Source organism: Marmota monax, unplaced genomic scaffold, assembly GCF_021218885.2.
Source record: "Marmota monax isolate L192 unplaced genomic scaffold, Marmota_monax_Labrador192_F-V1.1 WCK01_AAM20220418_F8-fsc00037, whole genome shotgun sequence".
Lineage (NCBI taxonomy): Eukaryota > Metazoa > Chordata > Mammalia > Rodentia > Sciuridae > Marmota > Marmota monax.
Window position 1 is genome coordinate 8240368 of NW_026693245.1, and position 144179 is coordinate 8384546.

General features: G+C 40.2%; 2 protein-coding genes across 4 annotated transcripts; one reads left to right on the plus strand and one right to left on the minus strand.

The window, feature by feature from the left end:
- Positions 1-17128: 17128 nt before the first annotated feature.
- On the minus strand, positions 17129-85694 carry LOC124100681 (chondroitin sulfate proteoglycan 4-like). Of its 3 annotated transcripts, none has more exons than XM_046456264.2 (10): positions 85428-85694; positions 70574-70737; positions 65625-69185; positions 63858-64091; positions 59609-59785; positions 47447-47645; positions 42219-42350; positions 33781-33953; positions 20746-20932; positions 17129-20115 (listed from the first exon to the last, which is right to left on the minus strand). In XM_046456264.2, the coding sequence occupies exons 1-10, from the start codon at positions 85504-85506 to the stop codon at positions 18062-18064; spliced, it is 6960 nt and encodes a 2319-aa protein (XP_046312220.1). In that variant the 5' UTR covers positions 85507-85694; the 3' UTR covers positions 17129-18061. The 3 variants fall into 3 exon arrangements, with proteins under 3 accessions (XP_046312220.1, XP_046312218.1, XP_046312222.1); XM_046456262.2 differs by having other exon boundaries at positions 63621-64091; XM_046456266.2 differs by lacking the exons at positions 20746-20932; positions 33781-33953 and having other exon boundaries at positions 63621-64091.
- On the plus strand, positions 69366-69665 carry LOC124100683 (acylphosphatase-1-like). The gene has a single exon (XM_046456268.1). It carries the CDS (start codon positions 69366-69368, stop codon positions 69663-69665), a length of 300 nt encoding a protein of 99 aa, XP_046312224.1.
- Positions 85695-144179: the final 58485 nt, after the last annotated feature.

Genomic DNA, 144179 nt, shown 5'->3' on the forward strand with positions numbered 1-144179 from the left:
GGGGACATGAAGTGGGGTCTGGAGCAGAGGTTTCATAGAGAAGTGTCATGGGTGTCAGTTCCTCCTATCAGTTCCTAGAACACCTGATAGAGGGGAAGCAGCTGTGCACAGACTGAAAAGGCAATGTGACCACAACCCCTCCCTGGATATAGAAAGAGAACTGAGATACAGCAGACGAGAGCTGCCTGATCCAGGGGGGACCTTACTTTCTAAAGAAGAATGAAAAGGTATACTCAACTAGAAGCCACCATCCTTGTTTCCATCTCAGAACTCCTGCCTTCTCTCAGCTCTTCTGCCTCTGAGTTGAGCAACAAGGGCCCAAGGATGAGTGCCACATTCCTTTGACTTTTTACAAATGGTGGACTGCCATTGCCAAGACTTGCTCATTAGATCTAGTTTAAGCAAACTGGTTCAGAAGTAGAAACCTGTCAATTTGGGTTAGCAATTACTAGTTGTCTTGAAGGTCAAACTCCTGGAACCTCTGCAGCTTAAGAATTCAGTAGCATATTTCCTGCTTGTTTAAAGCCTCCCGTGGGTTGGGAGGCCTTCATCCATCTTGTGGCTTTAACATGTACTCCATCAGATACACGGATGCCACTGCAGGGCCTGTGAGAGAGTGAGGAGGAACACCAATCTTTACTCACTGGCCTGGAAGATGCATGCACTTTGTTTCTTTCTATTCACGATCCAATGGCAGGACAGTAATGGGATTCCAATCAAGGTGCAAAGGAAGCTAGGAAGTGTCAGGAACACATGGAATAGTTGCAATGGCATGGCACATTCGTGTACTATAAATGCTTTATGAAATTTTAAAACAGGAGAATAGAGCTATAGAATTATCCCTTGAAAGTCAGTCCAGGCACAGGGTTTCAGAGCTACCTCTGTCACTGATTGGTTGTGGAAATCCTCTGCTCCTTCATACTCCAGTGTCCTCAACTACAGAAGACAAAGTGGGGTTGTGTCACCCACAGTGCTCTTTCCAGTTCAAAAAGACATAATTCTCTGAGCCTGTGGCCTGTGAAGACAAACTAATTATCTCTCAGCATTTCCCCCAAGGATTCCACACCTAGAAAGCCCTGATAGACCAAGAAGTGGTGGCTTCCATGTTTCTAGTGTCTGCCCTTTGTTGAATCACTTAGGAGACTCTCACTTCACAGGAGCCTGACCTTCACTGAGCTTAAACTCATTGGAAAATCATAGAGGATCTCAATTCTTCGGGTCAGAACAGCAATAAATCTCTCCTTGTGAAAACAGATGAGACTAGAGAGAGAAACTTCTCATTTCCTAGACTTTACACACATATATGCGGCCTCTCTGTTCACAGAGTATCTGTTATGGGCAAGATTATCTTTTTCAAAGAGTATTATGACTTTTAGGCACTAACATGAGGTTGCACTACCTGACTGTTAAGGTCCCTTCCAACTTGAACAACTATCCCTCTCTTGAGAGTCAGCAGAATTCACTGGAGAAGAGCCTGGTTTGTGGAGCCAGATGGTCCAAGCTCAAATTGCAGCTCCAGCACTGTCAAGGCTCATGTTCCTAGGAAGCAGACTCTGAGTTGAGGTTTAGAGTACAGGAGATTTACTAGGGAATACTCAAGGGATTTCGCTGCTATGGAAAGAAAAAGAAAGACATAAGATGGGACAGAGGGAAAAGCTGAGTTGCAATGTGATCTCTTGCAAAGATCCCTCGGGTACTCTGAGGCTGAGATGGATCTTCAGAATTATCCTAAGATGGAATGATGGGGCTGAACGTTTGCACTTCTAGGTGAATCAATTGTTGGATGTGAGCTGCCCTTGAAAATGAGCATAGCCTGGGCTATGCAGCAATCTGCAGCCAAGGCCATTACCAAGGAGAGCTGACAGCTGAGGTCTGTCTTCCAGCCACACTCCCTACAACAGGAGCTCTTCCTTCTAGAAAGGGAAAAAGATACTTAGCCTCTTTATCTAAATTTGACAGAAGAGAAAACTGAGGTACTACTGAGCAGTATCTACTTCACAGAATGTTTGTGATCAAGAAATGAGTTACCCATAAAGTATTTATTAAGTACTAAATGCCTGTCACTGTTGGGCGTGCTAGTTATTATAGGCCTCTTATAAGTTCCTCGAGAACAGGAATGTTTGGGGATTGATTGGTACTGTGGAGTCTTATGGGAGACCAGAAAAGGAGGATATGCCCTTCAGATGCCTGCCTGGCCGTGGCCCAGCCAGGGTGGGCTTGTTGCCCAGAGGCCAAATTACCCAGCAGAAAGGGCTTCACATCAGTTCACACTCATGTCTAATATCAAAAGCAAATAAATAAATCAATCCCCAGGAAAAAATGTAATTTTATCTAAAAATGTCATTTTTAATGCTTCTGGTGGTGATCAGTTCTGATATTTTCTATTTCTTACAATGAAAGTCACGAGAGCCCTGTCTTCTGAAATTAGCCCACAAATTCTCCATAGTCTTCAAGGCACCAAAAAAAAATGTATAATCTTCTGGAAGAATCTCCAGCCCCTCTGTCTGCAGGGCTAGAAAGTATATTTCTCAGGGAGGGACACAGTCCAAGATGGGCCTAGCTGGCAGTGACTCGGCCGGCCGGCATCTGCACTTGGGATGGGCTATTTGCCTAGAAACAAAATTATGAATCATGAAGAAAGTCTAAGGCTAGAGAATATGGGGCCCAAAGAAACAAAAGGAAGGGTATGTTGAGATGACTGCTCTAATCTTCCCTGTCGAAGAGGATGATCACTGGAGAGTCTAAATAGAGATTTCCTTCCGAAAGCTCAGAGCTAATCGCCTGTACTTTCCTTTACTTTCCCTTTTGCCTCCTCTTTTAAAGAAGGCAATGCCTGTCTCTAAGTGACTTTTTCCTAGGGTAGGAGGTTCCAGTCCTGCTCTGGACTAGCCTCCTTACTGCCTGGATCTCAGACTATGTCGTTATTTTAAAAAGTCACCCCCAGCTTTTCTAGTCCACAGCCTATTTTGTCATCAAGGCATTTCAGATGGAAATTTATTTTCAATGGAAACCTCAACTTATTTTCCTTTCTTCTAACCTATAAACCTGGTTTTTCCCTTGCCTTGGCCCAACTACTGTCTTCCCTTCCCCTTACCAAAACTATTCCTCTCTACCCGCTCCTTGATTAGTTGCCAAGGCTGGTTCCAACTCCCTACATATTTCAGTAGAAGCAGAACAGTTGTTTTCAATTACATTCCAAAGCATAGGAGAGAATTTCTGAAAGCGGCTTCCTAGTTTTCAATTGACCGTGGCAATAGCAGCCTCAGAGAAGAAAACTCTTTCCAGGAAGAATGCAAACCTCACTCTGAAAGCAATTTGAGGCTTCTTTTTCCATTGCACCAAATATATATCTTTGGAGGACTTTCCTGTGCTCCTTAGGAGGAATTGCTTGGCAAAGCTCTCTATCTAGAAGCAGGGCCACCAGGGATCAGGATGAAAGGGAAGCAAAATAGACTTCAGGCTTCCAGAACTAGAAGGTAACCCAAGAAAAGCAGAAAAGATTCAGGTATTTCTCTCGTGTAGTGTTGTGTAAAGTGCAAGCCAGAATGGGATCCTCACGGTGTGCAAACTGAGCTCCCCTTCATCGGAACATGGAAAAGGCAGCTTGGAGTAGGAGAAAATAAGAAGGTGGCAGTGTGATAAGGTGAAAAGAGCATGATGGCCCAAGTCAGGAAAGTGGGTGATGAGGCTGTCTCAGTTTCTAATATCACACTTGTGCTGGACCCCTGCTATGTGTCCCCCAACCACCCTTCCCCGTGCTGCCTGCTCTGGGGGGCTGCTCTCTCTGGGCTGAGTCAAGAGCAAGCCAGCCCTCTGACTTCTGACTGGATTCAGTCAATGAAAGCCACTGGCAGGAGATCAGAAGAAAGGATGAGAGTGAGAGAAGAGTGTTGGCTCCCCACCTCCCTGTCCTCTGCTCTCTAGGTTGTCTACCTCTAGCTACTGAAGGCCATGGATACCACCAGGTAGCTCTGGCCATTCAGCCACTCTTTCCAAGTTCCAGGAACCAGTCCTTTCTTTTGTCTTTTTTTGATTCAAGTTCTCTCCCCGCTGTTGTTAGCAGAAGGGGTAGCCTGAAATACTTACTTTTCCTGAACTGTTCACATCTACTCACATCTCTGTAGACTCGGTAAGTAAATGGATCTCAACTACCCAGTTTGGATGTGCCTTCTGTTTCCTGCTACTATATTCATCTTTATGATATTCTTAGGGTAGGGGCTCTGAATGATTCTTGTAGAGGAAGATGATGTGTGAAATCTCCAACTGTTCATTCTTCAACTTGGAAACCAAGAGAAGGAAACCATTTACCTGGTCCACCCCCTTTCAAACATGGAGGAGATCTTGGCAGCCTCTGCAGAGCGGGTAGTAAGGCGGAGAGGTTGACATGATAAGCCCCCTATCAATGCTTCATTCAACTAGTGTTTTAGTCAGCTTTTTCACTGCTGTGGCTAAAGGATCTGACAAGAACAATTTTAGAAGAGGAAAAGTTTATTTGGAGCCTCACAGTTTCAAAAGTCTCAATCTACAGACAGCAGGCTCCATTCTTTGGGGATTGAGATGAGGGAGAACATCATGGCAAAAGAGTGTGACAGTGGAGAAGCAGCTCACATGATGATCAGGAAGGAGAGAGAGAGTGAGAGAGAGAGAGAGAGAGAGAGAGAGAGAGAGAGAGAGATATCTCCACTTGCCAAATAAAAAATATATACCCAAAGCCATGCCCCCAATGCCCATCTCCCCATACCCTTTAGTTACCACCCAGTTAATCCCATCAGGGGATTAATTCACTGATTCAGTTAAGACTCCCACAACCCAATCATCTCTCCTCTGAGCCTTCTTACATTGTCTCATATATGAGACAATGGGGGACACCTCACATTCAAACTATAACAACTGCTGCAGCTCTATTTTATCTACTTAACAAAATTATAGGTAGATACTCCAAAATTTTAGAGAATGAAGAAGATTACTGAAGAGTGTACTGAGCAGTAGAATCCATATGTGGACTTTAAATAAACATAATCTCGATGTTACTTTATTATCCTAGGAAGAACTGAAGCAAACACTCTGTACAACAGGACATTCTAATGTGCTGACCCACCATGCTCTTCTTTAGAATGACACCATCTTAGAGTTCTGACAAGGTGGGGATAAGGCCATCATACATTTCACAAAGTAATTCCATTCTACTTCTGGTCACAGTAATTGGACTCAAGTCGACAACTGGCCCAGAAAGAATGAATCTGTAGTTGAAGCTGAGAAAATGACTTGCTTTCTCTGAAGAATTTGCACTAAGTAACCCATAATTGTAGTTGGATGATGTTATGTCCTGGAGGGACAGAGTCATGAAGCATGGGACAGAAGAGATGCTCAGGCTACCTAGAGGCTTCAAGCTAGGAGGAAACTGAAACTAAGAACTTTGTGGCAGAAAAGTCTGCCACAGAGAGTGCCTCTCTTATTTTACCCACATAGTCTCTTGTCTCAGTTTCTAATATCACTCAGGTCCCACCGTGCTGGTTATCTTTAATGCTATTGGGTTCCATTGTCCTTTCCTTGTGCCAGACTGAGAATTGAATAAATGAATCAGTGGGGGAAAAGGACAAGTTTTTCTTGAGGAAAATTTTGAGTATGTATATAGATATGCCCACTCTAGGAGATGGAACCTAGGTCCCCTGAAGGCCCTTGAATGTGGGCTGGACTTAGTGACTTGCTTCTAATAAGAGAAAATGGAAAAGAAAGAATAGCAAGTTTATAGCAGAAAAACCACTTTAACCAACTGATCAAGGTTAACATCACCATTGACAAGTCAGGTGGATGCCATTTACTGTCTGATATAATGTGGTAAGGATACTCGCCTCTGTGGTATCTCCTCCCAAAATCCGTAACTCCAGTCTAATAAAGAGAAAACAAAATAGCCAACCAATACTATTTAAAATATACAAAGACTGTAAGAAATCATCACAAATTAGAGCAGACTAAGAAATGGCAACAAAAATAAAGTGGTAGCCTGAATTAGATTCTGGAACAGAAAAAGGACAGTGGTGGAAAAATTGAAGAAATTCACATAGACTATGCAGTTTAAATAGTATTATATCAGTGACAGTTTGTTAGTTTTCATAAATGTGCTGTGATTATATAAAATGTCAACTCAAAGGAAGCTGGATAAGTGTACATAAGGACTCTATACTACCTTTGCAACTTCTTTGTAAGACTAAAATTATTTTTAGAAAAAAAGACAGCTTAGGGGGCTGGGGTTGTGGCTCAGCGGTAGAGTGTTCACCTAGCACAGGTGAGGCCCTGGGTTCGACCCTCAGCACCACATAAAAATAAATAAATTAATTAAAGATATTGTGTCCAACTACAGCTAAAAAATGAAATATATAAAAAAAGACAACTTAGGAGCTCACTGAATCTCCAGAAGCACTGAAGAATCAGTTTTGAACAAAGCCAGGAACTGTTGCTAAGTTTATTCTGCAGAACTGGTCCAACAGAGATTCCATGGCTTCTACTGGGCACTGATGTTGTGTAGGCTTCCCCACCACCAGCTTGCAGCATTCTCTATCATTGCTGCCCCTGGAAACTGGATGTAGCTTCTGCTATTGCCACTTGTCACCAAACTTGGCTACAGATTTGCACATTAGCTTCAGGGAGGTTGGGATGTGAGTGCCTGACATTTCAGTTTCTATCCCTGAATGTGGGCTCTGACTCATACAGAAGAGATTTCCCAGACATTGAGGAGGTGGTTCTGATATTTAGAGGCCAAAAAGGAAAAATTTCCATTCTGGTGAATGAGGCCGAATCTAACTGGGGTAGTCAGACAAAGGCTCCTTAAGGAAGGAGACTATAGATAGATTTGTTTTGTGAAAACAAATTTGAAATAAAAAAGGCAACAGCCTTTGGCACACAACCCTTCAGAAGAGGTAAGATTCTGAGAAACAGAAATGCATCATTCTCATGTAAACATTATGTTGAACAAGCAAGACATGGAGTGTAAACAGAAAATTACTTTTTTCTCCTGCTGTCCCTTTCAGTCAGGGGTAGGGCCACGCTTTCCGTTTTCCATCAAGGGCAGGGGAAATCCTTACGAACTTTCTGGTCACTCTTGGGTAATATTGTTCTAGGATTACTTTAAGTAATAATAATTTCAGGTTAGCCTTAAAATGTCCAGCCTCATGTTGTTCTCAAAATTTCGAACTTGTTTTTGATTTGATGCATCTCCCCCTCATAGAGTTTGGGCCTGAAGTTGTGGAAGGGAAAGATCTCTGTTTCCTTGTGTTTGTCCTTTCTCCTCTGGCTAATGATGGCTTCAGCTCCCTCAGGACTTAAGCATAAGAGAACAGGTTGGGTGTTGAGGGTCACAGCTGAGTCGGGATGACGCATGGCATTTTTGCCAGAAGTAGTGGTTGAGAGGTGACGCCAGCGAGCCATTAAGATGATGACTTTTGAGTTCTCGCGGAGTTCCCGTTGAGTTCCGGTTGAGCTCTCGCAGGGATTCCTGAAGAGTTCGCGTTGGTTGGTGAAGTTCCGGTGGAGGGAGTTCTGGTTGGTGTGTGGTGTGTTCCTGGAGGAGCCGGGTGGGTGGCGTTCGGGAGAGTTCCCGGGGAGTGTGCTGGTGGAGTTCAGAAATAAAGTTTGTTCCTGCTTGAGTGGCTCGTGATTTGTGCCCAGCCAGACTGCGACAACTGGGGAGCAAATACGTTTCAACTTCAACACCACTGCCACAGGTTTAGAATGTGTGATCTCTGTTTTTGCTGATATTTAAGGATGACTTTCTTATAAGCTCTAACACGGTTCTTTGGGGATTTTGGAGACCTCTCATCCACAAATCAAGGCAAATATAACCCTTGTCTGGCTGGTCACTTCCTTTGTGCTCATCCCCTAGAAATCTGGCAGTCCACTAGTTCCTCTCTACTTAGGTCCTAGGGTCTCTATGATCCCCTAGACCACCTCTTGGATGAGACCTAAATGACCCCTATCAGATTGCTCTCTGGATCCACAGGACACACTCATGTGTTCACTCACTAGCCTGACAGACCCTAGAAGAACTGGCCTCCTGTCCATTTTACACCATTGAAACAAGCAGTAGATCTCTCTCTCACACCCTTCAGATGATTCTATTTTCCTGAGATGCAAGGGGCATGCATTAAGCTTTCTACAATGGCCACTTGAAGCTTTCATACTTAAGCTTAAGTTAAAGTTCTTGCATTCTCATCCCTTACCTTGAAGGTAGAGGTGGAATAGTACTAATGGCAGAAACTAATGGCCTTCTCTAAATTTTTTCTTGATCAATTTCCAAATCCTAATTTTTTTCTACCCAATATGTGAATGAGGTGTTTAAGAGTTATCAGCTTGTTTTCCTATCACTTCCTTTGAAAATAGTCTATCATGAAAAAGTTCTTGACTTTGAACTGTGATGTCAATTTTCTTTGTCTTTGCTCATTTCACTTCCTGTGATGTTTGGATATTCCATAGTCAAGGAAAACACACAAACTTGTGTAGTCCCTCCTGGCCCTTCCAACTTGCTAAAACAACCTAACTTTCAAATCTAATGTAGTGTGTGCTGGGATAGGGGAGCAGCAGACACAGCCACCTGGTGTAGAACATTACACAGTGAACTCCCTCAGTATAGTCCTGGTAGATACTTCTGCCCCAGAGACCTATTGAAAATCCAGTGACCCTACCAAGCATGATCTGTGCACTAAACCAAGACAAAATATCTCAGCTCCTCTTCATAAACTCCACAATTTTAGAGTCCAAGTCCATTCTATTTCTGTTCCACAATAAAACCAACCTTCCTAAATAAAAAGTCTTTGATATCTGTCCAGCACACATTCTTTGCTTGAGCTCATGCCCCTGAAATTAGAGACTTGAATATCAAGATTATCAACAAGGAAAATTTCTAAAAAACACTAGCAAACCAAATCCAGCAATATATAAAAAGTATAATACACCATGACCAAGAGACAAAAAACACCTGGCCATTTTATTAGATCCAAAAACTCATCATTGCTTCATTCAAAACAGAACACTCAACAAACTTGGAATGAAAGAGAATTTCCTGAAACTGATAAGGGGTATCTAAGGAAAACCTACAGCTACAAAGAGTGAAAGTCTTGTCTCTTAAGATAAAAATGACGGAAGGAAGTGTACTCTCACTAGTTCTATTCAACATTTTACTGAAGGTTCTAATGGGTAATTAGGCAAGAAAGTATGTTGTTATATTGTGCATGCATATGAGAAGGTAAGAAGTCACTATTATGTAGAACTACAATGCACCATTATATATGATATAATGTGTGTATATATACATGTGTGTGTGTATATATACATGTGTGTGTGTGTATATATATATATATATATATATATATATACACACATACATACACACATTCTATATAATGAAAAGAGAAAATGAAATAAAAGGCTGGAAAGTAAGAAGTAAAAGTATGTTTATTTGCAGAGGACATGACTTGATATATAGAAAATCCTAACCAATCCACTATAAAACAAAAGTAAAGAAGGTTTGAGGTTACAAGATGTATAAGCAAAAATCAGTTCTATTTCTGTACTAACCAAAAATTAATTGAAGAAAACAACAGATTTACAATAGCATCAAAAAAGAATAAAATACTTAGAGAAGTGCTAGACTTGTACATTGAAAATGACAAAAACGTTGTTGAAAGAAATGAAAGATCTAAATATACAGAAAGGCATTCCATGCTCATGGACCAGAAGACTCAATATTGTTAAAATTTATCTACAGATTCAATGCAATTCCTACCAAAGTTTCAGCTACCTTCTTTTCAGAAATTGACAAGCTGTCTAAAGTTCATGTGGAAATTAAAGGAAACCAGAATAGCCAAAACATCTTGAACAAAGCTAAACAATGAGCTCTCCTTCATTTCAAACTTACAGTAATGAAACAGGATGGTCCTGGCATAAGAGCAGACATTTGGGTGAATGGATTAGAATTGAGAGTGCAGGGGGAAAAAAAATTCACATTTCTGAGTTAATTTTTTAAAAATATTTTTTTTAGTGTAAATGGACACAATGCCTTTATTTTTTATTTGTTTGGGTTTTTTAATATGGTGTCAGCGATTGAATGCAGTACCTCACACATGCTAGGCAAGTGTTCTACCATTGAGCCACAACCCAGGCCCCTGAGTTCATTTTTGACAGTTACAAAACAATTAGATGGTAGAAACTATTTTCCTCAACAAATGGCACCAGAATAACTACATATCCACCTGCAACAGAATGAAGTTGTACTTCCACCTCACACCGCATATGAAAATTAACTTGAAATGTATCACATATTTAATTGAAAGAGATAAAAATAAGAAAATGCTTTAAAGAAACATGAACATAAATTTTCATGATTTTAGATTAGATAAAATAACAAAAGTGCATGCAAGAAAAGGAAATAACAGGTAAATTGGACATCATCAAAATTTGAAACTTCTGTGCTTTCAAGAATAGCAAGAAAGTGAAAAGACACAAATAGTGGAAGAAAAAATTTGTATATCACATGTCTGATAAGAGTTAGTATCTAGAACATATAGATGTCTCCTACAACCCCAAAATAGAAAAAGAAATGGTCCAACTTTTTTAAACTATCAAAGGATCTGAACAGTTTCCAAAGATATGCAAATAGCCCGTAAATACATGAGGACACATCATCACCATTAGTCACCAGGAAAATGCAAATCAAAACCACATTCAGATACCACTTCACACCCACTGGAATGGAGAAAATAGAAAAGACAAACAACAGCAAGTATTGGCAGGGATGTGAAGAAATTGAAACCCCTGTAAACTTCTGGTGAGAATGCAAAATGTGGCAGCCATTTGGAAATCAGCCTGGCAGTTGCTTAGGTGATCAAACAGAGAGAGTTACCATATGAATCAGCAATTCCATTCTTAGGCATATATCTAAAAGAAATCAATATGTACATAAATGTTCACAGCAGAATTATTCACAATAGACCAAAAAAGGAAGGGAGATCAAATTTCCATTAACTGATGAATAGATAAATAAAATGTGGCATATCCATATAAGACATTATTTGGCCATAAAAGAAATATTCATGCTACAACCTGGGTAAACCTTGAAAATATTATGCTGAGTGAAAGAATCCAGTTGTAAGTGATCATAAGTTGTATGATACTATGCATATGAAATATCCAGAATAGGCACATCCATCAAGGTAGAAAGTTAGATTAGTAGTTGCTTAAGGCTCTGAGGTCTAGGGTAAACAGAAAGTGACTATTAAGGTGTAGTGTTATTTTAGGAGTGATAGAAATGTTCTATAATTTATTGTGGCAATGGTTTCACAACTCAATGAATATACTAAAAACTGTATTTTAACTGGGTAAATTTCATGGTATATAAATATCTCAGTAAAGCTGATATTAAAAAAAAATGCTGACATAGCCTTTGCTTTGTAGAGACATGTGCCACACTGAAATAAAATGCAGAGAAGACTTTCTAGAATACTACAAAATGCAGCAAATCTTGGTCCTGCTAAAAGTTATGGTAAAAGGGTTGCTCTTTCAGGGACCTGACATGACCAACAGAGAAACTACAGTGAACAGAAAAGAAATGTTCAACCAGAAGGGGTACTGTGGAAGCCAGGTTCCTCAGAGTGACTCCAGAAGACAGCCTTGGGTCAGAGCCTCCCAGGAGCACTAGCCTGCCTCGCTTCAACTGCAGACAGAGGGCAGTGCCTCAGCAGATTTGAGCTGCAGGAGATAAAGAGGCCTATGGGGTGGGGACCTTAAAGGCAAGTGATGCTAAGGGACATACAAGAGCCAGGAGGCAATGGACTCCTGACCACAGGGCCTTTAGGCCCTGGGCACATAACACAGGGAAAATATGAGCTATTGCCTTAGTCCATATATCCTCAAAAGCAAAGAGTAAGGGACAATAAATAGGTTAAGAAGAGTCCACATGCTGGTGTAGCATGCTCAAAAACCTTCAGGTCTTTCTGAGACCTTCATAGACGGCATTTTAGAACTGTTTACATGAGATGAATGAGGAAGCATTTATCCTATCCATAGGATCCACCTGCTATTCCATGGGGGATGAACTCTCCCTCCTCAAGCATTGTGCAAGCACAAGTTCTCGAAGGCAGGCTCTGGAGACAGAGGAGCCCCGGGATGTCACTTGGGTGGCATGCTACACACTCAGTTTTAGCTGCAAACATGCTTGGTAATGGTAGTCAAGCTATAGCTAGAATAAGAAGCAAAGTTGAAGTTGAAACAATGCTTAAAATGTGTCTGATGTAACTATCAACTGAATTCTGTCAGGACTCAACTGGCTACATCTTTTATGGAGTCCAGTGAAAAGGAAAATGTAGGGCCTGTTGTTCAAAAATTGTTGGACTTTCAAGATGGTGACACCAAATCCAAGGAACTTCTGAGAACAGGTCCTTTGTGACACAGGTAGCATGCCCGCAAAGTTGGTCTCATTTGGACACTTAAGTAGCCAACTTACCCATCCCCATATCTTTCCTAATACAACACACACACACACACACACACACACACACACACGAGCACATACCAGGGCTCCAGACCACATCTTCTCAAGAAGTACCAGCACCGAGGAGCATGAGTTCTGCTCTTCTCCAATCTCTGCCTCTGCTCTAACAAAAACACCCACAAACGCAACCTCCAGAGCCCCCCACCCCCCTCCCCCTTGCCCTCCCCCTCCTCGAACTTGTGGGTGCCAGAGATTTCCCTGACCAAGGTCAAATTGAGGCAAAAGACAAAAATTGGGCATATAGGGTTCTTTTTTTCCCCTCCATAAGTTTTTTATTCTAAGACCTGCCTTCACTTTGAAAATGAAATTATGGTGATGGTTGGTAGTCTTTTTTATTTTGTTAAGGATATTTTAAAAATTTTTGGAGTGGTAGTCTTTTGTCAACTCTACAATTAAAAAGAAGCCAGGCATGGTGGTAAGAATTGCAAATTTGAGGACATCCTAAGCAACTTAGTGAACTCCTGTCTCAAAAAAAAACAACAAAACAAAACAACAAATAAACTAAAAAGTTAATCCATGAATGCCTGAGAATTTGCTGGGTTGGGAGGAGAGAAATACAAGCAGGTTAAGTTTCCAAGTCCAGAGCCTGACATATATGCATTAAATCCCTGCCAGATGAAGGGAATGGTGCAGGGCCTTGTACCAGTGGCTCATCATTCTCCTTGAGATAGAGAACTGTCAATCCCTCTAAGCTTCAGTCTGCTGCTTGAAAGTGTTCCTGGAGTTCTTCCCTTCATCCTGTTTCTTACCAAGGACCAAGGAAAAGGCCATCCATGCCAGGTATTTTGAGCATCTGGGAATTTTTCCTTCTTTAAAACACCTCATCTATTCCTAAATCACCCACTGGAAACTCCACTTTGTAATAGTTGGTATAGTGCCTGATGCACTGAGAATGCTTTAAAAATGTTATCATCTCATGAACATCAGGTGATTATATCACAAAACCTCAAGGTGTGGGTGCCAATATAATTATTATCCTCATTTTGGCTGAGGAGAAGAAACCCCAAGGAAATTAAGTAATAATTTGGAATCATGTTGCTAGGAAGTGGAGAGCCAGGATCCCAAACAGACTCAGAATCCATTATTTAACCACTCTGGCCTGTCACCAGTGGCAGACACCAAGGGACAGGTAGTACAAGGTTAGGTGGAGAAAAGTACAGGTTGGGAGACATGCCACAGTGGGCCAGCGTGCACCCTAATTCTTATTGCACCATTGAAAGGGCAGCATACACCTCTGAGCACTTTGGGTGCAATCACAAAACCCTTTTCTAAGTTCTGTTTCTTTTTGTTTTGTTTCTACTATACACTCATCTTCCTGGCATGCCCCATGTGATTCTTGAAAAATCACCAAAAAGCTTCTTACAACACAGCATCTTGCGGTTCAGCGCAGGGGGAGAATCTAGTAGTGTCTCAAGTGCATTTCGTGCCTAATAAATGTTTGTGGATCTCTTGGAAAAGGTGGCCTCTTCCAGGACTCCATTAAACAGCCAATGGTGCTCTAAAGAAAGCATCCAAACCAAAGGACCCATCAGTCAGCGTGCCAAACAGTGGGATCTGTGCCCACTTTCATCTCTCATGCCTGTCCGTATACAGGGCTGGACCTCATTGTTAATTACAATGCCTTTGAAAGATGAAGAAGATGAATAGCCCACTTCCATCCCCAAATTCAGGGATTGTTACCCGATATGTATTATCACTTCCCATTCCTTCCAATGTGTCTATTTCAGCCCCAGAAATCTAAAGAACCAGAGGGTAGGATGTGTCACCCCCATCCCACCTAATTAATGCAAGAATGTGAGGAAATTCATCCAGGTGTTCAAGGAGGAACCTTAAAAGAATTTGCCAAAACCCCCAATATTAAAAATATTAAAATTTTGGAGGTTGGAAAAAAAATAAGAAATCCTCCACTCCAAGCCCACCTCAAACAAAAGTCTCCTAAGCAAAATTAGTCACTCTTCTGATTCTAACTTCTAGTATGCACATATTAATTTACCAGTCATTTGTTAAGCATCAGTGGATTCATTATGACAAAGAATTGAAACTATTCAGTCATAGTTTTGCATATGGGAGAAACCATCTCAGACTGATTTTCAGTTTCCAAACTTGAATTTTTAATACTGCACAAGGCTATGCCAAAACTTTTCATTTTATGCTTTCTTTGAGCCAACACCAAATGGTAGACATTGTTTCCTTTTAATTGAACCCATCTGCAAACCCGTAGAATATTCCAGAGTCTCTGGAAAAAAACTTTCCAAACTCTCTATTAATTGCTTGATTAATCACTGAAGTTTGACATCTGGATCTCACACTGTTACTTGCTCTAGCAAACACTCAGAAACAAGAATGTGAATGACTGTCGTAAAGTGTTTGTGTATGTCTCCTTCCAACATGAGCAACAATGTTATTTGTCTGGAGTTGCAAAAAATCAACGGGAAAAAAGAGGTGAAGAAATCAGACATTTTTGTTTGGCCAGCCTTATACTCCTAGTTCCAAATATCTTATGACTGAAGCAAGAAAGAAAACAACATGCTCACAGAGCCAAGGATGACTGGCTCTTCCACAAAGATAAGCATTCTCCTAATCCAGTCAAGAGGGAGCACAACCCATGTACTGAATGCTAAGATGCTCTTAGGCCTTCCCATAGTGTGTGCAGAAGCCAGCACGCAGCCATTCTGTGCCCTCGGTGGGCCTGGATTAGAACAGGCTCAAGAACAATTCTGAGTTGCACACAGATAAAGTAATCTTGATTTAATACTCTATTTCTTCCTCTTTTCTGAAAAACAAAAAATACTGGGGATACTGAACTTATAATTCAGAAGTTCAAACACACAGGAGAGGAACACTTTTGGAAGAAGAGTAGAGAAGTTTTCTTCAGCATCAGATGTCCATGGCCAGGGACGTGGATCTAAGATGTTGGGGGCTGTCTCTAGGCTCAAACATGCTATGTCTATTCTCTATATTGTGAAATCTGTTTTCACAACAGAAGTTAAAACTGGGTTGGGAAGGAAATACTACTTAGAGAAGCAGAAAAGAAAGATGGTGAAAGAAAGAACTTTCTGTATGAAACAGATCAGAGGCATCAGACCTTCTGGGGACAATTTGACCTCATCCTTTGGAAACATCCTATCTCAATTTTTTTTTCCTCCTGATATGTTCCAGACCAGTTAACATAGGCAAAATCTTTTCCTTGGACAAAGGATATATAGAAATGAATCTGCTGTCAGGTTTTTGCTTGGTTTTTAAGACATCCTCTTTAAAAAAATGTTCATGTGTACCATTAGCCAGAATTTAAAACCTACTGTGGAATTTTTACACTTTATTGTTTTTAAAACAAAATTTTTGCCTAGAGTCTATAATGAGCTTATTAAACCTTCCCTGGGTATGCAACAAACTCTTTAGTATGACTTAAGCCAGCATCTCTTGTCTTGGCATCCTTGACCCTTGGGGCCAGATCATTCTTTGCTGTTTTGTGCATTGTTGGATATTTAGAGCCACTACCCAGTAGATGCAAGAAATTCCCTTTCCCAGCAGTTTTGGAAATCAAAATTGTCCCCAGCCATTGCCAAATGACCCTTGGGAGCATATCTTCACTCACACTCACCCCCATCAAAGCCCACTCCACTCCCAGCCCCACACTTGGAATACCAGCCTCTGGCTTTAAGAAAATTATTAAATGAAAAGGAAATATTAGAATCCAATTTGAAAGATCAAAGTTTTTGTTTCTGAGGTATTTTAGTACCCAATGAGTATTTTAATAGACATAATTCACTGCCAATCTAATTGTGATCCCTTCATCCTTCTCTAATTACACCATGGACTGAGCTAGTGATCCACTGATCTCAGATGTGGTGGACTCTTCTCTCAAGCCCAGCAGAGATGATCAGTCATGAGAATCTCACTTCCTTTTGCTGGTATTTGGACGATTGGTGGAGAGTTGGAAATCATGTTGCTGAATTCTAGGCAATGAGCCACAAAAAGAATAATAAATGATTAGGGAGGAATTCTCCTTATAAGATTAAAATAATAATACAAGTAAAATAGGAGTCTCTCTAAAAGATGGTGAAATGAGATGGACATTATTATCCCAAGTACATGTATGAAGACACGAATGGTGTGACTCTGTGTACAATCAGAGTCATGAAAAATTGTGCTCTATATGTGTACTATGAATTGAAATGCATTCTGCTGTCATGTATAACAAATTAGAATAAATAAATAAATTTAAAGAAAAACAAGAGTCTCTAAGAAAACAGTCATTTTGTCCTTTCTCTCATCCACTGTGATTTGTCTTGAATGTGACTGTATTGCTGGAGTTTTGGCAGCCATCTGACAAGCACAAACAATTGGACAAAAAAGTGAGATGCTAAGGAAGGAAGATTCGAGGAAGGTAGGGCAGAGGGAACAAAAGAGCTTCGGTCCTTGATAACACCCTTGAATTGCTGAGCCAGCCTTGGACCACACACCTCCAGAACGCTAATTGAGATATTGGCATATTATGGTCTACAGGGAAAATTCAAGAACTAAGGATTATTTTTACATTTTTCAAAGGCTGATTAAAAAAAAAGGTGAATGAAAAACAGAGACTGATTGGGGCTCACAAAACCAAAATGTTTATTAAGTTACTCTTTACAGAAAAAAAAATTTGCCAATCCCCAACATAAACCACTTATACTGAAGGTCTTGTGATTGGAAATCCAAAGCAAGTACTCATACAAGTACTAATATCTTCATTTTACAATTACAGAAACTAATATTTGGTCAGTGAGATTAGAGAATTCTAATACAAATTTGTCATTATTTCCATTCATTAAAAAGTAAAGCCAAATTGAAGGTCCACAAAAGCACTTAACAAACTTTTTTCTCTTAGAGCTTCCAATAGTATTTCTACTACTGTTAGGCTTGATTTCACAAGTCAGAAAAGATAAAATCTTTGGTGAAATATAAAGCATGCAGTGAATATCTTCAAAGGAGGATCCACTATCTGGATCATTACCGCATTTTCTGCAATAGGAAAACAAACCTAGGGACCCCATGGAGAAGGCACTGCAGAAAAACACCACATAAACAGACTCACTGGGGTGATAAATTGCCTCTCCTACTGCTGAGATGGTTCTTGCACTTCCTGCTGACTCACTCAGAGCGAATCCTCAATGAAAAATATTCAAAGCTTTAACTCCATGTCCCATTAAGACTGCTGCTTTTCAGTGGGGCCAATACATTCAGTCGCACCTTGATAAAGGGTTTAAATATTGACAAAAGCTTATGAATACTGGGTGAATCATGTCCAGCAGAGGACATACAAAACCTGCCGTGGAAAGCCTATGAGTGCTGTTCAGAAGTTCCAATAAACACCCACTAACCATAAGGTCATGACAGTGAGTGGCTAGCAAGGTCAGGTTGGTTTTCTTCCTTCTTCCTTCCTTCCTTCCTCCCTCCCTTCCTCTTTCTTTCTTTCTTTCTTTTGTGCCTATCCTAGTACCTGTTACATGTAGGTGGTCAATAAGAAACACAGCCCCCAATCTAGACCCAATACTGGTTGTGCTTCAGCGTTGGGTTGGTTTGTCGGCAGAGCTTGATCATGTCGGGATCCAGGTTCATCCACGTCTCCCAAGGAGCACATCTTTCTGTTGGTTCAGCCACTGGAGAGGCCATCTGTTCACATGGAGGAGCCCTGAAAAGACTGGCTGGGGGACTGCTGGAGCTTTTCATGAGGGGTGTCACTGTGACGGTAGGAACTGTTATACTCCTTTCTGGCCTACAACTTGGGGTTGTGGGTTCTAGGTTGGCCTGGGGCTCCATAAGAGGTTTTGCCTTTTCTTTCCTCTGGCCCAGCAGCCAGACACACAAGGCCACCACAGTCACCATTAGCAGAAGGAATACTGCAGCCAAGGGTATAATGACGATCAGCGGGTAACTGCTTTCTCTGAGCTGAGTGGGTGCCCCAGAGCTGGCTTTGGTAGCAGCTAGTGGCCAAATGCTAGTGGTAGGAGAGACCTTGTCATCCAAACTTGGCTCTTCACCACTGAAGGGTCCCCAGGGATCTGCTCTGTTCCATCTAGTCTGGGTCAGCTTCCCCAGAGTTTCCATCTGTGTCAGTGCCACGGGTCCTGAAGAAACCACAGGCTTTTTCTGCAAGAGAACTGAGGTCACGAGGTTATCACCAGTGACTAGTAAAGGAACATCTGATGTAAGAGTCTGCAAAAGCCAGGGGTCAAGTGGCTTGATGGTGAAGGGGAGGTGACCGATTGCTGGCTGCACATGATCTGCCCTGAGTAAGAAAGTGAAGGAATCATTCAGTATATCAGTGCCTGATAGATTGGCATGTGGATTGAGCATCAATAGCCCTTGGTCAATGTCCCTCTGAGTGAATAGAGTTGCATCTTCCATTATGGTGCTGTGAATCACTCTTCGTATAAGTCTTGCGTGGACAGGGGGTTCTGTCACTTCAAATTTGGGATCACTGTTAGTCATGTTAGCAAGCTCAGTAGCATCAAGGTCCTTTCTTCTCAGCTGATGAGTCACCCTGTTGGCAATTTTCAGATTTGATGTAACCCTCAATAACGGCTGCACTCTGATACCCAGGGTTTGTCCTGTCAGGTTGCATTCTGATGTAAACAGTGAAAACCGTAACTGGTCCTCTGAGGCCGTGAGGTTTGTCATGTGGTAGGAGAGTCTTCCTGAATCCAAATCCTCCTGTCCAAAGCCGGTGACCACCTGGTTTCCAATCAGCAGGTGCCCATGTTGGAGAGGCCATGTTATTCGGTAAATGATCTGGGGACTCCTTCCATTTGTCACTGCTGACAGGTGAGCATTGGTGATGGGGACAGTTGTCTGGCCTTGTGGGACAAGAAGGTCTGTGAGGTTCATGAGGGTGATGGAAATGGGAATGACGTCCAGGTGGAAGAGTTTGTAGAGAGGGCGGTGTTCACCATCAGTCACACTGAAGTAAAACACTCCAGAGGATAGGCTTCCATCTTGTGTAAACCACACCTGAGAGTTATCGATGTCAGCTTGGGTGAATTGATGAACAGGTGTGTCTGGAGGGTAAGTCATTGCCAAAAAGCCATTATTGGGGTTACGGATGATCGTATATCTGATCTCATCTGGAGGGCTGTCTAGATCTTCCACTTTTAGGACTTCAGGTCCCACAACCAACCTACTGCCTTGCAGAACTTTCAACCGAAGTCCTTTTGTCTTTAATTCAGGTGCCTGGTCATTCACAGGAGTGATGGTGATGTTAAACATCTCCTCAATAAAGTCAGCCTCCGGCTTGGTGACAGACTTATGCTTTTCATTTGACCAAACAGCAAAGGTGAAACTATCAGCCAGTGTTTCAGAGTCATCGTGAAGGTATGTGATTCTAAGTTTATTAATTAGAGACTGGGAGAAATTAGGTTTTCCTTTGGTAAGGTTTCTTTCTCCAACCATAATGGTTCCATGATAAGGAAGAGATATAATCTGGAACCAAATTTCATAGGAAGAACGCTGAGATTCAGGTAGTTTAAATAAGAGGTTGGAAGCATCTAACTTAGACTGGTCAATTAGAACTTTGTCTCCCTCTTTTACAGCAGCTCCTGTTAAAACATAAAGAACAAAGTGATATCTCATTAGAACATTCAGATGATGGCTGTAAATCACTTTCTCCTACTAGATTATTCTAAACACTTTGTTGTTTCTGTACCTAAATTAACATTTCTACCCAAAGCATGTGAAAAAAAATGAATTTTAAATACAAACCCACAGGTACACAATTAGGAAAACATTTCAGGCAAGTAAGCCCTAAAACTTTAGATTCACTTACTAAATGGTAATTTCCTAACTTATCTACTACTGGACTTTCTCTTGCTATGGAAATAAATGCAGCTTTCAATACCTCTTTCCTTTCAAAAATTTACTTAAATTGTCATTTTCATTTCCTATCAACAGTCTTCAGTCACGGGCATTGTGAAGTCCCCTTTCAGAGGTATAAATAAAATTCTTTAAAGCCAAGTTGCCATCCTTTCCCCAATACAGCCATTAAAGTTATGAGAGGAAATAGAAGAGGCTCAGAGAAAGAGGACATATAACAAAATAACAGATTGTTATAACTGTATTAGTTTTATTTCAAAGGTTGGCATCATAGCATTGACAAAAGTGAAAGATTTCTTTCCAAATTGTTCCTATTTTCATATAGGTAAGGTACTGACCATATCCTGTAGCATTACCTGTGTTTGCGAGCAGGCAACTCTGCCGACCAGGCTCATGAATTTCATATGAAATGCTAATGCGGAACTCCCTGGGGCCTAGAGCTGCTGCTGGTGGGGAGGATGCTATGAATGTGAAAGAGTCTTCTGCAGTCCAGCCTGTGTTCACACGATCCACATGCTGGTATAATATCAGCCCTTCACTGACCTAGACAAACAGTAAGAAAAATTATCCCCTAGCTTCCAGGATGATGCAAGGATTAATATGTAACCTACCTGGAGGACATAATATCTTCTCATGGCTTACTCTATTCAGGCTCAAGTAATTGCACGTATCCATGTAAAGCAGGGACATAGAAAAGGTGGTAACTTGTTTTCCAAATCAAGGGGATTCTAAACTTAAGTGGGTCTCATTAGTGCCCAGGTCAAAACTGCCCAGGATAAACTATCATATAATGTACAGAACTATTGAGTCTACTGCATCAGTCAATATTTGAAGTAGAGAAGTCTGGCTTTCTGAATATGTATTGCTCTGGCTCAGTGCTAGTTTAGTGGATATATATACAGAAGCAGAGTTCTAGGAAGTGAGTGTCTATGGAAGGTAAGCTCCTTGTCCCAGAGTGCCCCAAAACTGTTGGTGAGGAGATTCTTGTTCCTTACACTATTCAAGGATGAGGCAAGGATGGTGTCATTGGGGGATTTTAAATGAGGATGAGAAATCACCATCTCTCCACATTTCCTCAGAAAGGAACAGATTGCTTATGAGAAATTGAATTACTCTGATTAAAAGTAATCCAATTTGGATTGGAAATTGGAAACTCTATTATCCTCTTCAAAGATGGTCATTTCTGGTACTAATAGCAATTCAGCTCCACAGCAGTTTCTGGAAAATGAGTCCTACCATTTCTATTCCCAGCTTCATATTTGTGACAAAAGATTGGTCATAAACCTATTCCTCCTCCCAGAAATAGGAGATTGTGCCATGGATTTTGGACCTGAGGATGTTCCGAAAAGGTTCCTGTTCTGCTTCATAAGGCTAAGAATAATCCAATTTCTTTATTTTTAAAAATATTTTTAGTTGTAGATTGACACAATACTCTTATTTATTTATTTTTATAAGGTGCTGAGGATTGAACCCAGTGCCTCACACATGCTAGGCAAGCACTCTACCACTGAGCTACAATCCCAGCCCAAGAAATCCAATTTCTTATAACTGTAAGTAAACTAGTATTTTAACCAGGAGGAAAGATTTTCTTGGAAACTGGTCACTCTTGTCCATTAGTACTTAGATGTAAGTAACAATTAGCTTTCCTAAACACACACACACACACACACACACTCACACACTCACACACACACACATATGTATGTGTGTGTGTGTATATATATATATATATATATATATATATATATATATATAATTATTGAAATAATAAAATGTACCAAGGAAAATAACTGGAGAAGAGTCCTAGACATGGTTTATATTTCAAGAGTCTAGTGGAGGAGAAGTCTCATCGAAATTCTATTTTTGAAGAAGCATTTCAAGAGTGAGAAATGAAATGTCAAAAACCAGTTGACTCATTTTGCACTGGAGAGTGAGAGAATTGAATCAGAGGGATCTTGAGCATCTGGATTTTTAAGACTGGATAGAAAGTGCTGAAGTGAAGGGGAATAAGAGTGACTGTGGGATTCCCACTTGCCAGTCACACCCTGAAGGAGGACTGCAGGGAAATAGAGTCTTTAATGTTGAGAAGAGGGTTTTAGCCTCTCCAGCTTCAGGAGCCAGATTCTAAGGGCTATGTATGTGAGCATGCAGGTTTGCAGGTGGGTATGTGTGTGTGTGTGTGTCATCAGGAAAGGGCCCAGAAAGGGAGAAGGAGGCCAGGACTTGATGAGACAAAAAGTATGGAGTGAACCTGAGGAGAGAAGGATCTCAGAAAAGGTTGGGGATTTGGTCACCTCAAATGGAAAAATGGCCTTAGGAACAGCTTCCAACAGCTCTACATATTTCCACTGTATTAAAACCGGATGGATAAGCCACTTAGCTGAATACCTGAGCTCTGGGATTAAGAAGGGGAGGGGAGGTTTTATCCTTTGAATTTACATTAGCCCAGATATTTTCCTCTTTTAAGAAGGGTCTTTCTGGAATAACATTAAAACCAATTTAGAATTCCAACTAAGAAACATAGTAGGAAAACAATATGAGAAAAATCACCATTTGACAACTATAACAGCCATAATGTTTTAGGCAAGATCCTAAAATGATTGCTAAAATAGGCTAAAGCATGATGAGAAAGAGGATTTTTAAATGGTTACAAAGTGTCTCCTCAAGACACTGATTTATCACAATAGGGAGAAAAGCACTTGCTCAATGGAGAAACCCAAAAGGCAGTGCTCCACCAAGCAATGAATAGATGTCTTCACTCCCTGACAGAGCCAACATCAAAGCTTGCTGATAGGAAACTCTGAGAAGAACCAACCAGCTCCCATGGCATTCCTGCCCAGAATGCACATGATGAATGTGATCACAAGGAAACATCAGATAAAATATCAGATAAGATCAAACTCAAGGGCATTCTACAGAGAACTGGCCTGTAGTCTTCAAAAAATTTTTAAAAAGGCAAGATCATAAAAGACAATATAATAGAACTGAGAAGTGTTTCTACTTATTAAAGGAGACTAAAGAAACTTGACAAAAATGCTATATTTCATGCTGTGTGTAATTTCTCTTTTGCTATAAAGGACACTTACTAAAACAATTTGGGAAATTTGAATAAGATCTATAAATTATATAATAGTATTATAGCAATGTTAATTTCACAATTGTGAAAATTATACTGTGGTTATACAAGAGAAAACCTTGTTTTTAGAAATTGTACATTGAGGTATTTAGAAGTAAAGAGGCATATCAGCTACAGGCTCTCAAAATTCCAGGAGAGAGAGAGAGAGAGAGAGAGAGAGAGAGAGAGAAATGGATGTGGGGAGAGAGAGAAAAAAATAAAAAATTAATTGTGGTTTAAAGCTAACTTATAGGAAATATGGACAAACTGTATGAGACTTCTTTGTACCTTTTTGCAATTGTCCTATAACTTACTACACAATACAAAGTTAAAGAAATAATTTCTAAAGGAACTCCTGTAGTGTTTTACTATATCAGCTTCAAGAAAGTACCAATAGGGATTCCTATTCTCTGATGACCCACATATGCAAGGGACAGGGACCAACCCACAATGCCTTGGGGACTCTAAAATCAATAAGTGTTTTGTTTTGTTTTGTTCCCTATCCTGAGTTAGTCTATCCCCTTCCTCCCAAAACTACCTCCCACTCCCACAGCCTCAAACTTGGGCTAACAAGGCTGTCATCCTGTGTCACCCAGGAATGGGTAGATGTGGTTCCAAATCTTAGAACTTCTCAGAGTAATGCTTTTATTTGAAGGGACAATATTACAAGATCCATGGATGGCAGAGATGTAAACCTTCTGTATCTCAGATTGTTGATTTCTAAGGAACCACAAAGAACTTTTGTCAGATACTAAAAAGGGATTTGACTCTAAGGACAGGGCCCTACTGACCTTTCTGTGATGCATTAAAGTTTACAGCTGAGAGGCTGCTGAAAGTTTAGAGAAGTTGGGAATGGATGGACCCTTGCCCTCGCCCCATTGCAGGGCTGGTTGGTAGCACAGCTGGGGACAGAGCCACATCTCCCACATCTCCAGGCACTCATGAGAGCTTTCTTATATAGTACTTTACTGAGAGGAACTCTTTGGCTCCAACTGCTTGAATTACTGCTCTTATTCCTCTAAGGAAGAAAAGGACACTTAATATGAAAATGAAAGCAGAAGAGTGTAGTAGATTTTGAGCCTTGGATCAATGAGAGTTAAATTCAAATATAAACGCAGGCAATTTTCAGCTCTGTGGTCTGCATGCCACTCATTTAACCTCTCTGGACCTCCATCTGTGCATTAAAATACAGAATAATGTCTTTTAGATGTGCATTTAATCTAATTGGCTTATAACAATATCAGTGCTCAAAATGGCAGGCCTTGGGCCTTCTAGGTCTTTCTAAAAAGTGTCTTGAGTCCTCACTGACCAGTGAGTTGCTCACTGGAACATGCGGAGATTCTAGTTAAGATGGAAGGCTATACTCATTTTTTGTAGTGAATCCCTGCACAAAGATATTAGGCAATCTGAAAGTCCTAAAACATGTCTAATAAAATAAATATTTTTTCTCATAAAAATGAGAATTTGTAGAATTTGTAGGCTGAAGTTGTTGGCACAAATTCTGGAAGCTTAGTTCTAGCTCCTTTGTAATTAAGTATTTGTTTACCATTCTACTACTGGGCATTTCAATAAATATTTGTTTAATGAAAAAAATAAACTGCTTTTTACAACATTTTACGAAATTTAATTAGAAAGTATATATATTTATAATCATTAAGCAGTGGAAATAAGGCAATCCAGGATATTTCTTACACATGGAAAAATTAACAAAAACACATGAAAATACCTAAGTTTTATTGAACCCTAAATACAAAGTCCAGGCATTCTACAAGGCACTTAACGTAACTCATTTTATTTCTTTTCTTTTGGGTGACACTAGGGATTGAGCCCAGAGATACTCTACCACTGAGCTATATCCCCAGCCCCTTTCTAAATTTTATTTGTTAGAGCCCACTTCACAGATTGGAAAAAAAACATGACTCAGAAAATGTAAATAAACAATAAATGGGACAGCCTAGTTTTGAACCTAGTCCTATGTAACTCCAGAGTTCATGCTTTTCCCACTAAGAGTTGCATTCACAGTCAGTGAGCTTTTAGGCAAAAAAGAACTTCCCAAGATAAGCTCTCCAACTTCAAGGAGACGAGTAATTGGGGAAGTTAGTGGGTAAGGATGACGAAGGCAGACAAATACTACTTTGTGGTCTGGCCTGGCCAGAACAGTCAGTATCAGCCAGAGGTTGTCCAGACTTGTAAAGATTCAAAGAAATAGTTCATTCTATAGACTTTATTTGTTATAAGTGGCAAAATTAAAGAAAGGTAGCATTCCAGTTCTTCTACAAGAGGGCCATTTTTTAAATCATAAGACACAAGGAGGAAAAGGGTGGGATGGAAGGAAAAGGATTTTTTCACTGGGGATCATTCCTGTTTCAAGGCCTTCTAGGTACCTAGCAGATACCTGTGTGCATGAGGCTAAGTTTTTTAAACCTGAATCCAGAGAGCTAAGGTCATGTGATTGTCCTTGGATGAATCCAGTGAGCAACAGAAGCTCAGATACACCATGTGTAATGGAGTCACCGTGTCATGGAATCTGACAATTTCTTTTCTTTTGGGTGATACTGAGGATTGAACCCAGAGATGCTCTACCCCTGAGCTATATCCCCAGCCCCTTCTAACTTTTATTTTTAGACAAGTTCTCACTAAGTTGTGGGAGCAGCCTCAAACTTGTGATCCTTCTGCCTCAGCTTCCTGCGGTGCTGGGCTTCTAGCACCCGGCTTGACAATGTTTTTCTTTTTTCCTAAAGACATTTTATAGGTCCGTGGACAGGACTGAGTGTAGAAGAATGGAATAGTCAAACATGGCCAAAAGACAGGGCTGGAATACTCAAGAGAATATCTTCACTCTGAGGGTCTTTCTAAATATAGCTCCTCAGGATCCTGATAAGAAACCCAGAGCACAGGTCTTTTATACTGATCCTTCCCATAGTGGGGCTTAAATGTCAAACATAGCTTTGAAATTCCAATTGGCAAACAGAGTAACCAAATTATCTCAGGGTCAGTCTAGGGATGGGGAGGGAGCGATAGAGACAGAATCCACCCACTTGGTTCCACAACACAACGGCTTTACCCAAAGTCCGTGTCTCTGGGTAGGATAGTGTCTGGCCAGAAGGAGCAAAGGAAAGAGGACTGATCCCCAAATTTCTATCTTGGGCAGGTTTTCTTTCTTTTATTTTTTTAATGTTGTAGTTGGACAGAATACTTTTATTTTATTTTTATGTGGTGCTGAGGATCAAACCCAGCGCCCTGTTTGTACTAGGTGAGTGCTCTAACCGCTGAGCCACAACCCCAGTCCCTTGGGCAGGTGTTCATAGGGAAAAGAAACTACAGAAAGCCAAACAATTCAAGAAGATAACGCCTCTAAGGTTCTGTGAGGATTAACAAAAAACCCCTAAAAGCTATCCTCCTGAAGGCACCAAGATCCTGTGCTCCTGAAAGGTGAGCTCAGAGGATGACTCCCCTCTGTGTGCTCTTTCTCTTTCCCACCAGGACTGGCCCCTTGTGGCTGCAGAAAACAGCCTGGTCACAAAGTTTCCAGAAGAGATCAGAAGTCCAGGACAGCTCAGGGTGCCAAGGGTTAGAGAGTTCCCAGGTATCAGGTTAAATAACTCAGGCTGGGTTAAGACCCAGGAGTGATTATACCACTGGGAATGGGTAGAAGCCATTTCAGGAAACCTGAGTTCCTAAATGATTCTGTCTTCTCAAAGAAAGAGCCAACAATTCTCACAGACAGAATCATCTCTGGTTATTCAAAGTCTTTGGGCCAAGACCCAGCAGTTATTTCCAGTTCGAACAATGAGCAGGTGACTAGGTAACAGCACAATAATTATTACACATGGAAAAACACTCTCTGTGTAATTCAGTGACTTGTAATGGCAAAAACAAGATTGCTGAAACAACAACTACAACAAAAGAACTGGCAGAAAATGTCCACAATGACTACTGAGTCTAGCGCCATTGAGCTAGGGGTCCCAATTAAGCAGAGGTAGGGGTGAGGTAGATTAATTAATAACAGGAGACACTGATCCCTCCCCGATAAGCAAATTCAGGGACCAAATCTTAATGAGCCATTAAGTTGATTGCATTCACCATTAAGTAGTAATAAATTAATTTCTATCCCATGGGGAAGGTGTTCACCATTTCTTAAAAATTTTAAGTGTTGTCTGGAGCAATAAACCCAGGTTCTGGGAGAAGTAATTTAGACATATTCATAACCCAGAAATGATTGTATAATTTTCTAAATGTGGTTCTGGGAACCTGTATCTGTGTGGCAGCAGTAGGCAGAGACTAAGATGGATGAGCTCCCATCCACAACAGCACAATAACCAAAATGCAATTACTGGCTTTGTGGAAAGAGGCCAGGCATCATAAACGTCAACCCCGGAACACTTTGCTTTTTAATGACTCTAAATTATCTCAACAAGCACTGGAATGAAAATCACTCAATTAGCTTACAGCTCTACTTGGAAGAGCTCAGTGCTTTATAAAATTAGATTCTTATTTTGTCCATATACCCTTTAAAAGGAACAATCATTTCTCTAAATCTGTTTTTTTTTAAAGCTGTCATTTAATTTTAAAATCTGATGATTTACTCTCTTGGAATGCTCATGTTTAATCCTTCAGGAGCAGATTTTCAGCAAAAGTTTCTGTGGTTTATCTTTTTTCCATCTAGACAGATATAATATGGCAAATAGCAGGAAGGTTACTTATATATCTTGGTAGGCTGACACGGTATGGTTTTTAAAAAATGGTGAATTTATTCTGGAATAAGAAAATATTTTTGAGCAATAACATAACAAAATTTTTCCTCCTGATTGTTTTGCCAAAGTATGATATTAAGCACACTAGAGCCAAAATTTCTTTCATAAGTTATTTCTATCCAAAGTCACTGATTAAAATGTTCATTTTCAATTATCCATCATAAGCAAGAAAGAGGGTGTGTTTTATGATAGAGTAGTCCTACTGGAGGGGACACATGGAGAAATGGGAACAATTTCAGGGACAGGTGTGAAAGAGCATGCAACCATCAGTCGCCTAAAACACTCGTGCAATTGTCTCTTGTGATTAGAAAAACTGGCCTAGGAAGCCAAACCTAAATCAAATCCATTTGATAACTTAACACTTTCAGAGCTGAACTTATCATATATTTAACTGGTTCCCAAGCACTCCCTTTTTTTTTTGCCAAAAAGACTGAAGAAGTTATGAAAGTGCATAGTACATTAATGTGTGTTAATAAGTATCTTCATTGAATATTTTGGAGAAAAGTACCCCTACCACCTCCAGGGCTGGGGATGGAACGTAGGGCCTCATACATCCTGGGCCAACTCAAGAAAAAAGCATTTGATCCTCTTCACTACCTCCATAACCTGTCTCCATCAATTCTTTTTTTTTTTGAGGGGGCGGGGTGAGTACCAGGGATTGAACATAGGGGCACTTGCCCACTGAGCCACATCCCCAGAACTATTTTGTATTTTATTTAGAGACAGAGTCTCACTGAGTTTCTTAGTGCCTCACTTTTGCTGAGGCTGGCTTTGAACTCATGATCCTTCTGCCTCATGCTCCAGAGCCACTGGGATTATATGTGTGCACGACAGTGCCCAGCCTACATCCCTTCTTTTATTTCCCAAAATTGTCTGGGTAATAAATCTGAGTCATCATAAAATGGTTGGGAGCTAATCTGGGTCATATTGACAGAAGACACAAAACTGCAGACTTTAGGAAAAGATAACACATTCCATATGCCTGTGAAAACGGAGACAGGATCTGGAAAGGGCAACACCAGGAAGACAAGAAATTTCTTCCTCTTCCCAAGTCACAAATAAAAATGTCCATTTTTGACCACACAAGCCAACCAGAACTGGAATGCCTTCAGATCAGCACTCGTTGTGCTATATTTTCAGGTGATGATCTGCTTTTACTCAGGAATTTAATATTTTAATACTTTCTCATTTTATTTTTAATAATAAGCATGTATTATATTTTTATATTCAGAAAACAATGCACATACTGAAACATCAAAATGAGCCACTACCCTGAAGGAGTCAGAGTTTACATTTTGTTTTCTATCCCTCCAGAATTCTCTCTGCATATTCTCTCCCCTACCTACATTACCTATTTTTTTAGGATGGCTGAAGTGGGAAAAGAGTCAGGGTTTTCCAGTGACATGCAGAGGAAAGTTAACAAAACACATCCTGTTAAAATGACCCACCTTGGCAGCAGCAGCTCTTGGTTGCTCCTATGAAGAGTCCTTCCACCATGTCTTTTTTTCTCTGACCACCACTGTGGTGCTCTCCCAGCCCCAGGCCTTATTCCTCCTCCAGCCTGTGCACCATGCAAAGATAGAGTATACAATCCCTGCACGGGGCCTCTTAGGTATTTCTGAGCCCTCTCCTCTCATCATCCCTTGGGGACATGAATTCAAGAACAACCAGGTACTCTCCCCAAAAGGAAACAATAAATGGGTTATAAGGTGAAGCAAATGTCATTCTCCTCTGACAACCTCATTTCCATTCACTAAATTACTGTAGCACATTAAAGTAAACACACTGGCCAATCCAGCGTCCCAGAAAATTGCCTTCCCTTGGGAAATTAGGCTTTTAGCTACTAGGAGAAAAAAGGGACTTTTCATATTTCCAAGAACAAAAGATAATAACATCAGCCTTAGCTACCATTTAATTAGTGTTTGCAATTCTCATAATTTTCTATTACCATTCATTTTTATTATCAGTTGGACTTTCTCATACCAGAAGCCGGGCTGAGACACCATAGACAGAGTCTCTAGTTTTACCCGCTGCCCCAGCTGATCCATGTGGTCAATCTAGCTATCCACCTTATACAGCTGCTCGCTGGTAACCAAGAGACAGGCTGTTCCTTTAATGCAGCCTGCATGACTACCCCACTGGACCTTATGCCCCACATAGACTGAGAAAATATGCCACGGTAACCACTTTTCAGTCACTCTGTGACCTCTTGGAATTTACATCTGCCTGCTTTAAACCAATTAAAATTCCCTTAGGAAACCTGTTTGGAAGACTCTGAACATAGCAGAAGCATTGGGGTCCTTTTCCTTCTTCGTGAGCTTTTTGCATCTATAGCTTCTGGGTGTGCCATATACTCCCCAGGACCTATAAGTAATAAAATTTCTATTTCCATCTAGTATCTCTCCTAATCATGGGAGAGGTGCTCTCCATTTAAAGACCCTAACACATCTATTACCTGTCTTATTCCACATTTAAACACCAGGAGGAAAGCAGGGCTTTGTTGACAGGAGCTTGACTTAAGAGTTGAGTCCCTGAGTTCAAATCCTGTCTCTGCTGCTTAAAAACTGTGACCTGTGGGCAAGTTGTGTAAACTTCTAGTGGTTTACAATCTGAGTCTCTAAATGGGGAAGCAATACATTAGAAAGCTTAGAACATTTCTTAGTGCATAGTGAATGATCAAAATGGTTTCAATGATCATTACTATTATATTTCCCATTTTACAGATGAGAAAACTGAGGTTTAAAAGAGATGTAATTTGACGTTAAAGGTCAGTCACTCATAGTGCTCAGTCACTAGTTGTCAGCAGTAAACATCTAATAGGTGACAGATTTTGAAATTAGAAGCTCTCTCTACATACCACTTGCCCAAAATGCAGAAAGCATGAGCTGCTGTGCTGTATTTCTATAGGCTGCAAATATATATGATATATTGTTTTAGGGAAAAAGGAATTGTCATATCCAGAGTGTGCCTTGTGTAAAAAGCCTGATACACAGTCTTTGTACCCAACCCTGCATACAACACAACAATCTCTCCTTTGTCTTCTGAGTCAAAACACTGGACCAGGCACTGTGTAGCTGTGTCTGCTCAGAAGAGGAAAGGGCTGTGCAGTCAGAAGCCGGTTTATTAGGGAAGGAAGGTGGAACTCCTCTCTCACCACTCCTGACTTGCAGGGTGGTCAAGTTGTGCTTTGAGCTGGAGCCTGCTCCTGTCTCCACAGGGACAAAGGGCCCTTCATTTCAGGAGCCCCAGCAGGACGGACACTTCAACAGTTCTGTCCAACACCTGTCCTTGCTGTGTTTTTCTGGTTACTTGCCTCTTTGTTCGTAAAGGAGAAGAAATTACAAGGGGAAAAATATGAGACCGTCATGTAATGACATTTTAATCAATCAAAAGTTTGCTTATCCTGAGGCCTTATATCTAGCTTGAGGTATTAATTTCCTGTGTACCAATATGTTGTACTGTTAAAGGTGGTTTATTTTCACAGGAAAATGTACTCTGACTTCCATTATTATAAACAGTTTCGGATTACCAGGCTAGTCTACTGAGGGAGATTGTCTTACTATCCCAGTCATTCAGTGCCCCTTCCCTATAAGATTAAATTTCTACATCCCGTTGACATCAGGTTAGCTCATGTGGCTTTCTTTAGCCAATGAAACGTGAGAACAGCTGACACTTTCGGTCACAAGCTGTAAATCATCACATGGTTCCACCATTACGTTTTTTCTCTCTGCCACAAGTACAGTAATGTTCAAGAGACAGGCTGTTCCTTTAACTCAGGTCCTGGAACAAAAAAAGACAGTACAGCAGACCCACAACCAACCATAATACAAGTAGGAAATATATTTGTATTATTGTAAGTCAATAAGATTTGGAAGTTGTTCGGTATTATAGCAAAATCTAGTGGATTCTGGCTACTATAACTACTAAAGCCTATTTTGACTAAAATACCATATATTAAATCAAAAATAGTATATTTTTGCAATCAGAAGTCATTGAAAATAACGCTTGCAATGATCATAATCAAAATTAAAAAAAAAAAAAGAAATCAGGACCAGAGCCAAGGCATCTCTACATAATTGATATAATTCTTATTAGTATTCAAAATGCAAACTGACCTCGGGCATGGGGCATGTTTTGATGCCTCTGGGCACATTCAGGTCCCCTACACAGTATAATTTTCATCCTAATCCTTTTTTTCCCTCTCACAGAGTGCATCTGTGAACCAGAGAAACCATACTTCCTCTTTTTAGCAGCACATTCAGAGCTTTTGCTAGCCTCATGACCTGTTCCTTTAAATGCATCCCAGACAAAGGCAACTGCAAAGCAAAAGCCAAATTCAATCCTGCCACATTGTGTTGGAGAGAAAAGGCTCAAAGGTTAACAAAAGACCTACACTTTACTCTTGCTGTTTCCTCTAAACTGGATTGTGAATATTTTTATTCTTTAATCATGTAAATCTATAGCCAAATCGACTGTCAGATCCATGTATACACTATTTCAGAATGGGAAAAGAAAGTTGAAGAGCAAACAAGAGGAATGGATATAGTCAAGAATTCTATTTTGGAAACATAGACTTTCAGAGAATGAATTAACATAAAGAAAATATGTCTGGTCAATCCAGTTCCTGGCTGGAATATGAAAGAAAAAAAAAAACAAGAGTTTGAAGGCTTATCCATTTTAATAAGAAGGTAAAGAAGATATGTGGATGCTAGTACTGGTGATAAAGTGCAGTGAAGTTCGAAATAGCTCTGGATGCAGATTACAAACACAACACTCCCATTGGATTAGACAAAGGGGAATGAAGGGAAGGGAGGGGGAATGGGAAGGGGAAAGACAGTGGAATGAATCAGACATAACTTTCCTATGTTCATATATGAATACATGTCCAGTGAAACTCCATTTCGTGTACAAACACAAGAAAGGGAAATTACACTCCATGTATGTATGATATGTCAAAATACATTCTATGTCATATATGACTAAAAAGAAAACACACACATATTTATATGCCCATGTACACATTAAATTATGTAATGTATGTAATATCATATATTCATTATAAATCTACACATACATATATCCTATAGGATTTACTCCAGTAACTACACTTTGAATTTCCTTTTAAGTTAGTCTTTAATGATAAAAGGATCCCCTTTAAAAAAATTTTTTTTTTTAGTTGTAGGTGGACACATGCCTTTATTTTTATTTATTTATTTTTACATGGTGCTGAGGATTGAACCCAGTGCCTTACCCATGCTAGGCGAACTCTCTACCACTGAGCCACAACCCCTGCCCCAAAGGGATTCCTTTTTATTTATTAGACTCAGAGTTTAAGTGAGTAGTGTTTTCTGACAATTATGTCTCTTCTTGAACTCCTTACAAAGTGTCTGGTTTCACAGCTACAATGAGTAATGGCCTGGGCAGAGGGGCATGTCTGCTTGGATTAGTGGAATGAAGACAAATGAGAGGCCCACCCTGCACCCACGCTAAGCCCTGCTCACAGCACAGACTTCAGAACTCACCAGATATTGGGTAAAAACGGAAACCTTCTCTGTGCTGTTGTCAGAGTTCATTCTCAGCAACCTCCCAAGTCTAGGGGAACTTACAACTGTGAAAGTAATAGATCTGTTTCCTGCGTTGTCTACATCATTGGTCACAGCTTTCAGGTCATGAGGTGAAAGAGGCTTTACAGAACCTAAATAAAGATTAAAACGTGAGTGCAAGTATAAAACATAGGAAAGCTGCCGGTTAATGAAGTAGTCTTTACAGACCCCTGACATAGCTTTCAAGAGCACATGATTATAAAAGAAGGACTGAGGAATTCAGCTTGAAATAGAGCTGCCAGGGGCTAGTGATCCTTGAGGCATCTATTCATGGGCATAAGTGGCTACTAGAGACCCAGGAGAAATCAGCTTCTCCCCTCCCCTCCCTCAGCCCAGCCTCCGTGTCCAACTGATCCCTAGAGAAAGAAATCAATGCCAGGGCACGGATGGCCCCTTGGCTCAGCATATGTGAAGGAAAAGCAGATTGTGTGGTGCTGAGAACATAAGAGACAGCACCTCCCCTTGCAGGGTGGAGGGGTCCCAGTCTGATGGAGCTGCAGGTGCTCAATGGAGTGCCCTCCATCTGCTGGTACCGGAAGGAGGAGTTGGCTCCGGATCAAACACCAGACGTGTCCACGCAGGAGCAAAGGACTGGGTGAGCGCCAACTGGGAAGAACTAGTGTCACATGGGTTTTGATGCTATTATACCTCATTGGTAACCATTGGCCAGAGAGGCTTGGGACACTCAGGCTAGAACAGTGTTTTTTCCAATGATCTGTGGTAAAGGATCAACATTTTGCTCCCATTCCAATAATTTTATAAAATACAATAAAAAATGTCACATTGTTATAAAAATTTCTAAACACTTCCTTTTGCTTTTCATTCTTATTTGCTCACAGACTAGAACATCCACGGACCACACTTGGAAAAGCAGAGTCTGAGTGTATTTCCCATTACTTTGCAATGATTTAGAGAACATCCCAACCTTATAGGAGAGGAGGTATAAACCAGATTTACATCATTCTTCTGGCCAGAATCTTACCTCATCTCTTCTGTTTTAGCCCTTGCTAAAGGGTTTTTTAGCATTAGCCCTCTGAGAAGTCCCTTTATAATTTATGAAGTTGAATCGATCTTTCAGTAGTAACCAAGCTTCCTGAATGACATCTTTTTTCTTTTTTTTGGCTTTCTTTATTTAGCCTTTATAATCTTAGAGACAAGGGCCACCAAATGTAGTTTTTAAACCACATTAGGCATTTGCAGGAAGTCAGTTTGAAGTCAGGACAGCTTCCAAACTTGCAAGGATTGTTTTGAGCCCTCAGTTTGGAGGGTCCATTTATTTCTTTCTTCTTTTTTTAAATTTTAAAAAATATTTATTTTTTTTAGTTGTAGTTGGACATAATACCTTTATTTTATTTATTTTTACGTGGTGCTGAGGATCAAACCCAGGGCCTTGCACGTGCTAGGCAACCGCTGTATTGCTGAGCCACGATCCCAGCCCTGGAGGCTCCATTTAAATTACCTCATCCCCTTGAGATAAACACTAGGTCATGGGGTTCGTGGGGATGAGGGTAGGTGAGTCTGTGAAAGCCAGCCTCAGGAACATAGTTCCACCACAAGTTTAGGTCTGCCTTGGCACAAGTTCGGTCGTTACAGAAAGCATCATGTGATGTTTGTAACTGTCTCCCACATCCCTTGTACTTCATGCTGCTGACATTTTTGTAGTCATTGCCACTTCCTGGTTTCTGGAGCCAAGATCAGGCAGGCCAAGAGGAGTCTCTGTGTCCCTGGTCAGTGCTATAAAGCTCTATTAGGGCCCTTCCTCTGTTTCCTGTCAAGGTGGGTCCTTCCTATCAAATGGATTATGTCCCTACATGTGTGGGTTCTGCGCACTCTAATATCCAACTTCTCCATCCTCAGTTTTTCCTTGGAAAAATTTCCCACGATGCCTTCTTCATTACTTTCTTCTTATAAAGGATCCTAGCTCATAATTCCCTTGTTCCTTTACCCCCAGGGTTACCTCTGAAGCAGGGGCAAAGTTAACAATAATCTTTTTTCTGAAAAAAGTTATTTTTCCGTACAAGAAGATATGAAATCAGTATGGCAAAAGGTATTTACACCCCATGTTTATTGCTCTTCAAAATATGTCAAGATATGGAATTAACATAATTGCCCATCACTTGATGAATAGATAAAGAAAATGTGGTACATATACACAACAGAATACTATTCAGCCCTAAGAGAAGAAGGGAAGGATGGGGAGATGGGGACAGAATGGTTAGAGCCAGGTACAAGAATAAGTTCTGGTATATTATTACACAGAAGGGTGATTAAAGAAAATAATTTGATGTTATATAATTAAAAATCCCTAGAAGAGACGATTTTGGATATTTTCATCACAAAAAAATGGTACACATTTTAGATGATAGATAACCAACGTATCCTGCGTTGATCATTACATAATGTGTAAATGTGCCAAGGCATCACACTGCATCCCATAAAAATGTATAATTATTATCTGTTCACTAACAAATAAACTTAAAAAGCATTATTTCACTCATCGTAGCCTTTTGGAGTAGAAGACTCACCGGTGCTGTTTCAAGCCAAGATGGCTTTCTCTCAGCCAGGGTACATCAACCTCTCATTGTCTTCTCCAGCTATCTAACCCAGGAGGACATTGAGGCTTAAGTCAACAACAGTTTGCCCCATGCCAAAACTGCCAGGTAAGCACCTCTTACTGCCCAGCCCAACTCACCCAAAGCCGAGCATTATTTCCCCCACCTGCCTTATTTAATCCGCATAGTTGATATTTCCATCACTGAGTTCCAGGTACATACTTTGGGAAGGATTTCCACATAAATCTTTATCCACAGAATAACAGTCCCACAAGGGGTAGGATCCTAACAGTGCTCTCTGGCACTGCTGTGGCAAGTCCTTACTCCCCTCGTACTTTTTGGAGATTGGAAAAGCAAATCAGCATGTTAACGCCTCTGGGAAACCTCAGAGTAAAGAAATCTGTTTTCTCCTCCTTTTAAACACAGCATTTCTCAAACAACACTTGTATCCCAGTTCTTTGTTTCATTAAAAAAAAACTAACCACCACCAAAACAGCAAGAGTTTCATGATCACTAGACTTAGAGGTTTTACACATTTCTTCCACAAACATCTCAAATACCTAAATGTAAAAAGCCCTACAACAGGGAACAGAGATACACCAGTCTAATCTGTATATCTCTAATCTGAAAATCCAATATCTGAAATGCTCCAAAAAATCTGAGCATCACCATGACCCGACAAGCATAAAATTCCACACCTGATCTCATGTAATGAACTGTGGTCAAAATAGAGGCACATTAAAGATATTGTATAAAATTATCTTCAGCCCATGAATATAAGAGGTATATAAAATATAAATGAATTTCATGTTTAAACTTAGGGCCCATCCTCAAGATAGCTCATTATGTATATGCCAATATACCAAAGTCCTTAAAATCTAAAACACTTCTGGTCCCAAGTATTTCACATAAGTGAGAGTCAACTTGTATCAAGAAACAGCATGGACACAGTTCCTGCCCTTTCTTTTAGATACCATGATAATGGTAAGAAACGTGTAGTTGTTTGTTTCATCATGAAGAAAGGATGATAAGCTTGGGGAGACTAAGCAACTCGTAAATCCACTCACAATTGACTCAGAAGTGAATATAATTTATACACTCAACACTGTGTTGCCTAAATAGTTCTACTTTGAACTCAATGGGTGAAATGATACCCAACTTAGGAAATCCTGTAATTAAGCAGTCAAACTCTCTGAGAGATGGTTCTCTCCACCTTCCAAACACATTCTTCTTTGGTCTTCACTTTGCAGCCTGCTACCCTCCCTGGCCTGCTCATTCTACAGGGGCAGCTCAAGGTGTGCCTTGAGGAAGAAGCTCTCCCAGTCAACGGAAAATTCCCCTTCTGAACCCATGCAGCCCACCCCATCTGTGCCATTCACTAGAACTAACCATGATATACTTTGCATGGGTACTACACTCCTAAGTAGGAGTTCTTATTTCACCAATTAACAAGCCTCTAATTATTTACTTAAGAATGGAGAATCTTTTCTTACAATTCTTGGTTATCTCTAAGTCTTACAATATTCAGTGTTTCAAGATCCACTGACTGAAAAGATTTTATGAATCTGTGCTCTAAACCCTACAGCAACACACAATAAGTCCTTTCTCCTTTTTTCTCTCCCTTAATTCCTACCACAGAGGATAGATCAGCCTGTTGATGAGATATCATTCCCTTTCTATAAAGACCAGGGACTGAAGTCACAGTTTACTAGGAAGACCTTTTGCTGATGGGCTGCTTAACTCTGTATCAATGTAACTTTATATTCTAAATCGTTGTAGCAAAACTCTCAAAGTCAATCCCTCTAACACTCAAGACCGCATTCTTGAAAAAGAGCCATGTACAACTTGGATACACAGAAAAACTAGATTCTAAGGTCAGAGTATATTCCAACATGCCACCACTAAAGATAAACTCAGTGGCAGTATTCAATGTGAAAAAACTGGTTATAAATTTTTTTTTCTGGGAAACAAACTTTTCACAAAGAAACAGAACTTGTTATATATATATATATATATACATACACACACACATATGTACAAAATATATACACATGTATGCATGCACACTATATGTACATATATTGTACATATTGTACAAATGTATATGTACATATATTGTATAGGAATTCCTGCACATTCATATTCAAAATATATATAATAAGTTAGACAAGATGGTACATGCTGTAATCCCAGTGCTCAGGAAGCTGAGGCAGAAGAATCTCAAGTTCAAAGTCAGATTCAACAATTTATCAAAGCCCTAAGCAACTTAGCAAGATCCTGTCTCAAAAAAATAAAAAATAAAAAGGGCTGGGGATGTAACTCAGTGGTTAGGTGCCCTGGGTTCAATCTCTGGTGAAGAAAGGAAGGAAGGAAGGAAGGAAGGAAGGAAGGAAGGAAGGAGGGAGAAAAATGTATATGTATGTATATATATTACACGTGTAATACATATAAATATCTGCATGTATTATCTATAATACACAAATATATATAAAGTGAAATAAACTAAAAATAACACAATGGAAATACACTTTGGGTAGATTTCTTTCTTTACTTCACAGAAAAATAATTTCATTAAGAACTAGTGTCCTTCCTACTTTAAAATAATTGAGTCAAAAACTGATTTTCCAATTTGGCAGGGGAAAGAAGTCACGATTAACCTTAAAGCATTCACCGTGCTACATATTCTAATAATTATTTTGGCTTACCATGCAAATTCCTACAAGTCTCAAGCCAAGGCCATTTTTTAAGACTGAGTGTACAAAGGAGCCAAAACAGAAATAGCCAAAGTCCGACAAGCTAGCAGAAAAAGTCCAAATGGTATGGAACCAATGTAAATTTAGTTTTTTTTCTTGTTAACTAATGCTATGTTGCAATATTTCCCTGACCAAAGAGAGTAAAATATACATTTCTACATAATTGTTGCTTTTTATTAAATTGCTCTGCATGTTTTCCTGGTTTTGCATGTCAACACATCAATAACATTGAGAAAGAGGCAAAACAAACATTTACCACAGTGGCTCCATTCTCAGGGATCTGACACTCAACATAGGGACAGCCCAGGGAACACGGGCCCACACATAAAGGGAATGGAAGCGGGCTGCTTGGTGTGAACATAGACTTTTAAAAAGGTTTTTTCTCTGCCAAATGGAGATGGATCAAAAGTTGTATTTACAAACATTATTTCATTTAAATCCTTAAAATAACCCAAGTAGTAGATTAAAGACACAAACAGTATAAAAACACAAAGCATCAACAAATCCAAATGTCCAAGATATAATTGGAATAGATTTTCTACTCCTATAATAGTTCTAAAAGAAATGATAGTCTTATAAAAAGAATAGATTTTCCCTGATATTTTAGAACATATAGGTGCTGAACACATAGATCAGCAACAACTGACAAATGACATCTTAAATCACATGCTGAGGCAAGACACAGCTTGCTTCCCTTCCCTTAGCATGACAATTGGAAGAGGTGGGTGCTGAGGAGGCCTAAGGGAAGAAGCAGTGGGGTATCTGTCATCATCACCCTATGATGCTGACACAGCATCAGGGACCAACAGTCCTTGAGTGGCTACTAGTGTGGCAGCAAGACTCACCTGGATGCTCACACTAGGGGATTCTGATACAGAAGGGGGTGGGTCACTGTTACTCAAGGATTTTAGGATAGAAAAACACCAAGAAAAGTGAACTGAATGATCCATAAGTCTACCCAATTCTAAGATCTGTGATTCCATAGTTCTCATTTCCAAGTTCTTCCAAGTTGAGATTTTATCAAATAAAAGAGCAGCCAGTGGAAATGTGTGTGAAAATTCATCTTCCTTCCCTCTGACCAGGATTTGGAGCAGGAAATAAGTCACAGTGTGGGGACAGGGGCTGACACAGAAACCAAGAACATGCACAGAGCTAATGTGTTAGGAGGAGCTTGGAGAAAGGAGCAACACACTTTGTGCTTTGAGGATAATATACAAGGAGTGAGTTCTCCAACACACAGAAGCAAGAGCCGGGAAGATGTGAGGCTTGTTGGAAAAGGAAAGAAGACAGCCGCTCAGGGCTGTGCCGAAATATTAAACAGAGAATTATGCAACTGAATGTTTTGCATAATTCTATAAAGAAGAGAAGGGCATTCTGTACATTTTAAATATACTTTTCCTGTCAAACTAATATTCAGTAAAACAGGCACCAGGAACTTTTTCATTTCTAAACTATAATGATTCTGTCTCTCTCTTAATATAACTGTCTTCAATTATTAAACCAGAATCCGTTTATCCTGAATAGATGAAAGGTACTTAATCTTTTACAGCAACTAGATTTACCTTGATTTTTGAACTTTTTAGAAATATATTGCCATGTTTTTCAGATTACTGGGAAATGTAGTATTTTTCAGAATGCCTGTTTTTGAAAACACTAAATGGCAACCTTGAAAAAAATGATCAAAGCATTTTACTTATTCTCAGAGAAAAATTAGAAAATGTTTTAGAATAGAAGAATCTTGGTTAACATATCTTTTGTTGCATTTTGAAAGGGTTTGTTTTTATGGATTCAAATGCTGAAGACAAACTAAAAATTTCAAAATATTTTTCCTAAAAGTATTTGGTTGTATTTTTAAATAATTATAAACTAAAAGACATTTTCCTTTAAGTCTACTACAGAAGTGTGTGAGCTCCCTCCACCCCTTACTGGCTTATAGGCCAAGACAGAGTCTTCCCTTAAGCCCCAAAGCCTGCCAGTTTCCCAGGAGAATGTCATCTATCTTGTGTCATTGTAGGAATTTAAGGACCAGATTCCTGGCTCCACTTAGGACCAAATGATTCTTAAAAAATGATGCCAAACCCCATTCCAGAGACCCTTTCAACTGGTGTGAGGTGAAGCCCAGGCATCACTGTTTTTAAAATCTTAACAGTAGTTAAAACAACTGGCTAGGATGACCATAACTAATAAAATTATTCCTGTCTTTCTTGAATATTTATGTTTCACTGGTAATGCATGTTATTTAAATAAGCCATGTGTACAGTTGCTTTTGGTTTTTATTTTCTTCTTCAACATTCTAGATATTAAAATTTTATTATCTCCTATAGTTCCACCTTGGTGCATTTTATTTTTGGAAATAACAAATTCAACTTTTTTTCTCCTTTTTTTATTGCTGCTGCCATTGGGTAAAACTTTCCTCTACCCTGTGATGAGGGTGTTGGGCCAGAGAGGGCTTCTTAGCTCCTTCTAGGCCAGGCAGGCTGAGACTCCTGGCAAACAGCCATTCAGAGACTGCAGGACCCCAAAGCAAGTGCTCTCTGAAACCACTGACAGTCTCTTCCTGCTGCAAGGGTTGTTATATTCAAAATACGAAAATTCCACTGGAGGTGTGGTTCAGTGATAGCATGCTTGCCTAGCATGTGCAGGACCCTGGGTTCAATCCCTGGTACTGCAAAACCAAAACCAAAACAAAAATACAAAAATCCCAGGAAAATAAAACCAGATGAGCACTGCACAGCTTGGCTCTCCATGCTTCTGTGAGGACACTAATAAGAGTAGGAAAAATATACAGGGACCATAAAGATGGCTGCTTCTATGATGCCTCCCCACTGCCCTTCACCAGCGTACCCTCTTCTGAGGAAGAAGAAAGGGGAAAGACAGAAGGGCTGTGTATGCTTCAGCTAAATTTCTGCAGAGAATTGTTTCTAGAACTTTATAAATGTTGTTATAGCAATCTACAGGTAAAGATGATACTTTATACCACGCTGGTGGAACTTTCTAAACAAATAGCAAAACACTTAAACCAAAACAACACTTGCCCAAGATGAAATCTTACCTGGAAAGATGCTCAGTCCTCTGTTGACTTCTAAGCTAATGACCAAAGCACGAGCAGTGACACTAAAGATTTGCCGAGGTGCAAAGTTCAGACCATCGGTAACCTGAAAACTAAAGCCTCCTGACATTGCTCCTTCAAAAGAAGAAATGACAGTCTGGTCAACTTTGTTGTGCTGCAAAAGCCACCCAGTTTCACCCTCACCCCCCAAGGGATCCTGAAAAAAAAAAACCTGTCAATTTGTAAGTAAGCTAATACAGCCACTGACTTCACCAAATAAAACGCATCATGTATCACCTAACAATGCTTCAGACAAGAGACTGCATAGAGAACAGTGGTGCCATGAGATTAGATCACCAGAGGCGGTGTAGCCATCTTAGTTGTGTAAGGACAATATAAGATGTTTGCACAGGGACAAAACCTCCCGAGCACTCATTTCTCAGCCCATGTCCCCATTGTTAAGTGATGCATGATTGTGTTGCCAAAGACATAGAGTTAAAATGTATCAATGAAGGTCTAAAACGTGGACTCTCCCACCCCATTACACACTGAAACAAAGCAAAGATATTATCTCAGATAAATTTTTTTATTTTAAAAGTAATTCATCACCTGAATTTTATTATTTTGGAATCAATTTATACCAGTAAAGTATAAATTGATTATACTGCAACATCACACCCACACCCCTAAACACACACACACACACACACACCCCTACACAAACACACCCTAGTAATTTCTGAAATATGTATCATACTTAATTGATAATACTGAAAATCAAAACTGGGGTTAATTAAATAACACTTATTGCCCCATTATACTTTAAATTATGTATCTATGTCAAGTTAGCTGTATTCTGCCAAGAGTGGGAAGGGGAGGGAAAGGAAAGACCCAGCCTTGCTTTCGTTAAATTTCTGAAAGGAGAAAATTACACTCTGACACGTCTGTCAAGGGATTAGTGATATGAGTAAAGTTAAAAATTAACTTATGTGCATAAGTGAAATTGAGATGGACTCTCATCGATCCAGATCCCAGGAGTGATTTACTAATCTGACTCACAAAGCACCAGGCAAGATCACCATGGAGAGCCCGATATTCATATCCCTATCACTCTTTGAAAATATTTATCCTGCAGTAAATTTGGAGACCCACAGGTCTTTACATCATGTACTGAGGAGAAATGTATCTTTGTCATCCTTAGGGACATGTGGTAAGGAACAAAGGAGACATGGTCAGACTCTGCAATTAGGTACCAGTGCTGCCTTTATAATGCAATTTAATAAAAGATAGGTGGCTCGTTTGACAGGCTTTCGGGTCTCTGTTATCTAAGCAAATAATGAGAGTTCCTCACCAAAAAAACAAACAAACAAAAAATGGCTGCAGATTGTTAAAAATTTCCCCAAACACTCAAAAGTCACCATGGGCAGGGGGGCAGATTCTGAATTTGCCTAGTTCAGAATCAGAGTCCACAACCAAATGTTGCTTTGCATTTTTTTTTTCTAGAAACAGCACTTTGAAATGAAACACAAAATTAAGGAGAGAATGGGGGTACTTCAAATATTTCATAAATCCAGGAACAAAATGAAGATGGAATCAAAGGATATACATCAAAATAAACATGAAATAACATAGGAGGGGTGCCCTAATAGACTAATTAAGACCAAGGAAAGATAAGGAAGGAAACGTGGAAACAGGGTTGAACTGTGGATCTACTATTGTATGAGCTCAGATTTTTCCAAACAGTACTTCCAGAAGGTCAACCTTAAGTGAATCACTTAGCCTCTCACATCTTGGTTTTGTCAACCTACTTAGGTTGTTATGTGGAATAGGTAATTAGATTAATGGTGGAGCACTTTGCACATATAAAATGCTAAGAGAGACTAATTAAACCTAAGTCTTTGTTTGGGACTGATGATGGACAGATGTGCTAGGAGAGAGCCAGCTGGTTTCAGCAATAGATTCATCTGTAGCTGGGCTCTGGACATTTTGAGAGTTATTAGCTTGCCTCAAAGTCCATTTAGGAAATGTAATGGCTCTCACATCAACTTTGCCTTTAACTCTGCTTCCTGCTTTCTCTACTCTCAAAAGCAAATATTGACCCAGTAAATGACAACTCAATTAGCCCAGAGAGCTAAATTTTGTTTTAATCCTTCATTGCAGATAGTAACTTTAGTTCTTCAGTGGGTTGGAGCTGGCAGAGAGAGCCCAGTTTTAGGGTGAGACCAATTTAATCTTCCTAAACTTCAGTTTCTTCATCCCAAAAATGAATGAGGTCATTACTCTCTACTGCTCAGAGGGCTTCTGAAGGTGCCTGACTCGTGGTAGAGAATCACTGACTGCTTCCCAGTGTAGACTGGAAAACTTTAGAAATTCAACCCCACCCCCCACCCACAAGTCTCTAGAGAAGTTCTTTCCATTCCAAAAATACGGAAATCCTTTCATAAAAAGAAAAAAATATTTCTAAGCCCTTACATAATAATATTTGGACTTTTGGTATCCACTCTCAAAAACATATGTCACTTGAAGAAACCTCCTACCAACTCAGTGCCTCTTTGAATGAATTGTATTTTATTAAACAGCACATCTGTGTAGCAGTATCCCTATAGTACACTCTTTTAAAGTCTTCAGGGAATAGTCCGAGAAGGGCAATAGCTGGGTCAATGGTGGTTCCATTCCCAGCTTTCCCAGGAATCTCCATACTGCTTTCCAAATTGGCCGCACCAATTTGCAGTCCCACCAGCAATGTACAAGTGTACCCTTTTCCCCACATCCTCACCAGCACTTGTTGTTGACTTCATAATGGCTGCCAATTTTACTGGAGTGAGATGGTATCTTAGGGTGGTTTTGATTTGCATTTCTCTGACTGCTAGAGATGGTAAGAATTTTTTCATGTACTTGTTGATTGATTGTATGTCCTCCTCTGAGAAGTGTCTGTTCAGGTCCTTGGCCCATTTGTTGATTGGGTTATTTGTTATCTTATTGTTTAATTTTTTTTAGTTCTTTGTATACTCTGGATGTTAGGGTTCTATCTGAGGTGTGAGGAGCAAAAATTTGTTCCCATGATGTAGGCTCCCTATTTACCTCTCTTATTGTTTCTCTTGCTGAGAAAAAACTCTGCTACATGGATGTTCATAGCAGCACAATTCACAATAGCTAGACTGTGGAACCAACCTAGATGCCCTTCAATAGATGAATGGATAAAAAAAAAATGTGGCATTTATACACAATGGAGTATTACTCTGCACTAAAAAATGACAAAATCATGGAATTTGCAGGGAAATGGATGGCACTAGAGCAGATTATGCTAAGTGAAGCTAGCCAATCCCTAAAAAACAAATGCCAAATGTCATGTTTGATATAAGGAGAGCAACTAAGAACAGAATAGGGAGGAAGAGAATGAGAAGAAGATCACCATTAAACCGGGTCGAGAGGGGGGAGGGAAAGAGAGAGAGAAAGGAAATTGCATGGTATAGGAAGGAGACCCTCATTGTTATACAAAATTACATATAAGAGGAAGTGAGGGGAAAGGGGAAAAAAACAAGAGAGAAAAATGAATTGCAGTAGATGGGGTAGACAGAGAAGATGGGAGGAGAGGGGAGGGGAGGGGAGGGGGGATAGTAGAGGATAGGAAGGGCAGCAGAGTACAACAGACACTAGTATGGCAGTATGTAAAAAAGTGGATATGGAACCGATGTGAATCTGCAATATGTATATGGGGTAAAAATGGGAGTTCATAATGTGCTTGAATCAAATGTATGAAATATGATATGTCAAAAGCTTTGTAATGTTTTGAACAATTAATAATAAAAAAATTAAAATAAATAAAATAAATAAACAGCAAATCTGTACATATTTTAAAAATGGAAATATATATTTGGAAAAACATCATCCAGTCTAGAAGCAATGTTTTGCCATGAATGTGGGTGGATCTGGCATAGTCAATAAATCTAACACCAAAGCATCCCAGGCTTAAGTTTGGAAGCACTAGGTGAGAGCATTCACAGAGTAAATTATTTTCAGATTCTCTTTTTGGGGAGAGGGATAGTGGAGATTGAACTCAGGGGCACTCGACCACTGAGCCTCATCCCCAGTCCTTTTGGTTGTATTTTTTATTTAGAGACAAGGTCTCACTGAGTTGCTTAGTGCTTCACTGTTGCTGAGGCTGGCTTTGAACTCTAGATCCTCCTGCCTCAGCTTCCCAAACCGCTGGGATTACAGGCATGCACCACCATGCTCAGCTTATTTTCAAATTCTTTGGGAATCTTTTGCATTAAATTCAAAAGTAACCAAGATATTATTACATTTGTATTTAGAAGGTGTCTTATCGTTATTTTCTTTACTGCATCTTCAAAGAAGATAATTCAAAATAACCAAATAAATATGACATCTTAGTTTTCTGATTGTGTCCTCCTGGCTCATGCTTCCTCACAAACCACCCCCCCTTGCCCCGCCCTGTCCTCTGTTGCCTCTCTCAGTCCACTGACACAGCAGCCTGGAAACAAAGCCGGGATGCCCTTGCAAAGTGCTTGGGCCACCCTTTCTGCAGACTTCCAGGATCCATTTGGCATATTGATTGATTGATGAATAAGGAGAAGCAGAAAAGGTCTTTAACTATCAGGGCCTTTTGGAAATTAGTTACATTCATTTATTCATTTGTTCCTTGAACAAATGTCTGCTTTGCTTGCTAGTGCATCCTTAACATCCAGAATAGTATTTCTGGTATATAATAAGTGTTCAATATTATTTCATTCTTTCAACAATTTTTTATTTATTGAATACCTACTATGTGTTACTGTTCTAGGAAGTGTGGATTCAAGAGGTCCTGCCCTTACTGTGATTATACCAAGAGGTCCTGCCCTTACCATGATTATAAGGGGAAGACAGGCAACAAATAAATGTCCAAATTAACCCACATTATGCCAGGCAGTGAGGGAAGAGGATGGAGAGTGACAGAGAAGACATGCTATGTTAGTGAGTGGTTAAGAAAAGTCCCTTGGAGAAGGTTATAGATGTAATATGACATTGAAGTAAGCCATGTAGGAGGAGTCAGGGTTACTCTCTCATGTTTGCTATTGTTAGCCTTATTAAATTTGTCACTTTAAAAAAAAGTTGCAGAATTTAGAAAACTCCCAGATCTGTGGTTTTCAGCCAATGACTCTGAAGTCTGACTACAATATTAACCACTGACTGAAACACATTTCAGCTTTACCCTGCTCTGCTCTGTGACTTACCAGAGTGTACAAACACTAGCTGGCCCTTGTTGATTTGATCCTGGGTGAAGTTCTGGATGCTTCTTCCAGGAAAGGACTTGTCAGCCAGATGGCCATTGCTGGGTGGAGTGACCCAGTACATCAGGTCCTGTGGGGAGGAGTCCTCATCTTCTGCCCAGAGTTCACCTCTGGTCACCTCTGTGACAGAATTCACCCATACCTGAAAAAGAAGAGGCCCACAAGCTTTTGAGGATTAATTCTGATCTTATCACATGAGTAAACAGGATAGGCAGGACACTCAGGCCCCTCCCTGTACAAGGATTTAAAAACTATACCCATTCACCAGAGTTTTTAAAGAATGAGTGTTCTTAATTCAAAACAGACATATAAAGCCAGATGACATTCAAGGCATGTAATTTATGAGGTTTTAATAAAAATAGTATTCAAAATTATTCAAAGTTGATTATTTAAAATGCATATGAACTTACATAAAATGTAATAATCATAAAAGCTGATAGTTACTAAGCAGCTTTTGAGTGCCAAGCATATGCTAAATACTGTATGTGTCATCTCAGATAATACAGAACCTACCTCATCAGGCTGGTTTAAAGGTTTCTCTTCATCACTTTAAGAAGCAAATTATTTAGTCTGCTTTTAAATTGTTGAGGGGAAAACAAACTCCCTGAACAATTCAAATTCCCCTTTATTCTACATATTTTATAGGAAAACAAATATCTGGTTCCTTTGTCCTTGTAATGTTTGTTGTACTGAGAGCTCACATCTACAACTATATCTGAATAACTTGCTGTTTTGCACATATATTTAAAACTATTTTCATTTCCCAAACATTTTAATTCAACAAGTCATCAAACATTTATTGAGCATCTACTATGTCCCAGGCAATGTTCTGGGTACATATAAAATGTTTTCTTTTCTTTTTTTATTTATTCTTTTTAGTTATATATGACAGTAGAATGGATTTTGACATATCATACAAACATGGGGCTGCATATAAAATATTGATAAACAAACAGGTCCTGACCTCTTAGAGTCTACATTTCAATGGAGGAGAAAAAGGGACACTGAGAAGAAATAATGGGCATAAGAAAATAAATTATGTATTGTTTTAGAATTTCACAACTTTATGGAAAAAATAAATGAGATAAAAGGTTCAGGAATGGAGAAATGGTAAATAGGAGGCTTCTTGGAGAAAATACTGGAAGGAGGTGAAGGAGGGGGCCTGTCAACATGTGAATACTCAGGAAAGGTCCCTCCAGGCAGGACAAACAGCCTTCTCTCCATTCTAAGAGAAGCAGGAAGAGGTCAATGATGCAGGAGCAGAATGAGCAAGAAGAGGAGTAAAAGGGGATGGATCAGCTTGTCCCTGAGTGCGATGGTAAATCCATCTAGGGCCCTTGGCAAGGAGGGACCTAGTATAGAAAATATGCAAACCTTTGGCTTCTGGGTCAAGAACAGACTGGGCAGGGGAGAAGCAGGGAGACCTGGCAATGGGTGACTACGATAATCCCACAGAGGGATGAAAGACATTGCAGAAGTGGTGGGAAGCAGTCCAGTTCTGGGTGTCCACTGAGGGTAAGGCCAACAGGGTTTGAGGAGCTACAAGTGGGGAGGTGTGGAGGACGGAATGACGCATGGTTAGGGTGGCAACAGCTAGGAGGAGGAGTTCCCAGCCCTGAAGTGAGAAGACTTCAGGTGGAGTGGACTTGGGGAGTAACATCAGGAGTTCAGTTTTGAATGTGCAGAGTTTAAGATGCTTAATTTGGACCCTGGATCACATCTGATGGAATCAGGCTGTTCTGGGTTTCCGCAATCCTGCATTCCATATTTCACTAAGAATAAAAACAAGTAGTTTTATCACTAAAGTGTATTTTTTTCTTACCCACAGAAACACTACGAGCACATTCCTGAGCATTCTTTGCTCTCTGACTAGAACTTAATCTTCTTCTATGCTTTTTACCAACATGTTTAAAACTTCAGTCCTAAGCCATTTAATGGATAAGCTCCCTGGTTAAAGGGAAGCATTTTCCTCGGTAAAGCAAGCAGTTTATGAAATAACTCAGTCCATGCCCACTAATCACCTTGTAACTATTTAAGCAAAATTTGAGACATGGAGATCAGAAAGTATATTAGATCCCCATGTTTTTATACCAGGCATGATGGAGCTAAAAGATAAAAACCCTTACTGATTCTTTCTAATGCTCCATCTACTGATGGCACAGAAAACCTACTTTGTGAATCGTCCCTAACATTTTTGAAAGCTAATAGCTGAGCTTTCAAAAGTATATACAAAGTAGTTGTGTATAAATAAATGTTCGTACTCTCCACATATGCATGCAGGCATACACACGCACACACGTGTGCATACACACTGTAATTTACACGTCCAAATGAGCGTTTCCCTCTTCAAGGTGACTGTGTAGAAAAATAACACATGTCAATAACAAGGGCACTGCTCAGAATATTTTGAAATTATTTTCAGGTGGTTCAAGAACATGTTATTTTGTTTTGTCTAGTGACTGATGGGGTTCCAGTTACTTATCAGCTATGTAAACTTAGCCACATTTATTCATTTCTCTGTGTCTTCTTTTCCTCATCAGCAAAGTAGGAATGATTGGAGCTATTATGTATCCTGAGTGATTTGATCTAAATGATATATTAGAACAACTTTGCCTGGCACATAGTAAGCCTTCAATAAATGTCAGCTTTATGTTGTTACCCATCTTCTACATCAGATTTGACTCTGAGGATAGATTTTAACGGGTTTGTTTTGTTTTGTTTCCAGGGTCTCTCGAATGCTAGCCAAATGCTATACCATTTAGCTATGACCCCAGCCCAGATGTGATTTTTTGAATATCATTTAATATCAATATCAATGTTATTTAAAAGTCCTTCTGATTATGAAGATTACTACCACTGAGGCTGTTCTAGAACACTGTCTGAAGATTTTATTTAATTCTATAGCATCCACAATAAGATGATTAGTTTATCTTTTTAATGACTGTGCTATCAGCAGATGCTCCTATATCTTGCCTTTTAGAATATGACCACTGAAGATTGTCAGCATTAAGCTCTAGGACATCATTTTTTTAACAGCTACCAGAAATGCTAATCAACTGAATGTTCAAATTATAAGGTTTTAGCCTTCATTTTACCCTTTGAAAGGCTATAGTCTGTATAAAATATACAAGGTGGCCTGTTTAACAAAATGCCAAACCCACTCATTCCACTTTTTCACTTTTTACACTTAAAAAAATATTTTTATATGTCTTATTCTCATTTGTTTAGGAACTCAAACTGACTTGGCAATGTACTACCACTTCTTCTCTGTAACTTGAAAACACTGGTTGTTTCCAACACCAGGCGCAGAAGAGCAGGAGGAAGCATGTTTTCCACGGCAGTTCCTCTACAGGGGAAAGCTGCTTTCTCCTCCCCGCTCTGGAATATACCATCTTGCAAAACAAATGGGAAACCTGCCACTCAGAACGAGAGCTAGCACCCTCATGTCCTCACTTATAACATCAAATTCTCTTTAACTAACAGCACCATTGTTTCAGGGAAGGCCTGATTAGTGCCCCATGCTTGGTAACAGAAACTTCAGTTAGGTGGGGAGAAGAACAACAATGAATCCGAACTTGAGCTCAAATTTAAAAACAATCTGAAGCCCATGAAATAATCAACTTGGAAAAAAAATTTTTTTAAACATAGCTCTAAGAGTAGGTTAGTGGGATTTATTAATTTAATCCAAATTATGATCTTAATATTTAAAGACTCAGACCTTTCTTTTGAGTTTCATATGAAGGATGTAAAATGTTCATGAATTCATTATCCCACCATTTGACCCCCTCAGGACTTCAGCTGTCATTTCAAATTTTGCAGCTCCAATTTTTCAACTATGCCTAGTTCTTGAAGCTCTTTTTAGTATTTATCAAAAGCAAGTAGGGCTAGAGAGTGCAGCTCAGTAATAGAACTCATGCCAAGCATGTGCCAGGCCCTGGGGTTTAATCCCCAGCAACGAAAGAAAGAAAGAAAGAAGAAAAAGCAAATGGTTCTAGTTTCAGTGTATAAACAAGAAATCGAAATACATAGTATTTATCATAGGAAGAGAAACTTGAAAAATAGGAAAATGAAGCCCCCTTGTGGACACACATATCTTCTATCAAATATGCTTAAAAAAATCACTGATCACATTTGAATACAAAAGTATTTAGTAAAATATATTTCAGAGTAAAAGGCAAAGGATTCACACAAGATGGCCTAACTTCATTTCCTAAAATTTTCAGTTTGTCAGGACACAGACGATTCCCTGTCTCACTGAATGGCCTTACAGATCAGCAGACAGTCCTGTGGTTTAAGGACATGTTGTTTTTCTACTTCAGGAGAAGTAGAAATGAAACGCTGGAACTGATAAGTTCACACTCGGGTCTGGCTTTGAACTCCCATCAGAGTCTGAGATGCCATCAGGGGCTCTATCCCCCCCATCTCCTACCCTCAGGTAGACTGCAGGTTGACTTTCACACAACCTCCCCCAGGTCCTCATGATAAGCAAGGAGAGCAAATGGCCCTGAAAGATCATATGATGAACTTGAGAAAATGATGGGTCCAAGTCAGGGACAGCACAGTATCTAGAGGCTTTATGGGATCTGTATTTGCAAAATGGCCTTTGCCTCAGATTCTCCCTGCCTCTGTTTAACTCTATTTCTGCTATTTTAGGCAAAGCTTTTAAGATCTCTCTCTCTCTCTCTCTCTCTCTCTCTCTCTCTCTCTCTCAACCAAGGTTTTGCATATGCTAGACAAGTGCTCTACCACTGAGCAACATCTCCAGCCTCTGTCAATCTCTTGAGCTTTAATTCTGACTTCTTAAAATGGGAATAAGAGCAACACTGGCTTTATCTGCTTCCTCTGGTCCTTGGGCTCCTTCACTGTAACTGTGAAGGAAGAAGGAGCGCAGCACTGTGGCTGAGTTCAGCCTCCCATCCTAACTGCTGCTCACTCCCAGAAGCTCTCACTCTTTTGACTTTGGCCAAGTGTCTAACCCTCCCAGTGCTACAGATTCATCATGTTTAAAATAAAAAATAATATACATAGAGATGGTGAGGATTCACATGAAGTGCTAAGAACAATGGCAAGCCCAGGGTATGTACTGAGTCAGTATTAGCTACCAATGTGACTTTGCAGATGGTTTTATTATCACTGACAAATTGCTCTATAATAAGAAATGCCACTGGATAGAAACTTTGCCTGGATAGAAGTAACTAGTAACCGTAGCTTTGGAGAGACTATTGGTTATTGGAAAAATGTACTCTCACAGTTCTACTATTTTGGCAAAAAAAAAAAAAAATGCATATGCTTTATGCATCAGCTTTCAGTCAAATGTTAACAAATCTGACCACTTTAGGGGTATTCAAGGATATCAATTCATGAAAACTCCCCGCAATATAACAAATACACACAGTCTTTCCAGGAAGTTGTCTATGCTTATTTGCCATTATTATTCTATAGTCTGGTGGTTAAGACAGAGATATGAAACTCCAATGTAAAAAAAAACACAATAATTGTAAGGGAAGAAAGTAAAAGGATATCTTACATGTCATCCATTTCCAACACAGCCTTTCAAAATTAGCAAGACCAATTCCTAGCTGCTTCTGGGCTCTTTTCCATCAAGTCAAAATTATGTTGATTATAGCATAATCACAATGCCTATTTTATAAAATTTCAGTGCACAGATAACATTATTTGAAAATCCTCAAGGCAAATTCATTCACATTACATGATATATAATAGAAAAGTGATATGATTATAAGCCCTCATTTATATTCCTTTGTCTTAGAATATTTAAAACTTTATTATTTATTTTTTTCCTTCATTGCCATGATTTTTGGACCATGACAGCAGTCCATAAAGTGAATCAGCCAGGTGTGTAGACAATGTACCTGTCCCTTCCATCCCAACCTCCTTTACTGCTGAAGAGAATACAGCAGCTGGGCAGGGTGATAGGCAGGCAGGACTATGGTGATAGGAAGTTGCAGGGAGACTCCAAAACTAAAGGAAACAATCTGACCCCTGCCTAGAACACAGAGACTCCTTACATTCGGTAAACTACCCTGATGGAGTATTTGAGGAGCCAGGTATGGGTTGTTCAAGGTTCTATCAACTCCATTATAGCCTTAGAGCACCAGTTTCTAGGTGTCCTGGTGAATACAAGGAGTTCAGTGGATTTGATTCAATCCATGAAAGGAGAGGTTATCCCAGAAACAGGAAAAGGGATGGGAAAAAAAAAAAGATTCATCAATATAAAATTATATAGCTTTGCTGGATCAATGGCTCACATGATTTTTGATTAACATCGAAAGTAAGGAATACATTTATGCAGCAACCTAGTACATACATGTGTATTTTTGTGTGTGTGTATGTGTGTTTTATCTATAATTGTAGCAAAAGTTTCACAAAATAATACTTACTTTTAGTAATCATAGTACATTTTGAAGCTACCTGTTCTATTTTGTTCAATGTAATTTGTTTTTAAAATATTGGTCCTGACTCATAGGTTGTAACCTGCACTTGTAAAACACAGTTTAAGAATACTCCCACTATGGATAGCAGAGTGTGGCTGCTCTGCTCAGACCACCTGGACTTAAATTCCACTTTTCTATTAACTGCACAATCTTGGCCAAGTGACTTAGTCTTTCTGTGTCCCAAATCAACTGCAATCTCATTTGATTCAAGAGTCATTGAGAGAATTAAATGAGAATTCATCTCATCATTTATGTGATCCTTTTAGAACTCAGCTTGACTCAAGCAGGGACTTGAAAGATGATGGCTGTTTCCCCATTATCATCCCTGGACACTTGATGGAACAAAATTGTGTGGTTCAGGGAGACACTGGGAGGTCCTTCTGGCCAGAAATCAACTCTCACCAGGGAGCCTAATATCTCTCACTCTCCTTTTCTCTCCATCTGCTCTACTTGCTCCAAGTTTTTCATGCCTTCAGAAATGGCAGGCTCACTACAGACCTGCTACCTTTGTTCTGGGATAATCCTTTTCCAGGAATACTCTCCTCTATAATATACATATAAATGAATCATCTGAACACCCCAATCCCCCACCCCCACTCTTATTTAGAAAATAGTTAATAGCAGGCTTAAGACTGCCTTCCTTTAAGGATTGGAAAAGGGAAGAATAGTAGAATGAATCTGACCGAATTTTCCTATGTGCATGTGTGGATGTGGTATGGTGGGTCCTGGCATCAGGTGTATCCACAGGACACTAATTAAAAAAAAAAAAAGTAAACTGTAATGGATTGAAGAGGGATTGGTGAAGTAGAGAAGGGGGATGTGGGGTAGGGTGCTGGGGACTGATGATGTCAGATGTATCTGGATGTTATATATATAATTAAAAAGAATAAATTTAAAAATTTTTTAAAGATTGCCTTTCTCTAGGATGGTCTGCATGTAAGGTTGGCCTTCAGCTGGCATCTAAGAACTTGTCAGTTAAGCAGTGTTCTACACTGATAGTAAATTTTTCCCGAGGGACAACGTGGGTCAATATGTCTAAACTGTTTGTACAAACAATGTGGTTTATCTCTGGACACTGGCTTTCCTCCTGGAGTCTGGGATTTAGGTACATAGTAGGCAGAGGGCACCTACCTGACCAGCTTTCTGTAAAAATCTTGAGCATTCAGTATCCATTGAGCTTCCCTGGTAGAAAACACTTATGTGTTGTCACAACTTACTGGAGCAATTAAGTGCATCCTGTGTGACTTCACTGGAAAACCACTCAGAGCTCGACCTAGTTTCCTCTGGACTTCACCCCATGTGCCTTTTTCCTTTGCTGATTTTGCTTTATATTTTTCACTGTGATAAATGGTAATCATTAGTATACCAAGTCCTACAAATCAATGAACCTTAGGGAGGTCTTGGGGGCCCCTGAATTACAAGCCTCACAACAAATGTTCCCTCAACAGAGAGACCTTCGCAGATCATCCTCTCTGAAATATCAGTATTCTCTAACCCCAAACCATTCTCTATCTCCTTAAATACTTTGTGTGTGTGTGTGTGTGTGTGTGTGTATATATATATATATATATATATTATATTTTCTATATATATTATATATATACAGCAGATCATCACTCCATTTATAATTATTTAATTGACTTTTCCACTGACTCTAAGCTTCATGAAGGCATTCATCCATTTAATATTTATTGCCCCTATAATGTGCCAGATGCTGTGTCATAATCTGAGGATACAACAGGACAAATATAGGTGAAGTCCCTTCCAAAGGGAGATTAGATTTATGTGAGGAGACAGACAATGGATTGTTTATTTGTTTAATATCAGAGAGTAATGGGCACTAAAAACAAGAAAAAAGTAGGGTCCCAAAACAGAAAACAGCCCAGTGCTATTTTGCCTGTGATGATTAGGAAACATCTCTTTGAGAACATTCCCAGCTAGAAGCCTGGGTTGCCATAGTCCAATCAGATTCCTGGGAGCAGTAACATATCCTTTTCATAGACAAAACCATTACAGAGAAGCCCTTTAACTAAATTCTGTATCATATAGCTGGAAATCAACAAAATCCCAATAGATTCTTTTTGTAATAGTTATAAATCAAACAAAGGAAAAATTTTATTTGACAAATGAACCAAAGCCCTTTGATATAGAATAACTTTCATTGAACAGTGCACCAAGATTACTGACTACAAGTGAAGAAAACAAATTCTTAGGGTTTCTTCATTTTAAGCCAAGCATGTCCTGCTAAAACTATTTCTACGTCTTTAAATAATTAGTTAGCATATCCTACAGTGTACCTGGTCACTTTCAGATGGCAGAAACACTGACTTTAAATCCAAAACTGTTTATGTTTCTCAGCCAAAAAGAGGAGAAATGGTTTAATGGTTTTAAAATGTAAAATGTCCACTTAATCCAGACTAGATTGAATCAAACCAATACAAAATTGCAATGCTACAGTTTCTCCATCTGTCCAAGTCCAGCCAAACAAGACCAGAGCACCTCATGCAAGTTTTACAGTCATATAATCAGAGGATTCAAATTGGGAGGAACTGAGATCACCAAGCAAAACAACTCCTCCCTACAGTTTTGCTAGTAAGTGTTCCTGAAGTTCAAGTGGCCAGTTTACAAACCTTCAACTCCAGTCTCCTAATTTTAATCTGAAAACTTCAAAACACAGAACAAGTTTCTTTTACAGGTAAATAAATGAATAAACTCAGAAAGAACTGGAGTCGAATGGCATATCAGTCAAAACTGGCCTGGATCCAGACTACCAGGGATAAGGTAAGAATGAAGAAAGTGATCCTTGCCCCTGCTACTCCTCATTCTCCCCCCAACCCCTTGAGATAAAACACTTTTGAGTCAAGGTTGGGGGAGGCAGTGTGGGCAGACCACTAGAACAACCCCACAAACTGTATTTCCCTAATTTTAGAGGAGGACAGAAACAAAGTCTAGGGTATGCTTTTTCTCCCTCACATTTTAATATTTCTGAACATCTTAAATTGACAGATGCATTTGGTATGACAAAGATGTGATTAAGTTGATATTGCATCTTATAACTGAGGGGAACTTGGAGCTCAAAGCTGAGCTGGACATGAGGTTTCAATTCCTTTTCATAAGAAGGCCTAAGCATTGACCATCTCCTTCCTTGGTTCTCCCTTTCTTCAGTTGACTCCAGCCCTTCTCCCATAGCTCTCTAGATCCTGACCGCCCTATTGCCTCCTCTAGATCTTTTACTTTCTACAGTTCTGCACCATGCAGCAACACGCCAAACCCTCTACTACTTTTCCTGGGCAAACCCACTCTTGTCAATACAACTGCTGTAGAGATGGTGGCATAAAAACCACTGCAGTAAGAGCAAGAGCAGCTCTGCAGCCTTTTTTCCTTACCGAAAAAAAAAAAAAAAAAACTATCCCTTGATAACATGATGTATTAAAAGAGCCAGAGTGAGACAAAAGTAACAGGGGAATGTGGCAGAGCATTGATGATGAGAGTGTGGGATGTGGACAGATTAGTTTCAAGTCCACTACCCTCCCTTGTGACCACTCTGCGCCTCAATGTTTCCACTTTACAAATAAGGTTAATAATCTCAGCAGTTCCTCTGAAGGGCTATGGAAATGACACTAGTTACTGAAGACCCCCAGTCCTCTGTAAAAACACACGCGATATAAACTTTTATAATTGTTCAATGGTGATTGACAGCTAAGATTCCTCACTCTAGCCAATAGCCCGCATCTCAGATGACTTTGCAGAGAGTGACCTCAGTAGCAATCATAGCCAAAGTTGTGTGGAAAGCATAAGAAAAGTGACTGAAACAGAGGAGCTTAACCAGTTGGCACATACCATTCCTGGGCTACCTGGGTCATGTCTGTGAAGCAAACTCCAAAGCCACAAGTTCCAAAGGCATATTATTAATTTTAATTAACACTATTAATTTTTCACATAAAATGGAGACATAGAAAAATGAATGGATCTTTAAGATCACTAAAAGAGCTCAAAGGTCTATTCCTAGATCTAATTATTTTGAATAGATAAACATTAAAACCTCGGTGATCTTTTACAATGTAAAATTTGTTCATTAGATTAGCCCTTGGTGGGCTCCTGGGTATGCCTGCACTATTGTTTAATTGGCCCTAGGGTGTTTCATAAATTAAGGGCAAAGGTTAATGCTTCATGTTTCACTGCTATTTGTTTTACTTTCTTCCTGTCCCTCCCTGAGACCTAGCTGGCCTCCACACTCACCAAAGACCCTTTTCCTATTTGTGTCAACTTCCATTGATGTTGCATCTGCTGCACCATTCTGTGGCTTGGTGGTCTTTATACCACTTAGAAAATAAGCTTTAAAGCTGAAGGTGTAGCTCAGTGGTAGAGTACTTGCCTGGCATATGTGGGATCGATCACCAGCACCACCCCCTCTCCTCAAAAATCCTTTAAGATATATTGGGTTAGACTAGCATCAACAACAACCACAATTTTGTTAGTTAAAGTGGTTTATTTTTTTAAATACCCCTCTAAAAAAAGCATGATGAAGAAAATAGGATGGAAGAATTCTTGGAATAGAAATCAAAAGAACCTACAAGCTACTGTTCTGAGGACCCTGATTGCTCCCTGGGCTTTAGTTTTCTCCCCTGTAGAACCAGGTAAGTAAGGGATACAATATTTATATGTTTAGATGGATTGACATGTATACAATATTTACATGTTTATATGCACATGTACATATAATAAAATCCTTAGAAGAAGGAATATAAAGAAAGTATAAGTTAAACCTGAGAGAATCTATTAAATGGAATTTTTGAGATGCTTCAGTATAAACTGGCATCAATGAGTTCACCAGCACCTATGCTGCTGGTGTGGCAGGAAATGTGCCGTCCATGCCAGGAGGTTTCTGGCACATCAGCCCCTTTGTGTAGGCAGCAGAAATCACATGGAGATGCTGCCTCAGGGCAATCTCCACAAAAGAACAGAAACAAAATGGCTAACACCCCACCAGATGAGAGATGAGTACCTGAGAGTGCTTGAGAGCTACCCCTGGGGGATTTTCCAGGACAGTGAAAGGAAGCAAAGTTCCCAGATGGAAAAATACTGTCACGTGACTTCTTTTACCCAACTGGTGTGAACTAATTTTTAGAAATAATAGCTACTATTTATTGAGTCTAACTACATGGAAGCACTGTGTGAGAACCTAACATCATCTTATTTAATCCTCTCACTCTTATTTAATCCTCCATCCTAATGAGAACAAACTAGGGAACCAAATAACTTGCTCAAGGTCACATAGCTAGTAGTGGGCAGCCAGGGCTTCCTCCCAGATATGTTGGCTACAAAACCCACTACCCGCCTAGCAGTGGCTGTCCATGGGCAGACACCTTCCTAATCTGCCTCCAAAGGCCAAGCCTCAGGGAGCATCACACCAGGTTCACTGGGATTCTTTATATTTTCCAAATGGCACCCAACAGAATGTCCTGGTAATAACTAATATTTATTTAAAACCATGGGATTATATCAAATATATGTATGTGTGTGTGTATATATGTATATATATATATATGTATTCATATGCCTTCTTATTTAACATTAGAAACAATAAAATAGAAAACCAATTTGGAAGCCCTAAGGTTCTCAAGTTAAGTCAAAAGCATGTAGCACTTACCTGGAGGATCTTATTGGCTGTTATTACTGGAGCTTTGTCATTTACAGATTCAACAGTCACAAAAAGGGTTTTGGGCAAACTCTGTTTTCCAAGCTCTGAGCTATTTGCAAAGATGGTGAAATTATCAAGAAGCTCCTCACTATCATCATGAACATAGTAAATCAGTTTCTTTTCCACCTATAACCAACAAACAACAAAATCACTAACGTGCTCAAATGTGACTTTCAAAATATGAATAAATTGCTATAAAAGAAATTCTGATTTTAAATATCTTGCCAAAGCACAAAAGCATATCCTCATCCCATGAAGTTTAAGTCCATCAATCAGCAAATTGTGCTGGATGATATATTTTCTAAATTAATACTTTATCCTAGAAATAAGTTTAAGGAGAAAAAGAGCAATTGAATAATTCGATATACAAAGAGAATTCTGGATTGGTAATCAGAAACCCTGAATTCAAATGCTATTTCTAATACCCAAGTGTGGTGGGAGGAACATATACAGCCTTCCCACCAATGGAAAAACACAATCAAATACAGACAGTACTTGCATATTTAGAATGACTAATTTCTGAAGTTGCTTATTGTTTCATAAAACAATGAAATTTCTCCCCATTGGTCGGATATTTCCTCTTTGGAGACATATGGGCCAGGGCAACTATTAAGTTCTCTCACATTTCTCATTTCTAAGCCAAGTATGCATTGGTCCTTTAATTATTCTTTGTATGTGAGATTATACCTGCTACCTCCTAATCCTATTCCTTCTCCTTCAGAATAATTTGTGTGTGTGTGTGTGTGTGTGTTCATCTCTTAAGGGGTGCTACCAATGATGAGCTAAAATGCATCTCCTATCATGAAATATATTGGAGTCAAATTATTCTATCAAATTGCAAATATTTACTTTTATCCTATAAGATTACATATTTTTAATTAATTCTGAAGCAGTCATCCAATGACTTCGTTTTTCCTTTTCAATTTATAATAACCAAAATTTTGATCAGAATGCCTCTCATGTATCTAAGATTCAGGTAGGAGACGATAAAAAGCCCAGGATCAAAATTAGAGACCAAGAGAATTTTAAAGCTTCAATGAGTCTGTGACCCAAACAGACAATGGCAGAGAACTTCCAAATCCCAAATGGAGTTGTTAAACATCTGAAAAGGTCTCTGAGGTTGTGTTTGTTTTGATAAAATAAAGCCAAAATTTTTAGCAGTTCAACTTCGCCCATTCCTGTGGCGCATTTCCTTTGAGCAAAGTCTTTTGATCTCTCAGAGGTGTTTCTGACATGGGTTGAAAAGTTCAGGAAGGGTCTCAAGGGAGAGTTGTGGCCACTCATACACAGGTGCTATAGGAATTTCTTTGGAGCTCCCTGAGCCGAGGAATTCCAGATCACAGGCCTGACCATAACATTCCTGGAACATGCTGTTTTAAGTTACTTTAAAACAAACACGGAAGGTGACACTGATCACAAGATGAGAGAAGCCTCAACTTAAGGCAATTCGGGATCCCAGCATTTACATAACAATCATCTCCTCCGAGGTATTCTTCCTAGAGAAATACATCATTTCTTCAGTGGAGTATCACTTCCCCAAATTACATGTCATTTCATAATATTAATCTGAAGTGCAGGACGGGGTGTGTTAGGGATTTGTAAATTCCTAGACTGAAAACTAGAAAAATCTGACCTAAAATTAAAGGATTCAACAAATTTCTAGAAAATATTGAGAGTCTATGGTCCCCTGTCAATGATCCTGTTCAGGGGTATACTGAGTTTTTCCTCTGCTCACACCTTCCTATCCCCTATTGCTCCAGATCTCCTTTCTCACTTCAGGTCAAAAGTCAAATCTCTTCCCCACCAGCACGTGGCTCCCACGGTGCTGGACCACACACTGCTCCTCACCTGGGAGTCCATGCACTTGCTCCTCCCTCTGCCTGAAAGCTCTTTCTGATACATTAGGCTTCTCTGACTCACCTCCTCCAGGTGTCTGCCATGTGCCACCTTCTCAATGGGCCTTCCCTGACCACTGTATTAGAAATTGAACATCAACATGCCCAAACATGCATACTCACGACCCACACATCAGTAAATGCCCCAGCACTTCCCAGCTCCTTTCCTGCTTTATTTTTCTCTAGAGTACTAACTTTCATTCGACATGCCATTTGTCTCACATTTATTTTATTTATTGTCTCTCCCTGCCTCCCACTTCCCCCCCCCCCCAATTGGAACAAAGTTCCATTGGAGTAGGATTGCTGCCTTAGTTCACCACTTTATCCCCAGTTCCTAGTCCTGGCATCCCAGACTCATAACAAACTCAAAAATACTTTCTGAATGAATAAAGGGCAAATTTGAGCAGGAACTCCTTATCTAAGCCATTAACAGCTAGAGTCAGAGATTAGTGTCACTTTAAGTGGAAATGATGATCTCAAACATTGGAGAACTCAGGAGTCACAGAGAAAGATGAAGTGGTCATCTGGAAACACAGACTCTCCTCTGTGAACAAGCTGCATGATGACATAGGTGCCTCAGGGAATGCTTATATCTCAGCACACAGATTTCAACCAACAATCCATAAAAACACACCTCCTATGAAGCACAGTCTATAACTGAATTGACCAAAATGGTACCAAAATATAGTGCTTGGGCTCTCACCTAGAGTACATGAAATGCAAAGTATTAATTCAACTCACCTTAGAGAAGGTGGTTAGTATGCAGGGGGTTGGTCCAGCCTTCGAAAGGGAAGCCATGATTGAGAGATCCCTGAGGAGGTCACTGAAGAATCGCCCTCCCTGATCTGATGTATAAGAGCTTTTACAGCCCTCAGCATTCTCTGATTCCCCCAGGGCTTCCTAATGCCACCTGATAAATCTAGCCCCCCTGACATCCAATTTAGGTTACATCTCCTATGGATAGGGGTGAGGGCTGCTCCACACTCCATCCCCAAGAAACCTCTGCCACTCCTCAGCCTGTGGAAGACTCCTTGTGCTCCCAGATCACCCTTCCCTTCAAGGCCTCCATGCCCTGTGCCACAAGGCTACCTTGTTGCAATGCCAGTCTCTGGTTCATCCTCTGTTATCTCCTCACTCTTCCTCTCCTCAAAGTCTAGGTGAAACATCACTCCTTCCTGAAGGCTTCCTTATGCTCTTCCCTACGTCCTTCACTTAGAATCAAATGTACCAGTTCTGTCCTCCCATCGCACCACTGTGAAGATGCAATGGGAGAGGCAGGAAGAGAAAGCAAATCCGACAATAACACCATTTGAGCTCAAAGCAAAGAAACCTGATAGCAGCCGGGAGTTGACCTTGGTTATTTTATCCTGACTGGATGCCAGATTGACAGTTAGGTCCAGTTCCCTGATTGCAAGGACTGGGAACTTTCAACATGATAGTCTTGGGCTTGGCACAGAGCACAGCACTGAGTATATACTCTGAAAGCATCTGTTGGTTGAACAAAGGAACAATGACTCCAAAATATCTGCCCATGCTTAGAACCTCTGTGTTGCCCTGATATCCTGAGAGGGACAGAAGTATTTTGCTCATCTAGAACTGGGAAGCCAGGGTGATGCAGGAAACTCAGGGCATATAAGCACAAGTTGGAGGAATAGAGATGTTTAACCTAAAGAAGATAAAATTCAAGGGAATTTGATAAATGTTTCTTTCAAATAGTTAAAGAACTTTCATGAAGAGAGTTATGATTTATTCTGTAGGATACTGGAATCAGGATCCAAGAAGTTTCTAAGTGGCAGATTTCAGCTCAGCCCAAAGAACTAAAGTTGGCAAGCTTTTAGAGTAGAAGAACCCATCTCAGGAAGTATTAAGTTCCCCATCATTGAAGATGTTCAAGTACCAGTTGGACCCTTCTCTATGGGGGATACTGTAGAAAAGTCCCTAGCATCTGATGGGAGGTCAGACTAGAGCCCCTCCAAGGTCCCATCATCCTCCAAAGCCCATGTGTATAAATGATAAACAGTCAATTTTTTTTAATCTAACATGACCAAATATATTAGAGTTATTACCTGTTTCCTGGTAAATTTCATTAGCTTTACTCTTGGAAAATCAGAACTTTGAACATAACCATGTTTTGGTGATTCGAGTAGAATAAATTCACAGTCAAGTCCCTCAAAATACTTGCTTGGAATTTTGAGATCATCCTCCAGAAGTGCTTTGGATCCACCTTCTTGAACTGTGAAATTCTGTACCTCCAGAGGAATCCACTTAGGGATGATATCCAACAGAATTTCCACTGCACTCACCACTTGGGAATCATTTATCACATCTAGGGAAAAACGATCCTGCTGTTGGTCGGGCGCTGTCTGCACATAAAGAACCCTGCCATCATCAAGATCCCGGTGTGTGAATCTCAAAGCGGACTTTTCATCTGCACCCAAGCTGCCACCTTCTGGTTCAGATATTTGGAGGTATCCATGCCTTGATGGAGAACTGACTATGAACTCTGCCTCTGGAGGAATATTGGCTTCATTTCCAGCCTTGAGTCAACACACCACACACAAAACAAAACAAAAAAAAACATGTTACTGTGTGTAAGAGTCAAGACTATTGATGACCCTAATCATTTTCTATTCATGTCCACAAATGGTTTAAGTTACATTCAGGGTTCATACACAGTTAAACCTAAATCTGATCTATTACCTATGCCAATATTTTGAATATCAGCCCTGATCACAAAGAAAAGTAATAGTGAACAATCTAGAGTAGCTACAAATGTACTAACAGATCATTACACATAGCAGGAAAAAAAAAAAAACAAAACAGGATTTAGAAGGTTTACGTGAAAGAAATAAATTCTATGAGAAAGAATAAATGACTATGGAAGAAACAGTAGTGGGATCACTAAAATTGCAAGACCTTAGAGAAAAGTTTTTTCTCTACCCCACTTTAACCAGCTCAGCATTTTCCATATATTTTTAATTTATTGATTCAGCAAAATCCATCTCAATACTGTGACTGCAACTTATTTACAGTCACTGAAGTGCACATGCCCCCTTGTGGTGGAACATATATTAACACTCTGAGCTCTTGATAAAAATTTGAGAAAAGCTAGGAGGGGCCCTATATTCCCTTAGTCAGAACATCCTATGTAGAAAACTGATTTTCACTTCAACTCACTTATATTTTGTATTATTGGTTGCATTTAGTAAATTTTTTTACTGTCCTGAAGTCAGCTTCAGAGGAGCCTGCACTTGTGGCCAATTGTCATTAATCACAGCTCATTCTCCCACACACTTTATACAGGACACCTTCAGAAGAACACTTCCTCTAACTCTGATGAACAGGGCGGGTCCCCCTGGAAGTTTCCAAATAGAAGCCTGAAGAAATGGGAAGGTTGTGGCCTGAGCCCCGGTATTCCACTGGTCTTAGCCAGTTTTATCTATTCATCTCCAGAATGAAGCCACATTCAGAACTAAGGAAATAAATTGTGTAATATAATCCTCTGCTGTTTTAGGACTGTTTTAGGACTCCTTTTTATATTTTTTAAATTACTACATCATAATATAGTATGTCAAATTAAACAAAGGTAGTTGGCCATAATATATACAACCCTCCCTTATTCCCAGTTCATACTATACTAAATTTACACAAGCACATGAATACGCGTGTACATAGCTTCAAAATAAGCTTATGTCCCATTTCCAACTAAAGGAAATTGGCAGCATCAAAGTCATGAAACCACTCAGCTTTTCTTCTTTAACGGCTTCTTTGCATTTTTTTAAAGTCACCCACCCACTATGTCTCAATCTGCAAATATAGTGACATGTCATTACTTTCCATAGAATCTGTAAAGTTAATCAATTTCAACTTTCCATGTTGAGGACTCTTGGTGACTTTTGCATTGAAAGATCTAATTGCTCAAGGTTTGAAAAATAACTCAGATTTTATAATTAATTTCCCTTTGTTAACAGGAGATAAATCTACATAAAAATAGCTTTCAGAAGTAAACAGAATATCCACCCCTGTGGTCCTAGGAGAATAAGAATACTTGGTGTTTAGATGATACCCACCTGGAGCCTTCTTCTACTCAGTCGCACTGGTTTTCCTTCTTCAACTACAAGGGTGTTTCTGTGCAGGACCTGGGTGTGAGGCTGCTGACCTTCTGAGAACACCTGAACACAGACACCCACTTCTAAGTGTGTATCTTTCACTTTCACTGTCAGGTTGAACATGTCAAAGTTGCCACTGCCATTATGCCTATAAACCACTTGTCCTCGCTTCAGGTCATGCTGGGAAAATGAGTAAGACACAGAATTGTTGACCAGGACTCTGCCATGTTTTGGGGGCTGCACAATATGGAATTCAACCTCGAGATCTGTTCTGACATCTTGGTTTGTGGTGACACTCAGGTTGGCTGTGGTGAGGCAGCTGTCCTTTCCTCTCTGTACAAGCAGCCCTGTGTTGTTGGCTATCTGGACATAGGGGTCTGACACACTGACCTCAAGAAGGGACGACGTGTAATGGACACCATCAGTTACAAACAGCACGAAGCGGGCAGAGTCTGCTCCCCAGTGCCTGAAGAGCACATGTCCTTCCCTCAGGTCTTCCTGCCTGAACTGGTAGAGTTTCTGAGTGGGGTCATTGGTTCGTACCAAATCTCCATTTGGGATGCCCCGCCGGGTGTAGAGCAACTGCCCATCATCAAAATCTAAGTCAGGGTCATGGTAACAGAGATCTTCCAAGGTCAACAAGCGCTGGCCATTCCGTACGACATGGAAGACCTTATCTACCATGCGCACTGGCCTCTCATCATTCTTTAACTCCACTGAAACAGTGACTTTGATTTCTGTAGACAATCGCTCTGAGTCAAGATCCCTGGCTACTCCCTCTTGGCCTGAACCTTTGGCAGAGGCCACAAGAAAGAATTCGTCATACTGGGTCTCAGAGTCATCATGAATATACATCAGCCGTTCACCCACTATGTCTTGATCAGTGAATGTAGTGATACTGTCATTACTTTCCAGAGAATCTGGAAAGCTAATTAATTTCAGCTTTCCATGTTGAGGACCCTTGGTAACTTTGTATTGGAAGATCTGATTGTCCAAGGTTCGAACAAATAATTCAGATTTTGTGATTAACTTGCCTTCTCCTTCTTTTACAAGCAATCCCTTGTTTGTTAAAATAATGTGTGTCCTATCTGTTTTGAAGTTTATTCTGAAAGTATAGTCATTTGATTCTATGTGTTTTGCAATAATCAAAAACCTAAAAGTATCCTGGGAGTCTTCCCTTGGCCTCTCCTGAGGTTCATAACTTATCTTGGAGTCAGTAATATCTTTTTGGCTGAAGGTTGAGTTTGTTTTGAGAATTTTATCACCGTGTAGCAATTTTCCTTTCTTAGGTGGGGTCAGTAACTTAAAAAGTAGCTCCCTCTTGGCTACTTCCACACCCCATGCTGCAGCCTGCAAATGATCAGAATTCAATATTTGCTGGTTTATGTTACTGACCTCTAGGGGAATATTTTTCAAAAGTGCAATTTTCAGCCATTGTATGGTCACAGGAAATATGAGCTCTTTGCTGACTTTTCCTTCTATGCTAACTTTAAATTTAAAGTGATCGGTAATATTTTCTTGCTGCAGTTCTTGGAATGTACTATGGTACCGGACCCTACCCCGATCAATAGAACGCTGAGAAAAGGTCCTAACTTGTTTCCATTCTCCACTCAACCCTCTACGCTGAATCTGGCCAAACTGAGGTGGGTGAGTGATGTCATAGCGAGCCTCCATCTCATGTCGTTCACCATTAACTTCCACTGACAAGTTACTCCCTGTGATCAGAACGGAGCCCCCTTGTGATACAACCACACCAGTCCTATTGGCCACTTCAAAGTCCCAAGGAACAGCCATGACCCGTAACACGGCTGTATTGCTAACCAGCTCACCATCACTTGCTCTCAGAACAATCCGCGAGTTGCGGTGACCCCTGTGCACATAGAAAATGTTGCCATCTCTTAAATCCTCATGTGTAAAGCTATTAATGGGTCTCTCAGGATCATTGGCATTTTCTAAAAATCCAGCATCTGAATTGAAGCTTCCAAGAACTGAAAAACTAAGACTTGAAGACACTGTGTCAGGGTCTGACACCTGTATTACATTTGGGGTCAGTTGTTTCTTCGAGTTCTCAAACAGGACCAGCAAATTTCCTTCCTGGAGCTTCAGGTATGGGGGATCATTCACTGGAATGACAATAATGTTAAACACTTGTGGAACATGGTTCTGCAGGTATGACGGAATTTCCTTCTTGCTATGGAAAGAGATGGAAAATGTGAAATGATCCGTAGGTTGCTCTGAACCATCATGCACATACCACACTTTTTCTTGCCACAAATCTAACAGAGTAAAAGTCTTCTCCATTTCTGGTTCAGGGGAAACATCTAATTGAATGAATCCATGAACAGGCATTTCTTCTATTTTAAATAGTAATTGAGAATAATTGATGTCCAAACCCTTAAATTCTTCATTTACATCTACATGCCGTGGTTCCAATAGGGCTCGTCCACCTTCTTGGACCTCCAAGTTATTCACAACCAAAAAATGGCTACTTTCATCTTGGAAGTTAGTCGCAGGAACTGCAGTGGAATGGGAAACTTCTGACTGAAGCAGGGTTTCCATCACTGTTGTAGAAGGATTAGCATTATCAACACTCTTGATTTTGCACCCAGCAGAAATATCTTTGGAAATAAGGGCGTCCCTTAATGCTCTCTTTTCTGAGTTGGTTTTCAAGTCTCTTATGCACCCTTTCAAAGAGATTCCTCGAGCAGATTTTCTAGGCACAGAGGCCAGTTCTAACCTCTTCACTTTTTCCCACATTCGAGTATCAAGACCTCCCACCAAGAGGGGGCCTTTGGACACAAATGGTTTGCTTGGCAAAGGCAGCAAAGTCCTCACCCTTTGTGCATCTACCACTAAGTCCATATACCTCTCCCTGAGTTTGAGTTGAATAACATGCCACTTGTTGTCACTAACTAAGCTAAAAGAAGAAAGCTGAATTTTGCTTTCATTTCTTCCTCCATACGCCTTCAGTAGACCCTCATATATTTCCAAGGCGACAAAATCCCCTTCTCTTCCTGACTGAAATAAAAGCAAGGCTTGTTGGGTTCCAGTTTGCAATGCAAATTCCAATAGCCCTTCCCCTTGAACCTTCCATTCTGGAAAGGTGACATAGGATCTAGAGCTAAAGAAATTGATGGCTTCATCCTCTCCTGCAAAAAACTCATCATTGCATCCTAGTGAGACCTCAAAAACCTTCTTAAAACCAGGATAAGATCTAAGGGACATAAGGATCTCTCGCTGGTTAAATATGACATCCTCCATACATCCACGGAAGTTAGGAATATTTCCATCTAGGTAAGGCACATTGAGTCCCCCGTGGCCTCCTATGTAGATTCCGTGGTGAAAATTCAAATTATGCACCCCACCAGACATTTGGCTAGTTGTCTCATAATGTTTGTCAATAACCAAGAAAACATTATCCTTAACATAATACAGTTTCACCGAATGCCAAACCAAGTTGTCCATATGAACTCTTTGCTCAGAAAGGAGCACTTGTTCACCTGCACCCAAATGCATTCTCACCTGAAAGAGAAAGAATCATGATTAATAAATCTCATCTCATTTCTCCAAAGTATTTTATTATGAAAATGGGACTGGCACCCTAAACTTCCGGGAATAGTCATTTGTGTGGCTGGGGGCAGTTGGCTTTGTGGTTGCTGGTGTGATTTGGCCCCTTATGGGGAAGACTAAGAGGGTTTGAGCATGGCAGAAGGAGACACCTTGGTATCAGTGGATTACAAAATTTTGAAGAAGGTGCAAGTGGTGGTTTTCCACAAGTACACTCAGGCTGAGGGTAAAAAGCTAGGATTGGCAGGCTGGGTCCAGAACACTGACTGGAGCACAGTGCAAGGACAATTGCAAGTTCCTATCTTTAAGGTGCATCACATGCAGGAATGGCCTGAGACAACAGGAAGTCCCAAATCACACATTGACAAAGCAAATTTCAACCATGAGAAAATCATCTTGAAATTGGATTACTCTGATTTAGAAATTGTGAAATAATGGCCTGAATTTAAAATTTCCAATAAAAACTTAGTTTTGGTTTTTATTATTAATAGAAATAGAACTATTCTGTGTTCAATATTAGAATTGTTATTTTTGTATCAGATATTTGTTACTGTGTGTTCCATGTGTGATGGAACACAACTTCACACAATTCTAATAAATAAAAACACATTAAAACAAAAGATAAAAAGAAAAGAGAACAGGACTGCTAGGGTTTGAATATGGTTTGTCTCCACCAAAACTCATGGAGTTTAAGTCCCCAATGCAGCAGTAGAGAAAGTTGTTGGGGATTTTAAGAAGTGATTAAGTCATGAAGAGGAATTAATGCTTTTCTTAAGGGAATAAGTCCTCACTCTTGTGGAACTGGATTAGGTTTTGTAAGAACAGATTGTTAGAACAAGTTGCAAATTGGGAGGGGGGGGCGGGTTGTTAAAAAGCAAGCTCAACTCCTCAGCTGGATCTCTTGCTTTCCCTCTCACCATGTATCCCTTTCACCATGAGGCCCTCACCAGAAGCAGAGCAGATGCCAGAACCCGGTCCTTGCACCTCTAGAACCATGAGCCAAAAGTGCAGGGATTTTGATATAGCAACAGGAAATGAACTAAGGGTCCTCACACCAAGAGAAAGAGAGAGAGAGAGAGAGAGAGAGAGAGAGAGAGAAGGAGAGAGAGATATGAAAGCTCTTCCTACACTTGTAGATTTCATATTGAAGTTTGAAAATTTTAGGATCAGAATATTTAGGACATACTGGCAAAACTGAAGAAGATTTCACTCTATACAAATATGTCACTTTGTTCTCGTGAGTTGATAGTAATTGACACATACAGATATATTTTTCTCTTTCTCTTTCACTTTTCTCTCTCTCCAGTAATCTATATTTTAAGGATATATTTTTTAAACCATACCCGTAAGGTTCCTGCTAGAAGTTCTATTACACAATAGTCATTTTTTCCAGCTGCAAGAAAAAGTAACCCCTGTGGCTTGCTGGTTTGAAATTTTAATTCAAGAGATAGCTCAGAGGAAACTTCTAGGATGTTGAGCTCCACATAGCTTTCACCATAAAAAGATGCTATGGGGGGGAAAAAAGCATAAGTTAGTAAATTTATTACACAATGACTATTTTACAGTATGCAATCATCCCTTTCAGGAACTGACGCTGCTAAAGAAAGCTGTCTTGCCCAAGGCCAACCGGGTTTTCTGGGGTGGCCCACAGACCCAACATGGGTGTATAAAGTGTTCATCACTTATTATTCTCTCACCCTAACTCAGGACAGTGCCAAAGGTCATTTCTTCTTCAGAATTCTCAAGAGGAGCAGCCAAGGCTTCCACTGCGAGTAAACTGTAATTCAGCTTCTCCCTCTATCCAAGAAGCTTCCCCTCCACGAAGATTGATTCTAAGAGCTCTGGCTAATAAACTTCCCACATGCTAAGTTCCATCTCAGATTCTTCTTCTCCAGGAACCTGACTTGTGACCATTGGGACTGGAAGTAGCCCGAGAAAGCAGATGCTGGAATGGGATTTGGAGCTAAAGCATCAACCATCCAAATGGTGATTAGGACTCTATCACCAGGGACAGGTGAATCACAGAGAGCCCTGGCAATGATATAATTTCACTGGTGGCAATTATACTGGTATGGTGTAAGAGTGTAAGGGAACACATTAGCCCAGCTATAAAATGTCAAGCTATGAAAAATATAGAGCAAATAATAACTATGAGGACAATGGAAGTGGTTGCTTCCCAACAAATTTGAATAAAACTTTGGGGAAATACAAGGAAAAGCTAAAACAGATTAGTTACCATTACTAGTTAAGTGTGAAATCCAGAAGGTGTCGATGGGAAAATGCAATGTCCTTCTCATCTACAGCAGGAGGGCAGAGAAAGGGGAAACTCAGACCCAGGAATTGACACCAGATACAGTTAAAGTCCCAAATGGGAAGGCTTGTTCTGACAAGGCAAGTAACTAGTTAGGAAGAAATGGGACCCCGACACAAGGAATGGGAACATATGGGTTGCTGCATTCAATCATTTTTAGTCCCTAGGCCCTCTTGTACCCTTGGAGTCTGCAGAAGTGGCTCATTTCCCTATTAGGCCAGCACTCCCCACTTAAAAAGGATGCAGAAGACTCTCTTCACAAAACAACATGTGACCTGCAAAGATAAGACCCCATTTCTCTCCTCCTGGCCACTAGACCAAACACAAAGGTTAATTTGCAATGTAACCTGGGTGGGGACATGTTAGACTTGATGCACAATAGCTGAACTCCTAAAAAAGATGCAAAACCTACTCAAAATAAACTTCTAGTATGGGGGTAGGAGTAGAGGAGGGTGGAATACACATGAGACTGAATGTATCTGACAAGGAACAGGAGTATAAGGTTGATAAGGGAAAGTTTTTAGATTTTGAAGCACTCTTGACAGACATGAGGTACAACATATAACATCCTGGCAAAGTCTCCTTGAAATGATGTGAACTCATGCTAAGATGGCTCCTAGAAGCATGAAAAATGCAGTGGACCATTATAAATGAGATAGACATAGCATTGTCAGGGCATATGGTGGGAGAAGAGATTATAGGGATGAAAGTGGTGCATCCTAGATCAAGCATGAAGAGGACCAGAAGTCATAAGCAAATCACACCAGACGGTTCCCCAGATCTTATGTCATCCACCAGTTTTGTGCCTGTACCCTTCTCTCAGCTCGCATAGCTGCGTAGAAAGATTCCTCACTACCAGCTAACGAAGGAGAAAAACACTTGGCTTTGAACGAGTCAGCTTCATCTTACAGACAAAAGCAAAAAATGGGCTCTAGCTGCACTACAGCTCCTTTCAGAGCAGCCATGAAAAATTCTAGTAAGGAAAATTCCTCCAAATGAATAGAACTGAATGGTACACCTAATTGTCCACTTACTATGGAACGAGAAATGTTCAGAAGTTAGAATATACAGACTCATCAATAGTGGCAACTGAACCAGCCACATGATCAGGAGCCTAAAATGAGAAAGAGTGAAAGATCAGGAACAAGAAGGGCTGAAATAGATATGAGCATGATGCAGGAAGAGTTTTATATTGCATAGTAATGCCCACCAGAAAATGCCTACTACACAATTTGTATTGAACAACCAGGCAGAAAACGTGACTTGGCCTGTCGACATCACCCAGCCATTATGCCACCCCAAAGTAGGTGCAATGGTTGCATAATGAAGTAGCTGTGATGGAGGCAAGAGTGGGGTCTATATATACACCCTGCTTTATGGGCTCCCTCTTGTCAAAGCTTTCCTACCTACTGCTACTGCTGAATATCCAATGTACCTCCACAAAGACTAACACTGAGTTCCCAAGATGTCTCCAGTTCTTGAGGAGATCAATTGTTCACTGGGTGGCAAGTTCACTGCAATCAAACCTTTCTCCTTGGCATGACCAGTGGTTCATTTTGACAAAAACAGACACATATCCTAGGTATATGTTTGCCTTTCTATTCAAAGCATTGAAAGGAGGGGAGCCTTCCACACTTATTCTATAAGACAAGCATTACCCTGATATCACACCATGTAAGGATATAACAAGCAGCAAAAGAAAACTATAAACCAATATCCCAAGAACAATAATGCAAAAAAATCTCAACAAAATACTAGCAAGCCAGATCCAGCAACACATCAAAATGATCATTCACCATGACCCAGGTGGATTTATCCCAGGGCTGCAAGGATTATTCAACATATTCAAACCAACAAATGTAATACATCATATCACAGAATAAAAGATGAGAATCATACAATCACCTCTACAGATGCAGTAAAAGCATTTGATAAAGTTCACATTCCTTCATGATAAAAATCCTGAACAAATTAGGTATAGAGGACCACACCCCATATAATAAATGCTATATATAACAAATCCACAGTCAACATCATACAGAATGGGGAAAACTGGATGTGTTTTCTCTAAGATCTAGAATAAGCTAAGGGCATGCACTCTCACTGCTCTTATTCAATATAGTACTGGAAGTTTTAACCAGAGCAATTAGATAAGAGAGAGAATTAAAGGGCATATGATTGGGAAAAGAGGAATTCAAACAATCTTGTTTGCAAATTATATGATATTATATATTTAAAAATCTACAAAATTTCACCAAAAAAGTATTAGAATTGACAAATGAATTCAGTAATGTTGCAGGATACAAAATCAACATACAAAAAAATTCAGTAGCATTTTTGTAAACCAACAACAAATTTTCTAAGAAAGAAATCATGAAAGCCATCCCACTCAAAATAGCTACACACACACACACACACACACACACACACACACACACACTGTGAATGACTTTAACTAAGGGAGTGAAAGACCCCTGTAATTTTAACCACAAAACACTAATGTGAGAAGTTGAAGAGGAAAGGAACCATCTCCCATGTTCATAGATTGGAATAAACCATATTGTTAAAATGTCCATACTATCCAAAGCTATTTACCAATTCAATACAATCCCCTTCAAAATTCCAATGATATTCTTCACAGAACTAAAAAAAGAAAAAGTCTTGAAATTCATAAGGGAGCAAAAAAAAATCCCAAATAGCCAAAGCAATCTTGAACAAAAAGAAAAAAGCTAGAAGTGCTACCATACCTAATTTCAAAACATACTATGGTCTATAGTAACCCAAAACAGCATAGTATTCACATAAATACCATGACACAGACTCAATGGAACAGAAAGGAGAACCCAGGACTAAATGTAGGCATCTACAACCAACTGATTTTTTAAAAAATCACCAAAAACATACATTGGACAAAGAACAGTCTCTGAGGAAAGGTGCTGGAGAAACTGGATGCCCATACACAGAAGATTGAGATTTGACCCCCTATCTCTCACCCTAGAAAAATCAGCTTATATGGATAAAAGACCTAAATGTAAGTCTGAAACTACTAGAAGAAAACATTGGGGAAACACTTCTTCAAGACATTGATATAGGCAATAAAATTTTGACCCCAAAATCATAGGAAACCAAAACAAAAATAGACTAGTAGGATTATACCAAACCAAAAAGCTTCTGTACAAAGGAAACAATTAACAGAGGGAAGAGACAACCCACAGAATGGGAAAAAAATATTTGCCAACTATTTGGCAATCTGACCAAGAATTACTATCCAGAATACAAGAAACTCAAAAACCTTAGCAACGAAACAACTAGTAACCCAATCAAAAAATGGGCAAATGATCTGAATAGACACTTTCTTCTATTATTCAGAAGAAATACAAATGGTCAATAAATAGATGAAAAATGCTCAAAATCACTAGCCAACAGGGAAATGCAAATCAAAATTACAATGATATACCTCATCTCATCCCGGTTGGAAAGGTTATTATCAAAAACTAACAAATGCTGGTGAGGACTGTTAATGGGGATATAAATTAGTACAACCATTATGAAGAACAGTGTGAAATTCCTCAGAAAAGCTAAAAATAGATCTACTATGTTATCCAACTATCCCACTTCTGGACTTATATAGAAAGGAAATGAAATGGGCACACTAAAGAGATACCTGCACATCCACATTTACTGCAGCATTGTTCACAATAGCTAAGACATGGAATCAGCCTAGGTGCTCATCAACAGATGGATAGATAAAGAAAAATGTGAAATATTATTCAGACAGAAAGAATGGAATCTTATTTTGCAGCAAAATGGGTGGAATTGGAGGACATCGTGTGAAGGAAGACACAGAAAGATAAGTATCACATGTTCTCTCTCATATATAGAAGTTTAAAAAAAAAAGCCAACCTGAATGTAGAATAATGATAACTAGACGCTCAGAAGGAGGCTGAATTTCATCAGTGCATGCAGTAAACATGTATTAAAATATATTGAACCCTATTAATGTGCAATTAACCTAGAATAGTCAACAAAAATTTAAAAGTCAATCTTAAATAAATAAATAAAGCCATTAATGATTAAGATCATTAAAGTTATAATGAAAAGCTAAGATCATTAAAGAAAAAAGCAAGCAATTACAGACCCACCATCTGAGTTTATCCTCTTGGCCTTCCCATAGCAAATCTCCCCACCTCAATGTTTGACATGCTTAGAGGCTGTATTGTTAAGTGTTCAAAACCAGGAAATGTTTTCTAAATCATAAAACCTACTGCTGAGAATGAATAAGTAACATTAATAAACAATATCCCTATATTTTCCCACGTTTCACCTCTCTGGCACTAAATCAATTCCAGTCCCAGCTGGTGGCCAGAAATTTCCATTGCTTCAGGAGAAAAACAAGGAAGTAGATTAAAAACTTCTGGTTTGACAGCCTGAAGTCACTCCACTCACAATACTTCCAAGTTGACCCTAATTTGCAGCCTCTAATATGAATCTCAAAATAACAATAAAGGAGAAATACAAACACAGGTGAAATTGACTCCTGGGAAAAGAAAGGTGATCCCCACCTCCAATGAAGGAAAGAGTGTGGCTTCAGTACCAGTGGAACAAAGCAGGCTGAACAGAAATCAGAGATGGCATCCTGGTACTGTGCTGAAACAAAAGGTGGAATGGCTGGATGGACACTAGAGTTTGTAGCAAGGTAGGTAAAATACTTTTACAGGAAGGTGAACGTTCATATTGACCTGCAGTTTCTCCCAGGAGGGTGGTTCTTTTGTTCATTATATTCACCTTAGAATTGGTTCTCATTCCTTCTTCCAAACTAGATCTCTCTGGGTTTTTGTTTGATTCGAGTTTTACATTTGTTTTGGCTTTTGATTTACTATTCATTGAGCACTTACTATGTGTAGGTATTGTCAGGAACTCAGGTACAGAATTAATCAAACAAAGAGGCTTGCTTTCTATCAGAGAACACTGCTCAGAAAGAAGAGTGCACCTAAGTAAAGTCAGGGAGTTGATAAGAAGAGCTCATCTGGGGCCAGCTAGGGTATCAGGCAGGGAGCAATGGAAATGTCTAGCAGCTCTCCCAGGCAGGCTGAAGTACTCCCTCCCAGGTACAGGCTATTCTGTCCACAAATGAGGCTGAGCAGTTTGTACTAAGGGTTTAAAAATGAACACAAGAGACTGTTAATCCAGCAATTACAGTTGCTTGGTAATTAATTGGGAAATGTAGACAGCAGCAGAAGTACTAGGCCTACCTAGTCAAGGGGGGTGGAATGAGGGGATGTCAGCAGGACAGTGGCTACTGAGAAGACCTAGGTGGGTGAAGCAGATAGGAGAGGAGAGAGAAAAGAGAGAAGAGAGACAGGTGAACAGGAGGAACTGAAGGTCTGGTCCACAGAACACAGTATGAGGAGGGGGCGCTTACACACACACACACATACACACACACACAAATGCAGCATCTGGCTACTCAATTCACAGCCCTTATAATCCCTGTTTTCTTTATTGGCTTTCTTGTTTAATATCCAGCCTCAGTACCACCTCACCCCAAAGTGAATGTAAGATCCTGAGATCGGCAGGATCTCGCCAGTCTTGGTCACCACTTAATTCTCTGTCTAGAACAGTGTTCTGCACATGTCAATAAATATGGCCTTGGAAACTAGGTGAAAGAGTTTGGACTCTGCAAAGAGGTCTAGGAAGGAACCAATAGGTAAATGCCACAATCAGATCGCAAGTTAGGAGATGACTGTGGCTAAAACCAGACTCAAAGGAGTGACGGGTTGCAAGGAAACAGAGCAGAACAGGGTAAGATCAAAAGATATGTAGAAAGTAGGACTGTAGAGGAGGGAAAGGGGGCAATCCAAACTGATTTCCAAATTTCAGGTTTGATATCCACTTACAAGATGGGGAAGCTGGGAAGAGAAGCTTTGGTTCTGTTTTTATTTGATTTTCGATGCATAAACAAGAAATTCTCAATGAAAGTTTGGGAAACTACCTACTCATTCACCAACAAGATTCCTATGGGCAGAGGGCTACTCACAGAGGGCCTTAAGGAGGCTGAATCCTGCTATGCACATAACTGAAAGCATTAAATAGCTTTCAACTGGAGAGAGACAAGTCAGTTGTAGGTTTTAGAAAAATCTGTCTGGTGGTTGCTCAAGGGGAAAAAAAGGAGTGGGAAGAAAACAATTCAGGAAGTTTTTTTTGAAAAATATTTCAGAACAATTTGCTTTCATGGAAAAAGATAATATAATACTTATATTATAAAATTTATATTGTGCCTCTTTATGCATTCTCAATCTTCCAAATATGTTATAGGGATATTACAAGTATAAAAGCTTATTTTTAAAATTAAAAAGAACAAGAACAAAACTTCTCTGCTACACTATTTGCATTATGCAAAGTCTTAAGAGGAGAACTTACTTAGAAAACAGCTCTCACACAAGCAGTTGAGATTCACAATGTCACTTGGAAAAGAAAATCACATTTTGCCCTACAAATCTATTCTTAAGACTTGAAAGAATGTTTTATTATGGTGTCAGGGTTGTATGCTAACCAACTGAAGTTGAGTATTTACTCAAGAGATCATTAACATTATCCTGAACCTCCAAGAAAGCAGAAACCTACATGGAAGAAATAACTTAGCACAAACATTCAGTATGCTCTGGGAGACTCACCCTCCTTTATTCATCAAAAGTTAACTGCAAAAAGAAAATTTCTAAAAGTCCTTGCCCCAAAACTTGGGTCCTTTACATTTAAGTCAGGATAGAAAGTCAATGAACCAAGATATATTTGCTCCATGGCCACAGGGCAAGTAGTTGGCCAGAGGTTCAGTGGGTTGGAGTGAGGGGCAGCTCTGGCACCACAGCCCTTTACTGAAGGAGGGCAGAATGTGGAGGATAGCAGGCCAAGGCCCACTTTGAGGATGCAAATTTTGAGTTTCCAGATAGAACCAGAGCAATCTATAGCCCTGGACTTCGCTACTAAAGAACAACCCACCAGGCTCTCAATTATCCCTTCATTATCCAAATAAAAACCTCCACCCAACTGCTCTGGGTAGGACCTCAGGTTGTAAAGGTAGCAGTCACCCATTCCTTAACCTCTCTCAATGGAGGATTCCCCAGTGCACTGTGAATGGCCATGCAGACTATTCCCAGCACAACTCCAGGGGGCGCTATAACTATAGTCTGATGCTAGCAGCACCCCCTGGGTTTGTCAGGGAAGCAGTCCTGGTGCCCAGCCTGTCTTGCTTGAACTGAGAGCTTCTCCCTTAGAGCAGCAGAGCCAGTGTCCTATCCTGGATGCTCCATGTGCAGTGTTTGTATGTCTCTATGTTGGTTCCCCTGATAGGATGGGAGTTTTTCAGGTTCCAGGTTCAAGCATGGATGTCAGTGCTGGAGCCAGACTCTTTAGGGAGAGAAACTTCTCTGAAGTACTCAGACTGAAGCTGACAAATCTTCCCACCCCTGATTCATTTCTGATGGCAACTGCCATCGTAGGCCCCTGTCAGAGTTACATAGCCCCTATATTATCTTTGACTAGTACAAAAACTCCCTGAGTAAGTTTCCTATTGCTGTTGCTATAACAAATAACTGCAAATTTAGCAATTCAAAAGAATACACATTTATGGGGCTGGGGTTGTGGCTCAGCAGTAGAGCGTTCGCCTAGCCTGCTCAAGGTGATGCATTCAAGCCTCAGCACCACATAAAAATAAATAAATAAATAAAAGTTTTTTTTAAAAGTACATATTTACAATCATACAAGGTCCTAAAGTCTGGGATAGGTCTCACTAAGCTAACAGCACGGTGTCTGCCTGCCTTCTGAAAGCTCTTGAGGAGAATCTGTTGTCTCCTCTTTTCCAGCTCCTAGAAGGCACCTGCATGTCTTGGTTTGCAGCCTCCCATTAGCAATCACACCACTCCAACCTCCAACCTCCACTTTCATTGTCTCCACTCCTCTAATTACATTTAAGTCCCTCCCAGATAATCCTACGAAAATCTCTCCATCTCAGAATCCATATTTCATTTACATACGCAAAGTCCCTTTGCCACATAATACAGCACATTCACACACTTTGGGAATTAGGAAATGAACATCTGTGGCAGGGCAGGGAGGTTTGGGCCTCCCACACTCCCTAGAGGCATTCAGCCAGTCACCAATATTTTGAGGTTACTATTTTTTGTAGGTTACTGGAGTAAGTGCTAGGAATACAGTAGGGCAGGATTGTTGGTAAAGGGCCACAGGAGCAAAGGTTTTGGGGTTTTCTGTTTTGTATGCCCTATACAACGCTGTTTAAAAGAAAATAATTAAACCATATTTAAAATAAAAAATCTGAACATTTTGGCTAGAAAAATCAGGCCACTCTAGGACTCATTCAGCTTCAAGGCACAGCAGCCACACATGTGCTGTGGATGCTCTAACCACAAGTCCCCACCCCTCTGTGTCACCTCTGCCACACCAGCTGCTACATGGCTCACTATGACTCACTAGCTCCTGCAAGAATTTGGATTTGGGCACTCACAGCTTTAGGGCACAGATGATAAAGGAGGTGACAATATACTTACTGCAGAGCCAAAAGAAATCATTAAGACTTCTAGGATGGTTATCATTAAAAAATAAATAAATAAATAACAAACAAACACAAGAACTTGGCCAGGCACAGTGGTGCACATCTGTCATCCCAGTAGCTCAGGAGGCTGAGGTAGAAGGATCAAAAGTTCAAGGCCAGCTTCAGCAACTTAGTGAGATCTTCAGCAACTAGAAGAGACCCTGACTCAAAAAAAAAAAAAAAAAAAATTAAAAAGGGCTGGGGATGTAGCTCAGTTATAAAGCGCCTCTGAGTTCAACAAATAAATAACCAAGAACTTAAGTTTTTTTAATCTTTAATTTACAAACAAATTAGTGTCCCAGCTAGTCTGGCATGTGAAGTGACCATCTGTCTCACCTGCAGTAATGCAAGTCTCCCAAGGGAAGACGGAACTCCACAAAGCAAGGTGACACAAAACCTGCATGCTTGCCTGGTTAACTGGGACTCACAACTATATTATCTCCCTGTGACTAAACCACTCTGCACAAAAATGCTCAGGTTTTCTATGGTCTGGGTGTATTTGTCCCCAAGGTTTCATGGTTTAGAAGCTGTTTCCTCAGAAGTGGGGCCTAAAAACATTCCCTCTAAAATCTGGAACAAGACACGGATGCCCTCTCTCACCACTTCTATTCAATATAGTTCTCGAAATACTGGCCAGAGCAATTAGACAGACAAAATAAATTAAAGGCATAAAAATAGGAAAAGAAGAACTTAAATTATCACTATTTGCGGATGATATGATCCTATACCTAGAAGACACAAAAGGGTCTACAAAGAAACTACTAGAGCTAATAAATGAATTCAGCAAAGTGGCAGGATATAAAATCAACATGCATAAATCAAAGGCATTCCTGTATATCAGCGACAAATCTTCTGAACTGGAAATGAGGAAAACCATCCCATTCACAATATCCTCAAAAAAAATAAAATACCTGGGAATCAACCTAACAAAAGAGGTGAAAGATTTATACAATGAAAACTACAGAACCCTAAAGAGAGAAATAGAAGAAGATCTTAGAAGATGGAAAAATATACCCTGTTCATAGATAGGCAGAACTAACATCATCAAAATGGCGATATTACCAAAAGTCCTCTATAGATTCAATGCAATGCCAATCAAAATCCCAACGGCATTTCTTGTAGAAATAGATAAAGCAATCATGAAATTCATATGGAAAAATAAAAGACCCAGAATAGCAAAAGCAATTCTAAGCAGGAAGTGTGAATCAGGAGGTATAGTGATACCAGATTTCAAACTGTACTACAGAGCAATAGTAACAAAAACAGCATGGTACTGGTAACAAAACAGGCGGGTGGACCAATGGTACAGAATAGAGGACACAGAAACCAATCCACAAAATTACAACTATCTTATATTCGATAAAGGGGCTAAAAGCATGCAATGGAGGAAGGATAGCATCTTCAACAAATGGTGCTGGGAAAACTGGAAATCCACATGCAACAAAATGAAACTGAATCCCTTTCTCTCGCCATGCACAAAAGTTAACTCAAAATGGATCAAGGAGCTTGATATCAAATCAGAGACGCGCCGTCTGATAGAAGAAAAAGTTGGCTCCGATCTACATATTGTGGGGTCGGGCTCCAAATTCCTTAATAGGACACCCATAGCACAAGAGTTAAAAACAAGAATCAACAAATGGGACTTATTCAAACTAAAAAGTTTTTTCTCAGCAAGAGAAACAATAAGAGAGGTAAATAGGGAGCCTACATCCTGGGAACAAATCTTTACTCCTCACACTTCAGATAGAGCCCTAATATCCAGAGTATACAAAGAACTCAAAAAATTAAGCAATAAGAAAACAAATAACCCAATCAACAAATGGGCTAAGGACCTGAACAGATACTTCTCAGAGGAGGATATACAATCAATCAACAAGTATATGAAAAAATGCTCACCATTTCTAGCAGTCAGAGAAATGCAAATCAAAACCACCCTAAGATACCATCTCACTCCAGTAAGATTGGCAGCCATTATGAAGTCAAACAACAAGTGCTGGCAAGGATGTGGGGAAAAGGGTACACTTGTACATTGCTGGTGGGACTGCAAATTGCTGAGGCCAATTTGGAAAGCAGAATGGAGATTCCTGGGAAAGCTGGTAATGGAACCACCATTTGACCCAGCTATTGCCCTTCTCAGACTATTCCCTGAAGACCTTAAAAGAGCGTACTATAGAGATACTGCTACATCGATGTTCATAGCAGCATAATTCACAATAGCTAGACTGTGGAACCAACTTAGATGCCCTTCAATAGATGAATGGATTAAAAAAATGTGGCATTTATACACAATGGAGTATTACTCAGCACTAAAAAAAGACAAAATCATGGAATTTGCAGGGAAATGGATGGCATTAGAGCAGATTATGCTTAGTGAAGCTAGCCAATCCCTAAAAAACAAATGCCAAATGTCTTCTTTGATATAAGGAGAGCAACTAAAAACAGAGCAGGGAGGAAGAGCATGAGAAAAAGATTAACATTAAACAGGGACGAGAGGTGGGAGGGAAAGGGAGAGAGAAGGGAAATTGCATGGAAATGGAAGGAGACCCTCATTGTTATACAAAATTATATATAGGAGGATGTGAGGGGAAAGGGAAAAAAATCAAGGGAGAGAAATGAATTACAGTAGATGGGGTAGAGAGAGAAGATGGGAGGGGAGGGGAGGGGAGATAGTAGAGGATAGGAAAGATAGCAGAATACAACAGTCACTAGTATGGCAATATGTAAAAACATGGATGTGTAACTGATGTGATTCTGCAATCTGTATACGGGGTAAAAATGGGAATTCATAACCCACTTGAATCAAATGTATGAAATATGATATGTCAAGAGCTTTGTAATGTTTTGAACAACCAATTTAAAAAAAAGAGGTAACTTTTAAACCATTCTTTAAAAAAAAAAGTGGGGCCTAAAAAGAGGTCATTAGGTCATTTAAGGCATGACCATCAGAAGAGATAAAGGTAGTCTTTGTGGGACCCCAGTTAGTTGTGGAGAGAGAATTGTTATGAAAGAACAAGACAGGCCCCTCACCAATTTCTCTCTGGTTTCTTCTCTCACCATATAATCTCTTACTCTCGGACATGGTCTCCCATGATGCCAACTGCCATGAAGCCCTCATCAGAGTCAGCACCACAATCTTTGAAATTTCAGCCTCCAAAACTATGAGCTAAACAAATCTATTTTCTTTATAAAGTATCCAGCCTTGTATATTCTGTTATAGCAAAAACAGACTAATACTAGGTGCTTTTAAAATTCCTGCATACAAATCTTAAGATATATTCAAATAACATAAGGGACAGTAATGCAAAAGAATGGGCAGTGCTGGCAGTTTTCTTCCTGGTCAAAATCCTTTTCAGCCTGTTACAAGGCAAAAGTAGTAATATACTAATGAGATCTGATAGGAAAGTAGTCAAAATCAGAAATTACTGAATCCAGCACTCTGTGTATATGTACCTTCAGAAAGTGGCTAGTGACGATGTATTGATTTACAAACAGACATACAGTGGGTTTGTGATACAGATATTTTTACTGAGACATCTATTTGCCAGACAGGTGGCTTCCTGACATAGAGACTTGCCAAGCTGAAGATAGAGCAGTTTGTGTCCTTCAAGGACTGACAGCAGAGCTCATCAAAGCTGTGGAATAAGCAAGAAAACTAAATTCAGACCACACATCTGCCTACTCAAGAAAATATTCTTCCAAGTACCCCAAAGCAGACGTTGGTAAGACTTTGGCATATATTTGTCACGTGATCAGAGCCATAGATGAAGAACATATATGCTAAAGTTTATACTGTGAAATTCTTTATTCAGTAGAGCTCCTAACTATATTCTTTCTCTCTAACTGGATCTCTAACCTATTGGCTCTTCCTCAGTTCAATTGCATGGAAAGGCAGGAATGGAGGCTAATGAGTAAGAAAGAATGGAAATGAGTGTTTATTGAATGTTCTCAGCCTGTCAGTCCGTCTTTCATAGTATTATATTCAAGCCTCTCAAGAAGCTATTATCATCTCAATTTTATAGAGGCAAAATCAAGACCGGGAGAAGTAAAGTAACTTGCCCAAAGTCACCAAAAATATAAGACAACACCAGGATTAAAATCCTAGACCGTATGACTCCAACACCATGGCCTTCCCATCACCCTACACTGCCCACCCACCATCAATCTGTCCCCAGAGGTCACTCATTGCCCTCCAGGATCTCCTACAGGATTTCCTATAACCAAATCTTTCCCATCAAAGCCACAGTCACAGCAGCCCCAAGTCCCTTGGCCTATCTACCCAGGGAACCAGGCAGGAAAGGGTAGAAAAAGGAGAAAAGGAGACCTAGAAAGGAAGAAGCAGAACTGGGGAAAGAATCCTCCCCCAACAAGAAGGGTGAGGAGTCGCTACTTGGGTCATGGCTGGAACACTTCTCTAAAGCTCCTTAGAAAACTATCAAGCAATTGGGGGCAGTATATTTGGCTAAGCCTAAAATACAGTGTAAGTCTTCAGGTTTTAATCCAAATACTACAGAGATACAAGTCTTTTTTTTTTTTTTTTTTGAAGTGTTCTCTTTAAATAAAAAGTCCAGGGTCTTTTGTTGAACTGAATTCGATTTCAAAGATTCGTGGAGGGCAAGAAGGCCCAAGTACAGAGGCACAATCACATTAAAAAAAATCTAAATATGTTCTTATTAGAAGCGCCATAGAAATATAAGGCCGGTCTACCTCATTAGGCCTCCAAAGTTTAAGCTCTACATGGGGGGGGGGGGGGCCTTCTGGGACAATGACCCAGTGAACAAAGAATTTTGGGAAGTTTCAAAGCCCACAAAGCCCCGAGGGTCACGTGCAGCGCAGTCACTCTGGCCAGCGCTGGGGAAGGGCAGAACTAAAAAGGATCAGAAGGGAGGACTGCAGGAGTCGCTCATTCTGCCTGTTCAAGTGCACCCGGAGGCCCACTCTAAAACCCAAATCCTAGGGCTCGACCTCGGGGAGGTGAGGAACAGACCCGGACTGGGATCGCCCTGAACCGGCCCAGCATGAGGGGCGCGGAGCTGAAAGTTCTCCGCGGAGGCGCCGAGGCCACCCAGCGGGGCCCAGCAGTCTCCTCCCCGAGCCGCCCAGCTCAGGAATGCGGCCCGAGAGTCGAAGTCTGGGTGGCTGAGGGACGGACGCGGCCCGGCGCCTCCCGGGGACCCCGAGCACCGCAGCGGGCTCTCTGCCCCGCGCCGCCCCCTGCTCGGCCTCCCTCTCCGCACGGGCTCACGCGCGCAGCGGGCCGGGAAAGGGAAGTGGGGGCGCGTACCTCCGAGCGCCCCGCGCGCCCCGCAGAGCCCCAGGCAGGCGGCAAGCAGGACAAGGCGGCGGGCCCCGAGCCGCCCCATCCCGCCGCAGCGGCCGGCGCTCACTCCCAGGCAGAGGCCAAGCTACCTGCAAGACCCCTCCCCACCGGCTCCTGCGAGCGGAGCCTGGCTTGGGGACCCGCCTCCAACCGCGCGGGGGCTGGACGGGGGCGGAGAGAGCCTCCTGCAACCCGCAGCTGCTGAGCCCCATCAGCGCGCGGGTCCCAACTCCGGGCTCCGCGGGGCGGGCGGGGTCCTCCGGGCGGGGTCCTTCCCCCTCCCCCCCTCCACGATTGGTTAAATCTAACGCGGCTGGGGTAGGCTCCACGGCAAAGAGGGCAGAGAGTAGGTGGCCCCTCGCCCTGCCCGCGGTTCTGCCACGGAGTTAAGTGTGTTTGTGTCAACAGGTGACAGAGGAGGAGGCGCCAGCTGGAGGAGTTAGTGGGAGGGAGAAGGATTCCTGCAGGAGGTGGGATCCTAGCCCAGCTTTGAAGGAGCTGGTTCCCTTGAGCAGGTTGTACTTCAGGAGGGGAGAGGGTGGCTTTTCTGTTTGCTGTTTTCCCCAGGTATGCCTTGTACACAAACGTTTGTAAATGTGTTAGATGAATGAGAATGGGAGAAGAGTAGGCAACCTAATCATTCCTTCTTAAATGTGAAACTTAAAAAAAAAAAAAATACAGTCCCTAAAAATTAGATCACTGAGTTTTTGAACTACGTATGGGAAGAATTAATCAAGTCCTAAGAATCAAAGGGTGGTGGCTGTCACCTCCTGCTTTTGGATGCATGACCACAGATCGTGGAGAAGAAAAGCCTTTACCCATATCCTGGACTTCTGGTAAAAACTGACTTAAGCAGGGCCTAAAGAGGTAGTTTTAGGAAGAGAAACCCAGGACTCTCTAAAACTATCTTCCCCAGCTGCATTTCTTCAGCTCTATTCTCTGCAACTTTGGTCTTAGTCAAAATATCAATTAATATGTTACCAAGACAATCAATGCTAGTGGTACTTAGTTCCTAATAAAATAAGTGTTGACTTCATTTCCCTTCGTTTCTTTTTTCAGTTCTGTAATAAAGTGCTCTTTAAGCACATAATCATATATTCAACTTTTCCCCTCCAGATAATCTGCAAACCACTGTTTTAGTTCTGAGCAGATGTGTTTTTTCTACCCAGCAGCCTTCTATTCTCATGGGAACCTCACCCTTCCTCTTTTGGGAAACTACTTTCCACTCCCAACCCCACCATATGGGGGAAATGGAGACTGGCATCCTCCTTCATGACCTTTCCAGTCACAGTGGTGGGTCAGGGAGTATACAATTGACCCAAGCAGGACCAGTCAGTTCCAACCTGAAGAATTTCAGAGAAGGCTTCTAAGGGAATAGGATCCACTCCTGTCTGGAGAAGGTGCAGGGAAGTTCTAGTATGCAAGCTCTCTGCCTTTTCAAAGAAGTTAACACAATTAGAAGAGAGCAGAAATAGAAGTTTGCAGTATGGGCCTGGGATCTATCATCTCCATTCATCCCAGCGTCCCTGTGTACCCTAATCTTTTCTGGGATTGTTTACATGAGTCAGTCATGTTACCTCTTAACCTAAGCTAATTCAGATTTGGTTCCCTATGTGTCTCCAAAGAACCCTCTCAACTTTAATCCAAGCATGATTTAAATTTTGCTCACTCTGGTTTGTGTTCTGCAGGCCACACATTTGCAAGCCCTGAAACAAAGGAACCGATGTCGAATCTGAAGACTCTAGCGTGCATGTTGTGGACACTGTATCCCTAGTCCAGACCCCTGTGGCACTTACATGTTGTTTACTTTTTCCTGCAAGCAACTTCAGTTCCCTGCAAGGCTTACTTGACCCATATATACCCAATGCATAGCAGAAATAAATACAGGAGCAGCCCCTTACTACCAGTGAAGAGAGTTGATGCATAAATATCTAAGCTTCCTCACCCTGGGATTGGACAACTCCAAAGTGGGTTCTAAACAGTCTCTTAGAGGATGGAGCTCTAATTGCCCACTGCAGTAATCTGCTTATCAATGTGGGTGCATAGCGGAATCACTTCCTTACTCAGTCAACAAACCAGAAAACATTGGGTTTGGAAGGAGCCTCTGGGACCCATCTGGAGGCAGCAGTGTGGTGATTAAGAACCTGGCCTCTGGCTTTGCATTCCAGACATACTCAGTGCCTAAGGTGAGGTTAAGTCCCTTGGCTTCTCTGGGCCTCAATACCATGCTTACCACAAGATTTCTTTTTTCAAAATGGACATAATGATGGCTCTTTCCTCAAAAGTTGTGAGGGTTAGTTAAGATTTTTTTGAATGGAGCCAAAAAGGTAGAGAAATCCTATTCAGATCTTTGATGATTTTGTGTCTAATGTAGGTAAGTACAGCTCCCTCAAATTATGTAACTCCTTTTTCTTCTCTGGGTTTCAAGGACAGTCATAGCAGCTAAAGAGCTTCAAACCAAAGTATAACAGGATTTCAGAGTAACTTTATTAAAGAGTCTACCTAGGGGTCCCTAGACCCCTGGCAAGAGTCCTTAACACTTTCAGGACAGCTGGAATTCTACCCTAGCCTTCCCATGCTCACTCTTGTGTTCTAATTCCTTTGAGTCCTTTCCCCTACCTCCAAAGGTTGTGTACTTTATCAGTGTCATCCTATTGGCCAGCTGATTACTCATTTCTTGACCAAAAGGCAAGAAATGAGTAATCAGCTGGCCAATAAGCAGTTAAAAGGAGAACCAGCACGCAAGACAAATTAGATTTTCCAGGCTCCATGCAAATCTGTTACTCTTAGCTACTGTGGTTTCCCACCATTTATAGCTCAACATAGATCAAACCCAAACTGAGCTTCTGTTTCTTCCTTCTTAAAACATAGTGATCACACCAGATCTCTAGAGTCCTTCCAGTTTTAGCATTTTAAAGTTTATATTTAGAATTAAGCACAGAAGCTGGCCCCACCCCAGGCTGACTCTGTCCTACCAATCGCTGGAGGTACAGTTTGTGATAAGGTCAGCCCAGGGAAAAGAGGCCAGTTCAGCTCATGCTGATTTAGGCATGAGGAATTTCTCCTGGCAAGATCAGGTGTCCACATAAATCTAAAAGCACAGGCAACGTAGAACAAGATTCCTGGAGAGGCCCAGCCTGTCACCAATGTCTCCCAAAGGGGCCTCTATTCACATATCATCTAGGGCTAAGAAAATGGGTTTAGTGTCCTAAAAACCTAGTGCAAATCCTATCTCAGATCCTAGTGCAGATCCTAACAAGTGACACTGGTATATGACCTTGCACATATCACTTAAATGTCCCAATTATTCTCTATGCGTAGAATGAAGAAAATTGTGCTAACTTCATAATGTGGGTTATGTGGTTCAGCAAACTCATGAGGATTAAGTATTGAACATGGTACCTGACTCATGGAAGGAATGTTCTGTGCACTCTTGTACCTGAGAGCCCTGCCAGGCCTGTGGGGATCCTCTGCCAGCCTCTCAGCTTCCCTAGACATCCTTAGACACACACTTCTAAAATTGAAGTTTCTGTACCCTTTTGGTTATCTTTTGGGCTCCATTCAAAAAAAAATCTTAACTAACCCTCCCAACCTTTGAGGAAGGAGCCATCATTATGTCCATTTTGACAAAAAGAAAAGAAATTATGTAGCAGGCATGGTATTGAGGCCCAGAGAAGCTAAGGGACTTAGCTTCTGAAGGATAGAGAAGAGCTGTTTTGTTTTCCTTTCATGGACTTAGCCATACCTACTGAAACTTATCAAGTTATCCACGTTAGAAATCTGTAGCATCCTCCAGCTGCCCACAGTAGTGTTGGTTTTCTGGGGTTAGAACTAGGAGGGAGCTGTTGTTCTGGTCCTAGATGTATAAGTTACACACCCTGCACTAGCCTGTTTTTTGCCCTGTAAAATGAAAGGGGTGGATGAAATGATGCATAAATTCATTTCAGACTCAACATTTTATGATTTTAATTATCATTGTATCAGGATAACTCCCCCATTTAAAAAGTGCCCTTTTAATTAGCACATAGCCAGATTTTAAATGTTTGGATTTCTTTACACAAACCAAGGCAGTGATTGCTAACATACTTGAAGTTTTTAATTAGAAAAATTGTTCAAAGTGTCAAAAAGAAAAGACTAGGAATTATCTCCCTGTGGAGCACCATTTTCTCCTTTTTTAAAAATTACTTCTAATTTATCATGTAAATGCTTCAAAGATTGAATGTGGTCTCTGGCCATTTTCCATGGCATTTAAGATGACTGTAGAATAAATGAGAAATTAAGATGCCCAGTTGTTAAGAAAATCCTTTGTTTATGGTGACTTCAAGGCTTTTTTTAATAATGTCTGGTCAGGAAACCCACCCACATAATGATCACACTCTAGTCATTTTGACTGTCACTAACAACAGCAATTATTCTGTTTAGCTACTGCCCTGAATTACTGTTCACCCCAGAAATGGTGAGAACACAGAACAAAATAAGGATGTTCATTATTCCACAAATTCTCATTGGACTCTTCTAAATGCAAAAGTTACACAAAAGATGTCACAGTGCATACAGAGATCAATTAAATCCTCTGCTTTCAAAGAATTACAATATGTAGAGGAGTATAAGCCAGGTACAGGAGTAATTTTACCAAAGGTGATTTAGAAATCAGGTCATGTCTTTGAGCCCAAAACTCTGTCATGGAACTGTCCAAAACATGTACAATGATGAATGTCACCAACTTGAGCAACCACATAAGATTTACATGACCTCCCACTCTCTGGTCCTACATGATCAGGCCAATGTGGATTCTAGATCTAAAGGAGCATGACTCTGCAGTCAAGAGTGTCAAAGTTGATCCCTTCTCAAAACTTTCAACCAAAAACCAAGGAATGGCATTATTTGGTGGTAGTCACAGGACCAATAAGTGAGGTGGAGATGACCCCTTCATGAGCACCAGCTGAGACCCATGTCCACCCAAGGACCATGAATCAGCAAAGAAAGCCACTGGCTACTGTCTCAGCCTTTAGCAAGAGGAGATTGGCACCACATCTCAGAGAAAAACTGATTGCAAGAGACAGAGCAGCAGACAGGAGCTTCTTGTTGGCTCTAATTCTCAGATGCACCTTACAAATTTGTTTCCTTGAGATTCTTCTGGGTTCTCTCAATAACCACACTTTACTAGAGCTAGTATGCAACTCTAGTGTACAGATTCAGATATGCACAAGGTATCTCTGTCTTTCCAAAACTCAACTTGATTTCTCTAAATCTGCTATGAATACAAATCTACATGCCAGTCAACTGAGGGTTTCTCTCCTGCATCCCCTCTGCCAAGTTATGTTGAAATTCAGTGGAATTTAGGTGGTGTCAAGACATTAGGGGGGACTGGAGAAGGGATGTGCCAGTTCTCTGCTGTAGGACACATGCACCCTTGGGTACCCAATGAGATATCCCTCGCCCATTTGGTCTTTGAGAGTCTGTCCATGCAGACTCTGTAGAGACAGCCTCATCCCTCTCTGAGTGACCCCTCAGGTGCCAGAAACCTTTTCCACTTCTCCCAAACCACTTTAAATGCTAACTCTAACCCTAACCTTTGAATCCCACCCCAACATGGGAACTCTCTGAGCCTGGATACCAACACTCACCACAGAGGCGTCTTCTCTTCTGGGTCTTACTGTCTTCCTGGAGCTCATTAATCTGGATGTGGGGATTTGGAATACTTTCATGAGCTCCGACTTTCTTTAGGGCCTGTCAATGTCATCGCTGAACCCACTTCCCCCAAGTTGTCCTGTCCCCCAACCCAGGAAATCCTTTACTTTTCAATCTGTTGGAAGATGAGAAGGGGAAACACTGAAGAGACCAAGATGAAGGTGTAGACACTCAGCAGAACAAGGCATAGAGTCATCAGATTGATTGTTGAAAAATAATGTTATCCTTCACATAGATCTGAGTTATGGATGGGGATTTGTATTCGCCATGGTAAGAGGTCTGTCTAGAAATGCTAAGAATTCTCCCTATGCTACTCCCAGACTCATTAACAAATGTTTGAGTTGGAGCCAATGTCTTTGAGTCAATGGCTGTGAGCTCAGTGAAAAATGAGATGAACTGTCAGAAGTCAGAAATACCAGTCTTACTCCTCAGGAAATAATACCAATAATTAATAACTGGATAGCATCAAATTAGAAAGCTTCTGCAGAGCAAAGAAAATGATTAAAAGAATGGAGAACCTAGTCAGAATGAAAATTATCAAGAATACAAGTAACAATAAATGTTGGCGAGGATGTGGGAAAAAATATTCATTCATACATTGCTGGTGGGACTGCAAATTGGTGCAACTGCTCTGGAAAGCATTATTTCGGAAAACTTGAAATAGAACCACCATTTGACCCAGTTATCCCACTCCTCAATATATACCCAAAGGACTTAAAATCAGCATATTATAATGACGTAGCCACATCAGTGTTAGCAGCTCAATTCACAATAGCTAACCTATGGAACCAATGTAGGTTCCCTTAACAGATGAATAGATAAACAAAATGTGGTATATATACACAATGGAGTATTACTCAGCCATAAAGAAGAATGAAACTATGGCATGCGCTGATAAATGGATGGAACTAGAGACTATCATGCTAAATGAAATATGCCAATCCCCCAAACCAAAGTCTGAATGTTCTCTCTGATATATGAATGCTAACTCACAGTAGGTGGGGTGGTGTTGGGTGGGGAGGATTGTGGGGGAGGTTCACTGGATTGGATAGGGGAATGGAGGAAGGATCTAAATGGGAAAGAATATAATAAATTGGATGTAACTTTCTTATATTCATATATGAATTAACAACCAGTGTAACTCCATATCATGTGCAACCACAAAAATGGGAAGTTATACTCCATGTATGTCTAATGTGTCAAAATACATTCTACTGTCATGTATAACTAGAAAGAACAAACAAAAAATTTTTTAAAGAGAATAGAGAGGGCTGGGTTGTGGCTCAGCAATAGAGTGCTCGCCTAGCATGTGTAAGGCATTGGGTTTGATCCTCAGCACCAAATAAAAATAAATAAATAAAGTCATTGTGTTCATCTACAACAAAAGGAAAACAATCTAAAAAAATTTTTAAAAAGAGAGAATGGAGAACCTACAGAATAGGAGAAAATCTTTTCCCAGCTACTCTTCTACCAGAAGATTAATAACCAAAATATATTTTTAAAAGATGCAAAAAATACCACCAAACAATAAATAATCCATTCAATAAATAGGCAATTGAACTAAACAGATATTTCTCCAAAGAAGAAATCCAAATGGCCAGCAAATACATGAAAATAATGTACAATATCTTTAGCAAACAGGAAAATGCAAATAAAAATGACACAAACTATTCCAGTTAGAATGGCAAACATCAAGAATACAAATAATAATGAATGTTGGTGAAGAAAAAAAACATTTATACACTATTGGTGGGATTGTAAATTAGCACAACCATTATGGAATTGTATGGGGCTTTCTCAAAAAACTAGGAATGGGAACACCATATGACCCCAAAATACCGCTTCTCAGCATTTATCCAGAAAAATTAAAGTCAGCCTACTACAGCAATTCAAACATACCCATGTTTATAACAGCACAATTCACAATTATGGAACTAGTCTAGCTGCTATCAGTAGATGAATGGATAAGGAAAATGTGGTGTATGTGTACAGTGGAGTTTGAGTCAGTCATAAGGAAGAGCTAACATGTCATTTGCAAGGAAATGAGTGAAACTTGAGAATGAACGTTATGATACACAAAATAAGCCAACTCAGAAAGTCAAAGGTCTAGCGTTTTCTCTCAAAGAAAAAAAGGGAGTAGATTTCTCATGAAAATAGAAGGCAGACCAATAGAGTCGAGGAAGATGTTTTAGTGAGCTTTTTGTCACTGTGACCAAGACAACTTAGAGGAGGAAAAGTTAATTTTGATTCATGGGAGCAGAGGTTCAGTCCCGGGATGACTGATTTCATTGCTCTGGGTGCGAGGTAAGGCAGGACATCACAGACAGAAGGGCAGGGTGGAGAAGCGCTGCTCTCCTCCTGGCCTGCCAGGACCCAGGGAAAGGGGCTGCAGGGAAGAACAGGACTCCCAGGGCATGTCCTCAGTGACCCACCCATCTTCTGTTACCACCCAGCTAGTCCATTCAAAGTTAGATGCACTGATTAGGTCTCAGATCTCACAACCCAATCACTTCACCTTTGAACATTCCTGCAAGAACAGGAGCTTTGGGGCCGGACCTCATGTGCAAACCATAACACAAGGTAACCAGGGGAAGGAGGAGGGAGGAAACGGGGGAAGTACTGGGGAATAAAATTGGCCAAATTATGTTATGTGCATGTATGAATCATGAATCCCACTAGTATGTATAATTATAATGCATCAATAAAAAAATTTAAAAAAAAAGAAATACTAGTTTTTGAAAGAATACCTTGGGAGGCTTTCATTCTCCTGGTAAGTCAATAAAGAAAGGGCAGAAACCTGAGCACATACAGCCCTCCTTTTTCCTATGAGGCCAGAAAGTTCCCAAGACCAAGTTTAAAAACTGCGAGGAGGAAGGACTAATGCATCTGGAGAGCAGTTGGGGTAATAGCCCCATTATTTAAGGATGCACTATTTCACGGAAGCTCTATAAGCCCTGATTGCGTGAGTGGTGGGAGATTCAAATCCCAGCTCCACCACTGGGCAAGGCAAGTTGCTTCACTTTTGTTCCTCAGTTTCATCATCTGAAAAACAGGCATAGTGTAAGTATTTCCCTCCACAGGGGCATTGCAAGGCTAAATAAGATCACCTATAGAATATGCTTAACCCATGACAGTAGCCAGCATTTTGACTGTTAACCTACTGTTGCCTTTAAGCAAAGTAAGATAGTAGTTCCTTGAAGATTATCACTGAAAGACATGCCAAGACCAAGAAGGAAAGGGAATCATTGGGTGTGGAGAGAGACGGGGGTATATTTCACTTAAAAATATTACTTCACCACATTAGTTTGCTTGCAAGGAACAGAACCCCACTGAAAGGGCCTCACCTGGAACTAAAGTCCATACGTGATGAACAGGAGGAGAGCAAGAGCCTCTCTTTTGGTTTTTAAGCTGGACTTCAAGGAGGGTGTCATTTGGAGATGGGATGAGAGGCCTGGGCTGAAGGAGGACATGAAAACCTGGTAGCTTCCAGCTCTTCTTACCTCCTTAGGAGGCGACTTCTCAGGTCCCAGGATAATAAGAGGAGGATGGAGTTCTGAGCAGAGCAGGGCAGCATCTGAGGATATCAGGACATGTAGCTTCCAGAGTTTGTTCAGTTTGTCCCATCAAGTACGCACGTGGGTCCTTCCTCACCAGCAGCACCTTCACTACATGTCTAGTCCCCACATCGTCTGTGAGCTTGTGAGTATCCTAGGGAAAGAGACCATTTTCACTAGGGAGCTTGGCACGCTGGGGACCTGGCTCAGGCCTTGCTTCATCACCTCGTTGGTGACTCCTTGGTAAGAGCTATGCCCTCAGTGGACACCAACAGAAGGAACAGTGAACTTCATCCAGAGCACAAACAGGGTGGGTTGTCTCTGATGGATGGGAGGGCTCCATGGACCAAGTCTCAGCCCCCAAGCAGCTCCTACACCCTTGCCAGGCCCATCCACCTGCCATCCATCTTCCTCAGGGTTAGCTCTTGGGGGATTTCGTATCCCCCACTTTGTTTTTATTCTGCTCTTTTCCCACATCCCTAGTCCCTCTTCACCTTAGTCCATCATAATCTCTTTTAATCTGGAAAGAAATCTACTCTCTCCCATCTACTTCCAGTCATGCTTTTAGTTCCTTGTCTCACAGGGGGATGTGGCAGAACATAGAGAAATGACTGTGACCTGGGGAAAGCCTGTTGGGTGGTCCCTTCCCGGGAACATAATGGCTTGAGAAGTGTTTGTGCAGAGAATCAGGGCAGAAGTCAGTTGGTGATGTGTTAATGAGGAAGTGAGGAAATGCTGGAAGCTGGTGGTATGTTATACATTTGAGGAATTTAACTTCAAAAGCCTTCACATCTCACCTGGGTGTCACATCTTGTTTTGCTGTCAGCAATGAATAGCTTACCACTGATGGAATGTAAAAAGTTTTGATATTGTGTGACTTGAGGCAATTACAGAGGTCAAACCACCATCTGCATTTCAAAAGCTTTGTTCAAATGAGAGGACTGGATAGCTGGTCCCTGTGGTCCCTGCTGGCTCTGCCTTCCATGAGGCCTTCAACATTTGGGCCATCATGGATGAAACTTTACAGAGCACTTTCAGTAACACAGGACACACAAAGATGACTCTTGTCTTAACCATGATGGGAATTCTTGTAAAGTCCCCACAACTGGAGATCCTCTGCTTCCCAGCCCCATCTCCTGATTAGCTTCCCTCAGAACTGAGCCTTCTCAGGCCACAGACTGGGATGTGAAGCCACCCACCAAACAAGGAGGGAGACCACAGAGCCAGCTCTGAGTAGTAAACTGCTCCCCACAAACCCACCCACAAGATTTGTATGGAGTCAGGCCCCACTCAGAAGCCCTGTGCCCAGTTCCAAATCTCCAGGGTAGTTTATGGCCATTTAACGTGAGGAACTTCTCAGAGACTGGAAACCCAGAGACTGACTCCGCCTCCTTCCCCACTGAAGAGCCGAGGCTCAGACATAATACCAACAGGCACCAGGCTTCATTAGAGGAAGAGACACTTCTGCTGAGTTTGCATGTCTGACACAAAGCTCCCTTCTGGTAAGAAGCCACAGGAAACTATTTTGGGCTATCTTAGAACTACAAAATTGATTTCAAATTGTTGAACTCTGCTTTCCAAAGAACGATTTACTGCTGTTCTGCTTCCCCCTTGTGTGATTTACACATGACTCAGTGCTACCTTCTCCCCACAACTGGGTGAGATGTGAACAGAAATGTGTATGAAAAAAACCCTTTGGCCATGTGGCCCCTTGATTCCAGCTCTTGGCATTTTCAATTCAGAAACAAAGAGCCAGGCTGGCTGTTCCACAGAGTCTGCTGGGCCCACTTGCTCATGACCCTGTGACACTGGTGCCATCTGCAGGAAGTAGAAACAGCCAAGTATTATATGCCTTTGTGTGATCCTAGTTCATGGTAGTACTGGTGGTGACTGATCACAGATGAGCAGCCTAAGAGAGGGACCAGGGGAAAGGAAGGACCAGCTATGTGGGGGATAAGAAGTCAGCAGTGTCCTCTATGAATGCTCCACAATGTAGGTGTCCCCAAGGGAAGTCAAGCAAGTTGAAGATGAAGACCGCTAGTGGTGTGAACCATCGGGGGCACAGAGCTAACCTTGATGAGAGCAGCTTAATTAGCTTGGTGGAACACAGAAATTTTACTGCCCAGAATGGATGGGGTGGAAAGAGAATGAGATGTCATGTGCAGATATTGCTCTGAAGGGTCTGGGTTGCATGAGTAGGAGTGAAGTTAAATTATAGAGTGAGGGGATCCCAAGGTCAGGAAAGGGCTTGGGGGGGGGGGCGGTCATCAAAGGGGCAGGAGGGCATGGGGTCCAGATGCACATGGAGGTTTACCTGGACAAGAGAAGGGGGAAGACCATTCAGGCCAACGTCAAGTTTATAGCTAAGAGCACAAAAAACTAATTTTGGTAGCCTCAATTTTCTCTGTGAAATGAGATGTAGGATGTCTGCCAAGTGCAGGGGACATAATCTAGGACTGCAAGGTCTGAATTATCTTTGGTTTGATGTTCCTTCCCTTCCCCTCTGTTACACAAAATTGTTTATAAGTAGATTGACCATTACATCTAGTGTGTCTCAAGCAGTTCTTGGTTATGCCTGTTGTGATTTTTCACAGTACCAGGTCACTCTCATCAGTGTCCCAGCTGGAACAATAATTCATATGATGACCACCTGTATGTGTGTGCATGTATCTGTGTGCATCTGTGTGTGCAGTTATCCTTTGGTATCTCTGGGGGACTTGTTCCAGGACCCCTCCTGGATAACAAAATCTGCAGATGCTCTAGTCCCTCATATAAAATGGCTTTGTATTTGCATATAACTCATATGCTTCTTCCCCTATACTTTATTTTTGTTATATATATATATATATTTCTACTAGTTTTGATTGACACATAATATTTACGAGATACAATGTGATGTTCTGATTCATGTATACATTGGGTAGTGATCAACTCAGGGTAATGAGCATATCTATCACCTTATACTTTTATCATTTCTTTGTGGTGAATACATTCAAATTTCTCTCCTCTAACTTCGAGGCATACAATGTATTGTTGTTAATTATTTTCACACTACTGTGCCATTGGACACAAGAAATGATTTTTCTAACAAATAATAGCATTGTGGGATGGGGGTGTAGCTCAGTGGTACAGTGCTTACCTAACATGTGTGAGGCACTGGGTTCGATCCTCAACACCACATAAGAATAAATAAATAAAATGAAGGTATTTTTAAAAACGGCATTGTACTTCTTGATCGACATCTCCCTCTTCCCTCCATTCTACCCAGTCACTGGTAACCACTATTCTGCTCTCAACTCCCATGACATCAACTTTTTTTAGGATTGTACTTATGAGTGAAATCATGTGGTGTCTCTCCTTCTGTGTTTGACTTAATTCACTTAACATCCTCCAGGTCTACCTATGTTGTCACAGTGACAGGGTTTCATAACTTTTTATGGCTGAATACTATTCCACTGTGTATTCCACAGCATATTTTCTTTATCCATTTCTCTGTTGATGGACACTTAAATTGACTCCAAATCTTGGTGATTTGAGTAGTGCTGTGATAAACACCCTCTTTTATACTTTAAATAATCTCTAGATTACTTATAATATCTAACACAATGTAAACAGTAGGTAAGTAGCATATGGTAATGTTTAGGGAATACTTACAAGAAAAAAAAAAAGAACCTGTACATGTTCAGAGAGATGCAATCTTTTGTTTTTTCCTGAACATTTTTGGTCTGTGGTTGGTTGAATCCATGGACACAGAGCCTGGATATGGAGACATATCAACACACAAAAGTTACACACTTTCTCATCACATCTGCATCAACCTGAGATACCTCCACCACCCTTTGAGAACAGCTTCATGCACCACGTGGGGTGAAGGAATTTTGTTCTAAACAGGCAGGGGTGGAGGAGCATTGTGATAGTCAGGGTAGGAGGAATCTAGGGATTACCCGCGGATGGGAAATATCATAGTCCTAAATTAGCAAACTTCAAAGAGCCATACTGGAGGGTTAATTACGTGCTTTTGTTAGTCAAACATTAGCAACCCTATCATTTCAGTTCTTTTTTCTAAATAGCAGTTTGTGAAACTTCTTGAAGCCTTGAAGAACAAAAAGAAGCTGAATATGTCTGCAATGGAAAAAGCTGACCCTGAACTAGACAGGCACCCATTGTACATATCTCCTTGGGGTCTTCACACTTGCAGCGTCCTTTGCCTAAGATGCTCTGAGGTACCCATGGTTCTCCCCTCTCTGCCTTTGGCCTCTGCTCACAAGAACTTTCACTGGTGTCTACTGGTGCTTTCCATGGTCACCTATAGAAAATAACTTCCCTGTCTTGCTCAGCCGGCTTTATTTTGTCTCCACTGTATTTATCACCACTGATTACATGTGTTCTTATACACATATATTTGGACCTCTAATGTGATCTCCATGTATCTGGACTTGGTGTGGTCACTGCAGTAACCCCAGTGCCTAGAACAGCGTTTGAGCCATAGTTGTTATTATTTGTTGAACGAATGGATGAGCGAATGGACACTGAGAGTATGAATGCAATGTTTGTTTCCATGGAACTTTGGTAAGTCTTCATGATCAACTTGAGGAGATATTCTAAAATAACAACATCACAATATGAGTAGGGGAATTGCCTCCGTTTCTCTCAGGAGAATCCATTAGGAAGCTAAGCTGCACTTAGTTCCCTGAAATAAGGGTATAAAAGAAGTGTTAATATTTAAAGAAAATTGGAGTCAACTTGTACACAAAAAATCACAGCATTTACAAATTATGCTTGGCTTTTTGTTTATTTGGCTGTGATTATATGTAGTTAAGGTGTACAATTTGATTTTTTTATACACAGTGAAGAAATTATGACAGTCAGGTAATTAAACATACCCATCATCCCCATGTAGTTAATTTTCTTTTTTTTTTTAAATCATTATGGTAAGAGTACCTAACATCTATCTCTTATACAAATTATTTTAAATAAATTAATCCATAGACAATATAACATTGACCCTCTGCTATTAAAACAGGAGAAAACACTAATGTTGTTCACTTATGGGAAATCCTCATCTTCCTTCCAGTATAAAGCAATGGGTAGTCAACCTCTCTTTACACACACACACACACACACACACACACACACTTTCAATAGCAATAGCTGTGCACTCCCAAGAGGATGCCCTTTTCTCTGGTTCAGCAAAATTTGATTTAGTTAATTTTGTTCTCCAAGCAGCATTTTGCAGAAACAGCCGAGAACATGAATGCAGGCAGCTTGGCTGTAAAGTTCAGAAAGTGTGAATGTGGTCTCTGTGTGAATTTGAGGTTTCCAATTCTTCAGAAGGCACATGTGAAACTGACACCTCCCCCGCCCCAACCAAGACCCCGACTCTGACATTGAGCGACAGCTGCTTCCTGGTAATGTAGTAAACTCCAAGGGCCCACAAGAAACGCTGGGCATACCCTTCCCCTCCTCAATCCCCAGAACCCTCCTCATTAAATCAATGTGTGGGGAAGTCACCTCTCTCTGCCTGTCACTTCCATACACTGTGCTTTCCTCTGCTTTCCTTATGTCCCACTGAGTATCCCGGTGATTTGAAGGCCTGTGACTTTATTAATTTTAAAGTTATGTCTGACAATCTAGATAGCCCACATGGCTCACAAAGTGTAGATAACTTTGCAAATATTGTTGCCATTTTACCTGTAGCTCATTTATTTATTCAATGATTTTTTTTGGACTCTATGGAATATTGAAGAGTGGATTTGAAAGGGAGATTAGTTATTTATGACTAAGCTCTGCTCAGTGAGTGCTTTTGTTTATTTGTTTCAGGTATCTGGATATTACATGGAAGTTAGAGATTGAAGGTTGACTTATTTACTAGGCTTACACTGCGCCCTCTTTTGGACCATTTCCTCATTTTAAATGTGTAGATCCCTTACCTCAACACCATGGCTCACTGTAGGAGTCCAGATGACAAATCCTTAATGTAAGTTTACAAAATGCCTCACCCTCTGTAGCCTGTACTCTTGGAGGAGACTGTGAAGAGGGGCAGTCAGGATATATAGAGAGAAGGTGGGATGTGCATCTATATCATATCTGACAGTCTTAATTAAAGCCAGCTTGGCAGGGATCCCTGAATCTTGGGTTAAATTAAAAAATCACTCAAGACTCTTGTGTCTTTTTAAAGCTAAACAAGAGTCTTTGGGGAAAGGAATTTCAGCTTTCTAACTAAATGGACTGACGGATACCCAGATCCAACATGTAGTACACAACTGGCTATCAATCAAGGGTGATTTTGCTTCCCCAAGGGACATTTTACGTCTCAAAATACTTTGAGAAGTCAAAGACTACAGTTGTCTTAGTGGCTAGAAGCCAGATGTGCTGCTCAACACTCTGCAACACACAGGACATCACCCTCACCACAAAGATGCGCTAGCCCAAGACGTCAATACTGCTAAAGTTGAGAAATCCTGCAATGCCCCAACACCTTATGTTCGAGAATGCACCTGTACTGCCGAAATTTGATCTGGGCTTCTGGGCACTGATAACTGTACAGGGGCGCCCTCCAGTGGCCAGTGTGAATCATGAGCCTAAATCTCAGCGGGTCTCCAGGTGTCTCAGTTCCCGCTGTCTTTTCCTGAGAGAGCTAGTAGGCATAGCCTATTCTTTAATGCTATGACACAACATTTATGAAAACATGGAGCCTGAGCCTGAGCCCTTTGTGATGAAAGCCCTCTAATCTTCCAGTCCATTTTAACTTTGTGGAATCAACTTTGTGAGGCAAGAGAACAAAAAGGGGGAGAAGGCACACGGCTCCCTCCCCTGAGTCACGAACCCGAGAACCAGGGAATTCTTTGTTTGGGTTAACTAACACAACTGAATTTGAATTTTCTCTGTTGGCTCTTTTGGGCTTCTTTCCATCCATGCCACCAGTGTGACCACCTGTACAGTCATAGGCAGCAGAAAGATATCTTCCCTGCTCTCCTGGGAATATGAATGAGTTTAGCCACATCAACAAAATCCTTCTAGTGTCACCTAAATCCATGCACCTCCTTTCTTGTGACTAAATCTTCATGGCATCCTGTTTAAATGGGATTCTCCATTATCAAAGCAATGAAAGGACATTTCATTTAAGATTTCCTTTCTCGTGCCCGTACTTTTAAAGCTCTTAGATACTTGAACACAAAGCCAAAAACTAGTGGGAAAGTGCAAATGTGAGACCACATTCCAAGTGGCTCCCATGACTGATGCTGTGTGAAGCAACTTGCCTTCTGAGACCCCAGATGGTGTCAGCATGTGTCAATTTTGATCAGACCACTCAGTCTGGTTGAGTGAAAAAAGTTCATTCCAAGCCTCTTAGGAAGTGAATTCTTTGTCACAAGTGGCTAATAAAACAATCATGCAAAAGATATTGGACTATCCAGCCACAGCCCTCATCTGCCCCACCTCTCACCTTAGCCACCTCAACTCTACTGCACTACAGAACATGAGAGGTCTGGTGAATGGCTTAACTCGCCTGTGGGAAGATAAACCCATCTATCTGGAATGCTTCAAAGAGTTTATGTTCTAAGTCAACCTTGAAAAATAATGATCAAAGTGGTCCACTCATCCCTCCAGTAACTTGACTACTGACACTTCAGAAGAAACCAAGAAATTCAGCACTATTTACCACCTTGTAAAGTATAAATCATTGCACCTTCTTAAAACTCCATGTGTAGGAGGGAGGATAAAATAATCTGAGTTTCAAAGCATTTACCTATTTTCTTAAGTCCCCTCCATTGCTCAATCATCTCAGCGGGAATCATTGATTGTAAGAGTGAACCTACCCTTCCCGTGGGAATGTTCTGAGAAATCATCCATCAACCATGCTCCATAGCTTCAGTGCTTGCATCCAAGTTTCATTCTCATGGCAGCAAGTTGCAGGAAACATCTCAACTGCTCCAGGAGTAAAGTCTAATAAGGGGAAATTTGCAGAGTCTTCTTTTAAAATAATAAACCTAGCTGGGCACAGTGGCACACACTTGTAATCCCAGTGGCTCTGGAGGCTGAGGTGGGAGGATCACAAGTTCAAAGCCAGCCTCAGCAACTTAACAAGGCCTTAAGCAACTGATTGAGACCCTGTCTCTAAATAAAAATCCCTGATAACAAAAATAAATAAACAAATAGTCTTAGTGGCTGAGGTATAGCTCAGTGGTACTTACTTGCACAATACTTACTATGCACAAGGCCCTGTGTTCAATCTCCAGCAATAACAACAACAAAAACAATAATAATTCCTGATAGCTTTGATTATTGAAAAAATAATTTCTCCAGCTTCTAATAAACAAAGCTTCTGAAAAGCCTGCCATGCAACTTAGAATTTTGAAATGGAATGTGCCACTTGGGGGCACCATTAAGTTTTAAGAAAAGAGCTTTCTGCTATTTAAGAGTGTCATCTTTGGACCTAGTCCTATGTCCAATAAGCTCTATGAACTAAAACTGAATTTAGATCTCACTTCTAGGAAAAGGAAGGGAAACAGTAATCATGTCTCCTTAAACTCAAGTGGGACTAACCAAGGTTCAGTTGACAAGCTCTCAATTCCCTTGTACAAAGCTGCCTTTACCCAGCCAAATGAAATAAAAAGGGATATTGTGTGAAAAGATGCCCTGTATATTTTCGCAGAAGAGAAAGTTGCTTAAGATCAACATTCCAATGTGAAATGAGAAAAAATAGTGGGAACAAATTGCATAATAGGAATCTCCTGACTTAAAACTGGAAATCTAAGCTGTTTGAGTTCCATGGGGAATTTTCTTTGCTTTACTTGGGTGTTTGAAACTCCTAGAGAAAAGAAAAACTGATAATTATAATGCAAAAATAAATAAATAAAGTTTTAAAAATTATCACATTGTAAAAAAAAAAGAAAAACTGATATGTGACCTCAGCTTCTGAATCAGGCTTTGTTTGTCCAAAACAGATCCTACCTTCAGCGAGGTATAGTAGAAAATGACTGGGAGGGTTGAAATATCCAAGTACTCAGAGCTTCTGCAAAAAGGAGGCACAGGGTACTCTCCAATGAATTTTTAAATTCAATCTAGTATTTAAAGAAGCTAAACCTACATCAATGTTAAGGCAGAATTTGCCAAGTCAGATAGTCAATGGGAAAATAGGCTGCACCTGAGAATTAAAGAAAATAGAAGAGAATATTATTGATCCAAATTTGGAATTTCCTCTCCCCACTTTCTACCTACTCCACTGTGCCCAATCTCTGGGACTCTGGGTGAGTTCTGTGATTCCCTTAGATCCTCCTTTTATTTTTCCAAGTGATAATTTTATTTTTTAGATTTTTCTCTTGCAGTTATATTGTTCTATTTGTTTTCAATGAATAAATCCAGTCTCTTCCATTTGACTCTCAGAAAGCAGGAAACAAATATTATGTTTTTATTATCTCCTGTTGCCCAGCCCAGAGACATATTAGGCACATAATAAACATATGCAAATGTACTTATTTATCTAAAGATAAGTAAAAAAGTCAAAGACAAATCCTCTTCCATTCGCTTGTCTTCAAAAAAAAAAGACAAGATGATTTCTATTAGTGAAAAAGGCTTAAGGATGCCAAAGACTTAAAGAGGTGTGGGCTAATGTTTGCTAAACACATCATGTTCCTGAGGCATTTTAATGGTAAATGACCTTGCAGACAATATACTAATTCATGACCTGAATCTGGTGGCATAGTGAAAGGATATTCAGAAGGGGGAGAAATTGGCATGACTATTTATTGGAATGCTGACTCCATGCAAGTCACATCATATGTATTGCCCTTCAATGCCAGGAAACCTACTTGGAGAGAATGGAGCAACTCCACAAAGGCTTGGAGGAAATGCATGGCAGAGCTGAGAATCAAACCCTTATTACATAATTCCAAAGATGGGGAGATTCTCCTGCTTTAGTAAGTCCCATCTCAGGTCCAAGCCTTGGGGTTGCTCTTTGTGACCACTTTCCTATCTCACTAGGATCTTATCTCATTACTAGCTCACCACCATGAGAGCTGGGGCTGCCATGTTTCACTCCTCTTTGGATTTTCAGCAGTGCCTTACCCAAAAAAGGTACTCAGTATTTGTGGAATGAATCTTCAAGAGGGAGACAAGGGAAATCCAATCACATTTATGGCAGTAGGATTAGAAGAAAATATGGATTTGAATAGCATTGTGGAAAGAATCTTTAGAATTATCAACTATTGTGGAATGGAGAGCGAAGAAGACTTTCATATAAGCCTAAGGTGTTATGTCTAAAAAGTAATAACAGGAAAGGTAGGCTGGGGTGGAGGTGGGGAACAAAGGCTTGGGGCATGATACAGTTGAGCGCTGCAGAGATGTCCAGGTACAGCTGCCCAGAGGCCGTTTGCAACTGTGGGACCAAAGCTCTACAGAGAGGCCACTAGGAGATGAAGATCTGGTAATAGGTCCTGCCCATCCTATAAATTGACTTATAATCCAGAATCCGACAACTTTTCATTCCCTGATGCTGCTACCCTGGTCCAAGACAGCATCACCTTCTCTCCTGATTGCCACGGATGCCTCTTAACTGGCTTGGCTGCCAAAGTCCTCACAAAGGCCTGCACAGCCCCACCTGGTGGTGCTGACCCCAGCTCTGTACCAGCCTTTCATTCCCAGACTCATCTTCCTTGCCCACTCAGCTCCTGGCTGTACCACAAACCTGCCTGGGTCATCCCTCTTCTGAGCCTTTGCCTCACTGCCTGGAACACTCTCCTTCTTCCTGAGCCTCATGGTTCACTCCCTTCCCTTCTGTAAGGCCTTGCTCTGTGTCCTTTTCTCCTTGAGGCCTTCTCCAACCCTTCTCTTTAAAATGACCTTGGTCCCACCCTTCTCTGGATCTCCCTCTCCTGCTCAGTTTTCCTCCTCAGCCCTCATCTCCATCTGACATTCTCTATGTTAGTTTGTTTGCTTAGCTGTGCATGGACTGCCTCCTGCTTCTCAAAGCTCCATGAGGACATTAAAGTATGTGTGTGTGTGTGAGCATGTGCGAACGCACATGCATGGTGTGTGCATGTGCCTGTGTTCGTGCAAGCACTGAGAAAAGTGCCAGGCACACAGTAGGTAGTTAGGCAGTATTTGCTGAGTGAATGCTAAATGACTGAGCCTACGCAGACTATTAACTACAGCTGTGAGATTACCAAGGGCAAGAATATGGGGGGGGGAGGGCACCATGAACAACCTTGAGCTCACAGAGGCCATGTGGACCAGGGCCACACAGATGAGCTGGAGGATAAACACATCTTCTGACTCCTCTGCCAGTCTTTGGCCAAAACCCCAAGCAGCCTCATCTCCCAGCAACCAGGATATAGTGAGAGAGACAGAGAGGCCGAAGCAGAGGACCACATTAACCTTAGGGAGCACATGTCAGATCCTAGGTGGCCTTGGAAAAAGTAGAGGATTATTTTTCAATCTGTAGCAATGGATGCTGCTAAGGATCTGGTGATTCTGCTTGTGGGAGCCAAGATATAGGTTATTATTTTATCATCACTCTGGCCCTATTATACCTTCTGGAGAAATGAAGGCTGATCTCTCCAGATGTGACTTGTAACCAGAACATTAGTTAATTTATGGGAACATTTTAATAGCTTACTAAACTGCTCCCTGGCAGCATCAAAAACCTCATATACTTTCTCCAGGAGCTTTAGCTGCCGCCAGAACTGAATACCACAAGTTAGTTTTGCTTGATGATGTCGTGACTATCCTGTTTCACCTGGCTTTTCCCTGAGACTCTTCTGGTTATTTGCCTGGAAATCTGACTGTACAGTGAAGGTGGCATGTGTCTTGAATTATGAAATGTGGCCAATTGTCCCCTGTCCAAAACCACAATATTGTTTCACAAGACATCAGCCTACCATTGAGTCCCTGGAAAACTTGTTCATTGAAAGAGAGATGTGCAGTGAATTGCCTGTGGCACTCCAAACCCAGCTGTCAGACTCAGTGTTCAGCCAACCAGCAAGATTCCACTGTAAACATCTGCTGATTGGCTCTGCAGTCAGGCAGTAAATTGGAAAACCAAAAAGTAGGGCCAGATAGGTGGGAAATAATTGCCCACTCAGTAGAGAATCTACACTTGAGAAGACCTCCCAAGAGCATCATTAGAAGAATGGCTAAATCCTTGCAATCTTCAACAGCACTTGCATGCACCAGCCTTCATATGTGAGATAGTCAAGCAGCCTGAGGAGCTGAAAGTCAGAGCAGAGCTGGGAAGGGAAAGAGAATTGGAAGAGAAAGGAAACAAATACACAGCCATTTCAAGCTCCCCAAAGGGAGTTGATTCTGGAAAAAGAGTGATAATAAGGAATGCCTGGAAATGCAGTGGAAGGCTATGTGACAACAGGTTACCCCAATCCTGGAGAGCTGGATCCCACTCCCTCAGGCACAGTAAAGACCTTTGCTGATCTTCCCATTGCCTCTGCCTGGGTCTCCCCTCCCTGACTCCACCTGCCTTTGCCCTTCCACCTGGCTAAATTTCATTCCCTACCCAGTCTCAAAGTTTTCTTCCTCAGAGAAACTCTCAAATTTTGTTCCCTGTACCTCCCCTTTTATGATATTCAGCATATTTTTTTTACTTCTCTGGCTTCCCTGCTAGAGTCTAAGATCTATTAGAGCAGAGGTCCCCCTCCCATGTCCAGGGATGTGCCAAGCTCCCTCTATAAAGGAGAGGCCCCATAAGTAAATGTTTGAGTTGATTTGAATGAAGGCTTGGGATTCACTTGAATATACTCAGTATATGCCATAATCAGATGATGCGATTTCAGAAGAGAAAAATAAAATAGGAAAAAAAATCTGCACTCCATTTTGGAAGTGCTGTTAAGCTTTGCAACTTTTATTTGCTTTGGTTAACTTTTGAATGTCGTCCTCATTCAGGGGATTAGGATCCAGAATATATGCCAGGTTGGCTTCCCTTCAAAAGCTACTGAGCAAAACCCCATGATGCACAAAGATTTCTTGCTCTGTAACAAACCACCCCAAAACTCACTGACTAAAGCAATAATGGCACATTCTTTGTCACTGTTTGGCAGGTATCGAGTTAGGTATTGAGTGGGGACTTTGTTGAGCAATTCTCTTCCACAAGGCACTGGCTGGGTCACTGACTCAGCTGACCTCAGCTAGCAGGTAGGCGGGGTTGGCAGTGCCTTAGTGTCCCTCCATGTGGTCTCCCTCTTCCTACACATCACTCCTCCTATGACAGTCTAGCCTAAGCTTCTCTGCATTCATGAAGTCTGGCTGAAAAGAGAAAGAAGGAAAATGAAAGCTGTCTGAATTCCTTTAAGGTAGAACAAGAAATAGCTGTGCCATTGCTACGGATTCTATTATTCCAAGTAAGTTACAAGAGCATTCGAGATTCACAGGAAAGGAAATGGACTCCTGGCTTCATGGATGGAACAGCATGAGCACCCAAGGGGAGAAGGAAGTGGTGGCTGCCATATTTGGAGTCTCCATCCCACCCCAACACCCATTGACATGCGGCTAAGAAATTCTCTACAAGTAAACGTTCCCCTTTCCTACCCCTAAATTTAAGGCCAAATCTAGGTACTGTTTTGGTTTGGGGGAGGGGTTGTTTTATTTTTCTATTTGCCTTTAACTGTCCCTGCTCTAGGTTGAATCTGGAATGTCCCCCAAGGGCCCGTGTTGAAGGCTTCCCCAGCCAGTGGTGTTATGGGGAGGTGGTAGAACTTTTAAGAGGTGAGCCCTAGAGGGAGTTCAGTAAGTCATTAGGGGTATTCCCTCAAAGGGGATCATGGGACCCTAGTGTCTTGATTTCACATCCTGGCCATGAGGTGAGCAGCTTTGCTCTACCACACTCTCCCTGATGTAATGTGCTTTCCACAGCCCAAAAGCAGTGGGGCCAACCAGTCATGGACAAAATGTTCCAAAACTGTGAGTTGAAACAAACCTTTTCTCTTTATAAGTTGAGTATCTCAGGTATTTATTGCAGTAATGGAAAGCTGACTAACATAGTCCTGAAGGAAAAATCAAGCTGATATTCAAAAGGCAAAAGTTTAAACAAAAATAAATAGATCTGTGTCAGATACTAAAGTCAAAGTTCTTGCCTCTGACTTCCAGCTGTTCTGGTCTGGTGTGAGGATTACTAAATTATTGGTATTAATACGTTGTATTTGGGTTCTTAAAAGAGAGAGAGAGAAAAAAATCAAACAAAAAATAAGGCCTAAATCATATTTGAGTCAGGGATTGCATTCTCTACCCAGATTATTTTGTATTTCCAACCTGTTTGCGTTACTCAGTTAACAAGACTCTACATAGACTTCTGGCCCCCAGAGATCATATAACATGGGCACCCTAAACATTAAACCAACGTGTACCTGAACAGATGGAAGTGCAACATGGTCCTGCGTGCGGGTCAGGCCGCTCTCCACCCCTGTAACAAAGGTCTGAGGCAACCAACTTGTAAAGATTAAAGTTTTTACTTTGGCTTACAGTTTTGCGGGCCAAATATAAGTAATATCTAAGCCATGATCATCTGGCTCCATTACTTTTGGGATTGTGGTGTGTGTGGCAGAACAAGTGTATGTAGAGCAAAACTGTTACGGTTTAGATATGAGATGTTCCCCAGAAGCTCATGCGTGAGTCAATACAAAAATTTTCAGAGACGAAATGACTAGATTATGAGTGGTGCATCCTGATCAGTGGATTAAAAATCCACTGATATGGATTAATTGCTAGGTAGTTTCCTGTAGGCAGGTGCAGTATAGGTAGAGGAGGTGTGTCACTGATGTGTACTTCTGGAATTTACATTTTGTCCCTGGTGAGCAGAGCTCTCTCTCTGCTTCTTGGCTGTCACATCCTGAGCTGCTCTCCTGTACCACACCCTTCTGCCATGATGTTCTGTCTCACCTTGGGCCCAGAGCTAGGGAGTCACTGAACATGGACTGAACCTCTGAACCCTGAGCCAAAATAAACTTTCCTCCTCTGACATTATGCTTGTCAGGTATTTTGGTCAGAGTGATGCAACACTGACTAAAACAGAAGCTGTTCACCTTACGTGTAAGAGCAAAAAGAGAAAGAGGGAGGAAGTGGTATCCCACTATTCCCTTCAAGGGTGTACCCCCAATGACTTGAAGACCAGCCTCTAGGTCTCACCTCTTAAAGGGGCCATTACCTCCCAATAGTGTCACACTGGGGACCAAGCCTCTAACATATGACCCTTGAGGGAAATTAAAGATCCAAACCACATCAGTGCTTCTAGATGCCAGTCCCCTGAAGTGCAGAGAATCATACTCCCCAGAATTGTTTCCTGAAAATTACTTCAAATCACAGGTTGGAAAGGCCTGCATCATCCAGAAGATTTCCCAGCAGCTCAGTCCCTTCTGGGTCCATAATCAGCACCTCTCTAGCAACAGACGTACAACTCAGGGTGACTTGGAAAGCTCCTAAGTCCTGGGTTGAAGATTCACCATTGTTGTTTACTAATTGTGTGATCTCAAGTTCATTGTCCTTTTCTTCCTCCATCTGTAAAATGGAGAAAATAATATGGCCTCCTCGTAGAACTGAGGCAAGAAAAATGTAAAAAGTACTTTGTAAACTGTAAAGCTCTTCTACTCCTGATGTTTCGTTCAATTTAAATATCTCTCAGCATGCATGTGCTTTTAGGAGTAGACAGAAGACCTCACGTTTCCTTCTTGTGCACCAGTCACCATGCTAAACTCTAAATATTAACTCATTTATTCCTCACAATAATAATGGAATGTATAGTTATTGTTCCCATTTTATAGATGGGAAAACAGGCATAATGAAGCCAAGTGATTGGTCCATGCATTCCAAATAGAAAATGATAGTACCTGAACTCTAATCCAGGGAGTTTGACTTCAGAGTTCATGGTCCTAGCCACTAATTCAACACTTTTCATTATTTTAGATACTGTACTTGGTCTAGCAAAAGGGCACTCTGATAATTAGAGTGATTGGAATTAACATATGAACAGAGAGAGAAAGGAGCTCTCTCTATATGGAACCAAGTCAGTCATAACTGACAACAACTACTTCCACTGACCACACAGAAAAATCCTTCTGCAGAATGAAGACACCACACCAGGTATATTGGTGAGGGAGGTTACTTATTGTAACAAACATTCCAAATAAGGCTTTTGTTTGTTTGGCTGTGCAACAGTCCAATGCCAATAATACTATTTAAGCAACTCACCTCAAAGCAGCAACTCCAAGAGCCATTTCTATCTTTTTAATATTGAAAAGGTTGAATAGCTTTCTGTTGGGTCATTCCACCTGGCACTCTAGATTTGGTTTAGATATACAGTTGAATAAGAGGTGAAGGAGATGTGGGCAGAGAACCAAAATTGGGACTCTTCATTCTCCTCTTTTTGCACTAAGGATGTCTGACCCCAAGAGAGCAAGAAGTTAATAGCTGGACTTTAATCTCCTTTCTTGACAACAGTTTGCCAGCTCTTTCCTCTTGCTCCCAAATTCAGGACCCCATCTTCTAATTGCCAATGGAGGAGAGTGGTGGGGTAGATAAGTCTAAATCAAACACCTCAATTGATTCTGAATCTGTAGAAGCAAAGACACAAAATGATCTCACTACTTTCACTTCTTTTTAACAAACTGCACTGACCCGGTTTCTGATAAAGTAAATGGTGTACATAAACAACTAAATGTGATAAATCTACAGCAAGAGCCTGGGTAAACCCGCTGAGAAACCCAGAGGCAAATGAGGTTAATGAGAGCCTCTCAGCGATGTTGCAACCACCAATAAGCCCTTCCCTAGGTCCGGGAGGAAATCTGTGGATCAGAAAGCTTCTGGGATGAGCTCCTCAATACCTTCCTGCTCCAACACTAATAGCAAAGCTCTGTCTTCTGCCAGACTCAACAACACCAAAGCTTAGCTCAAATAATACAAACAAATCTAGTATCATCTCAAAGATATCAGTAATATCAAAGTGTTTCCAAGGAAAAATATAAATCAGAGTCAACGCTCACTAATTTAGGGGCTTTCTCAAGTGCCAAACAGCTCTGAGGCCATTTGTTTCTTTTTCTCCCCTATGTTACATCCCCAAAATGGACCAAGGGCTTTTTTTTTCCACCTGTGATTCAGTGTTGATTCATTTCTTTGCTATTTCATGCAATTGTCCTTGCTGTTCTCTTTGGCTGAAGCTTATCTACCATACCCCATCATTTTTTTTTGAGGTTTAGACTTTCCTCATTCATTCCCAAATGGCAGTTATTGCATAAATGGCTTGCTTTATGAGAACAAGTTTGAATTGTTGGCTGTATTAATTAAACTGGACTCAAGGAAAAATGTGACTCACTCTAGCTGACGAATTGTTCAATTGGGTTCCAGGCTCCATTCCCTTCCTTCCTCCATTCCTTTAGGATTTTGTGTTGGATGATGGCATCACTAATCATCCCCTTGAGACACTTTGAGACTGAAAGGGAGCACAAGAAATAATTAACAAGCACTAGTTGAGCTACAACAGGTGTAAAAGCAAGATGACCCTGGTACTGCAAGGTATAAGGTCCTCCAGATATTGTGTATCCTGAGGCAAAATATGGTGTCTTTTGTCCTGGCCTGAATGGCCAAGGCCCAGTCAGGACCGTTAAGCCAGGTCAGTCAGACTGTGAGATTGTCCTGAAAATATTTTTATATTTATGCACAGTTTTGACTTTCTAAGCATAGGAAACAAAAATTTGGTTTATAGGAAAAGCCTAGGAAGTTAAAGAGTTAGACCTGAGGCCATCTACTCCCATTCCTAAGATAATAAAACTTCTTTCTCCCAGGAGCCAAATATTTACATTCTGGAATAGGGACTTTACTCTTTCTCCTCCTAAAAGAATTCATTTCACTCAAAAGATGATAGTTGACTGGGAAGCATAGACTTTGTCTCCTCTCTTGTGAAAGAGGGTGGGAAGGACAACTGTCCTCCTACATAAGTTGACAGATGCATAACTTGAAGGTCCTCTTCTGTGGTGCAAGAAAACCCTTTTTGTGTATATGAAGAGGTCGTCATAGGGATCACACAGAATCTGTAGATCAGTTTGGAAATTATATATTCATCTTCACAATATTAAGCTTTTCTATCAGTGAACATGAGATACTTTTTATTTATTTCAGTCTTTAATTTCTTTCAGCAATGTTTTGTAGTTTTCTGTGTACATAAGTCTTGTCCCTTTTTGATTAAATTTGTTCCTAAGTATTTTATTCTTTTTAATATTTGTAGGTGGCATTAGATTCTTAATTTTCTTTTTGAGTTGTTCATTGCTATAAAAATGCCACTGATGTTTGTATGTTGGTTTTGAATTCTCCATCCTTGCTGAGCTCAGTTATTGACTCTCATAGGTTTGGGAGGGGGACTCTTTAGGTTTTAAAAATCTCTCAGACCATATCACCTTCAGATTGAGATTGTTTTACTTCTTCAGTTCCAATCTGGATGCCTTTTATTTCTATTTCTTACCATAATGCTGTCTGAAACCTCCAGTGTGGGTTGAATGGAGGTGGTGGAAACAAACGTCTTTGCCTTCCCTGATCACTGAATGAAACTTTCAGTCCCTCTCTATTAAGTGTTTTAGCTATGGGAATTTCATAGGTGACTTTTATCAAGTTGAGGGAATTCGCTAATATTTCTAGTTTGCTAAGTGTGTGTACTTTCTTTTTAATCATAAAATGATGTTGGATTTGTCAAATTGTATATTTATCTATTGAGATTGTCATGTTGTCATTATTATCATATATTACATTAATTGATATTCATGACAGAGGAAACATTTGAGTCCAACTTGGAAGGAAGGAAAGGACTGTAGAAATGAAGTGGAGGTTGAGGGGCAAGGGCAGGCAGGGCCTTGCAGCAGGGCATAAAGTGATTGATTGGTGGTTTAATAGCAGAACAGTGTCCAAGCAGGCTCCCCTGAGACAGGGATTTGAATACAACAGTTAATTTGGAAAATGACCCCCAGAAACTCAGCAAAATAGTGGGAACGTGAGAGAGAGAAAGAAGAAAATCAACTTTGTGTGTTATAGGAACAGGTTACTGCTGTGGATAGTTGGTGCTTAGTCCCACTAGGGGCCTCTAGAAGGCTGTTGAGAGGACACCACACAGTGCTCATTCACATGGGGGTAAAGAAGTTGGAGTTTTTATCTGTTTACCTCACTGTCATCATTGTGGGCTATTCTTAGTGGCAACAAAGCTGGTATTCTGGTCTGCTTTTTGTCCTCAACAGAGTCACGATTTCAGCAGAAAGCCACTGATATTGATGGGGACATTGAGTGCCAAAGGTTACACACTGTAAGAAACTGTGCAAAAAAATTGGGGCATATTTACAGGACAGTAAGTTATACAGTTAGGCAGGAACTAGGACATGTATAGAATTGGGCCACATGTAACTTTAAAGGCTTAGTAAATTATGTAAATAATAGCCTGGAATAGGACCAGACACACTGGGGTTCTTGTGATAGTTTAAAAGTGGGAGCCATTACTCAAATCCAACTGATTGTAAGGATGTAAATCCAAGGTTGCCAAAACTCTCAACTCTCAATGCTTCAGAAACTGGAAATCCATAGTGTGTGTGTGTGTGTGTGTGTGTGTATGAGAGAGAGAGAGAGAGAGAGAGAGAGAGAGAGAGATAAATGCCTCAATGTTTCAATGTGAACAACTAATTCATATCTTAAGGAGTCTGATAACCAAACCAAGTCTACAGATGGTGAATAAACAGCAGCAGTAAAAGTGGGACAGTGTAAGAAATATCTAATAAGGTTGAACTGGGGCATATTTTAAAAAAAAAAAAATTGACTTCCAGACTTGGAAATTTGTGCCTAAATTGGTTTTCACTGGAAGGCCAATGAGTAATTTTGAACAGAAAATGAGAATGATAAAAGCTCTATTGGAAAAAAAAAAAGATTAATCTGGTGATGGAGTGGAGAATGGGTAGAAGAGGGGTTGTGGAGAGGGATGGAAGGCTGATTACTTAAGAAGCTATCTCTATATTTTAAATAAAATATCATGAAAACCTTGGTAGGATTTGGGTAGAAACTTAAAACAGGCATTCAGGGAAAAGGAGGGTGAAGCACAATGAAACGTAGATGTATTGGTACAAAAAATCCATTACACTCTTGCTGGAGAAAACATTCAGAGGTCCTAAGTCATCCTGAAAGTCTAAGAGCTGGGTGAGAAAAAACAAGTAGGGTGTGAAGTGCTAACCTGCTTTGGTTTTGTGCCCCCTGCACAGCCATGTATGTGGAAAGGTGGGCACCACCCACACAGATTACCAAAATAGCAAGGGACCAAGCCGCCTAATGATGAGCCAACAGTCAAAGAACTGAACAAAGTGACTGATCTAAGAGAGAATTGATCACAATAAGGTCAGGAAGAAGCTTCATACAATTCGGCACTATGCACAGTCCCACTCTCCCATTATCTTGATGGGATCCCTGAAATTTAGAAAGACCAAAAGGGTCTGGGCAGGGTCCAGACCAGCTGCGAAGAGTCCTCCATTTTCCTTCTATCTCCCAGGGTTCTCAGACCCAGAGCTTACAACACTGAAACCTCATCTCAACTTTCAGTTCAACAAGCAGCCTCCTAGCCTTGTTCACTCTCCTCTTCCTCGTGCTGTATCTTCTCTCCAGATCAATTGCTACATGCTCTCTGCCCTGTTCTTTCATTCTGGTCTAGATCACAGGATGAACCCACTGATGCAGACCCTGCTCCACCCACCTCAAGTCCACCTGTAGCTGCAGAGGACAATCCTGTGCACTGTGTCCAATCTAGTACCCCTCCTTCTCTCTTCTGCCTGGGGCTTTCTCTTGGGCCATAGGAACTTGTTCAATCCATGCACACAGCATTCTGTGTGGTCCCAGGATTAAAATCCCTAGGAGAAACTCTCTACCGATGAGTGATAGATGCCAGGGGAAAAGTGCCCAGTTTCAAAACACTAGTCCTACTGTGCATTTCTCACACTTCTTTGGAGGGTCTTCAGCAGGAGGCAGCAAGCACAGTTGCCAACAGCAGTAATTCTCTTTAACACAACTTCTGTTGGCTTTTCTCCCTTCACTGTTTGACTTCCTATTACGTGTTCTATCTGTCAGCAGATCTTTGAGTTATTAGGTTTCACTTTTACATTATACTTGAGTGCTTACTGATGCTTTTTGGAGAAATACCCTTTACTATAAAGGAGTGAAAGTAGTACTGATGATTTGGGACACAATTACAGACCAATACAGGAGATACTTTGAGACACAGAGTACCTATAAATAACCCTGAAGTATACCACTTAAACTCAGCACACTGAGTTTTTGCTCAGTGTGAAGGTGAGAAATGCACAACCATACTCAAATTTACAACAAAAGTGGAACAAATTTGAATTCAGCTGCCTTGCCTGGGCAAGCTGCCTCATTCATTATGCAAAAATATTAACTCCTTTTTCTCTATGAGGATCAAATTTGAACTGCAAATCATGAGTGCTATAGAGATTGAGGAAAGTCAAAATTGGCACACTAGGGACAATCATTGATTGATGACCTGCTATGAACAAAAATAGTTAAGAAATATTCAAAATGTGTCTATGAGCCCTACAGTTGAATTTAAATGGAAAAACTTTAAAAATCCAAAATCACTTGCTAATTCTCAGTGTTTTCACAAAGAACATCAAATGTAATGTGCAGATAAATCACATTTATACTTAGTGTACATTATACCCAGAATAGAATGGTACAGAAACCATCAGAGGATTGGCAAGTACATCATTTATCTTTACACAAATTTCTTTTCATGTAATTTCTATCATCTTTTTACCTGCTGGATTTATATAACTTACCGAGCTATTGTACTCCATTTGTTTATTAAGCATCTGTCATATTAAAGAAGATACAATGTCAGATAAAGAGAGAATGCAGAGGCAAATTATAGAGTGTCCTGGCCCTCCAGAAGCTTATGGTTTAACAGGACAGTGAGCTAACATAAAGGAACTTTCCATCAAATGCATATGAATCAGAGATCATACCCAACATCAAGATTATTAATAATGCAAGGATACAAGGACACAAGCATTCAAGAAGCACAGAAAAAGCAGAGGGAGGTATGTGACATTCTCTGTGGCTCCCCAAGTCCTTCTTCCCACTAGGCATGTGCTTTCTGGCCTAGCATAGATAATGGAGAGAGAAAATGATCACAGCCCAGCTGTCCCAGGTCTTTCCTCTCCAGAGAAATAGAGCATGCACCCAAATATCTGCAAAACCTGACAGAAATTAGTAACTATTCTTAAAGGGTCAAGTAGTGACAAGTATGGAATTCAGGGGATGGTAGAGCATAGAAAACCTCTGTCATCAATTTTCATTATGCACATGTTAAATTATATTAAAGTATGGCTTCTACCTAAGACCAGCACATGTGGAGAAGCCCTGGAGACAAGTTTTGTTCATTAATCGAAGATCTGAACCAACCATATAGAGATATGAAAGTCCAAAGTGTTTAGGGACAGGAGGCTGGGACAGGCAATTATGAGACTAGAATATAGGTGCTGTTAGAGTATGACATTCCTTAAGCAACATCTTTTGTGTAGGGGTATTAGGGATTGAACTCAGAGGCACTCGACCACTGAGCCACCTCCCCAGCCCTATTTTGTATTTTATTTAGAGGCAGGTCTCACTGAGTTGCTTAGTGCCTTGCTGTTACTGAGGCTGGCTTTGAACTTGCAGTACTCCTGTCTCAGCCTCCTGAGCCGCTGGGATTACAGGCATACACCACTGTGCCTGGCATTAAGTAATATCTTTAAGAGGTTTGTTTCTCCTCTTTCACTGTTCCTGCTTTTGGTCTCCCTCTTCCTTTTCTCCTTCTTCTTCCTCATTCACTCTAAGTCCTTAGCAGGAGCAGCAGATTTCTGGGAACTTCAGTCCTGATACAGCAGAGCCAGACCTGACCCAACAGCATCTCCAGCAGGACAGGCTTATGAGCACCAGTGTGGGGATGCACACAGCTCCTAAATTCTGGTTTCACTTCTTCTTTCTTTATCCAGACCACCCCCACCCCACATCCAAACCTTCTCCATTTTTCCTTTGCATTTCCAACCCTTCCAAAACCTATGAAACGTCACTGTATTGTGATGTGCGGTGTTATGGGGCTTGGGGATTTGGGGGTTTTTTGTTTGTTTTCTAACTGAGCCTGGTTGGCATGGGGCAAGAGATCAGAAATTCAGTTTTGAACTTGGTAATTTTGAGAAGTCTATTAGAAATGCAAGAGTTAATGTCAAGTAAGAAGTTGGATATATGAGTCTGGAAAAGACAAAGTTATCCTCTTTTCTTGGCTGAAACTATACTTTTTTTTTCTGAGCTGGAATTATACTTTCTTTGCATTTTATGTGGTTATATAATGAGGTGACCAAGTGAGTTAGTGTAGATCAAGAAGTCATCCACAGACTAAGCCATGGATATTCCAACATTAAGCAAAAAGCCTGAAGAGGAACTGAAAGAAAGATAGATCAAAGGAAACCATGGAAGTGTGTTATTCTGGAGGTCTGTGCTTTCTTATTTAATCTGGCTTTTAAGTTCTGTTTTGTTTTTGAACATTGAAAAAAGCACTAACACTCTCATACTATCCTGAGAAATTATCTACTCTTCAAGGACCATGGAGCCCAGGCTGGGAACCACCATCAAGATGTACTGGGAAAGTGTCTGTGTGAGTCTATATTTCCACCTCTGTCACAAATTTATTTACAAATTTCAGAGAATATTCATTTGGCCTCAATTTTTCTCAGATATAAAATGAAGGTAACTTTTCTACTTATCTACTCACAATAAATGTTGTAGAAGTATTTTTTAAATGATCATTTTTTAAAGCAAATATTATTTAAAATAATTTTTGGACCAAGGTTTGCCACTTATAAACTGAGGTGGCCACTCACAGGCTGTAAAGTACTTTGGGGTATTACAGTCACTGTGTCCAAATGCCAGAATTCTCTTGGTTCATAAAATGACTGAATTGGATTTATTAAACTTTCTTTTTATTTTTCTTACCTGTAACACGCAAATAATGTCACTGACAGATGGAGGGCAATGAGAAAAAAAAATCATGTTTGCCAAGAAGTTAATTCCATCCTCCCACTCCAAGTTCTTAAAAAATCTAGTAAGCAAATGACCGTATTTTAACATCAAGTGATTTCTAAATATAGAGATGATGAAAAGCCTGGGGAGAAGGCAGTGAACCATGAAATTGTGAACAATGTTCTCAGGAAGAGAATGCTAAAACAACCAGAACCTCAATTTGTCTGTTAAACTCAACCCAGGTCATGCCTAACAAGCAGGATCAAATGCTAGACAAAGAAACGGCACCAGTTACCCTGTGTTGTCGCCTGTTTGATTCTTAGTGGTCACATCAATTTTACTGTTTGTTTTGAGGGGTCAGATGATTAACACCCCTGCTTTTCACTGTGTGTCTATTGTCCTTCCAGAGGAGCTCTTTGATACTAGGTCACTTTTTGGAGGTGTCTCACTTTCTTTGGTTCAACTTGGCAAACCCTGCTTGAAAAGCCTTTGGAAACAAGGGGTCCAAGAGGCTTTTATTTCCTTGCCCCTTAGGTGAGAGTAATCTAGGACTTGTTGCCTGCTCTGGGAAAGCCACTGCTGGAACAGCTCATATTTTATTGCTTATGCTCATATTGTGGGTGCCCCCAAGAGACTGGAACAGTGCCGGAGGGCTGTGTCAGTTTGCTAGAGTTGCTGTAACAAAGGACCATAAATAGTCTTAAATTATATAACTTCATTTCTCAGAGCTCTGGAGGCTCAAAGCCCAGGATCAAGGTGTAGTTGTTTCTTCTAAAGGCCTCCACTTGAAGATGGACACCTCTCACCATGTCCCCAGAAAATCTGTCCTCTGTGTGTTCACCCCTAACTTTTTTTTCAGTCCCTAACTTCCCTTTTAATCCAATCAGACTGGACTAGGATCCATCCTAAATCTAATTTAAATTCCTTTAAAGGTCCTATCTCTAAATACAGTCCCATTCTTAGTTATTGGTTTAGAGCTTTAAACTGAATGTTGTGGGGATATATTTTAGGCCCAACCTAGCTTGGAAACTGGTGAAATAAGATGTCATCAAGATCTTTAAAACATTGGGTGGTTTATAGACAGAGGCAAAAGAGGACTGTTCAGAAGGTAAAATTCTAGGAGTCCCAGCATGTGCCATCATATGAATTACTGAGTCAGTCTCAGAACCAGGTGTTCTTGTGAAGACAAGATGAACTGACACTCACACACACAACCCTGTGTGTCCTTCCTGGGCTTACTGATTGCCTTGTACTCTCAGGGAAAAGTCTACTCCTCCAGATTGAGCCACCTATTTCTTCATCGATGGTCCTCTCACCTCTCCAGAAGCTATTGATGAATTTGGCAGGATTTAGCCTACGGAACCTGGAAATTCCCCTCTCCTGTGATTTTTCAGTGGGGGCTAGATGGTGGCCACCATACTTTCAGCTCTGTCAAAACAATGGACAAAGGGCTGGGCATGGTGGCACATGCCTGTAATCCCAGAGGCTTGGGAGGCTGAGGCAGGAAGATCAAGAGTTCAAAGCCAACCTCAGCAATTTAGCATGGCACTAAGCAACTCAGTGAGACCCTATCTAAATAAAATATAAAAAAGGGCTAAGGGTATGGCTCTGAGGTTCGGTGCCCCTGGGTTCAATCCCCAGTACCAAAATAATAATAATAATAATGAACAAAAATATGCTGTATCCTGGAACTTACCTTGAAGCTGCCAAATGGGGAACTTGGGAGGAGGGCGGAGAGAGAGAAACACCCCAGAGTCAATTCTGAAAGTAGGGTCTTAGAAACCATAAGAGAAAAACTAAGGAAATGGCCTTTGTGTCTCTTGACCATTATACATTCCTCTCCCTGAAGGATTTTTCTGCTTCAACCTGCTTTGACCTGAGGAGGGAAGTGGTATAGTCATCAATATATATCCAGAAAACATCTATTACCTAGCTTTCTTTTCTTTTCAGTTTCTGCCATTCTCAACTCCTTAGAATAGGTTTTTCAACTTATTTTTAAAATGTTTTTGTAGTTGTAGATGGGTAGCATGCCTTTATTTCATTTATTTTACTTATTAAGGGTTAAATCCAGTGCCTCACACATGCTAGGCAAGAGCTCTGCCACTGAGCTACAGCCCCAGCCCTCAACCCTTTCTTTAAAAGGTGCCTTTTCATGCATACTCTTTGAGGTAAGTAATACTAACTACTGTACCAAATAAGCCCCAAATGCCTGCGACTTATCATGTTAGAAGTACCTGGTAGGAGGTGGCCTCCCACATGGTCCTTCAAATATTTAGATGTCTTCCATTCTGTAGTTCTGCCCTCCAGGATCTCAGAGACATCTATGTTCACATGGGGTTGGGTGTGGGGTGGGCGGGGGGGGAGGAAGAAGATTCACAGGTAACAGGCTTTTTGGAGTGAGAAGGTCCAAAGTGGCATTCTTCAGACCAGTCACATTTCATCTACTAGAGCTGTCTTATGGGCACATTTAACATTGAGGGAGGCTGAGAAATATCAGTGATGACGGAGGAAAAGGAGGACATGGTATTCATGAGCACATGTAGGAAACTCTACCAGTTGTTTCCTAATATACTCCCAAGAACTTGGACACTTTATTTATATTAAATAAATATCAAAAAAACAACAAAAACTATGAATATTCAATTCTTGATATAACTTGTTGGGAGTGCTCAGACATGATCTCAGAGCAAATTTTTTAGGGGTGCTTTTTAAAGTGCTAATTTCTTATCACTGGGAATTGAAAATTTTCCAAAATATTTGAGCTATGCCTTTCTCATTATGGATCCTCAATTATCAGTACAACTACTATTGTTTTTTAAATACCTAAAGGGATAATCCCTATTTGGATTTCACCAAAAATACAAATCAAATCAAATAATTAATTTTTAAAAACCCCTATTGTATGTTGTTTCACTTGGTAATTTTAGAAAAATCCAAAGTGTCTTCTTCCCCAGCTGCTTATTAACAATTATAAAGAGGCCCAAAGTGTCCTAACATCTGGAGAAGAGCCCATATAATAAAGGCCCCTGGTTGGGCTTTGGCTATCAGAGTGCCTTCTCCACAAACTAAAACCCCAGCTTTCTTGTAACAATCAGTGGTTGCGTTGCTAAGCCCTTCAACTTATCCCACTTGAGCAAAGACTCTTTCTTACATGGCTGCATTTCTGAACTGACCAAGGGACATCATGAATTCAAACTTGGCATGGGCAGGAAGGTTGCCTGAGATTGTGACCCTCAAAAGGCTTCCTGGGGAGGAAAAAAAGGTTCCTGCCAGGCTGAGTCTGGTCATGGAGAAGTGGCTAAACCGAGGGATAAACCCAGGGTCCACAGATCTCTAGAATGTCCAAGCAAAAGAGGCCTCAGGCACTGTGCTGAGTGTCTCACAAGCTCCCTGTGTTAGTGGGGTGGAAACTGGGGCTCCCAAAAGGGAAAGTGGCTTCTCCAGAATCACACCACTATTACCCCCTCAGATTTTCTGAGAAGACAACCTTTGGATGACACAGACCTAGACTCAACCTCTAGCTCACCACTCTCTACTTGTATGGTCCTGGACCTCAAGTTTCTTAACCTCTTTAGATCTGCAAAAATTTGCACCTGCAGAATCTTGATTTTATTATCTAAAATTGATAATAATGGCTCTTTTAGGTCAAGATTTTTTAAATGATTAAATAAGATCAGCACCAAATGAAACACAGCCTGGTGCCGTTACCCATGAAGGGAAGTTATGATTATTAAAATAGGTAACAGAACCAGAATTAGAACTTTGTGTGTCTGATATCCAGGTCCAGTTTCTTTCTGCTATGATATTCATTAGAAACAGAGCACTTGATCTATACTGAACAGATAAATGCAAGCAGTAATTCCACCATTCTCTCAATGATTACACAGGTTCGGAGGATGGTGGGGCCCTGGTGAGCATCACTGCCTTGATCCCCAGACACATCCCTGCAATATAGCGTATGTAACTCAATGTTTCTTTTACATAAGTCTCAGAAGTCCTATTGCAAGGGATCCTAGTGAGGGAAGATATTTTCAGCAGCATCTGAGCATACACTGAAACCCAAAGAAATGGAAGAAATGGAGACAGAGGAGGCTTTGTTTCCTAGGTATCTATACCCTTCTTTGTTCACATAGAGACAAAAATCTAATGCAATATTCAAGACCAAAAAATTAGACAGCACTTTTACTGCACTCGCAATAGTGGAATGATTCTTTCATTAATATTAATCAAAAATTATATTAATGAGTTTCTTGGACTCAAATAGCCAAGAGACGTTATAAAGGAAGTAGTTCTATAGCAATAGGGTTCTCATCCTTAGCTGAACATGGAATCATCTGGCAGATTTATAAGGTACCATCCACTGCTTCCACCTAAACTCACTAAATCTAAACCATTGCCTGACATTACTGTTTTTTAAGTGCTGGTATATAATTCTAATAGGCAGGCTACTATTCTAAAATTGGAACTCTAACATTGAGAAAAATTTTAGAGGTCTAACACTGCCATTTCACATAAAAGAGCATTTTGAATCCATATTAGTTTCCTATTGCTGCTTTAACAAAGGGCTATAAACTTAGTAGCTTACAGAAACACAAGTTCATTATCTTACAGTTCAGTGTGTCAGAAGTCCAAAATGGGTCTTACTAAACTAAAATAAGGTGTTGGTGGAGGTTCTAGGTAAGAATCCATTTACCTTTTCTATCTTCTAGAGGTCTCCTGAGTTCCTTAGCTCTTGATCCCTTTCTGTATCTTCAAAGCCAGCAGCATATCTTCAAGTCTCTTTCTCTTTGCTTCCATTGTCACATTTCCCTCTTAGACTCTCATCAGGTCACTTATAATTACACTGTGCCTATCCAGATAACCCAGGGTAATCTCTCCAACTTAAGGTCCTGAATGTCATCACATCTGCAAGATCCCTTTTGCCCTCTAAGGCAAATTGTTCACAGATTCTGAGCATTAGGATATGGACATTTGGGGGTAGTAGCCCACTATTCTCTTTACCACAGGATTTTTTTAAGAACTGGAGAAATGATAGTAGAGATAATCAAAATGAAATCACCTTCAGCCACATAAATGGGTCAATTTTTAAAATGGCCTAGGCCCCTGAAAATGAGGCTTCTAGGATTTTATCTTATCAACTGAAATATAGTGGAGAAATTTTACGCAAGAATTCCATGATGACTCTCTGCTATACCCTACTTCTCTTTTCCAATAAAGCTTATTCCCAATAAATGTTGGATTTTCCTGCAGGCTACCTAACAAGGGACTTAAAGTTTTTTAAATTAGATTTAGGGGAAAACCAGAAAATTGTGGTTTTACACTTTTATCAAGTAAATCATCATTTACAAGAGAGAGAGAGAGAGAGAGAGAGAGAGAGAGAGAGAGAGAGAGAGAGAGAGAGAGAGAAGGCCCTAACTATGTTAAAGAACAGCCACTCATTTCTTTCCTTAGCTGGTATACATACACACACATTCCAAGACTGACATTGTCCTCCCACTGAAATCCTCTTAAAGAAGGAAAGGGAAACTTGTTATTTTCCCTCTCATCATCCACAGGAATAAAACCTACCAACAGGTGTCATGATGCAGAAATCCTTTTGAAAATTCTCCAGGATGATGATTCCATTTTTTCCACTGTTTCTAATTGCTCTCTAGATGAGGGATTCTCTTCCTCATAGAGTCCCTCCTTGGACTACTTGCAATTGCAAAGGAGATACTTTGATAGATTACAGATTGTTTTCAGTAGTTGACCTAGACATAACATCACCACTTCCTGATTATATTGATATGTGTTTCTATTATTTGCTTATTTGCGCCTCCAGGAACAATTCTTTTTTGTTGTTTTACTGTAAACAACATTGCAAGGTCTCTGTATTAAATCATAATTATTTACCCATGCAGTTCATGCACCTTTGTCCCTGGGGAATCTGGTGACGTGAATTTACAGGAACATCAGGGTATTTCTCACCAACAGTTTCCTGTTATTGATATGCTTTTGTTTAGTTGTGATTTTTTTATTTTTTTACTCATTCAATTTCTCAAGGGAAAAATAAACAGGCACGTGACAATTATCACAGTCATGGGATCTCTTCTGGGGACCTCACAAATATGTTTTCATCAAGGACTGGGTTCTCTGGCAAGGCCAAAGGCTGTGGAATTGTGTAGAGGGACAATTGGTTATCATTCATTTGTTCTCTCAGTTTTCCCACGTGTGCTCTAGATAGCTATCTCAGTGAATGCACAGGACATTATGTAGAAGAAATTGCATGTCTTGAAAGGGATATTTACTTTATTTAAGAATAAATTTTTTTAAATACAAGAGATTTATCAATGGGACATAACTGATTTTTCTAAATTCTGAAATGCAGAAATTCGAGGTTTGTTTTTTTCATCTGCCAACTAACTACATTGGTTAGAAATCTCATGAGCCTATGGGTTCTTGGCAACTAAGACAGAAGACAGTATTACATAATTACTAAATTGAGACTTTTCAAAACTCAGAAAGATACGCAATGTACCTAAATTTTTTTCCATCTTTCTTACTCAAACACACATTGTGATTTTCAATGTCCACTTTTCAATGAAAAATGAAAAGTTTTATCCTCAAAAGCACTCAGGAATTCATAGCTGTTTCTATAAATCCTCCTTTCTCTAACAATATGCTATTCAATGTGAGCTAAAGACTGACATCAGCCAATAACTTTCTAGAACTGTGCTCTCTACCATGGTAGCCACCAGTCGCCTGTGGCTATTTAAACTTAAATTAATCAAGTAACAGCAAAACTTCTATTTCTTTGTCATGCTACCCACATTTCAAGTACTCAGTGGGCACTGTAGCTAGAGGCTATCTTAGGGACAGCACCTTTATGAAACATTCCCAGCATTACACTAAATTCTTCATCATAATGATGCATTAAAATCCAGTAAATAGAAAGTCAATCCCTGTGGAGATGAACATTTCGTGGTAGAAATTGTGACTTACTTTTTATTATGTTTGAAAACTTTTTTATTTTTATATTTCCTACAATGTCAGTGACCCTCTTAAACTTAACATCTCTTCTCATTTCTCTGCCCCGTTTTGCTTTTGTCCCTGTTAGAAACAAGTTCATAAAGTATAATAGATCAGGTAAATCTGAAAAATGAATCAATACTGTAAACATTTTTATGAAACCACAGTGTATCTTGCATGAATGGTGCTCACTAGAGCCATCTGATGGTTTGCCTAATGCTTATTCATTTTCCTCTCCTCCCCTCCTTTTAAAATATCAAAGGGGTTCAGGAGGTCAGGTGGGCATCCTGGCACGTAAATATGGAGAGTTTTTGAAAATTTTTGTTTTAAAATTTCAAAAATTCAGTTTTTGAAAATTCCCTTTATGAACTGTTTACCTTTAGCATCAAGCCCCTTCTTTCCATAATCTCCCAAATGTTATTACTCTGTTCCCCATCCTCTGACTCAGCTCCAGCCGGGTGATTCCTTAAATATGGAAAAAAGAGAAGTGGAGAACATTCTTCAGCTCAGATTTTGAGTTCTGGATCTTCCACTTACCATGAGCCACATGAGCTCAGGCAAGCTACTTCACCTCTCTGAGCAATAGATTCTCAGGCATACAAAATGTGGGATGCTGCTAAGAACACCCACTCCATAGGGATGCTGTGAAGGTCCAGGAAGGTGACAGATGTTGACAGCACCATGGTGGTTGTAAAGTACAACAGAAAGGCAAGTGGTTATTATCATCAGTTATTCTACATTCTTGGTCACATGTCATCTCTGAAGGCCAAAGCACCAAGGAGTCACAGGGAAAGAGAAACTGAATCCCAACGTAAAATAAAGTTCCAGGAAAACCAGACTTTTTAACTCATCAACTCTCGGATACTCTATGAACATTGTTTTAGAGACCAGGAATCAACACTCAACATCTAAATGCTTGCCCAAGACACACAAGTCTTGGCCAGTTAGGTCCAATGACTGCACATTGAAATCCCTTATTAGAAACATCCATAATCTAATTATTAAAGTCATCTAATCTGAGAACTGTTTTCAAAACTCTGTTGAATAAAAAATAATACAACGTGATGTATACATCACAAAATAAGCAAAGTCACAGCATAACAAAAAGGAACAGAAAAAAACATTTATCCAAAGAGACTATTTTTAATTTATAACATTTGGTTTTGTTTTTTCACTTAAGCTGCACTACAAGATTCTTTTCCAAGCAAAGAGAAAAAATAGATTTTTTTCTATCCCTTTTATACCTAGATAACTCAGATTTGGTTCTAAGGAGAAGGATTTCCCTGTTGAGGAAAGAATGTTTTATTTTCAAATAAATGGTTTGCAAGTGGTTTGCAAAATGAATCTCCAGCCAAGACTCTACCAGCCAAAGCAGATCATGCAGCAAAATCTCAGACCAGGCTTCCAGCAAGTTTCTGCTGCTCTTTTCTAGTGTTTAGAGACTTAAATTGTCAGGGTGATAGTCAATCCCTGACATCTTCATGGAGCCATGTTCTCTGTTAAATCTTCATAGAGCCAAGTTCTCTGTAAAATTGCTCAGCAGTTTTTTTTTTCTATTTTCCAGTATAACATATCTTATCTGGAAGTAATTAATCTTGCTAGTCCTCAGTTTCTTCACCTGCAAATTGCCTATCTCACAAAGGACATTGTGAAAACTGCATGTACCAGCACAGAGCTTGGCACCTGGTGGATGTGCAATAAATAGATATCACTCCAATTAACAAGCTTTTGCTGAATGGGCAAGACCCAGCTAGAATAGGGATAAATAAAGTGGTCTCTGTTCTAGAGCTGATTATACTCCAGAAGGGGGGACAAAACACAAACAACTATAATCCAAGGAAGAATGTGTCAATTGCCCTAGAAGGTAACAAATTTCTGTGGAAACAACAGGAAGAAGAGAGTGTTTGGCGCTAGAACGCCCTGATGGTTTTATGGAGGAGGTAACATTGGCTTTGCTTTTTAAAGGATCATAAAAATGTCTGTGATGCAAATGAAGGAAAGCATTTTAAGTAGATAAACAGAAGGAACAAAACATAGGAGGCAAAGTGAGGGGTTTTAAGAAACAGGGTTTGGGGAATTTAAAAAGGGCTGTGTACAAGAGGAACTAAGAGAGGTCAGTCTGGAACCGCGGGTGCATGGGCAAGGACGTAACAGCCTGGAATGCCACGTGGAGTTTACACTTTGTGACCTTGCATAGGACCTCTTGTTTTCCCTATTGTGGCATTCATAAAACAACCATGTTCCTACAGAACACCAGAGAATTTGGATGAGACTGCCTTTGACTGTCGGCCACAGTCGGGAGCTGCCCAAATGGTCAAGGGATCAATATCTCAGCACATCTGTGACCCATTTGTGGCACACCTGAATCCCATGGCACATGGGAGTGGGAGGGGGAATCTCTGCTCTAATCAAGCTTTTGAACTGGGATGTTTTAGTCAGTTGTCAACATTCCAAACCATAAGCACACAAGTCAACTGAGGTCCAGAACTCAGTGGATGTCTACAGGGGAAAAGATACCATTATGCATGGGACTTCGTTTAGTCTTCTATTTACAAAGATTTGACTACATAGAAGTAGCATTTATTTATATCCAATTTTCTAATGGGAAATGCAGGAGTTATGAAATTAAAACATGCTCATATCTAAATGGCCTGAATCAAATCATCACTTTTCCAGAATAAGAAAGTTACAGAAGCAAACTTGGTCATTATCCAAACTGCACTGCAAATTTTTGCTTAAGTTTGATTCTTTGGCTATAACATATAGTCTCGATTTTTCTGACATTTCTCTTTAGGGAAACTTTAAATATTTACATAAAACTGAAACGTATAAAGAAAAAAGTCTTTTACACAGCCTGAAAGAAACATCCAAGTTTTGCTTTTCCAATCCTTCACGTGTTGAGTAAATCTCTGCCTGCCTATGATGTTTAAAGGTTTTCCAGAATCCCTATTGATATTCAGTAATTTCACCTCTTCTTTTTGTCATGTTCCGCTGGCACCCCATGGGAAGGCCTGTCATACACAAATTTAATGAGTAAAAATAGAAAGCAGAGCTAGACTCCAAAATTAAAGCAGACAGTTGTATTTTACTTTTGTCTGTATGTCATCTTTAATTAATATAATGAAAACTAAATTAAAATATTTTTAATACAGAAAATACATATGTATCATGTTTTTGGTGTTGGGATTAAGAGAAGATAAATTCTTACTTAAATGATGCTGTCCTTTATTATTTTATCTCAGACACCAAAGATGCTTTTGAATGGACCTGACTATTAGAAAAAGACTTAACTATGAATTGTCACATTATCTCTGCAAAAATGTCAGATATACTAGATAAAATATAAGATGTATTCATGTATGTATGTATATATATTCATATGTAAATATGCATAATAGGGATATACTGGAGGCAGCTTCCACTGGCTCAGGAAAACCAGGTTATCTATCTCTTCCTAAATCCAAGTCCAGCGAGATCAGGCTGATAACTGGAAATTGTCCTTAGTGAAACATTTGTACCACGAGAATCAGCAGAGAGCTGATTATTACACATGTACCTGCACACACTGAGTGTAAGCATATGTATATACATCTGTGCATACACATTTATTTGCACTAAAGGTTAAGTAGGATGAGAACAGATGAAGAATATAAGAGTTTTTATTATCAAGAAAACAACATGAACAATGACAAGGAGGGTGGCAGAGTACAGCATGTCCTCTGGGAACACGGAATCATTGGCTCTGGCCAGGATGAAAAGCATGTGAGGAGGAGAGTAGGAGATGGTTCTGGAAAGGTTCCTGGGGACTGAAGGTAAAACACTTTTAACCTTTGCTAAGAATTTTATTAGTAACTGATGATCCACGGAAAATTTCCACAAGCAATAGAAATAACATCTTCTAATCTGTGTTTTGTGGAAGTGAAGAAGTAAAACCAGTTAGGGATCTATTCCCACAGTTCATATGAGTCTATGCCAGTCTATGTCAGAGATGGCAGTAGCAGGGAAGGGGAGAAAGGCACAGAGTTGAGAGTGATTTTAACTTTCAGTCAACAAGATTTAACATGGAGAATAAGGGAGGAAAAGCAATAAGAAAAACATCATAGAGAATGCAAGAGACAAGTAGCTTTGAAAGGGAGTTTAAAAATCAGTTTGGATGTAATTAAGGACTAATATGCATTGGGGGTATTTAGACATCTACTCTAGATCACACAATTGTGTGATCCTCTTCTTAACACCATAGTAGTTAATACCACCAACATCTAAATCTACCTACCTAAAGGTCTCAAGTAGGAGTTGATCCCTTGTTGACAGTCTAGAGGGAATGGGTGTTGCAGTGCTAGATGTATGAATGAATCAGAAATTCTGTCAGCACTAAATTTGTGGAATTGGAAAGAGCTGTTTTGTTTTCTTCTGCTTTTCAAAATCAATGTACCATGAAATCCCAGGCAAATAAGAAAGGAAATGGAAACAGGCAAAAGCTGGTGAATTTGTGACTGGAGGTTCCAGGAAGGCTTAAGCGTATTGGTATGTGAATCACTAGTCAGATTGAAAGGAGAATAGGATGTAGTCAGGGAGCAAAATATCTGAAGTAGTGATTTCTGAAGGTAGAACAAGTTTGCGTGGTTATGGTCCAAAATAGACCGTGGACTTACTGGTAAAGAGAAGGTGAGAAGGCTTTGACAAAGTTCATGAGATACACCTTTAAGTGCTTCCCCTTCTAGCCGTGCTGAGAGTTTCTCACTTATGCTCTGGGACTTCTCCAACATTGTGAAGTTGGATACAGAAGACAACAAGCACAACCTGTTAATATAGGAGAGTTTACCACTGGGGAGCCTCCCATGTAATGGGTAACGGAATTAATGGGTATGTGCTCCACTCTGTCACCTTCCAGGAGTACTGTTCTGAAATACACTTCATAACGTTTCCATCAAGACCAGTGGATGGACCACCTGTTGCTCCAAGCTGTGGACAGGTTGATAATATGTTCTAATATTGCCTTTTCCTCATTCCTATTTTCTTTTCTTCTTCCCCCTACTCCCTGGAATCACTTCCCTAATGAATATCTGCATCCAAGACTGTACCACTCTGCTTTGCGGGAAACACCGGCAATTGTATAGGTTGTAGGTCAAAATATTATGCCAAATAACCACTTGTTTTTATGGTGATAGTTTTGCCTTCTCTAATATTAAGATTTCCGGGCTGGGGTTGTGGCTTAGCGGTAAAGCGCTCGCCTCACATGTGCAAGACCCTGGGTTCGATCCTCAGCACCACAGAAAAATAAATAAGTGAAATAAAGGTATTGTGTCCAACTACAACTAAAAATTTAAAAAAAAAATTTTAAAAGATTTCCTGTGTAAGATATTCTCTTTAATGAATGGTAGGACAAGTCACTGAAACAAGTATTTCTGCTGACAACTTAGTCCACAAAATATGTCACTGGCAACAACCCATTAAAAGCTAAATAATCAGAGACAATGTGAATAAAGTGCATTTTCATTCTTCCATATGTGAGTGGGCTTTTAAATTATGATTGTTAATACATATTAATTGTACAAATTAATGGGTTTGACTGTTACATTTCCATACATGAATGTATTGTGCTTTGATCATATGTACCCTCTCTACTACCCTCTCTTGCACTCTTCCCTCTTCTACTTCCAAGTGTTCCTCTTTTTTTTTTTTTAGTTTCTACATGAGAGAAATAACTGTAGTTTACAACTGATATTTTGCAAAGAACTGAAAAAGAGAAATTCATAGACTCTAAACACAAAGAAACGATAAATATTTGAGGAGATAGAGAAGTGTCCTGATTTGATTACATATATATATAAAATAATTATATATATATATATAATTATAATACAATTATATTATATTATAATTATATATATATATATAATTCCGATATATATATATATATATATATATATATATATATATATATATATATATATGTTGGAATTATCACACTGTATGCCATCAATATGCACATTTTGTCAATTAAAATTTTTAAAAATTTCCAATGGTATGGAATAGAAGACACAGAGACAAACCCACATAAATACAATTATCTCATACTAGACAAAGATGCCAAAAACATACGTTGGAGAAAAAGATAGCCTCTTCAACATATGGTGCTGGGAGAACTGGAAATCCATATGCAGCAAAAAGAAATTAAGCCCCTATCTCTCACCATGCATGAAACTCAACTCAAAGTGGATCAAGGACCTAGGAATTAGACCAGAGACCTTGTGCCTAATATAGGAAAAAGTAGGCCCAAATCTTCATCACGTCAGATTAGGCCCTGACTTCCTTAACAAGAGTCCGAAAGCTCAAGAAATAAAATCAAGAATTAATATATGGAATGGACTCAAATTAAAAAGCTTCTTCTCAGCAAAAGAAGCAATCAATGAGGTAAAGAGAGAGCCTACATTTTGGGAGTAAATTTTTGCCACATGCACATCAGATAGAGCACTAATATCCAGAATATATACAGAACCCCAAAAACTTAACACCAAAAAAACAAAACACCCAATCAATAAATGGACTAAGGAGCTAAACAGACACTTCTCAGAAGAACATATATATTCAATCAACAAATATATGAAAAAATGTTCAACATCTCCAGTAATTAGAGAAATGCAAATCAAAACTACTCCAAGATTTCACCTCATGCCAGTCAGAATGGCAGTTTTCAAAAATACAGACAACAATAAGTTTTCGCAAGGATGTAGGGGGAAAAGCACGCTCTTACATTGCTGGTGGGACTGCAAATTGCTGCAACCAATCTGGAAAGCAGTATGGAGATTCCTTAGAAAACTTGGAATGGAACCACCATCTGACTCAGCTATTTCACTTCTCGATCTATACCCAAAGGACTTAAAATCAGCATATCATAGTAATGCAGCCATACCAATGTTTATGGCAGCTCAATTCACAATAGCTAAACTGTGGAACCAACCTAGATGCCCTTCAGTAGATGAGTGGATAAAGAAACTGTGGTATATATACACAATGGACTATTACTCAGCATTAAAAGAGAATAAAATTATGGCATTTGCAGGTAAATGGATGGAGTTGGAGAATATCATGCTAAATGAATTAAGCCAATTCCAAAAAACCAAAGGATGAATGTTCTCTCTGATAAGTGGATGCTGATTCATACTGGGGGGCGTGCATGGGAAAAATGGAGGAACTTTGGGCAAAGGGGAGGGAGAGTGGGGAGGGGATATGGAGGCTGATGGACATTATTACCCAGATACATGTATGACTGCACATATGGTGCAACACTACATCATGTACAACTAGAGAAATGAAAAATACTGCAATTGTGTACAATGAATCAAAATGCATTCTGCTGTCATATATACCTAATTAAAATAAATTAATTAATTTTTAAAAAATCTAAAAAATAATTTAAAATTAAGTTACAAGTATTACTTTACAAATTTATCTAATGTAACATTTTCCATTATTTTATTTTCAATCTTTTGTATCATTTTGTTTTAAGGTATGACTTTTGAAAGCAGTTAGATTTGTCTTTTTTGTCATCTAATCTAATAACTTTTATTTCTAATAGAGGAAGAGGGAATCCATTTGCACTGTTTATAATTAATGATATATTTATTTCTCCTAGTATCTTTTAAAGAAAATTATACAACAGAAGGTAGAAACAATTTTTAAAAAGGACAGTAAAGTTCCCTTATTCATTCTCCTTTCTTCAGTAAGTTCTGAAGTTATTGGCTATATTTCAGCTTTTTGTGGCTACCCTTATGTATGTTTTAAAAACTAATTGAATTATTCTTATTCCTTCAGAACAAATGAAAAGAGTTGAACATGGTTTAACTATTCTTTTAACATCAACACCAGTTGTGATATGGTTGTGAAATTTAGTTTAACCTCTTTTAAATAAATGTACACATACAAGCATACAATTATTGATCATTTTCATATATTTTTAATCATTTTATCAACTTAAAAATTCTGATTTTTATATTCCCAATTGTATTTTTAATTCCAGTTATTTTTCTTTGAATTTTCTTTGCCTTGTGTTGAAGTAGATACAACAACAATTGTTTCACGAAGGACCTAAAGATGGTTAATTCTTTCAGTCTTCATTTTCATATCTGAAAATGTCATCAGTTTCCTTTCATTCTTGAATGATAATTCATGTGAGTATGAAAGTCTTGTTAGTAGGCATTTTCCCTTTACAGTGAAGATATTATTCCACTTTTTAGTGGCCTCTATTGTTGCCAATAAGAAATATGGTGTCAAATCACTATTCCAAACCAACTGCTGTTCCTTTGAGTGCCTGTCATTTGTCTCTGGAAACTTAAATATTTTTCTGTCTTTTTTTTTTTTTTTTTTTGGTACTAGGAATTGAACCCAGGGGCATTTAACCACTGAGCCACATCCCCAGACCTTTTTTTTTTTTTTTTTTTTTGAGGCAGGGTCTCATTAGGTTAATTACAGTCTTGCTAAATTGGTGAAGCTGGCTTAGAACCTGTGATCTTCCTTCCTCAGCCTCCTGAGCTGCTGGGATTACAGGACTGCCCCACATCACCCAGCTATCTCTAATATTCTAATATTCTGTAGTTTCACCATGAAATATTTAAATGTGAGCCTATGTATTTCTATTTTTATCTGAAGTAGATTTTCTGAGAGCTCATGTCTTTTTGATTCAGATTTTGACTCTTTATTCACTGCTTCTCTGTATCCCTACTTGATCTCTTCTAGCATGCCAATAAAGATAAGGCTGAAAGACTTTCGTGTGGTTTTCCATTGCTCATTAAGGTTTTCATTTGTCTTTATATGCTTCATATGACTGAATTTCCAAGAACCATTATTTCAAGATTAATTCTGTTTCTGTATCTGGGTTCATCTTCTGAATGGTTTACATTTTAGAATTTCAAATTTTTTAACCAATTATCTTTCATAATTCTCTCCTCTTAGCACATTTTTTTTCACTTTGCATGCATGTGTATATTTCTGATAAAAGTTTTAGTGAATTCATGGTCCTTGAGTTCTATAAAATTAATTTAATTTTTAGAAGTTTGTGTTCCAACTGTTGATTTTGATTGGATAATTTTGATTGTTGACTGTCTTTCTTCACATGTATTTGGAATTAGGTATGCAGCCATATTTTTAAGTGAAAGCTTTCAGATTATGTTTTAGTGATTTGTTTTGCTTTGTTTTCTCTTTCTTTCTTCCTTTGAGTGACACTCCCTAGTAGTGATTTTGTACTTGACTCCATTGGGTGCCACCAGCCCTCCACAGAAGCCAACAGGCTGGGAACTTACACAGGGATGTGTTTCATAGCAACTGCAGATCTGTTTGGCCAGCAAAGACACTGTTTAGTTCAGGGGACTTTATTGGCAGGTTTTCTTGAACAGTAGCCCCTGGCAGGGGTTTAACCTTCTTTCACATATGCAGAAGCTTACCTTGACCTTTCACTCCAAATGAGTCTGATTCTCAGTCCCCGCCTCACACAGTTGTTTTATTTTTTATTTATTTTTATTTTGCCTCATTATCCTTACAGAAGATAAACCTTTAGTTCCAACTCAGAGCTTAGCAGGTTCATAGCTTTAGCCTTCCTCTCCACAATCAAATGTCTTTCATTTTATGAAAATTATTCATGGGGACATTTATCTTGCTTTCTTATGTCATGATATCTTTTTTTATTTTCCCAATATATGTGTTTATAACAGAAGAGATTACTTAACCATGAACTTATTGAGCCCTTTTAATGATAGTTTTTGCCACTTTTATATTCAACAACAAACAAGCATATTCACTTTTTTTTTTTTCAAGAAGTAACATATTCCTCTTACATCTTAGTGCTACTAGGGAAAAAAATGTGAACTGGGAGCTCAGTTTAAATTGTAGAAGATAACTTTATTTGGATTTTTGAATGTTTTTCTTCTGTTAAAGTTTTTGTTATCTCTGGAGACATTTCTTAAATGTTGGTGGCAATGTGGTTACACAGCAATTTTGGTTCTGGACTATTAAGTTATAAATATATCACATTTAAAAAAACATTCAAACACAAAATTTTAAAAACTGTTCTCTCAATACACTGTTTATGGAGTAAATACTAGGCTGAAAATTATAAGTATAAAGTTAATGACTAGTTTAGAAAGCCACAAAAATATATGCCAAATCTCCAATTAAACTGGAGGATAGGAAATTCAAAATATGTCTATCATTTGGCCAAACTTTTTCTAATACACCATTCCTTTGGCAAAACTCCGATTGGGGAAAATTTGAATGTACTCAAAAGAAATATGAAAAGTCTTTATTTATCTTTCTATTTGATAACAAACATATTTCTAGATTTTACTTTTTTATTTTTTCTTCTTCACATTTTTTTGCAAAGTTAAACAAACACTCCAAATCAAAGAGCAGAATTTGGAGCCAATGACGCCTATTTTTTTTTTCAATGAAGAACTTTATTCTCCCCTAGGATTTCTGCTTTCTTTATTCTGTTTGGCTTCACACTCTCCTTCTCCCTAATCTGGAATCTTGTTAAGGAAGACTCTGTAATTTTTCATGCATATCCAATCAAAATTAACAAAGCCTGTTGAAGATGACTGAGAGTATCAGGAATCCACATGTCTGTGGTCATGAAGCATTCCTGACATTCCTTCAGTACTCCTGAATGTTGGCCACCCCATGGGAGCACACCTCCTGTTTGGGGTTGTTCCTTAATGAGTCTGCTAACCCAGTACCACATTTCTACAGTTACTATAGCTGTGCAGTGTAAAAGGGCCCACCTACAGTTCTTTGCCTTCCTAATAGATGGACCACTTCCAGCAACTAGAGGTTTCTCCAGAGAGAAGATACCTGCCAGAAATCATCAAGCAATTTTAGATGTGCCGTTTAGATCCCTAGAGCCCTGGGGTAAAGATCTTTGTCCCAGACCATCTAACCTGTTGTTAAGATCCAAAAGCTATTATATTTAGAAGAGTTTTAAGGACTATAAAATTCTCTCAACATGAAAGAGTATTATTGAATAATTATTTGCATTTATCCAGCTCTGGATATAATAAACAGCCCTGCCAGTTATGAATATGAGGTCATCTTACCCCATAAAAAATAGCCCAATAGCTCAGACATCCTCATTGTTTCATTCTTGGAATCCAGTTACCCTGGCAAAGTTCAGAGAACACTTTGTCACCTGCCATTTTGTGTCTGCTACATTAGTATACATGGTTGTAATTGAATTCATCAATATACTGAACTTTCCTTATGTCTTTGGAAACAGAGATATCACATAATGAAATCAAGATGCATTTAAAGAGGTCCACAGTGATTCTTCTTTTTTTTTTTTTTAAGCGGGGGCGGGGGGGGGTGGTAGTTAATGTAGCTTAGGAAAAGTATCTCATCACCCAAAAATCTCCACAGGAGGACAGCCCTTAGAGTCATCCCTGCTCCATGGGACTTAGGTCTCAGTTTTGAAGGTTGTACATTTGACTCTGCTGTCCCTGAAATGCTGCCAGGCTTTAGGGGACTGGGTCCCATTCTCAATTCAGAGTAAACCAAGGATTTAGTTAAGATGATTTGTGCCACAATTAATAGAAAAAAAACACAAACCAATTTACAATAATTACAATATAATCTCCATCTGTTGAAGATTAAAAGCTCAGAGGCAGAGCAGGCTCCCGCTCTTTTCCTCTACCACGGTCTTTGTCTCTGCTCACTTCTCTGTGTGGACTTTGTCCTCAGGCTGGAACAAGATGGCTGCCATGCCACCTTGACTACAACCAATGGAGAATTGCAGCTTTTCTTTCTTATAACCTTTCATAGGACTCCTCATTACCACACTCCTAGTAAATAAGTTTTTCACATTTCATTTGGTAGACTTGGGCAATTTATTCACCCTCAATTAATATTTGGCAAGTAGAACAGGATTATCACGAGTGTTATGTACACTCATCAGCATTTTCCTCTTACTGATATTAGGGTCATCTTCCTTGAGAGTGGTTACTTGGGAAAAAATTGAATTTTACTAGAAATTGAGAAGGGGGATATAGCTTCTAGTTAGACAACAAATAGCATCTAAATTGCTAATGTTTTCATCTAGAAAAGTAAGGAGAAGTAAAACTATTGAACACCAGGCATTAATTTTTCTGGTCAGTAACAAATTCAGATTTGTAGCCAGAGTCTCCACTGGGTTACAGACCTGTGTTGCTAAACATCTCCATCTACATGATCCATAGATTCTTACCATGTCTAAGACAGAATTCATCTTGTTTCATTCTCATTCCCCAATCTACATCCCCCCAATCATCAAAACCTCCTTCTATATTCTCCTGGCATTCAAAATCAAAAATAAAAACCATCATCAAATTCTTGCCACCTTTGATCTACATCCAATTGCTCACCAAATTCTGTTAGTTCCAACTCTTTAGTATCTGTTAATTTTTTTTTTTAAGGACCAAAGTAACACCAGTGGTCCTCAAAACTGGCTACCTTTCCTTCCTTTCTGATCTTCTTTCCACATAGACCATTATCACCATTATCACCACCATTTCATTCTTCGCTTCCGTCTTCTTTCCACAGAAGAAAACCATGATCATCCATATAGTTCCAAAGATTTTCCACAATCTATCTTGAGCCTTCCTCTACAGCTTCATCTTTAATTCCTCCATCTTCTACACTGATTAGTCATAAAAATTACTTGAAATTGCTCATGTGCCCTGCTCTCGGAAATCTCCATGCCTTTGCCTTTGCTGTTCCCTCTGCCTTGTATTTCCTTATTTTCCTTGATATTGTTCCTTATCAACCCTATAAAGCTACTAGAGATGCTTCCCTGAGACCTGGTAGACGTATGTCTACCTCCCTTCAGAGCTTAATCCCACTCATTTGTCCTCTCTGTAAAATTGTCTTTCTTCTCAACTGTAAGCTTCCTTTTTTCATCTTTATAGATCTAGTATCTGGTTCATAGAGTTGTTAGTAAATTTATTGAATGAATAAATCAGTGAAAAGACATCTTGTAAAAAGCAGGACTTTCACTGCATTTGTAAGTAAGCACTCATTGCTTTTCTAACATGTGAGTAATGTGGGACCAGTTTCATCAGGGATACAAAATGATCTCCCCTGTTCTTTGAGGAGTTTATGTTGTTTGGGTTAATAACGCACACAAATCACAACTCAAGGTAAATCTTCAAACCCATCTTGCTGCCCTCAAGTCTGTTTTACAAAAGAATTTTTCTATTTTTACCATGTGGACACTTTGGATATTCCATCTAGAGTTTCTTTTACTTGGCTTAAAATTAAATTTAAGTACTCATGATGGAATTGCGGTGCCTTTTCTCTGTCTGGTTCCTGTCTATTTTTTGTCAAGAACCCATGGGTGAGCTATTGCAGTATCCAGGAGATGCACAACCCTGAAAAATATTTTTTGATTATGCCCAAATAGCAAATAGCAATGGATTGCTTGGACATTTTCCTGTGATCTCAGGAGCTACCTTTAAATATGAAAAGTTATTTCCATTTCCCCTTTTTTTTCTCCTTAAGATTAATAAAAACCCAAGGACCTGAGCTCTAATGAACAACCTATGCAATTTCCTTTTAGTTTATTTTTTTTCCCTCAAATTCAAGATACTATATTTCGCTTTCGTGTTGAGCTTTTTTTCTCAGAAATATTTTTATCTTCTTTATAGTTTAATCCAAACACATCATAGACCTGCTCCCTGGAGATATGGAGCTTGATTTGGCAAAAGACTCTTTCTAAAGGCTTAATCCAAATGGTAAAAGAACAACCTCTAGACATATAAATTACAAATGTGGTTCCTCCCAAATGATGAATTACACAAAGATGCCCCCTCCAGGAAGAGGCATTGCAAAAAAATTATATACTCCAAGTAAATGATCATGAAAAGGCGACTGTTACAGACCGAGTGGGGAATATTTGGTCTATAATGAAACCCCAGTAGCTCCAAGGTGAATGCTTATCTCAGCCTGGGTTCCCTGGGAAGCCACTTGCTGTAGTTTGGATCTTGAATGTCCCCCCAAAGCCTCTGTGTTAAAGGCTTGGTCTCCAGCCTATGGTGCTATTGAGAGTTGTGGAACCTATAAGAGGTGGAACCTAGTGGGAGAAAGTTAGGTGCCCTCAAAATGTGGAAGTGTGCCCTTGAAGGACAACTTCCAACCCCTTTTACTCTCCTGCCTTCCTACCCTCCTGCCCCCCCCCATCCCCGCTTTCCAGCCACCATGAGATGAACAAACCTCCTCTACTATATGCTACGGTCACGATGTGCTATGCCACCACAGGCCAAGCAACAGCAATGACCATAGACTAAAACCCTTGAAACTGTGAGTCCAAATAAACCTTTCCTCCTTTGTTTCTGGTATTTTATCAAAATGATAGAAAGCAGACTAGCACCCCTACTCTGAGATTGAGATTGGCAAGCAGGTGGTTTATTAGAAAATGTTCTTAAGAGTAACACCTGTGGAAGAGAATGGAAGAAAGGGAAGGAGCAAGACGTGCAGAGGTAAAATGTGAGCTGTGATGCAATCTCCACAGGGGCCTCAGGGTCCCTGCTGGAAGTTCAAAGCCAGGGGAAGACCATTCCTAGATGTTCTGAGCTGGAGCATAGGAACTGGGTCTTTAGATTCCCATGTTGGTTAATCTCTGGATGCAGGCAGCGCTGTAGAAAGACTCCCTCCAGCAGACACAATCCTAAAAGGGGAAATGAGGGCATCTGTCTGCTCACAGCACACCCAGAAAATGGGTAAGTCCTTCATTCCTGAAGAGGTCTCTGGGCAGAGTGTGGGAGCTTTCACTGTAGAGCTGTATAATCATAGTCCCTCATTTTAGCTTTGGATGGCCCTCCAGCACTGCCTGTCAATGCTGTCCATATTAGCATGTTCCTTGCCTCCAAGACCCATGACTGTCTCTGGGATGTGTCAGCACCACAGCAAGTAAAGACAGCCTCAATATAAACTTGCTCAATACCAAGTGAATACCAAGACCCGCAATAGAAGTACTGCGCAGAGAAACCGCAGCTGAGTGTGGGGAACCTGACTTGCAAACTCAAAACAAATAAATCACAGCCTAAGTGTCTTGGAAACATAAAGGAGAAATGAAACTCAAATCTCAAGTGTCTTGGCCAGGAGGAATTCTAGGGAAGGGCAGGATTTCCCATTTTTCTAGTGGGGAACTGAAGAGACAGTCATTCTAAAAAGAAGCCAAAGCTAACCAGGGAGGCTGGAGGGAGGGGAAGGTCTTCACTCAATTGCTGGCTAAGTTGGGTGAGACAGAGACCGAACTGGTCCCAAGGAGGTGCAGCTCAGGGACCAAAGAAAAAAGAAACCCTCGTTGAGGTAGGTTGTCAGATGGGGTAAATTCTGGGTTATTCTTAGAATGAAGAGAGTTCCTGGGCCATGAACATGAGAAGGAATATAGAAAATGAAGTTTTGTGTCTCAGAGGCTGAGTCTCTAGGCTACAACACCAACATCCACATTGGATGTTTAGGACCACAGTAGGAGCCCTGAAAAGCAGCCCAGATGCTAACAAGCACTTGAGATTTAGTATTTCATAAAATACTATTTTATGGATTGTGACTCCACCCCAGGTTATGTTTAGTATAAATTACTACCCAAGCATATCCCCAGGCCAATATTTGTCCTTACCTTTCAGATATGAAACCCTCAAATACAGAGGAAAGAGCTCTGAGGGATAAAATCAGGATATGTAGGAAAGTAAAGATATGCTTGAATGAAAGGGTAGGTGTGTGTGATTTCAGCAGGAAAAACACAAAACTAGAGTCAACTGCAGCTCTCCAAAGAAGGGGCTTCTTCCACTAAGAGAAGTCTGTGAGTTCATGCCCACTACCACTAGAGACAGCAGTGTCTCTCTGAGGTGTGCCTAGATTCTGAAGATGGAAAGAAATGAGGAAAGCCCAAATATCGCCCTCGCATTCTGCCTTTGTGTCTCTTTTTCAGATGGCACTGGTTTCAAGGATCCAGCGGTTACAGTTCTTGTCTGTACAGAGACATGTGGATGAAAGGCTCTGTCCTGTCTCTCATGGCCACCCTTAGCAACAGCCCATTTCTAGCTTTGATCACAAGTACCAGCTAACACAGAATCACACCCTAGTATTGTGAAGATAGCCTTTCATTTCTTGCCAAAGGAGGGCTCGATATGGTGTCTCCGACGAGAGTCTTACGAGATCATTGGAGTTTAGAGTTTATACTGAGTTAGTAGATCTCGAAGGAAAAATCCTGCTCCTCTTGACAAAGTGGAAGACAGCGAGTTCCTGGAACCTTCTTTAATCATCTATTACTTTTCTCAGCCAATTGTAGACCACACTTGTGAAGTTGAGGAAGAATCCACAGAAGAGAAACGTTACCATGTACAATTCTCTGATGTTCAAGTCACCTTAAAAATAAAAAAGTCACAAATGTCTGGGTCCTTACTACAGGCCAAGCATGTGTTTCTTCCCCCAGAAAAGTGGGACACCAGGTTCCTCCCTTCATGGTGTCATGAGAAGACCAAGCATGTGGGCAAATGACACAAGCGCAGCTCCCCTGGAGGCCAGCAGAGGACATGCATAACGCTTGGAAAGCAGATCGGAGAGAGATTTAGCCAAGACTTGGAGGCTAGCAAACATTTCCCTAAGAAATGAACGGTTGGGTTGAATATGAAGAATGACTATGAGATATAGGACAGGAGTCAAGGGGACATAGGCAAGAGGACAAGAGGCACTGAAGCCAGTGTGAGTGATTAGAGAACGCTGGGTAAGCACCGTGGGAAATAACTTGGATCTGTCTCAAAACCCAAACACACTCTAGCAAAGAGTGTCAGGCACTGTGACAGGGAAAGAGATTTAAGGTCAAGTGACAGTTATGTTGTCACATGTGCTGTCTTGTGTGTTTAAATTGTGTTACATGGGGAGCCAGCAATGTAGTATATATGCTCTTGAGTCCACCCAGCATACTCCCTGGACTCAGCCCTTCCCCTCTCAACCAGAATAGGCAAGATCATTACAGCTCAGAGGGGTACAATATAATTTAAGACCCACGAGGTAGAATAATAAGAGTTTTACAACTGAAAGTGATCCCTAGAGATCAATTAGCTATACTCATTTTTTGGAAGAGAAAAACAAAGTCCTTGAGATTAAGTTACTTGTTCAGGCCCCTTGTTAGTTGTGCAACACAGACCTGATTCATGTCTCTTGGTACTTAGGAACGTTCTTCCTCTCAAAGTCAGATGCCTCCATGTACTTCCCTGGAAATGTCATGCTGGCTGTCAGGTGTGATTTGGCCATTTGCCCCACCCAGTCCCTCCTATTAGAGACTTTTCCTTCTGGCTACAGCTCTTCATCTCGTCCCTTCATTTGGCACCATATAACTTGTATTCTACTTCACTGCAAGACAGTGCATTTTGAGAGTTAGAGCCCTAGAATTAATGAGCATTGTCTCTGCTGCTCTACATTCCGACACCCTTCCCACTGTCCTTTCGTTTCCAAGTCCTTCTTTCCATGGAAAATCCTTTTATCACCACTACCAACCCTGACCTGGTCACTGATGCTATCTATCCCATCAGGGAACTTCCTAGGACTTTTCTGCTGTAACTATTGGGAAAGTTCTGCAGTATGCCAGACTAGATGGGCGACCTGCTCCTGGAAGCCGAGGAATGCAAACGGGACCCTGACAAGGGAAACGTATAGCCCCTGGACTCAGCCCAATCTGAAGCCAGCTAGACACACCTCAGTCACAGGAGACAATACAGATGCTCAACTTATGATGGGATCTTATCCTAATAAGCTGAAAATATCTTTAATTTGAAAAAGGGTTGAAAATATCTGATCTTCCAAACATCTTAGCTTAGCAATACAGTACACCATAAGAAGTCAGTTGTTTCCCCTCATGATCATGTGGCTGACTGGGAGTTGTGGCTTGCTGCCACTGCCCAGCATCACAAAGAACACCATCCTACCAACTGCTAGTCCTGGAAAAAAATAAAAAATGGAAATTCAAGGTATAGTTTCTACTGAATGCATACATTTTTACACCATTGTAAAGTTGAAAAATTCTAAGTCAAACTGTTGTAATTTGGAAATGATCTCTCAAATTTCATTAAGGCAAATCTAAAAATTTACTTTTGTCTTGAATTTCAGAATTACAACCCTGGCAAACCATACAATCATATTTTATGTAAAATGATTTTTATATTGGGTTTCACCTTTTGATGTCACCTTGCCACCAAAAAAAGTCTTTGAACATACAATGAAAGAGCCACGGTAGATGAGCTTTTTTTCAAAAGACAAACAGTAAAACTTTGTAGTAATGCAGCCAGAGGCCAGGTTTTAGGCAGCCAGTGTGTTAGAAGTCAGAAGATAAAAAGGTTATGTAGGTCTTGGGACAAAGTCACTGCTGGAGCATGGCAAACCTGTGCAAGCCTCAAACTGCGCAGAGGAACAGGTCAGCAGAAGA

Coding starts and splice junctions, on each gene's coding strand:
- LOC124100683 (XM_046456268.1), top strand. CDS start 69,366: ATGGCAGAAGGAGACACCTTGGTATCAGTGGATTACAAAATTTTGAAG.
- LOC124100681 (XM_046456262.2), bottom strand. CDS start 85,506: ATGGGGCGGCTCGGGGCCCGCCGCCTTGTCCTGCTTGCCGCCTGCCTG. Junction 42,351..47,446: donor GCTAGTGTTTGTACACTCTG/GTAAGTCACAGA, acceptor CTTCTTTTGAAG/GAGCAATGTCAGGAGGCTTT. Junction 33,954..42,218: donor AGGACTGAGCATCTTTCCAG/GTAAGATTTCAT, acceptor ATCTTTATTTAG/GTTCTGTAAAGCCTCTTTCA.